Raw genomic sequence first — 141,220 nt, forward strand, 5'->3', positions numbered from 1 at the left:
GGATTTCTTCCTATTAATCCAGGTATATGTTACTAAACAACACAGTTTTGGGTGGCAGATTTTGACTTTTTCTGACAGAGTCCTATGCAAAGTCAGGCTCTGCCAATAATCAGCTGTGTGGCCCCGGACAAATTGCTTACCATCTCCCACCCTCAGTTTCCTCACCAGAAACTGAAATCATCACTCCGCCGGGTGGTTGTACTGATGAACAAGAATATCCTATTCAGCGTGTCCTACCCGGAGGGGGACCTCCATAAATATTCGTTTCTTTTCTCATAGCTATTGTTTTGAAGGACAGAAAAGTGAATGTCCTCTCCTCTCCAAGTTTCAGTTGTATTAAATTTCTCCCTCCGATACTGTGTGGAGGTATTTTAAAGTCTCTTTGGGGTTAGGGCACACATTCTGTCATTTGGTTTCTGACTTGAGATTAAACAAGTCAGAAACGCAGTCATCGGCAAACCGTGGGTCAGTGGAACTGCCAAGGGACGGGAAGGGACCAGGCCTGACTCACGGAGGATGCTGCCGCATCTCTCGTCCCGAACGTGGCCCAACCCCTAGTCCTCCGCGCAGAAGTCCCCGGCGGCTCTCCGGCATCTGGAGCCGCGCAAATCGGAGCGGCGGGGCGCGCGGCGCTGATTGGCAGAGCGGGCGCCGCGGTCCAGGAAACGGCTCGAGTTTCAGCGGGGGCGTGACCCGCCGAGAGGGGGCGGCGGCGGCTGCAGCGGCGCTGGCGAGGCGGCGGCGGAGAGCGCGGCACAGAGCGCGGCGGAGAGCCGAGCGAGCGAGCGGGCGGGCGGCGGGTGCGGAGCGAGCCAGCGAGCGAGCGAGCGCGCGCGGCAGCCACAAAGCTGGGGAGCCGCGAGGTCTGCGCGCGGCGACTTCTCTCCAGGCTGGCGGGGCCCGGGCGCCCCGAGGCCGCGGCTTTCCTGCGCGCTCTGAGCGTTCGCAAGTTGCGAGCAAAGTTTGGTGGAGGAAAAGCCAAGCCTGAGTCCTTTCTTCTTCTCGCTCCTCAAATCCGTGGGCAGCCCGCGGGCGTCATGCCCGCTCTCCTCCGCAGCCTGGGGCTCTCGTGAAGCCTCGGAGTCTCGGCGCCGGCGAGGACCCCAGAACCACTTTTTCCTTTTTGGAGTTTGCCCGGAGCTTGTCGCTGGCTCTATTGTGACCCACGCCGGGCGCAGGGGCAGAACCGATCGCCGAGGAGCGTTGCCATTCAAGGTAATCGCCGTACCGGGTGCCTCGGAGAGTCCCGCCAGAGGGGAGACTGAGCGCAGTGGACGCCCGGGACGCCGGGTGCAGCGTCTCCCGAGCCGAAGGCTCGGGGGACTGGCACTGGAAGCTGCTCCCTGTCCTTCCCTCTTTAGCTGCATGAATGATGGGGGAAGCTGGGTGCGTGCTGACCGCTGGGTTTTGGGAAGTTCTACCCCTACCACCCCCGTCCAGATGCTGACATTTGCCCCTGCCTTGGTTCCCCCCTCCCTGTCAAACTCCCGCGGGCTCAGCCCCGCCGGCCGGGCGCGGTCCTCCGACCCCAGAGCCCTCGGATGAGCGGCAGGGCTCCCTCCCTGGTGGCACAGACCCGCAGGTCTGGGGCTCAGAAGGGCATCTTTGGGGCCCCTTACTCCAGCGCCCGGGAAACGCCCGCCCTGTCCCATCTAGGCCCAGGCGGGGAATATTTCTTCTGGAGGGAATCACTGGAGTTGGGCGGGCGACATCGCCGTACCGTTGGCGATGCTCTCGGGGTGGCACCTTTGCAGGCGGGGGCTGCTTCGGCTCCACGACTTCAGTGCCGAGCGCCCCGCGCCCGCAGCGCGCCTGGGGCTAGGGGGCGAACTGGACCGACTTTTTCGAGTTCGCTGCCTGCTGCCGCTCAGAGATGTCGAAAGCGCAGGCGAGTTGTAACTTGCACGCTCATTCTTTCAGCGACCGGGCTGCGCTGGGGAATCCGCCGAGGGCCCCGCGAGACGCAGGCAGGGACTCTCCCATCCCGAGGGCTGGATGAAGGGGTCCGGCGCGGGGGCTACGAGGCTACACGGTCCCCTCGCAGCCCGCTCCCTTGCAAACTCTTCTCCGGGCCTTCCTTCTTCTTGCGCGATTCAATGAAACCTGCCCTTAAAGGCAAACCTGCTTTCATACTCGGGGCACCCATTCTGCGTTTGGTGTGCAACGCTACCAACATTTAAAACCCTATTGTCCCCTTGGTCCCAAATCCCTGTAAATCTTCCTCTCCCTTCGACTCATTTTCATCTGAAAAGCCTGTTTAGTTGAATAGAAAAGCAATCAGGCGCCCCTCTCCCTTTCCCTGGAATGTCAATTAAAATGCAGATTTCTTTGAGCTCTTTAGCGCCCAGAGAAGGAGGGAAAAACAGGATATTCCAGGCAAACAAATGAAAGAAATGCTACAATGAAACCGAGTTGGTGGTGGTGAAGAGCTGCGGCCAGTTCGCATGGGCTTGCCTGCGTTAGCAGAGGGCTGACTGCAGTTCTGGGTGCGCCTCTATTTTATATGTGTATTTCTTGAGATTTCAGTCTGTTGAGGACCCCCCCCCCCCTGCCCATTAGACCCCTTNCCATCTGGTTGGGAACCCCCCCCCCCCCCCCCCCGCCCATTAGACCCCTTGATTGCTCCCTCTCCTGCTCAGCCCTGGGGAGAAGGGCAGCCCCAGGGAGGCCTTGAGCCATGAGATAGATGTGTGCCCTGGGGGGACCTGGGCGCCTACCCCGTTCCGGACCCCATCGCACTGCTGACTTTCCTGGTGTGGGATCTACCAAGAACAAAGCGCAGGAGAGCTCTGCATGGGCAAGTGTTCCAGTGGACAGACAGATACCTGCTTAGAGCTGGAAGCTGATGAAGGCGGGCACTGTGTCGGCTTGCCTTTTGGGAGCGGTGGGGGACTTTGGGAATGCTCCGGTACATTGAGGAGCCCAGGATGGACCCGGCATGGGGACCACTGCCCACTCAGGCTCTTTCCATTGCCACTTTGCCTGCCTCCGGGGGCAGCCTTGTGCCGAGGTGAACGTGGACCAGGGGAGCGGGTGGTCATGAAGAGCCATCCATCACTGGGAGGATGACAACTCCTCCCACGGCCGGGCTGAGAAGAGAGTTCCCTTTCAAGGGGAAAAATAAACACGCTGGGGCTTTCACTGAGGCGCAGACTCCAGGAAGGATTATGGTATTGAAGGCAGGAAGCCGGGATTGTGGCCGCCAGCGGCATGCTGGGCCTGTGTTCCCAACACTGAGCCCCGGGACCTAATTATCCCATCTAGGAGGTCCTTCCGTGCTTTCGTCCACTCCAGTGAGGAGTCGTGCAGACCTGCCACCTTAGGCCTCCGCCTTCCGGAGGTTTGGAGAGGGGCCTGCCGTGGGGCCTGGACCTGGAAATGGCTGTAATTCCAGTTTCTGGTGCAGTCTGATGGGATGAATGAATGGCTTGAGGTGGAGCCCAGGCCGCTGTCCACCTTCATCTGCTGAGAGCAGAGAGGGCTCCTCGGGGCCGGGACTGGTGGGTGGGTCAGGGCTGGGGCAGCTGCCTGGGCTGAAATCTGCTAGGAGTTCAGATCGGGGGTGTAGTTGTCAGGGGCAGAAAATTCCCATGCATTCTGGAAATGCTCAGTAAATCAATGAGAACGTTTGTGTACTTACCTCCCACATGTGTGTAGAAATAGATGCGGAATGATCTTTTGAGGCTTTTAACTTTTAAGAGGAAAGAAAAGTTGGGAGGAAAACAAAACACCCCAGCTGTCTGAAAACACAGGGCACGGACACACACACACACAGACACTTTTGCTGGGAAGCGCACCATCTCCCGTGTGCTGGATTTGAAGCAGAGGGTTCTTTTCCCCCTGGAAATGGTGCGGCACCCTCTTCCTCCTCACCCATTTTAACCTCTAGTTGTGGCTAAAAGCAGTGGTTTCTCTTACGAAGCTTTGGGGAGGCTCGGGCAGTGTCGAAATCCTCTGTCATAATTCAAAACATCAAGCTGGCTTGCAAAAAGCACGGGTTTAGGAGGTTTTCATATTAAAGGTCTCATTCCCCCCCCCNCCCCCCCCCCCCCCCGCCAGTCTTATAAAATGTGGTTCATTCACAGCGTTCCCAGAACCCAATTGTTTTCATCAAATTTGCTAAAGTCTGTGCGTTTCGGCTCTACCCTGAGTAACTGATACTGAACAAATGTAAAAGTTCTTTGAATATTTTAAGCTTGGAAAATTCTCTTTGCCTTTGGATTGCATGGGTGAACAGAAGGCTAGGACGTTGAGCGCCCCCTTGTAAAATTTCTACTCTGAGATTTTAGCCAATAGGTCAGCCTATTGTAAGTCTCGGGCCCAATCGCGTACTCCGACAGCCATTTGCATAGCATCCTCATTAATAACTCCCCGCCTTATTTGTCAGAGCTCGTCTAGGTTGCGTTTTTAACCCGCTCTGTGTAGGTTGAAGACACTGGGCCCGGGCTGCCATCCGTCACAGTGGAAGGGGGTTTCAGGCTTCAAATCTCTGTTTAGATCAGTTCCTTTCAATGCACTGCAGTTCAGTGCATTCCCCATAAGTGGCCGCTTGGTGAAAGACTGCAGACTGTTTCTGCGTTTGAAAATGAATCTTGACAAGTGTAAACTGGTGGGAATTTCTGGTAGCTTTCCTGGGATTCTTTATATTTTGCTGTCCTCCTTTCTTTTTGTACTCCAGGGCGGGTGGCGTACTCTCCTCAGCTCCAGCCCCGCAGAAATAAGTCTGTAAGCAGCCTCCCCACCCCGGGGTTTATCCTTCTAAAGCCACTCGGCCTAAGAGAAGTTAATGAGGCTGGTTATGCCAACCTGAGCATTGTTAACTTGCTTCTCTAGTTGCCCTCGAAGCTAAGGTCACGTGGCTCCTGCTTTCGGAGGGCTGCGAAGGCCATGTGGGAGAGGGGAGAGGACACTCTGCCTAACTGACGGGGCCGCATGGATCTGTGTCTTGTGTCCTCTGTCCTGTAGCTTCGCTTTGCTTCCTACCTCTATTCCTAAACAGTATGCTTTTACCAAGATGAGCCTCCCACGTTCCGTGGGCCTGCGTGGGGGAAACGCCTGGGCCTCGGAGGTGCGGAGGGAAGGCATTCGCAGATAACGGAGGAGCCGGTTTGAGCCCACTTGGGTTTGATGAACGGGCATTGGGGAGGCTCGCACTGACTCGCCGCATCTCTTTCCTCTAGAGGCTGCAGCAGAAGCCGCAGCCAGACCATCAGCGGCAGCGGCAGCACCGTGGTCCCTGAGCCCACCACAGGCTGAAGGCGTTGCTGGCAGTCCATGCTTGCAGGGGAAGTGTGCAGATGGGATTAACGTCCACATGGAGATATGGAAGAGGACGGGGCATTGGCACCGTAACCATGGTCAGCTGGGGCCGCTTCGTCTGCCTGGTTGTGGTCACCATGGCAACGTTGTCCCTGGCCCGGCCCTCCAGTTTAGTTAAGGATACCACATTAGAGCCGGAAGGTAAGTTATTTAATGTCACTCTGCAAGTACCATGTTGGTTTTGGGATTTGTCTGGGGGAAGTGGCACTTAGTTAGGTCAAGGCCTGGTTTAGAATCGGCTGCCCTCGCATTGCAAATGAGTCTTCTCAGAGCGTGGGAGAGGGGTTGCTCCCCCCGCCCCCCATGTCAGAAGTTAGGAGAGGAGGTTATTGATGTCAGACTGCAGGCAGAGGGTTGAGTTTGGTGTTTCCTCGGGGTGCGCATTTCTCTGTGCTGGGAGAGGGAGGCCAGCAGTTCGCCTTTCTCCAGTGCCGAGGAGGGCATGGGTGTGAGCAGGGCCAGCTGGAGCGCCCTGCGGTGTGGTAGGGACCTCACCGAAGGAAGAGCCTTGCTTGTGACGTGAAAAATTGCTATTCCCAACCGGAGGAGCCACTGAGGGACATGGCCAACATCTGAAGTGCCGACGTTTTCATTTCATTGTCTTCCGGACAAAAACAAGCTTTTGAAGTTCAGCCCAGAGATACTTGATGTGTTAGGTGTTTTTTTCTTTCGAGGGGGCCTTGTGATTCATCACACTTAAGCAATACGTCATAGAGCGGCAAATTCTATTTTAGGTAAATATAACAGCAAGCGTGCCTGGGTGTCTCCCACACCTGCGAGAACTTCCTGATCCAGCAGGGCACGCGTTGGGTGGATCCGAGCTGGGAATTTAATTTGGAAGGCCTAAGGGCAGCAGTGAGCACAGATTGAGGCCGAATCATTCAGCCGGGGAGATGGGACCCTCTCTCCCAGGTCCTTTCATGCCGACGGTAGCCGAGCCTCTGCTCGGTGCAGTGTGGAAATCTGTCATCAGCAGAGAATATCGGTAGCTGAGTTATTTTTCGAGTGGTAATCCGAGACTAAAACGGCAGATCTCAGCACTCATCGCCACTTAATGAACCTGAGCGCTGAGAGCCCACCTGGTGCCTGCCTCGTCCCGGGCGCCCGCCCGTAGTCCTCAGTGCTCTGGGGTCAGCCCAGCTGTTCTGGGAGCGCACCCTGGGAGGTAAGCTGGAAGAGGACGAGAGAGCCCGTGGCTGCGGCAGGTGAGGGTCCTGAGTGAGCCCCGCCCCCGCCCCGCGAGCCCGTCCTGAATCCTGTGGAAGGATAGGACAGATCCTTTTCCGAACACGGAGGCACTTAACTGCCCGAAGTGGTCAAGTGATCGCGAGGGAGACCAGCTCCCTTCCTCCAGCACGGAGGCAGGGAGGCTTTGTGACGGACGGGTGTGGTGACATCTCAGCGGCTTCTGCGTCTCCAGGAAGTGGATCTGGTAAGAGGTGGTGGCCGAGGCGCTGTTGCGACACCCACGGGACTGTCTCCTCGTGACATTTGCTGTGACACAGGCACGGATGCGATCAGCAGCAGTGATGCATTTTCCAAGGGCTTGAGAGGTTCCCGGTTTCTGAACGTTGTGCCTGCACTTCTTTAATTTCGCTGATAATTAAAATGGATGTTTCCCTAATTGCTGGCTTTCCCTTGAGCGCGTCTCGGTGCACAGGGAGGCCGCTGCACCGGGTCTCCAACAGCACGAGCCCAGCAGCGGCCGGGGTTAGGAAAGAACTGTCATTTCTCATTTAGACTTTTAGGGCAGCATTATTGGGAGTGGATTTCAACGGGAAGTGTAAAATGGTCCTGAAGGACTGCTTTTATCGTATTTAATTATTGAAGAGAGTTTAAAGGGTACGTGTGCATGCAGGAAGAAGGGGGGGAGGCAGAGAGGGGAGAAACGGTGGGCAGGGACGGTTCTTTGTGTCCAGCAACGTACGGTTGACAGCAGGTCTTCCCTACCTGGGACCCGAGGATGCCTCGGGGGTTGGAAAGGCCCATGAGTTCCCTGAAATTGTAGGTAATTTTTTGCAGATGTTCCTCCGTGCATTTTCCCAGGTTCACAGGTTCTATGACATTCGCATCAGGGTTGGAGAAGTTAAAAAAAAGAAGAAAAGGTTTTGTGGGAATAAACCCTGCAAAGAGGTGGCTTTGGAAAAGCATACAAACTCCTGGACCTCAGTTTCTCTCTCTGTTACCTGAGGGTTTGATCAGGTGATCTTTAGGGTCCATTTATGGGTGGTACAGGCAGAAGCCATCTGACTACCTTCCTCAAGAGGTCGCTGGGGTGGAAAGAGCAGTGAGCCCAGGGCCAGGTATCCAGTAAGCCCTTGGGGACACGTTTTCATCATTTTCCCTAGGGAGCTCCCTGTCTGCGGCCACAACTCGAGTTGCTGCGTGATAAAGGAGGCCCTCCCTGGGTCCAGGAGGCCGTGTTTGCTTCCTACAGGGTCTGCACTTGGCTGGTCTGCTAGCCCAGATTGGCAACAGCCCACAGGAGCCCCGAGACGAGTTTTTCAAGTTCTTCAATCGCAGGAGTTGTGCTTTGGTGTCAGAGGTGATTAGGAAGGAAATCAGTTTTAATGAGTAAAGAGTGAGGAACAACTGGAAGCAGGCTGCCAGAGGTCCTTCCAGTTTAGGCTGTGGTCATGCTGAGTCTGGGGGACAGTGGGGGAAGAAGGGGGGACACTGATACCCCGTCCATTTGTGCCTTCCTTGGTACTGTAACAGTAGCTTTGGTCAACAATACCTTGAACCTTGACCTTGCACTGCACAAGGCCTCGTCTTGGGAGACTTGGTGGTTTGTTAATCTGGAAGCTGGGTTTAGATAATACCTATTGGGCTGGACCAGAGAACAATGTGTCCGGAGAAGACAGTGACTGAGTTCCCGGAAGGAGCCCGAGCCCTGCCTTCCTATGATGAGCCCTGTCCTAGTCAGCGTGGCTTCGTATCGTAGTCATATCATGTCACGTATCATCATATCATGTCATCTGTCTTCTGGACACTTTCTGAAAGGGTAACAGTAGGATTGGGCTACTCAACTGTCTGAAGAAAACGGTCTCTAGAAGATTTTAATTGTTAATACTCCAAATTAAAAATGGATATTTTCAATTGGTCATTCACTGTAGGGGACCAGCTGGAGGGCGAAAACTCAGTTATTGAGGCAGTGTAGGGTAGTCCACAAGGCCAAGTACTGTTCCCGTTGATTAACAGTCTAATTATTTAAAGGACAGTCAAGCTTGATTACCCTGGGGAGGAGGCAACTCTTACTTTCCCGTTCTTCCTGACTTTGCCACCTACTCCGGGTTAATTAAGGCACTGTTGACATTAATGACATCTTTGTTTACACCAGCCCAGTAGGAGCCAAAATAAAAGGGCTTTTCCAACCCCAAACCCTTAATTACTTTCCCCACCCTTCACAGAGTGTGATTCTGAAAAGCAACAACCTGGGAAGCAAGTCCTTTGCATGTTGTTGTTGTTTTTAACCAGGTTTTTTTTTTTTTTTTTGCAAGCTTCTATGAGGGGATGCTGTCCTGGACCAACCTGAGTTGGTCCAAAGTTTAACAGCCGAGAGGTTGAGTGAGGGGTGTACGCGGAGTCCCCCCCCCACAAGTCAGATTATTTCAGTGTGGTTTATGTCCTCTGTATGAGTATTGTAAATGCCCTAACATCAGCCATACGCATTTAATTGCAAGTTAAAAGAAAAGAAAAAAGAATATATCCACATACCAAGAGTGAGTGACTTAAAATAATCTTCTGTTTTGTGTTATCTGCATCTTTGTTCCTCAGTGTGAGTGTTAATGTTTAAGAGCTGACTGTAACTGGATAGTTAGCTTAGGAACAAGGGCTTATTCTTGGTCAATTAAACCAAATGCAGGCTTACACAGTTACACACACAATGAGGTACACATTCTTTATTAGTATATAAAGTATTTCACAATTCACGGACAAAGAGCTGTGTTTAATATTACTTCTAGAGCAAAAAATTGGCAAGCCCGGGGAACCAGTATGTGTATACTTTCTGTCCTGGCTCCCTCCGACCTGAATTCCGTGCTGGGTCTGTTTGTTTTTAACCCCTTCAAGCATTGAGCACCTCCTCCCCCACCAGCCCTCCCCCCCGCCCCCCCCCCCACGGCCATACCTGAAGACTTCCCCAGTTTTTCCCCACCCAGTGAAGGGTGAGGATTCCAGTAACCACCACCATCCAATCTGAGATGTTTTCAGTATTAGGCTTAATGAGTAATTAATTGCATGGTCACGAAATAACCGAGGTGGTGTTGAAACAAGACAAGTTTTGTTTAATGTTCACGTTCTCAATAAAACGTATCTAGCAGCCCTCCAGAGCGCAGTCTGTGTGGGTGTTTACTTACCCTGGGGCAGTTGTTAAAGGGCTACCACCCCCTTTTATCAGAGTGTAGCCTTTAAAGGGAAGGGAAGGAAATAGGCCGTGGCGTGCCCGTGTGTCAGACTAAGTAGGAGACGCCGCTGGTGTGCCACGTCGCACAGTCCTGGTTGGGTTCTTAGCAAGGGGACTTACCTTGGTAAGCAGTGAAGCAATTGTGTTTTTGAAAAGGCTTTCGACTGTCCTACAGGTGGCCGTGACCCGGTGGGCTCTGTGTGGCTGTGCGTCAATGTCCGTGGTCTTTATTATTCCTCTTCTCCTTGGAGGATGACTTCGGCCTTAGGTTTGGCGTTGTTTTTATACTTTGGCTACATCCAGGTGGGATGCACCCATGGCTCTGCCCTCCCAGCCTTCCAGGCACTGAAAAGCGTGATGTTGCTACCTGGGTTGTCACACCCTAACCCGCCTCCTTCTCCCTGTCTTGCCTTCTCAGTGTAGTTCCTTTTAACTGATGATGATGGTGTTGAAGGCTATATAGGGCTGAATGTCAAGCCTGATGTATAAAGGGCTGAAAGTTTGGCCTTAGACAAGAACATGGGTTTCTGATCATTGTATCCAAGATGAGCAAAGCCCTAAGGACTCAGCTTTGACCTGAACAGGGGCTCTTGAACTTGAGTTTTCAAAGCTATGTATAATAATTCTTGTTCCATTTGGGGGAAGACGTTTTATCTTCATAGGAAGCCTTAGGCTTGCTGGCGGCCTTAGAGTCTCCACAGACTGGCCACTTTGTCCTGCCTACCCAGGTAAGCATGGCGTGGCCCAGCCAGGTGAAGCGCTGGCCTTGGTGGCTGAGGGAATGTGAGGAAGAGGTAGGGAAGGGAGCCAGGGGTCGAGTTCTTGAAAGAAGTTTGTTCGGGCGAGCTGCTGGGCTCTTCCCGATGATGGCCAGCCTGTCCCGGAGGTGCCTCCATCTGAAATGAACAAAAGTCACTTTTTTAGGGCATGATCGGAAATCTAAAGCGGTAACCACACCAGGGGCATGTGCTGTTTGCAGGCTTCCGCTGGCCTCCACTGACGTTAACGTCAGGATGTCACCCTTTCTGTATTCATGCACAAGGATGGTTGATCCTTGGGACAGACCCCGGCCGTCCTGGAAGAGCCCCTGTCCAGTGAAATGGGCACACTGTCGGTTTTCAGTAATTTTGCTTCGGGGAAAGTTGCCCCAGGACGGCACTTTCCCATGTTGGGTTGTGACCGCGCCCCGCTCTGGACTTGTGCCACTTCCTGTGAAGTGAACATTCGAAACTTCAGATTGGTTTGGACTTGACTGCACCAGGGCGCCAAGCTGCGGCTCACGCTTTCCTTTATTTAACCCCTTGTTTTCCAGCCGAAGAATGGCAAGTCCCAAGTCACGTCCAAATACTGTGCAGTAATGTATAGGATTTGGGGTTACAGTGAGCCCGTTTTGTGAGGGGGTCAGAAGATAGCCTACAAGGGAAAATACTGACAGATTCGAGAATGGCAACAATGGGTGTATTTATTGGTATGATGTATACAACACCTTGCCTTGAAAGAGAGAACTGGAATATATAGCCTAATGGTATAAATGTTTCAAATTCAAAATTACTCAACTCTTTAAAAGACCAAGAACCCCTTATAAAATTAACCTAAATTCTGCATCTGAAGCTTAAAAAAAATATATATATATATATAAATGAATACAGTCATTTTGAGTGGCATGTGATGTGCAGTTTGGGTTCAGGCACTCACAGAAGGAACTTGGCCTTTGGCGCTGGGCCGGTTGCGTTTGCATCTCTCCCCTCTCTCCTGGTGCTGTGACCTTGGACAAGTTAGATAACCTCTCTGAGCCTCCCTTTCTTTATTGGACACGGGGCTGATAATACACCCGTCTTGAAGGGGGAGTATAATGGCTGAATGCAAACAGCAGGTAAAGCGCTGGCCTGTGGAGGGTGCTCTGTAAGTGCTCACTTCCGCTCTCCCCGACCCCCTTTCCTTATCAAGGTACAAACCTGATACAGGAATTAAAACCAGCCTTTCAAAGGTGCTTGCCCTATAGTGTGCAAAGATAAATCTACATTTACATGAATTAAAATAAAAAGAAGCTCTAGGCCCCCGGACGTGTTCAGCCCTTGTTATCATCGTGGGCGTTTGCAAGCCTGGCCTTCCTAAGTGTGGTCATCTTGCTGTTCGCAGTCCACACAGTGCAGGGGTTCGGGGGTGACATTTCTGCCCCCTTCCCTCCCCTGTTGAAGAAAGTCCATTGCAGCTATCCAGTAGTAGTGGGACACATCCTTCTTGAGGATCAGTGTATTTTGGCAAGGGAAGAGTTTTCTGTTGGAGGCTTCCAGCGGGCTCTCATGAGGCCTGGGATTGTTGGGAGTGAGGTGGGCCTAGCGTTCTCCGCTTTGGTGGTGACCGGTGAGGGGTGTCCCATGGCATGCTGCGGTCATCCCTGCTGTTTTTGCCTGGGCTGACTTCCCCTGGTCAGCCTGCTGGCCGTTCCCAGGTGCACAGAGAACTGGGCCTCCAGTCTGCATGGAAGGAAGGCCAAGGAAGTTATTCTAGGACCCACAGTGCTTGGGGGAGGGGCCGCGCAATCATTTAGATGCTGTACCCCTTGGGGGTTTCTTGGGAGGATGAAGCTGATGGCAATGGTAACTCGCTTTACTGTTTGTAACCGTATTTGGCTGTGTATCATGCTCATTTTTTTGCCCAAATTTTGGAGGGAAAAAATAAGGATGTGCCTTACAGATGGGCCCAATGATTACATACCCTGGGTATAAGAATGGGCATAATAATCCCGTGTATAATGTGCACAAAAGCCGTGGGTGCGCGTCATCCACAGCGAACACACGATGTGTTCGTGTGTCAGATGCTGTGTTAGGTACTTTGCCGTGTATCATCTCTAATTTTAATATTCCAGCCGACCACAGGGATTTCGAGTCCTATTTTATTGACGAGTTCACTGAGGCTCTTGGGGATGACATGGCTCCTTGGAGTCCCCATGGTTAGTGAGTGTGGGCCCGGGCCTTTGGGTGAATTTATTGGTGCAACAAAAGTTTCCCATTTGACTCCTCTTTCCTGAGCAGGAGGGTCTTTCGTGGCCCTCTTTCCTAAATCTGTCATTCCCATCCTCCTCCCTCCGAGCACAGCCACCCTGCTCCCCTAAAGATGTTTGAAGAAACATCACAGGCAATCAAAGCAGTCCAGTTATTGCCACTTTGTGGTTCTTCTAGAAGGCTCCGGCCGTGTGCTGCTGACCGGTGAGAAGCCAGCCCTCTCGCTGCCCCGGAGACGGAGGCAGACTGCTCGGAGGCCCTGGTGGTGACCCCGGCTCAGCCACATGGCGGGCTCAGGACAGGAGGGCTGGCCAGGTCTCTGGATGGTGGCCCACAAGCCACCTCTGCAGAACACAGGCGGGTTCACCCCCACTTTTTCCTTGTTCTGGTTGCTTCTGGAGCTTTGCCCTGGGTCCCCCTAAAGTTTAGCCTTTTTGATTGTTCCTTTGATTCCGAGTCAAGCTTTTTCCCTCAGGGGTTCTGATTTGGGTTGGGCTCAGGCCCACGCCCACCTGCACACACACACACACACACACACACACACACGTGCCCTGGGGCTCCTGCAGCCTGGAGCCACAGGGATGACAAGTGCGCGCCTGGCCTTTCTGGTGTCAGAGACTGGGCAAGCAAAAGGAAGGGAAAGAAAATTCCAAAAATGACAGGGCAGAGGGGGCAACACTCACACTTCCTCCAGCCTCGGTGGGGAAGGCCGTCCCTGGGGGAGAAGAGCCCATTTTTAATGCAAACAAAGTTCAGTTCGGTGGTTTAAAAAAAAAAACCCTAAACACTGAGTGGTTCTAACTAGCTGCAGAGGGGGAGGGAGCTGGTTGAGTCCATGGATTTTGCCCCAGATCACTGGCATGGTGAGTGAAGACACCCAGGGGTCACCAGCGTCCGAAGGGGGGGTTGGCGTTTAGGGACGTTGTAGAGCGTTTGGCTGGAAGGGGACAGGGCAGCTTTCCCTCTGAACCTTGCAGTCCTGGTGCGGCGTCAGCTTTCCCGGAGTGGGGCAGGCACCACGCGGTCTTGGGTACAGCGTGCTGTTCAGACCACAGGATGACTCCTGTGGCTTCTTTGAGTTTGTGCCCCCAGGGGAGGTTTTTGAGACCCTCCTTTGGGCCAGTCCTGTGGGGATAGAGCGGCGAGGCAAGAACAGTCTCAGTCCTCTTGAGTGGGGGACACAGGCACATGTCATAGCTGCGGACACGAGGGCCAGTTCCAATCCCAGGCGAAGGTGCTATGGAGGAAGAACATGGCATGTCTCACAGGGGTTCTGGGAACCCCAAGGAGGCCAGTGGGCTGGAGGGGAGGCAGGGGCATCAGAGAAGCCTGAAGAAGTAGGCCAGGCCAGGCCAGCCTTGGGTGGGTGGGGGGTCTGCACCATGTTAAAAATTTTTATGGGTGCTCCCAGGGGGCTGGTCTTCAAGGAGGTGGGCACCCGCCTGAATACTTCAGCAAACTCACTGCGCTGCATCGGCCCCCTAGTCAGCACCAGCCAGGCAAGCCTCTCAGGCTGCCCCTGTGCGCAGTCTGGGAAATGTCACCGCAGTCTGCTGTCAACTTGTTACTGAGAGGCGTCTGCCCTTACAGGTATGCCAACAGAGCAGGTGGTCACGGGCTGCCCACACTTGCAGTGTCCTGTCACCCTGCTCCTTAACGGGCTCTTTCCTGGGGCAGCAGTTTCTTTCCAGGCCAGAGAGGTGGCCTGAGGGCAGGGTGGCCAGGGGACCCGGGTAGACCTGGGCTGGGTAGCGGTTCAGCTCACCTCTTGGAGGCCTTCCTGGGGACCTTCCTCTCTCTGGAGAGAGAGGAGGGTGCCCAGTCCTGGGCTCAGAGTGGCCAGGTATGCCCAGTCCACGGGAAGCTAACCGAGATGCTTGGGAGTCTGGAGGACCCTCTCAGGTCAGATGCCTCTCAGGCTGGTTTTGAAAGGGACCCCACTGAGAGCCAGGGGCCCTTCCAAGTTTGTTTGTTTCTCTGTGCTTTTACCTCTTTGGAGCTTTTGCCTCTTTGCGAAAAGGGGGCCTAGGGCAGGGGAGAAAGGTTAGCCCAGGGGGCCCCTGTCTTAATTTGAAACTTCCTGAATTAAGATGGTTTCAGTCCCCTGGCTCAGGATTCCCCCCTGGGGTGGGGGTGGGGGGTGAGGAATTTTCCTTTTCTCTGCAAATCACCAGAAGAATGGTGATCCCTGTGGCTTCTACCTGCCTTTCTGGGCCCTTCGGGGCAGAGCCTGCTGGGAAGGTGCCTCCTCTGCCTGCCCTCAACGCAGGGACACCTCTCCGAGAGGTCATTCCGACAGCTCGGTAGAGCCCCCTCAGGCCACGCGTCTGCACCGACAGGCTGAGCACGCGGCCAGGCCCACACTCGCCGAGCTGCCGGATCAAACCCATTCACACGAAGAGGGCCATCTGTTCCTCAGCATCCAGATGCTGTCCCTTCATTTGCAAATGGCTGCGATGCGGCTTCGGGCTGTGGGGCCTGTCCCTGTCCCGGGCACATCTGCCGGCTCTGAGTGAGGGTTGGTCCGAGGTCCTGCTGAGAGGAGAAAGGCTGAGCCCTTTCAGTAAACGCGCTGAACAATGTGCCCCAAAGTTCCCCAGATGAAAAAGCAGGAGGCAGCCTTGCCCTCCTGGCGTAACTCTAACCCCCCTCCCCTTTTCTTTTGTCCCTGGGGTTACTCTAAAAGTATTCATGTATTCAGAAAATTCTTACTGAGGAGGGGCTGTTCCATGGGTTGGGGAAAATGTTCAATAGGATTTGGACGTCGGTCTGACCTTTGAGGGGGTACAGGGCAAATGTATCCACCGAGTACACATCACTGATGGACTGTTTGTTTATTTATTAACTTTAGAGAGAGAGAATGAGGAAGCTGGAGGGAGAGACCAATGGATATTGATTTCTTGTTCTACTTTATTTATGCACTCATTGGTTGATTCTTGAATGTGCCCTCGTGGGAGACTGAACCTGCAGCCTTGGCGTTGAGCAACTGGCCAGTGCTATTTATGTCAGTACTGGGGGGTGAGCTGGTCCCAGCAGCGACTTCTAGGAGCCACAGGTGACACTGAGTGTGGAAAGGTCCCTGAGAACTTGCTTCTGGAATGTGGTCACGTTGCCAGTTTGGGGCACGCCACCCGGACAGCAGGCTGAGCGCCCCACATGCTGGAAACCAGGTCCTGAAGCTTGTAGGCTGTGTGAGCCCCCTTGTCCACCCGCCCTCTGGGGTTCGGGGCTCAGGGTTATTTATTCCCTGCTTGCTGTGGGGCTGTGAGAGGTCACCCCTGAGCCCTGCTGGGATCCTGTTCTCAGGGGAACTCTGGGGGGGTTAACGTGCCCCCCACACAAATACTATCAGGTTTGTTGGTGGGGTGAATAGTAGATGGTATTTAACAAGCCACAGGCCTTTTCCCTTGGTAAAGTAATCGAACAGGTGCTGTACATGGGTGTCGATAATGGCGAGTCTCACAAGGTCCTTGGATGTTTAGTTCTATTTGGGAACATTCCAGAAATCTCTGCTTAGGTAATATACATATATTTGATGTGACAGGTTTGTTCATTTGAGATAAAACCCTGTTTTAAAGTCAGAGGAATGCAAATTGAGGTTCCCATGTGGTTGGGAAACAAGTCCTCCAATCAGTTAGTGTTAATCCAAGCCCTCGTACAGGGGCCCAGGCCTGCCCTGGCCCGAGCTGAGCTGCAGGCGGCAGGGGACTCTGGCTGAAGTGCGGGGCACTTCCTCCCAGATGTGCCTCCCACTGGAAGGTTGACGAAGGCCTTCCCTGGGAGCCTGTGGGTTCATCCTTGTGGTGACCTTGACTGGCAGTAGGCTTGTCTGTCCGTGTTTCCTTGTCCTGTAAACCAGGACTCTGAGGTTCAAAGATGTTGAAAGGGGCCGCCCGGGCTGATGGAGTTCATCAGACTCCTGCCCTTGGCTGCTGCCGCTGACCGCCATGCACTGTGGCCTTTGAAACAGTGCCGTCAGCATTATCTGGGGACTTGTGAAAACTCCAGCATCCCGGACCCCACCTCACCCCTGCCGACCCAGAAACTTCAGAAGTGGCGCCAGGAAGCTGTGTTACCAAACTGTCCAGGTGGTCTTCATGCAAAATAAAGTCTGAGAGCGCTGCCCTGATCCCCTCCCCCCTCCCCCCTGCCCCCTTAGGAAGCCCTCATTTGGAATCAATAGGTGGGTGAGGGAAGAAGACCGGATTTGGTCGTGTGTGTACTGGGTGGAGGGGCAGCGGCCAAGGCGTCTTCGAGATGGGAATCGGGAAGTTTCACAGGGGAGGCGGTATCTGAGCTGGGCTTCGAATGCTGAATAGGAGCCTGCCAGGCAGGGGGTATCGGAACAGGGGGTGCAGGGAGAGGGAGCAGTGCTCGTGTGGGCAGGCAGACCCGAGTGTGAGGGAGGAGAGGGTGGGGGCGGATCTGGGGCCAGTAGCATCTGAGGCCTTAGTGTGGGAGATGCTCCTGGGTTTCACCCTGCCCGCACGTGGAGGGGTCTGCGCCCTTTTCCCTTCTTACCTTTTTTTTAAAAGTGGAGGTTAGATTCACTTTCCAGAAGTGAATGGTGGACCACTCTGGTGGTCCATCGTGAACCCGCGGGGTGGACCATGAGTGATGATGGGCTAGGGGCTCGTGGAAGTCATTTGGCGAGATGGTGGAGGTCTGGAGTAGATAGTAGACCCTGCCCTTGCTTGCTTTTGAGAGCTGTTTCAGAGGTAGAATCAATCAGGGCCGGGATGTGGGGACCGATGGGATGGTAGGCAAGAGGGAGAAGGGCATGAGAGCTGCCGGGTGGCTTGGGTGGGTATTTTGTGCTGACTCCAGCAAGAGGCCAGAGGAGGAGGAGGGAGGGAGGAGGTTGAAGGTCTCTTGCTTGTTTTGGATAAAACTCTCTGCAGACATCCAGGTGATACATTCCCTTGGGCAGGTAGAAATATGAACCTGCAAGCAGGGGCTTGAGAGGCATTGACAAGGTGAGGGTAGGGAGGTTGCAGGGGTGGAGGAGGAGAGCAGCGTGTAGGGAAAGGACTGGAAGAGCCGGGGTGGAGTTCTGTGCCTGTGCACAGATAAGGACAGGCAAGGAGGTTCCCAGAAAGGCAGCAAGACCTCTGTGACTCGCTCCTGTTTGTGGTGCACACACGCCTCACGCAGAAAACAGAACGACACCAGGCAGTTAAGTACTAACCTCCGTGGTGAGGCTCTAGAACTGGAACAGAAGGTTCTTCTTGCCTGATACCCCCATCTTTCCACGTTGAGAAGGCCTTGCCGGGCGCCTTTGCTTTCTCTGTGCCAAGCCTGCTGCAGCTGAGGACAGGAGGCTTCCCATTGGCTGACCCATGTGCTGGGTGCCTTCCATGAGCAGTCTCGTTTATTACGGTCCCTGGCTTGCAGGTGAAGAGCCGGGACATGGTTAGAAGGTCAAGGGGCTTGTCCCAGGTCACACGATTTGTACGTGGCACCTTTGGGACTCGGGTCTAAGTGTGTGCTTCTGACATCCCAGCCTGTCCTGGCCTTTTCGGAAGGGTCAGCGGGGAGGGGACCGAAGTGAGCCTGAATCCCTAACGCCCCAGTGTCCACGGAGGACTTGGAACAGCTGTGGGAATCGAAGGAGCTTCTCAGACAGGTGGCTTACCACAGTCTGCGCGGTGCAGGGTGCTGTCATCTGAGCTCACGGGGCGCGGATGTTCCTGAGGGTAGAGGGTCAGGTTTTCAGAACCGGAGATCACCTGTGTTCAGTCACCTCTGCAAGGCCACCCTTGACCTTGAAGACTATGTTGATAAAGGTCAAGGCATATCCTCTTCCTGCCTTGGACTCCTTGGGAGTTCCAAACCCCGCCCCCCAATTCCCTTCCTGCTTGGGGACCAAAAGAGATTCCCAGGGGCCCCTGTAGGTTGGCAGGGCCGGCTTTTGGACAAGGAGGTGTCCCCTAGGTCATTGTGCCCTAGGACGCCCTGAAGATCCTAACAGCTGCCAGCTTCCTCCACCCTGTCTGGAGAGTGTGTTTGTAGAAGGCCGGAGGCTCGGGGGCTGGAGGGCCAGGTGGCCAGGCAGCTAGGCCCTCATTTCGCACGGGACGTTGGGGTGTGGGCCCCTCTCATGTAACTTTCAGCGCCACATTCTGCGTCCTGGGCACTGGGTCATCCCACGGCCCATCTCTTTGGGAAATGCTTTGTGACCAAACAAAGGGCTCCGTTTTGAAGTTCTCGGTCAAGCGAAGTGAGGAGCTTCAAGGGGTTTGTGCAGCTGACACTCGCTGCCTGAGTCCTGGTGGTCCCGTGGGGATTTTGCTCTTGTGAGTATGAGAGTTTGATGCAAGTGTTGGGACCAGGGAGAGCACCTGCCCTCCTGTTCTCTCTCTCCTCCTCCCCCTCTCTCTACCCCCTCTCTCTGCCCCCCCCCCCCCCCCGCCCAGTTGGCTTTTGGAGAACGTAGAAACTAACAACTGAAACTGTCAGACTCAGGGAGCGGACTGCTGACCAAACAGGGCCTCGCTGTTGGGTGGCACCCTCCCAGACGAGGGTGTTCTTCAGCACTGCAATATTTCCACATTTTTGTTTTCTCTTTTCGAGCCTGAGGAGCTGCTTGCCCTGTTTCTCAAAGACAGCCCTAAATTATATGATGGGTGTGCCTAAATATATAATTTGTGATGGTTACCATATTGGAAGCATTAGCCATTATTCCACCCGATCATCAGGAATGTGAGCTGGTTGAGAGTTTCTGGAACGGTCAGGCTACCGTGGCAGAGGTGGCCGTCAGTGGCAGTTGCGGTCCTGTGATCCTGGCGAGGGGGGCTTTAAGTCCTGACATGTGTCCACGAGGCGCCCTGGCGCTGGGCTGGGGAGCGAGAGTGCAGCCCCTCAGCCCGCTTGCCGACCTGCGTGCCCCGGCTCCCACGCTCTCTGGTCGTCGTCCTCCTGCCAGCAGTGTTTCTGGAAGTAGAGACCTTTCATCTTTTCTATTGTGCAACGTAGGAGGAACAAGTAGTACCTGTGCCTTATAAGGCCTCCGTCTGATGTGAGGGTTTTTCCCTCCCGAAAGTCGGTTCTTGTAGAGGGGGCACTTTGAGGCTGCCTGATCTGCAGTCGCCAGCTCCGTTGCCGTCGTCATTGCCCGCGTGTCTGCGGAGCCCCTGAGCTAGGGCACGCGAGGGCTGTCCCTTCCGACTTGATTGTGGGGACCTCTGTAGCTTTCTCTCTTTCTGTTGGTAAGTTTTGATACCAGCTAGGCCAAAATGTGCCAGTGAAATGTGGGGGTTCCTCTCTTCCCAAAGCCCCTACGCTGTAAGACATTGACAAGCTGCTGCAATGCTGGTTGTCTGTCTGTCTGTCCAGACTCCCTCGATTCCAGAGGTGCCAGGTGCATGAGAGGTCTGTATTCCACTCCCATGGACAGAAAATTGGGTGCCGGCCAGTTGAAAAATTCTTACCAGGATTTGGCATGGCCACTGCAGGCCACCTTGAAGACCAGGAGGGTCTGTCCAGGTTCCCCGGAGCTGGCAGGATCACTGCCACTTCCTTGCCACGGGTTTCACACACTGTGACATTGCCGTGACATTGGCAGCTTCATTCTGTGTTTCTTCTATCAGGACGTGGGCAGCCTCATAGTGGTGCCATTTACTTCTCTTGCACCCGGCAGCAGAAGATCGGTGCGGGGGGAGGGGGGCCGGGAATCCGAGGCTGCCTTGTGGCCCCTGCCCGCAATGCTCAGCTCGAGTCCCGTGGGAGCCCTGCGCCGTGCCAAGAGCCCCGGGCTCGCCCCGCAGCCCACGCCCCCGCCAGGATGGGCCCTGCTGCACCTCACCTGCCTGGCGTCTCGCCTTCTCCCAACCCCCACCCCCCAGCCCCCACTAGGGATCTGTTTCTGGATTTCTACCGCTTTCTGCAGGAATGTGTTGAGGGCTTGAACACCCCCAACTTTCTGAGAGGGAGGTACCTCCAGGGATGCATTCTGGGGGTGACCCCAGCCCAGCCTTGAAGACAGGGTCCCTGTTTTTTAGCTGTGATTACCCTTGGCATTTGAAAAGACACTGTCCCGAGGAAACCCCAGAAAAGGCTTAACTTGTGAGATCTGGTGCGGAGAGTTGTCCCACCGGCACAAACTGCCTTTTCTCCCTAACAGTTTAAATCTGTCGTCCACTCCCCACGAAACGATTGGACGGGCCGGATGCTGGTTTCCCATCTGTTCTCTGTTTGCGTTTGGGCGCCATTTCAAAAACCACACGGGAAAAGTTTATGGGCAAACATTATAAAAAGTGACAGTGTGAAGTACTGTATCACCGGCTTGGCAACATAAAGTGTTACCTGAAGTAGCTTACCGCCCCAGCACTCTCTGCAGTGCTGCAGTTGTCTCGGGGTGGCACCGGGGGGGACACTCACACTCATCTGGGTGTGTGCGATGGAGCTGAGCAAGCCACCGCCTTCTGGATGTCACGAGAGTTCTACTCTCACACACAGCGAGAATTTGTTTCCCTGTGTTTATTCACACAGAGGGAAATTCAAGCAGCCTGTAGCTCGTGACATCAGTGTGACATCACTCCAAGACATGAGGTCATGACCTCTTCTACCCTGATCCCCGAAGGGACTTGTTGGTCCAGCCATTTTAGGTAACAGTGACAGAGACATGTCCAAACCTGCTGTGTGTGTGTGTGTGTGTGTTTGTGTGTGTGCCGGCTTTCTTTTTTTCAAATTTCAACTCATAGCAGGGAAGATACGCAGGAGCACGTTTTCTGTCTGTGGAAAGCCTTGGAAAGAGCATTTGCTGGCAGCAAAGTGGCTTCTGGAATCTTCCGTCTTCCTGCAAGAAGGGCTGAGGGAGTTGTCAGAAGGTGTGTTCCTTGGGAGTTTCTCTCCGCTCCCCTTGTGTTGGAAAGGTTCAAAGTATGCCCTGGCCCCAGAAAAAAAGTAAATCCAGGAAATGTTAATGACGCTGTACAAGGCCTTATTTAAGTCTCCCAGGGAGCACTTCGCGGTGTGTCCACTGTCATCTTTTACACAGTAGGCGGGGCCCCTCGGTGCAGGGGAGGGGAGGCGAGGTGTTGGCCTGAGTAGGTGGGAGGCCGGCGAAGTCAGGGAGGCTGCTGGGTCAGGCAGACGCTGCGCTGCTGATGTCAGAGGCGGCTGGCACTTCATCTTGGCGCCGCGGCAGGGAAATCCGCTGCATAGGCCGGGAGTGGGCAGGGACGCCACCTGAAGGATTCAGGTGTGGAAGAGAAACCAGAGCTTTGAGTGGCCACCCTGGGAGTGGGCAGGGACAAAACGACCTCCCCTGAGCTGTTCGGGTTCCGGGCCATGCCTGTGTTCTTGGCACTGTGCGTTGTCTTTGAGGCAGGAACCTGCAGGTTGGCTGGCGTGGGAGGGGACCGTGGTGGCGTGCTGCTCCTCCCCTCGTGCACCCCACTCACCCTTCCGCACTCTGTGTCTTCCTTCTCTTCTCCCTTCCCCTCTTTCCTGTTGCTTTCAATGGCTATCTTCCCCCCAAGACGCCCTTGAAGTCCTCCTGAGAGGCATGGTGTTTCTGCCAGGTTCTTTCTGCTGGGTTCACCAAGGACACCACAGACCCCCAGATAAGCCTTTTGTGAATCGGCCACTTAGGCGAGGGGAGAGCGTGTGCATTCTGAATAGCAGTTACTGGCTCAGTTTTGCCAAGGAACATCGTTCTCTTACTCATGTGTTTTGGGGAATTATTTACTCTCCTTGAAGTTTATTTTTCTAATTGGAGAACTAGGTAACAGCTTTGACCTGGTGTTACTGGAAATAAAAACCACTTTTAGTACATGGAGTCAGCTTATCGGGCCATTGAGATGGGAGCCCACCAGGAAAATTGTGTCTGTGGGTGGACAAATCCAAGTATTTCCTGGTTGTCCTCTGGAAGGAGTGGCGCTCAAGGTCATGGTGAGCGTCTTCAGCCTGGAAGGACAGTGATAGTGACTCTCCTGGGCCCAGTGAGTTCTAGTTTGGAAGATCAAGTTTGTGTTGGTTGGCTAGTTGGGTTCTTACAAGATGTGGTCCCAACCCTGACCGGTGTGGCTCAGTGGATTGAGCGCTGGCCTGAAAACCAAAAGGTCGCTGGTTCGATTCCCAGTCAGGGCACATGTCTGGGGGGCAGGCCAGCTGCCTAGCTGGAGTGTGTGAGAGGCAGCTGATTGATGTTTCCCTCCTCTCTTCCTCCTTCCCTTCTCCTCTCTCTAAAAATAAATAAAATAAAGTCTTTAAATTAAAAAAAAAAGACGTGGTCCCTGCCCTCCTTCTTCAGTCTGTAGGAGCTGGTGTCCTCTTGGCGATGCTGGCTCAGCATCTTAGGCTCACTGGTTCCAGTGAGACTTGGTGGTTTACCTGTTTCAGGTGAATGGAAGGATTCTCAGTCAAATGTTTTTCTTTAAAATCAGAGAAATCACAACTCCACCTTCATTGGGAGAGATTTTTCTGCACTGTGATTTCAAGTGTCTTGCTTCTCTTCTACCTTTTAAACAGTCTTAGCACACTCCTGTGCCTTCTCCATGACATGAGGACGAGGCTTCTCTTTCTCCAAGGCTGGGACCAAGGCAGGTTGGTGGCGCGGCTCCCTGTCACTCGGCTCCCTGTCTCTCCCGTAAGGGAGGGAAGTGTTGCCGTGTGTGTTGCTTCCCTGCTCAGCAGTGGCTTGATGACCAATTCTGACTCAGAGGAAAGCAATTCCATCACGTTCTCCATGACTTGTAATCCCATGATGTAGTTGTAATAAATACTTTTTTATGACCCAGGCTAATTATTGTAAATTCATTCTGACATTGTGGGTGCTTTTCTGTAATTAGTTGTTGGATACGGGGGACCCAAATGACATCTGATCTTTGCTTGAACCAGCTATTGAAAGGGTTGGGCCAGGTGGCCTTTGGGGCCTTGTCACTTCTGACATTGTATGAATCTGTGACTCAGGGTTGCTGGGAGACGGTCTGAGAGTTGGGGTCATTCCCCATCGCTTCCTCTATCTCCTGCCCTTTGTCTCCATTTTTCTTTTCCTTTCCCTTTCCTGCCCAGTATCGAGTTTGAAAAGATATCTATTAGTCACTGAGTTCGATTGCATCAGGATATAAACAGCCTCGGGGCTGGTGGCCTGAGGACCTTCCAGCTGAGTTCCCAGCAACATCTTTCCAAGGACACTTTGCCCCTCACTTCTCTTTGGCGAAGCCTTCCATGACCATCCAGTGGGGAAGGTGGCAAACTTTCTGAAAAGGGCAGGACCTTACATATTTGAGGCCTTTGTGAGCAAATGCTCAATTCTGCCTCTGTAAAGCAACAGCAGCCGGCACCATGACCACAGACACTTTTCATTAGGGAAGCGAATGAGTGTGGCTGTGCGCCCGTTGGGTCGGGGCGGGGAGAGGAGGCGGGGAGGTTTGCCAGCTCCGCTTCTGGAAAGAGCCCTCCCCTGCCTTCTCCGGGGGCGCTGCTGTCCTGCTGTATTCCACCTCACACTTGTACGACCACCTCACTACCTTCTACGTTTTGCAGATTTTATATTTATGTCTGCTCCCCTCCCCCCACCAGAATTAAAGTTCCTCAGCTTTAATTGCAGGGACTGTTAAGTGCCCGGGCTATTTTTGTTCCTTGTTGCTGCCTGAGCACCCAGAATAAAGTGTGGCTCGTAGTAGGTGTTCAGTAAATAATCGTTGAGTGAGAAAAAGCAAACCTGAAACTTAACCAGCCTGTCTCTCGGGCTTTCTGCCCTTGTTTGGGGGCACGCGGGTCCATGTTAAATTTGACTTCTGTTTTCGTCCTTTCGTTGAGGCTGCTGTTTTATGTTCACATTCTGCTCCACACCTGGCCCTTCTTGGGGTGTATGCCTTTGGAGGTGCTCTCTTAGGGGCCCTGGCCGTGCCGTGTTGGCTGGGGGTGGCCGTGGTCAGGAGTGACGCTGGCACCAGCTGTGTGCAGCCCTCCCTGTCCCTGCAACCGTGGGGCTGAAGTGTGAAGTGGCTTCGTTTCTCTCCTGTTTGGGAGGTTTGTGTGGACCACACTCAAAGGACAGACAACTGTGATGTTGTCCAGGTGTGGAGCCCTCCCAGAGCCAGGAAGCCTTTGTGTTTTCCAGACCTGGGACTTCAGGCACCACCCACAGTTCTCACCTGGGGGACTGAGAACCAGTCGATTCACAGACCCCGTGGGTCCCAGCCAGCAGCTCTGGCTGTTCCCCTTGAAGATTCGTGGTCCCTTCTGTCTGCGCACGGAGGGTGCACAATGCCATCCAGCCCTGCGGACCTGTGGACCTGTGGACTGGGGTTAGGTTCAACACAAGCCACCTTCCTTGTTTCCCCCAGGGATGGCCCTGGGGAGGGAGGAGCAGGGCGGGGTGCAAAGATGGCCTCTAGTCCTGAGCCCTCCCTCCCTCCTGGGTCTTGGTTGCTCCTCAGAGACGGGAAGGTAGTGGTCCACTTCCCTCTGGGTCAGGGCGACCGGCGACAGTGGCAAGCCTCACCCAGGATGGGGGACTGAGGGGTTTGGGTTTTGGAGGATGCAGTGGGCTTAGCAGGGAGGCAAGGAAGGGAGCAGTAGCCCTACAGGACAGAGGCCTGAGGGGGTTGGAACCTGGGGTGTGTGGTGGAGGTGGGCAGGGGTGGCGGGGCGGTGGTCGGCGTGCAGTGCTCTCGGTGGATTTGCTTCGGGGTCTGTTTATGTACCGTGGAGACCGCCTCCCTGCCGTCTGGGGCATTTTACATTTTGTTTCTGGTGTTACGGGCTCTAGGCTTTTATCGCGTTAAAGAAAATTGCTTGCCCCCCCCACCAGCTCAGCCCAGCAACGCTCCACTCCGAGCCTGTGAGCTCTCGAAAACCCAGCAGTGGATTTGTGGAAGGGCCCACTGATTTTGGGTTGGAAGCATTTTAAGAAGCCTGGCTTTGTGACTACAGGCAAAGTGTAGCACAGTAAGGCAGTGCGTGTGTGCGTGCATGGACACAAGTCACACAGCCATGTTGAATGAAAAACTTTGTAAAGCGCACGTTCTGACACGTCAAAAATGCCATGCTAAGGGAGTTTCTCCAGGATCGCATTGCAGGCCCTTGCAGGCAGGCTTTGGATTGGCAACTGACTTAAAAGTTTCCTCGTACAGTAGCCTTCCCTGCTGGGTTCTGGGGTTGTGGTGAAAGCCCTCCGGTGTGGGGTAACTCAGTGGGGCCGCTTCTGCTGGGGGCTTCCTCTGGTTCCTGTTTCCGACACTCAGCTCTCCGCCCGAGGGCCACTCCTGGCTTCCTGGGGTCGCGGTGGTTTCGGGGGAAGAGAGAGGCCAGCCTGCTGGGGCCGTTTGCAAGCAAGAACTGCTCTCCTGGGAATATGGGGGCCTCTATTGACCTGTGTTGGACGGTCTCTCCTTCTCCTCCTTCCCATCTGTCTCCGTCTTCTCTCTCCCACCTTTCTACAGAGCCACCAACCAAATACCAAATCTCCCAACCGGAAGTTTTCGTGGCCGCGCCCGGGGAGTCTCTAGAGTTGCGCTGCCTGTTGAGAGACGCTGCCATGATCAGTTGGACTAAGGATGGGGTACACTTGGGACCCAACAATAGGACAGTGCTTATTGGGGAGTACTTGCAGATAAAAGGTGCCACGTCTAGAGACTCCGGCCTCTATGCTTGTACTGCTGCTAGGACTGTAGACAGTGAGACTGTCTACTTCATGGTGAATGTCACAGGTGAGTTGGCCTGCGAGCCCTCGGCTCTCTCTCCCCTGTAGCCATTTTCTGGGTTGAATTTCACTGGGCAGGTGACATGCTGGTGGGATCTGCTCATTGGGTGCCAGGCCCAGAGCTTCATAGTCTGTTACTGATCTGCTTTTGAAGTTCTTCCTCAGGGCCTGGTGTGCCAGGGAGGCTGGTCGTTAAAGATGCCGGGATTCTCATGTGCAGAACACGTTTAAGACAGCACACTTTTTCTGTAGGAACAGCGCCTCTCTGGCCCCACCCCAAGCCACCCGCACCTGTGGCATTTAGAATACAGGATTGACATTTGGGTGCTGGAGATTTCAGATTCCTGTTACTAGAACGGAGTTTCTCTCCTGGATTCTTCTTTCATGTAGTAAGGGGGACTGCGCAGGCCCCCTTCTTGGTGGCCGAGTTTGAAGTGTTGTTTAAACAGTCTTGGTAAGTGGTCGGAAGACTACACAGGGCTGAGTTTTTTCTCGGGACTAATTCCTCCCTCGAAGGGGACCCCGAGCACTGAAAGGTTTTGCTGGAAAGAATCTTTTTTTTAAAAAAAAAATTTTTATTTATTTTTAGAGAGAGAGGGGAAGGGAAGGAGAAAGAGTGGGAGAGAAACATCGGTGTGTGGTTGCCTCTCATGTGTCCCCTCCTGGGGACCTGGTCTGCAACCCAGGCAGGTGCCCTGACTGGGAATCGAACCGGCGACCCTTTGCTTCACAGGCCCATGCTCAATCCACTGAGCTACACCAGCCAGGACTGGAAAGAATCTTTTAGCTAGTGCTCACCTGTGTGTTTGCTGGAGACTTGAGTACCGTTTGCAGCTTAAAGCCCAGTTTCCGTAGCTCCCGCTTTATAGAGTGTGTACGTGGTGTAGAAGCAAACAACATGGAGAGTCAGAATACAGACCAACTGTCAGCATGGAGAGAGAGTTGAAGCCGCAGAGACCAGCCTAACTGAACGCGGTCTCAGGCTTCGGGTGCGGGTTTCCGGGTTGCCACTGCCCCGAAGGACCGAGTGTGGTGCAGGGAGCCTTTGACCTGGCAGACACACAACCACGGGTGTGTTCTTTTGCATACAGATGCCATCTCCTCCGGAGACGACGAGGACGACACAGATGGCTTCGAGGATTTTGTCAGTGAGAACAGTAACAACAAGAGTAAGTAACGGCCGTCCCCGAAGGTCCCCGCGAGAGGAGAGCTTGGTGGGAAGGCCTGCCTCTAACCTGTCTTCCTGTCGACTCTTCGAGAGGCCCCGCCCTCGACCCTCCCCTTTCTCCGCTGTGTCTACTCCCCCGACTTCCAATTCTGAGAATAAACCAGTGTTACTGTGCACCCTCCGCTACTGTTTGTTTGTCTTTTCTTACCGTGTCAGTAAGCCACTCTCCTGTGAATGCACTTAGGACCTTCCTTTCCTCAGCTTTCTCTTTCCCTTTGGTTTCTCACTGTTTGGGGACATGGCAGAGTACCATAACATCCTGATTTTCTCTGCGACCATCGATGGCGCTACCCATACCCCAGTGATATACTCAGCGGGTGGAAGGGGGTTCTTCTTCTTCTCCCTCCTCTGGGACACATTGGGCCATTCTTCCCCGGGGACATTGGGCCATGTTTGATTGTCATAACAGGGGTGGGGGTGCTAGTGGCCTCCTGTGGGTAGAGGCCAGAGGGGTTGTTAAAACACGCACGGTGTAGGGGATGGTCCCACGACCAAGAATGACCTGGGTGGTGTTGAGGGTGAGAAGCCATGGCTTTTAAAATACTGTTGCATGTTGAGCAGAAATAAGGAAAGTGTGCCTTCCCTAGCCAGTGGAAAAGGGGGCCGATGAATGCTGTTTGCTTATTTAAGGGGACTAATACCAAGCATGGACACATAGGAGGGCTTTACTGGATGGGTAAGCCTGGCTGCACGGAACTGGCAGCAGCTTTGGATTTGAACCTGAGTTCAAATACTGCCACTGCTTCCCAATTGGGTGACCTNGCTTTTAAAATACTGTTGCATGCTGAGCAGAAATAAGGAAAGTGTGCCTTCCCTGGCCAGTGGAAAAGGGGGCCGATGAATGCTGTTTGCTTGTTTAAGGGGACTAATACCAAGCATGGACACATAGGAGGGCTTTACTGGATGGGTAAGCCTGGCTGCACGGAACTGGCAGCAGCTTTGGATTTGAACCTGAGTTCAAATACGGCCACCGCTTCCCAATTGGGTGACCTTGGGCAAGTCCTCTAACATCTGTACCTCAGTTCAACTGTAAAATGTGAATAATACTTATCTGATGAGTTGTTATGAGGATTAGATGTGTTCCTATCTGGACAACGCTCAGAAAAATATTTGTGGGTGTATGTTCAATAAAGAAGATGATATAGAGAGTTCGTTGTATTTCCCAGGAACGTGGCTGGAATGGTCCCAAAGTGGTGGTGTGCTAGCCACACATGTTTGTTGCTTAGATTTATATTCTCCATTTTCTCAAAAGGATTTTAGTCAGTTAAATAACTTAAACAAGGCCTAAATAATAAAGACAACTAGTTATTAACACAGGCTCAGGGTTTTTGAGAGAAAGAAGAGAAAAATCAATCTTGTCCAACACCTGCAGTAACGTGTTTCTTAAGTGGGAATTGGATTTGTCCCTGAGTCTCCCAGGACCTAGCAGCTTGGTCAAAAAAGGGAAATATTTTGGTTTATATAGTCTTTACCTTCTGGCAAGAGAAAGCGTGGGGCTTGGTTCACTGGCACGCACCCCTGAGAACTTAGGAGAAATGAAACTTCTCAGGCCCCACCCCAGACCCACTGAGTTAGAAACCGTGGGGGTGAGTCTGATGTGCCCTGAAGTGGGAGGACCCCGGGCTTTGGGCCTCACATGTCTGGATCTGCCCCAAACAGGAGTGGCGCTGTTAGCGATGTTGCCCATAAAACAGTGGGTAATGAGGTGAGTAAAGTGTTTTTCACTATGATTTGTACCTACCTTCTAATGAGCTTGTTATATTTTAATAATAAAGCCCTAGTACATCAGAAGACATCACTCGCTTCTTAGTCCTTGGCTGTGGCAGGGGCGGCAGTGAATGACTGTGGCATTCACAGGTCCTGCATGGGGCAGGACCCCGACACCCCGATAGGGTGAAGGGAAGAGTTATTTCTGTTCGATTGAGGGAAATTTATGAATCAGTGAGCAAAAGGCAAAGCTGCGGTTCTCAGTGGGCCTGGTCCATGTCCCATTACCGCACCCCTCGCTCAGTGCCCAGGGTGGCGATGGGAGTGGAGTGGGGAGGCCGTCACTGCTGTTTGCAGCTCCGCAGTGGTGCCCACACGTGGGCATCATCGCTGCTGACTGGGAGACGTCTGATGCTGTCAGCTCGGTCGTGCTGGCGTGCCTGGGAGCTGCGCTGTCCTGCTGGCCAGTACTGTGGCCGCTAGTTCTGATCAATGTCCTGACACAATGCTTGGGAAGCGATAACGTGTAACAGCAAGGTAGTGGTTACATAACAAGTAGGCTGAGTGCATGGAAGCCTGTCTCATGAATCGGAAGGATTACCTGCCTCGGACCTGCAGCTCTGCGTCCCGAACGTTAGCTCCGACTGCCCAGTGCCCAGGCAGAAGGGCCTGGTAGCAGAGTGCCCCACTTAATGAATGCCAGCCCTCACTGAATGACTCGCCATGCCTTCGCCTTGCAACCGGGGTCCTTTGTAATTAGCTCTCCAATGACACCGGCTCTGCTCCGAAAGGGGTGCTCAGTGGCGGTGATTAAGGGCTGGTGTTAGCTGTACCAGGGAGATACTGCTGTCGGGAGCTGCCTCTGGATGGTGCCTGTGAAACATTAGACGTGATTTAAAGTGATAGCAGTTCTTAGCTGGCTACTCGGCCTCTGCCATCTGTTCCTGTGATTAGGTTGGTCTGATTCACAGGTGCAGCCTGGGGCGGCTGAGATTAAGCAGCTGCGGTCTGTGGGGACAGAGGAATGCCATGGCCAGGGTAATTGGCAAGGCGGGAAAGGGGATGTTGCCATTAAAATGATTTTTGCCACCTCCAATGTCAAATGCTTGACCTGATTAATAGGGAAAATTGTAGAAGCACCGAATTCTTGGCATTTTCAGCCACCTGGAAAATGCCTGTTGTCCACCTCGATTCCTTCTGATTGTCTGGAAATGCCACTGCTGTGTGTCTGAAAGTTCCTCCTCAGTGACATTAATAGACAATGCTCAGGTGACACTGTGTTGACAGTGACATTGCTGGGCTTTTCTAAAGTTTGTTTTTTTCTCTTTTTGGGTGGGTAGATGTCAAGCCTGTATCTTGGGGCTTGAAAATCTCTTGCTGGTTCTTGCCCCTGCTGGTATGCTCAGTGATGGTTCCGTTTATTTTGTGGTTAACTATCAAAAGGCAAGCTTATCTGCCAGGTAGAGTTCTTTGCAGATTCTCTACAGAGGACAGAAAGTGTGGTACCATGGCCAAAATGGAAGCAGGTTTGTTGAATTTTGGCCGTGGCACTGGTATCTGTTAACACCAAGGCCTGAGCTGATTTCAGTAGGAGTGTTTGGCAATATTCCGTGAACCCCAGGCCCCCCATGGGCTCCTATGGCGCGTTTCCTCATTTCCACAAGCAGATCCCGCCGCTCGGCTTTGAGGATTGCGTTCTGTCTCTTTGTGTGTGTTGCCATGTGGTGTTTCAGGACTGGCTTCCCGGTGGGCTGCTGCTGGCCGGTGAGGACCAGCCCAAATGGGGAATAAAGACTTTGCGGAACTACCGTCTTCACCTATGTCTCATTAATGAGGGATCTCGTTAATAACGTCGTCCGCATTAAGGCAATACGCTGGTCCACAACAGTTCTCCAGCAGAATGAGCTGTATTGACATGGATTTGGAAACCACCTCTTGCTGGGACCCCTCTCTTGGAGACTTCCAGTGCCCCATCAGCATGATCTAAGCTCTGAAGTGTTCTGTCGTTAAAGCACGTTTAATTTCGTCTTCTCTCGAGGTTTTCCAAATGGACGGCCCCCAAGACCCGTTTTAACCCGCAGCATCCGTCGCCATGCCGCTGCACGGGCTCTGGAAACCTCCGCATGTGCTGATTTGATTGACCTAACTTTCTCTGCTCTCTTAAGTCTGGTTCTGCCATCCAGGTGCGAAATGCATTCTCGGGTCATATTTTAGCAGCTGACTGGCTGGTGACCTCACTTCTTACTGGTGCTAGACATTTGCCTGAACAGAACAATCCTGTGATGTCATTAGAGGCCTGGCCGCCAGGAAGTGATGTCACCCCACAGGCCCCTCAGTGACACAGCCGTTCTCCGGACAGAAAGACACTGTTTCAAATCCTATGCCATTTCAGATTTCGAAATGCATCCAGGTTGCAGGTTGACAAGGTTCCGATGTTATACGTTAGCAAATGAAAGCATAATTTACAGGAACAAGCCCTTGTTCTAGGTGTCTCAGTGGGTTATCTGGCAGTACTTGAGTTGACATGGATGTCCGTTTGGTGGGAATGGGGTTTTTATTACCCCTGACTTGGGTGTATCGTAGTTTCTGTTTCTGAAGAGCTTGAGACTTAGCTGTTGGGAGGATCATGATTGATGGGAAGTTCAGGTTGGCTTCTTAACCAGAGGGAGTTGGTAGCGCCGCAGCTGTGCGAGATTCCTGCTGCTGGAGCAGTTCTTTCTATCCAGGGGAGGCAATTTCCTCTTTTGGTTGCATGCCTGTTGAGACCTGTAGCAGATGTCCATACCTGTGTCTGGGAGAAAGGCAAAAGTGCTTGGAAGTAGCTAGGGAAAATGGGCGTTCTTGGCCTGGGATTTCAAACTCCTTTCATTGATTAATCTGCTGATAATAGTTTATAGTCCCCTTTGCTCTGATTGGGATTCTCACTTGTTAGAAATTCCTTCTAAGTTGGTAAATGTTGGTTTCTTAGTTATGTTGAAGTTTCCGAGAGTTAAAATCAAACACAGCCAAAGTGCACAGTCTTCTTACATTTTTTTTTTGGAATTCCTTCATGGAGTGAGCAGCTCATCACAGGTGGGTTTGGGTGTTTGAGCTGGGGGCCAGTCGTGGGGTTCTGGCCGGTACGTCCTGAGTGAACAGCTTTTCTCCCTTGGGCAGGGGGGGGGGGGGGGGGGGGGGGCGATCTGGGCGGAGGCTCTGTCAGATAGTATCAATGACAAGGGGAGGGTTTTCTTTTGAAGGCGGGTCCTGGAAACCCCCACAGGGCAACTGGTGTCCCAGAGGACTCCCCCATTTCACTTGCCTGGCTCATTTTAATGTTTTTCCTACCGAATGCTTGACTGGTCAGCAAGTTAGTTGTTCTCATGAGATTTCTCAAAGCAACTCCCCCTCATAATTACATCCTCACTCACATCTCCATATTTTGTTAGATTTCTCTTATAAATGAAAAACCGAAAACAAATGAACTGCAGTGTATTGTGAGGAGGGGGGGGATGTTCTCTGAGACAGCCCTCCACCCAGGGGTCAAAGCATTCAAATGTCCTGATTAGTGATATTTTTAAAGGCCCTAATTATAGACTTAAGACAGAGGCCTTAGTGGGGCTTTAGGGAGTTTGTAAGACTTAATCTAGGAGTTGAAACAGCCTGTTTTTTTTTCCTTTTTTTTTATTTTTGCATCAATAAAAATACAGTTGGCAGTCCTCAGCGCCCACAGCTCACGTAAATCTTGAACTTTTGACTTAATTACCATGGGAGAGTTCAAGGGGCAGCTTGGAGTGGTTGAAAGAGCACTGCTCGGGGAGCTGGAGACTTGGTCTAGCCTCAGCCTGGCCTCTGGCCGGGTGACCTTGATCAAATCACTTAACCTTTTAGGTGACATTGATCCCATCAGCCTTTGGGCCAGATGGTCACTGAGGTTGCTTTTGGTACAGTGGTAATATGAGTCCATGTTTTCCTTTAAACTGCTGGGCTGGATTCTCTCTGATTTCAGAGAGAGAGGAGACCATAAACCTTAGAGGTCAGTATTCAGATGTGTAGGGGATTTTGTAGGGGCAGGCGCAGTGGCCTATGTTTTCTCATTAAGTTTAAATTGCAGGGTCAGACTAAATCCCCTCATCCTGCCCTTTGTTGACAGAATCAATATCTGCCCAGAATCTGGATACCTGGAAAGAGCCTTAGAACTGGGAGGAACCTTATCCAAACATTCAGTTCATCTGCCTCATTTTGTAGCCAAAGCTTTGACAGTTGCCCATCTGGCCCATCCACCCACCCACCCAATAGGCCACAGTCAACCCCAGTCGTACCTTCCAGGTGCTCTACCCTTGTTGGCCAGCCAACATTGGAAGGAATGTTTTTCAGAATGGAAACAGCCTGGTGATGAAAACTTACACGTAAGGAACCGAGGCAGCCCCACGGAGGGGCAGTGACTCGCCCCTGTGGGGTGGAGGTAGCGAAGAAAGTCTGTATTGAGGGAACTTCGGGTGAAGTTCCTGCTGGTTGCGCGTCTCCTGTTTAACCAGCCGTGTCTCGGGAGGTGTGTGCTGTGTTGATGTCGGGCCCTTCACTCGCACTGACACACCATGACTGTTGCAGTTCAGAAGAGGAGTGTGGCTTGGTGTACTCCACCTCAGTGACTGGGTTGGTTGATTTATTTTGGCGGGCTCTATTCCTTGAACCTCATCCTTAGCCTACGGTGGCTAAAAGCATCATTCTTTTGATACATGTTCCGTCAGAAGAGCCGAGAGGCCCAGAGTAGAGGGGACCATACCTATCTTCTGGGTACAGTTCATCTTCCTGCCATGGGAGGGTGACATCACACCCCGCCCCCTGCAGATTGGCTTTACCCCATGGCTCATGTGTCCCTGAGGTTACGCCAGGGAAGGTGTACAAAGCGGGTGCCATAGCTTTCTTTCCAGCAACATGATGTGGCCTTGGCTTGCAGGTTCCTTTTAAATAAAGTTGCTGAGTAAATATCTGTACCGAGCACCTTCCACGTGCCAGGGTGATCTCCACCTTTGTAGGTCACTGATTTACACGAATTCCTTCTCCAGATCTCAGTTACTGATGCTGTTCACCAGCCTCGGTATGAGAGAGGCCTCCCCAGGTAGCCCTGTTTCTCATCCACTGCCTTGTATTTGGGGGAGCCCTGGCGTTTCCAATGTCCGGGCTGCTGAAATGGCAGGAAGTGTTGAAGGAGGGGAGTTTGCAGAGGATATGAGGCTGCTGCTGAAGGAAACACAAAAGCACAAAATTCCCACAGTGTGATGATTTCTCTACCCCTTCCAGTGACACTGGTTTATCTCAGGAAGAGCCACTGTAAAATGATAAAATCATTCCTTCCCTTCAGCATCGTGCCGATTTTTAAAAATCCGTGAGCTTGACCTCTCAGAGAAAGGCCTGGTCAAAAAAGCGCATCGTGCCTGCGTGACGTCAGCACCTGCCCAAGGTGGGGTGGGGCCTCATGCACACAGGGAACCTCCGCAACGTGGCGACGCGGCTTGACAGCCCTTTCTGCTTGGTCACGACTTAATGAGTATTCAGGGAAAGAGACTGTTTTGAATTCAGGTTTTGTTTGGTTTTGTTTTAAGATTTATTTATTTATTTTTTAGGGGAACAGAGGGAGAAATAGAGGGTGAGAAACATCAATGTGGTTGCTTCTCGAACGCGCCCTACTGGGGACCTGCCCCGCAACCCAGGCATGTGCCCTGACTAGGATTTGAACCAGCGACCTTTTGATTTGCAGGCCCATGCTCAGTCCACTGAGCTGTGCTGGCCAGGGCTAAATTTAGGGTATGAGGGATAGTCCTGTAGGTGATGTGTCTCTACAGTTCTTGACTAGGCGAGGGCCCCACCCACCCTGGATCCCTGCAGCACAGCTGTGTGACCTCTCTGCATGAGCAGCTCTTGTAGGTGCAGTGGTGGTGATTGAAATTTCGCCCCAGTGAAGTGGCCCCCTGCCAGAGATTCCAGCAAAAGTCTTTCACCCTCACCCTGCAGTCCTTCCTTAGGTGCCAAGACAGAGGTGCTGGTTGCCAGGTCTGCGCGGGCCCGTGGCATCTGGGCGATCCTGTGCGTGGGTTGCAGCCTCATTGTCCGCACGGCGAGAGAGCCCCGGGGCAACATTCCCAGAACCTGCTGCTAAATCCCACTTTTTGACATTTTAGGGAACGTCAGAATCACGCCTAATAAGCTGTAAGCACATATCTGTTGGTTTCTTTTATGTAAGAAAGAGAAGATGCTCGAAAGGATCCGCTGTAACCGATCCGCTCTGTGAGCACTGCTACATTAGTATTTAGCTGATTCATGTGACTAGGCTTTTGTGTTTACTTAAACAAATGACGTGTGCAGACACCTGAAGTAGGTTTTTCTGTCTAGGCCAGATTTGTAACAGTTTGTGTAGCGACAAAGCGCATTATTTATTTTGTCCTCTTAATGGTTTCTTTTTCGTGGCTGTGGCTGTGGATGGGTTTTCCTAAGTAGAACCTTGTAACCGAAAAGGTGATTGGAATTGTTTCGGTCTGTGCCAGGCCCTGGGTGTCTTGTGGTGCAGAGGAATCGAGAACTCCCTGGTGAGCCCTGCAGAAGAATACCTGTGCTTTTGGGCCTTCGCCTTTCGAAGCCAGAGGGCTACCATGTTGCAGATGTGCCTGGGTTCGAGGACAGAATGCAACCCCATGCCCTCTCCCTCCCCCTACCTTGCCCCTTCCCTCTCCTCGGCCTTTCTCTGGTATTCGTGAGTGACCCGTTCTGCCTCAGGTTGCTGTCGTGGGTCACACGGACACCACCTCTAGTGGAGGGAGAGAGCATACAGCGTGCCCTCGTGAAGAGGCCCCAGCACCACCTTTTACAGCAGGTTCAAGGGCAGGGGTGAGGCGGGTGGGAGCAGGAATTGTGGTGCAGGTATTCCAGTTCCTCATTCTCCCACTGAAGCCTGACCATTAAGGGAAGGGGGTCATTAACCCCTGGAGCGAGCTGCGCCACCCACAGAGTGGGAGCTAAACCCACATCAGGGACGAAGTTCCTGCTGAGGCCAACCTTTTTGCAGCTGGTTTGTGGGGAGGGAGTGTGTGTGCTGTTGCTCAGTCTAATCTTCATTCAAAATAAGCAGTTCTGAGTCTGCCTTCTAAAATGCCAATGCTCTGAAGTATTCTAGGCCTCATTAATGGATGCTTTTAGAGGATTCTGGGGTTTTGGTCCCCTGATTCCTAAGGCAGAAACGTACACGTGAAAAGTTAAATGCTGTGCAAGATTTCAGTGGAAGTTCTGGGCAGGAATACAGGCGGCTGCGTGCTTCTGGCCCAGGCTGGCCGGTTGAGGCTGTGGGTTCGAAGCCTGGGGAACAGCCGGTTCGTACCAGCAGTGGGTGGACCAGAGTGGGAGTGAAGGCAGGGGTCCTGGAGTCAAACCCTCCGGGCTCAAATCCTGGCTGCCTCTCTTCCAAACTTTGTCATGTTGGGCAGATTAATGAGTGTCTCCATGCCTCAGTTTCCCTGTCTGCAAACAGGGGTCACAGTAATGCCTTTCTGGTCAGACTGCTGTCAGGATTAATGTGTTACACGTGGAAGAGCTTATGGGGCTGTGTTTGTCAGATAAGGGACCCTTCAGTCAGCAGTGGTCATCAGCTGGTGTTGCAGGCATGAGGAATTTACAGCGGTATCTCAGGTGGACACTGTGGCCCTCATGTAGACAAACTGTCCTTTGTTTGCCAAATTTAAAAACTTCCAGCCCTGGCTGGTGTGGTTCAGTGGATTGAGCGCGGACCTGCGAACCACACAATCGCGGTTCGATTCCCCATCAGGGCACATGCCTGGGTTGCAGGCCAGTTCCCGGCAGGGGACACATGAGAGGCAACCATACATTGATATTTCTCTCCTTCTCTCCTTCCCTCCCCCTCTAAAGATAAATAAGTAAAGTCTGAAAAAAAGATTTTAAAAACTTCCCTCTTTTCTCGAGTTTAAAAGTCACTCATACCTATGCCTCTGGGGCTGTTTAGAGGGTACAACTTCACATTTTATCTGCAGCCGCCTATAAATTCTATCTGCTTAGACACGGTGGCATTCACCACCGCCACTGGAGAGGAAAAACACCTTTTTGCATATAGGAAGTTAAAATATATTTGCTTAGTGGCTATCACATAAAAACGCTGTGCAAGGGATGGTGCCTTCAAGAACTCTGTCTGACCAGGGAGGTGTTGCGCTGTTGACGCCCTTGAAAGTGCGGCTCCGACGGATCCATTGACGTGGGTTTTGGGCACAGCTTGTTTTGACTAGCGTGTATATGTGACCATTTCCTAGGTGTGGCCATCTAAAATGTCCCATTTGGGGAGGACTCAGCTGTTGTATGTGTTGTCACGGTGTCTATAAAGTAACCCTGTAAAACGTGATTCAACCCACATTTAAATTCTGGCAGTAAGAACAAGGAGAGAAGGTACCTGGGCCACTTCCCCCCACCTCCCCCCGGTTAATAAACTTAAACCAGCAAGCAGTCCATGTCCAGGGGCCTCCAGGTGCATCAGAGGTCAGAACATTTTTCCTGATGTAAATCCTACCTCCAGGTTTTGAAAACGTCGGATCGTTCGCACACAGAATAAAATGATCGCACGTATGAGGAGTTGGGCACTGGGGACCGGAGGTCTCTGTCCAACAACATCGTAACGTTGTTTTCCCAAACAGGAGCGCCGTATTGGACCAACACGGATAAGATGGAAAAGCGACTTCACGCCGTGCCTGCGGCCAACACGGTCAAGTTTCGCTGTCCAGCCGGGGGAAATCCAACCCCTTCTATGAGGTGGCTGAAAAACGGGAAGGACTTTAAACAGGAGCATCGCATTGGAGGTTATAAGGTAGAGTTATGCTTTTCAAAACCGTCTTTGTCTTACGTGTTTGACGTATCCATTTTGTAAGCCGCCAGAAGTTAGCCAGGAACTAGGAGGAACTGAAACCAACCCAGGGATGGTCATCGTTGGTCATTTCCATGTTTGCTACTTTAAAAAAAGAGTTAGCCTGGGCTTGTGGGTAGTTCTCAAGTACAATCCCCTTTTGCATTGTTCTTTATATGGGGCGCGTTCAAGAATAGAGGGGTCGAGAGTTGAGAGTCTGTTTTCTATAGGCTTTATAGTCTATAAAACTAAAACCACAGCAGAATTTGAGGAGCTTAAGTACGGTTGCTGCGTTCGGGCAGGGTTGTATGAGCAGCAGAGAGACCTGGATTGGTGGCTGGAGAATGAAGTATTACATATGAAGAGAGCGTGCCGCAGAGACGACAGAGGCCATCTCCCTTCCCTGTCTTCCGTCCTCAGGGACTCTCAACAGCCCCTTACTGACCGTGGTGAAATGTAGTCCTACCGCTCACTCACCCGGGGGTGGAAGTGGACGGCCAGCTCCTTGGCCATCGATACCTGTGGGTGCCGTTCAGGCCTCAGTTCGCTCATTCAGCAAATGCTGATTGAGCGCCCCCTGTGGCAGGCACTGTCCTGGGCTCTGGGTCCAACACAGGTCCAGCTTGGAGGGACTCCCTGTCCAGCGGGGAAGGCAGACAAAAAAGCTCATGGTCAGGGCACTGATGGGGGTGGAGTCAGAGGTGTGTGCTGCCCTGTGGACGTGCAGGGAGAGGTGACGTTGGTTCTTTGGGACACTCAGAGAAAGGGAAGGATTCTGGACTGAGGCTGGAGAAAGGGTGTCTCGGAGGGAGAGATGCGGAACCACCAAATTATTTAGTATAGAGAGGGAGAACTTGAAGAATTTGTCCCTAGCTGGTGTGGCTCAGTGGGGTGGGCGTTGTCATGCAAAGCTAAAGGTCGCTGGTTTGATTCCCAGTCAGGGCACATGTATGGGTTGCAGGTTCTGTCCCTGGTTGGGGCATGGAAGAGAGGCAATCAGTTGGTGTTTTTGTCTCACATTGATGTTTTTCTCCCTATCTTTAAAAAGAAAAAAAAAGAATTTATTACACAAAGAAGACTTCAGGAACCTTATTATGAGATTCTTTGGTGCATTTGGAGCATGAATGTACATGTTAGTTACCTATTTCTGGGTAACAAATTACCCCAAGATGTAGTGGCTTTAAACAGCCGTGTTTATTATCTCACGCTCTGCCATTGGGAATCCAGGGGTTACCGGATCTTTTCATCAGGGCCTCTCACGGACTGGAATCAAGGTTTCAGTGCAGGCTGGGTTCTCCTCTGTGGGATCCCCTGCGGTGGGCAGGGTCTGCTTCCTGACTCACCCATGTGGTTGCTGTGGGGACCATGCTCCCTTGCAGGTTGTGGGTGCAGGAACCCTCAGCTCCTCACTGTCCGTGGGCTGGAAGCCTCCCCCAGTCCCTTGCCACAGGGCCTCTCCGTGGCAGCTGGCTTCCTGAGGGTGAGCAGGGAGGAAGAGCTGGGGGGAGAGTGTGCAGAACACAGCAGCGCCAGCCTTCTGGGACCTAGGCATGGGATCGCCTCCTGCCACTTTGCTGTTTGCTCTTCTGAAGCAAGTCACTAAGCAAGGAAGTGTCCCCAGGGTATGACTGTCGGAAGCCACGGGAATCCCAGGGAGTCATCTGAGAAACCTGCACAGTGGGTACAATAGAGGATGCTTCAGCGCAGACCACAGGCCCTTCAGAACCAGACAGTCTCGAGAGAGTTCTGCGTGGCAGTGAGAGACCCGGAAGGGTTTCCTTAGTGCTCCTCTCACCCGTGTTTAACTCAGCCAACACCACCTTTGACGGCACCTAAGCCCCTGCCCACCACAGCTGTGGTTAGAAGGGCTTCTCTCCACCTAGAGTGCCCTGTAGCCCTCTCCTGAAGTACCACACATGGTTACTCTCCTTTAAAGAATTGTTCTCTTCTACAAACATTTTTGGCTTTTGTTTTAGGATTGAAAAATCACCATCTAGAAGCCAGCACCCAGGAGTTGGTAGGGAAAGCCTAAGAGCAAGTTTCTAAGAGCATGTGTCGGGAGTTCCTGTGTGGCACCTGCTGGAACTGGGGGGTGTGCTGACCCAGGGGACAGGGACACACCTCAGGTGCCTGCCACGACTCCTGCCGAGAGGAAGAGGCAGGAGGGTGATTTGTCTCCTTGTTCTGAGTTCAGTCCTTAGACCAGGTGCAATGAGATTGGAAGGCTGGTTTTTTTTTTTTCCTGGAAGAAAGAACAGACAAAGATTTCATTAGGCGATGCTGGCTGTAAAGGAAGTTATACTGTTAGACATCGCAGCTTCTGGGCTTGTTCTAACCACCAGATGCTCTCTGACAGCATAATGGAGGCATTCCCCATGATTGATTAATAAGTACAACTGAAGTAGAAGAATGATGGTCAAAATCCCGGAGGTCAACAGTTTCCTCCCTTGGAAATAAGTGCCAAGGGCCGTTGAACCTCTAGAAACTCCTGGTCTCAAGTAGGGCCAACCTCATGATTGCGGGGAAGGAGCTTTTTGCAGATCCGAATCGGTGATTGGGAAGATGTGGGGAGACTGCGGGTGCCTAATGAGAACACGCGGCTTGATTTTTAACAGGTGCAGGCAGTTCAGTTTTAATTGCTGATGATGACATTCTGCCGAACGCAGGGCACCCGTGTTCTAAAAGTAAAATGAGCCGTCCGCAGAATACCTTTCGCCCGCCTTCGTAGAGGCGCTGATGACCGAAGCGTTCTTGTTGCCTCCTGTTGGAGCCATTTTTGGAGTTGACAGAGAGGTGGAATTTGAGTGCATGGGAACGAACGTCATTGAGCCCAGAGACCTCTGGGACTTGAAAGGGCACGATGGAGATCTCTCATCTCCTGGGAGTATGTAGTCACCTGAGCTTTAAGCCGCACTAACAGTCTGTCAGACCCACCCCAGACCCCCAGTTCGTGAGGTCATAAGAGGTCAGAGAGACTGACACCCACCCACAGGCTCAGGCCTCCCCCAGGGCTCCTTCCTCTGGGCGTGTGCCGAGCAGAGGCAGGAGCGTGGCCTCTGCTGTGCAGTTCCCCCTTGGGTGTTTCTGTATTAGCTGTATAAGCTTTTTCTCCTACCTAAACTTTTAAAGACCCATGCTTCTGCACATTTGACCTGAGTGGGGGTGCATTTTGGACAGTTTATAGTTTCTGTTGCTTGGCACTGCCCCCAAAGCCAAGAGACCCGGTTGACATGCGAGGGCCTGATGTCTCAATGCCCCTCACCTGTGACTGCCGTCCTTTGCCGCTGTAGTTAATGAAGGAACAGGTGTCAAGTTTTCCAAGATGTATTTTTCCAGGAAGCCAGACCTGAGAGTCTCTGCAAACAAGTGTGTGTTATTTCTGTGATCTTTTTTTTCTTAGTACATCTCATCCCCTAAACCATAGCAGTGCTCTGGCAGCCCAGCTGCCCGCCTCGTTTTTTCTACCTGTTTATGCATCGGGCGCCTTGGCTCTCGTCCATCGCCTTTCAGCTTGTTTTGAAATGGTACGCATACATGGCCAATGAAGGCAGAAGGGATCAGAAAAAAACACGCACACCCAAAATTAGAGAGAATTATGGAATGGAACAGAAAGCTCGTTTTATTTAATTAAAATGACCGATAGAGCTATTTGGGATTCTGCAGTTTAGTCCTCCTCATCAAAGGACTCATGCTGGGCTGTCCTTAGGTGATTAAGAGTCAAATTATTGTTTTTCTTAGCATGTGGGCACAGGCTGGTTGGATGTTACTCATTTATGTAGCGCGATAAAGCTCGACTGGAAGCAGAACTGAGCGTACCAGTGCCTGAGCCCCACAGGGCGCCTGGCCACTTGCTTAAGTGACTGTTTCAGGTCACTTGTCCTCAAAATGAGTAGATTGGCTCGATCATCTTGAACCTCTGATTCCTTCCAGCTCTCAAACTGATTTAGTATTGAGTTGCCCAAAAAGTCTATTTAGTTTTTTCCATAAAATGAGAGACATGTTTTGTTTTCACCAAGAACTTTGTTGATATTTGGATATTTTGACTATGTCGGCTGTTTCCTGCCATTGGCTTCTAGTGGGTAGAGGCCAGGGGTGCTGCTGAACCTCTTCCAATGCAAGACACAGCCACACAGCAGAGGATTATTTGGTTGAAATGACAATAGTATCCAGAAAGTTTGCAAACCACTTTTGATACATTCAATCAGTCACAGCACCTTTGCCATACATGGCCCAAATCTTTTTTTTTGCATTTCAGTTGCATTTTTACCTTTCTTGGAATAGTAAAGCACAATGCTCCAAAAATATTGCATATCTTCTTCCATCTTTGATATTAAAATGGCTGCCTTCCCTAAATCACCAATTTTGGTATGCCACCAGTTTTTTTAAATGCATGCTAATAAGAACAGCTGTCACAATACAGTCTGACAAAATTGTTTTGAATGAAATTAAAGACGACTAAGCGCTACTAGAGCCACAGTATGGAAAAAACTAAACTAATTTTTGGCCAACCCAACATTATAATCATAATGCGGCATTAGCCACTTTTTATCCTAAACAACAGCACAGATTTTTTTTAAATAAAGAGGTTACCTTTATACTTAGATATTTCATAGGACTCTGAACAGTTATTACAGTTTAATGCAGAGAAGCAGGGAGATGACTGAGATAATTAATAGACCAGCTATTAATTCAATTCCCAGCTCCTTCTTAGCTAGTGATTTAGACACAGAAGGGAAGAGTAATCTCAGAAACTGTCTTTCACACCATTACTCAGTGCCTAAGAGCTAAGAGCGATCCTGGGACAAATCCCTCCGTGGAACTGGTGCTGTAGCCAAAGGCTTTGGGCACCCTGGGGGTTCCCACAGAGCCCCTCAGCAGAGCAGGGCACCCTAGAGTACAGACTGTTACTTTCCAGGTATATTGCAGATCTGAGAAAAGACAACTTAAAGAAAACTACTTTTTTATGATCACAACTGAACTGGTTGCTTTGGTGTGAGTAGGTTAACTAGATTTATATTGTCTAGGTTACTTAAATATCATTTTAAAGACTTAAAGATTTTATTTTTAGACAGAAGGGAAGGGAGGGAGAAAGGGAGAGAAACATCAGTGTGTGGTTGCCTCTTGCACACCTTGCACCAGGATCTGGCCTGCAACCCAGGCATGTGCCTTAACTGGGAATTGAACCACTGACCCTTTGGGTTGCAGGCCGGCGCTCAATCCACTGAGCTCTACTAGCCAGGGTTCATCTTAAAGAAAGACTTTTGATTCAGTGTTCTGCTTAACCCCAAAGTCTGCGTATTTGGAAATATCACTGTTGATGTACTTGTCGATATCTTGATATTTTATTCAGCTTTTTCCTAGCCAAGCCCTTTCAGCCTCGATCTCAGATCGAGAGGTCTGTGATGTGGAAGCCAGCATGGATTGACCGTCTTGCCTGGGTCTGGACTGTGTCACCTGCCTCCAGTGCTCCGTGCACTCAGTCCCCGGCACAGCCTGGAGAAGTGGGCACTGTCGTTTTGCCCCTTTTGATGGATGAGGCTTGTCACCCAGCTCCTAGCTGCGGGAGCTGCTCTGTGGGCTCAGGCAGTTCTGCACCGTGTTCCAGCTCTTACTAAATAGCTCTCTTCACATGTGGGTTCACGTGTTAGGAGATCAGTTGTGATAAATGAGAGGCGTTTCCCAAGAGCGTGTTGCTATCAGATGGGCCAAGGTAGACTGTTGCGAGAAAACTCGGGGCGATTTTAATTATAGTAAAATATACATAACATAAAATTTCTCACTTATTTTTCAAACTTTTTCGCCTCTCCAAACAGAACCTTGGTATCCAGTAAGCCATAGTTTCCCATTCCTCCTCCCCCTCCACTCCAGACCCCAGAAACCCCTCATTTACTTTCTATCTGTGTTCTAGGTATCTCCCCGGTGGGAGCATAGGGTGCTTGTCCTTTCGTATCCAGCTTATTTCACTTAAGACGTTCAAGGTTCAGCCCGGTGGTTGCGTGAATCAGCGCTCCATTCCATTTCAGGGCTCAGTACTATTCTGTCCTATGGGGAGACTACATTTTGTGTCCTGGTTCATCTGTCGATGGACACTTAGGTTGTTTGTACCTTCTGCCCACTGTGCACAATGCAGCTGTGGACATCAGTGCCCACACATCTGTTTGAGTCCTTGCTTGCTGCTCCTTTGGGTCTGCACCTGGGAGTGGACGCCTTGTGCACGCTCTGCCCCCAGGGCACCTTTCTGAGCGTCTGCAGGGAGCCGATAGCTAACAGAACAGCCTTGCATTTGGCCGCTCATTTCCCGCATCCTCCGGAGGGAGGGATCCATGGATTGTGAGCTGAGTGGAGGGAAGAGTCTCTCCCGCTGCCTGGACAGAGCCTGCCCTGCCCTGTCCTGTGGTCGCCTCCTGAAAAGCAAACCTCTTGGTTAAGCATTAAACAGGTGTTGGCTCCCTCCCCATCTGTGTGGTGATAAGCAGCTGTCAGGTCCATGGCCCTGGACACGTGTAAGCACAGCTCATGCGCAGACATCCAAGGAGGGATGGCTGGGAGTCCCCAGGCACCTGCTGGCCCCCGGGGTCTGGCCTGGAAGAGGGAGGTTTTATGTGTCGTGACGACAGTTGGTCTCTGTCGCGTCGTGGTCCATGGGGCGCCTCAGTGAAGGCCACGGTGGAAGGGCTTGCTGCCTTTCCGGGCCCCGGCACCTGTGGAAGGAGGCCTTGGCAGTGCTCGTTAGCACACGGACACATGGGCGTTCATCGGCTTGGCACAGAGGAAAATTCTCTTCCAGCTTCTGGTTATTTGGCTAGTTATCGAACAGCTGGGTATTTGGAAATGTCTGGGGGTGTTTTTTTGCAGTGTGGAAACCAAACTTTGACCTTTCACTTAGGTGTTTTGGTGTCGTCATACAAATGAAGTCCACATTCCCAGTGGTCACCTGAAAGTAGCTGGGGGTTAAACAGGCACCTTGGAAGGTTTAGGTGACACAAGAATTTGGGGGGAAAAAAATCAAACCTGTCTGGGCCACCTTTTGTCTTTGCGGAGCTGGGTGTGGAATGTTTGAGGAATCCAGTTTTCGTGTTACCAGTCAGGGAGTCTAGGCCGTTTGCTGGGATCTGCTTTGTTTTGGCGTGGAAATGTTGTTTTAAAAAGGCTTCAGTGAGTGTAGTTTCGAGGCCTCGTGCTCTCATTCTATTCCTTGGCCGACGCAAATAAGGAGGGGTTCCACGAAGCCCGGCCGTGGGCAGGGGGGTGGGGAGGGCTCTGCGTGCGTTGGATGGTGCGGGGCTGCTCTCACAGGCTCTCGTGTTTTTCCCAAGCTCTGTGGAGGAGCCGCCGCTGCCGAAATGAAGCCGCCGAAATGAAGCCGGGGAGCTTTGGGTCGCTGTGTGTGTGTGTGTGTGTGTGTGTGTGTGGTTTCTGTTGGAATTTGAAATTGAAAATGAGAAAAAAGGAAATACTCATAATCCTACGACTTAATGATATAAAGTATGTGAATACATTTTCTTTCTGCTTTGAGCCGCGCTTGTACAGACATGCTTGTCGATTCAGACCTGCACACACCATAGCGCTGTGTATGTGTGTGCATGCTTTTTTTTTTTTTTTACAAATGGGATCATGAATATACATATTTAGATGCAGCCCACTTATTTTTCCATTTATCCCTAACTGCTGCTGTCTTGCCAGGTGGGAACATGAGACTACCTTGTTTTTTAATGGCCGCGTGCCTCTTCTGTCTGAAGGAGCTGCACATTAGTTCGTAGAGGATGAACAAGGCATTTTAACGACTCCTCGGCGTGTGCCTGGGTTTTACTGTTCCACCCCGTGCTTGCAGCAACAGTCCGGTCCATGTGCCTTGAAGTCATCTTGCTGTTTTCTCGACAGGCTAGGTGTCTAGGGGTAGAACAAACTGGGTCGAAAAAAAATATGTGTGTTGCTAATTTTAATAGGCACTGCCGAGTTATTTCAGAGGCAGGCTCCTCTCCCTTTACGGCCCTGTGCTCTGTTTGAGTCTCCGTTCCTTTACCCTCACCAAGTCCTCAATGGCGCTGATCCTTCTAATTTTTGCTAATCAGCTGGTGAATAACAGGATCTCATTATTGGTTTAATTTGCATTTCCTTGATGCTAATGAGGTCCCCTGTCTTTTCACGTTTGTTGGGTAATGCGTTCCTCCACTGTGAAAGCAAAGCTGGTTTATGTGCATTTGACCCAACGGGCAGAGAAAACTGAGCGCTGGAAAGCTGAGGAATTCAGAAAAAACACATTGTAGAGGATCTTCACATTTTTGTTGCAAGGGTGGTTTCTTTAGGTTTACACTGAACAGTTGCCAAAATGACACCAGAATCTTTGTGCCTTTGCTCTCTGCCTTTATGGAGTGACTGCTGGTCGTCTTCACTTCTCCTTAAGCCACTACTGTTCAGGGTAGGATGTCCTCTCCTAAGTTTTCAAGCAGCCCCCTTGTGGACGGCCTCCGACCCACCCATTTGGAAAGTGCCACGGCTCCTAAAATCGGGGCTTGGCGGTTATGTCGAGGCGGTCTGCTGGAGTAGTGGTGGAAGAGAATAAATATACACAGTCCTGCGTGGGGCAACATTGATTGAGTGCTAAGGTCTCTGCAAGAGCAGGAACACCTTGTTTGGTAAATATGTTTCTCGCTGAGAAAGAAATTTGTAAATGTTAACTTATTGGGGCTTGGGATGCATCTGCAGGAGGTAAACGTTCAGGAGCACCTGCCCTTGCAGAGCGCTCTTATGTGGAAAGCTGTAGCCCCGGGGAGAGGCTGGACGGCCCCTAGGCCCTGGGTTAAAAATGGCAGTGGTATTGCCAGGCCCCGAGTGCCAAGATTTAATGTCTTGGGCAGAGGCAGACGATGCCACCCCTGTCAGTTGAGGTTCAGCTCCATTTGGAATACTCCATGTGCCAACTCTGGATCCAGGCGCAAGAAAGACATCGGCTGTTTGGATGGAGTCCAGAGGCCGGCACTAGCCCTGATTAAGGGCTTATGGGCATGACATTTGAGTAAGGGCTCAAAGAACTGAATATTTACGGCCGGGCTAAAGGCTGGATTATGGGGCTTGGTGATGTTGGGGCCTGTGGTTTTACCCCTGAGTGGCCCGTCCATGTGACTGGCCCCTCAGAGGCCAGGGGAGTCCCATTCCTGATACCCCCGAGAGCCCGGGAGAAGGAGGGTCTCGCTGTGGCCCACTCCCCTGGAGGTAGGGAGCTAGCACTGTCTCCCTCACTCTGAGCTCACAGCTCCAGGGCAGCATGCAGGGGCCAGGATTTAGAGTCTTAATTGCGCGGGAACACTTAGCACCCACAGCTGCTCCTTGAGAACACCCCTTCGATACTTTCAGAAGGTGCTGATCCTTCCTGAGAGGAGATGCCTCTTGTTTGGGTTCTGCCACAAGCCTATAGCCCAGCCAGGAACAGAAAGTGGGTCTTCTCCAACGCAGAGCAGGTCTGTTGCCTTCAGATTCATTTCACTGCCAGACTTCGCCTGTGACAGTGAGGAGGCGTGTCTGCCATCAGCTCCCTGGCCCTGGACTCTGGAACAACCTCCATGGTTATCCAGGGGGCTTGGTGACAGGCGGCAGCCGACGTGTACTGACTGACTGTCTGCTCAGAACTCTGTCTAAATTCATTGCTTGTGCTCTTGTTAAAAAGAGTCCAGGCTCCCCTCCCCCCATGATCCTTGCTAAGATGATTGATGATGAGCAATGATGCTATTATTATTACTATTATTACTTTAACTCTCACCTGAGGATATGTTTATCAGTTTTAGAGAGGGAGAAACATCAGCTGGTCCCTCTTGTACGTGTTCTGACTGGGGATCGAACCCGCAGCTTCTTGGTGTGCGGGATGACACTCCAACCCACAGAGTCACCTGGCCAGAGCAGTGTGGTCTTATTTTTATTATTTTTTATGTTTAATATTTTGTTTTATCATCCTGGTATTACATTTTATTTTTTAACTTTATTTATTGATTTGAGAGGGGAAAAGAAAGAAGAGGGAGGGAAGGAGAAAGACAGAAAGAAATATCAGTTTCTTGTTCCACTGAGTTATGCATTCATTGGTCGATTCTTCTTGTATGTGTCCTGACCAGGGGTTGAACCCGTAACCCTGGTGTATCGAGAAGATACTGTAACCGACTGAGCTACCCGGCCAGGGTGGTCTTGGTTTTGAACTCCACTCCGCAGTAGCAGCTTGCGTGGCACTGGCGCCTGGCGTGAGGAGGGTTGCACTCTGGCTGCCCCCGCAGCCTCGCACCTCTGCTGACCCTGCTTTCCAAGTGGACAGCTGCTTCTGTGCCGGAGCCCTCATGGGACGGCTTTGTTCTCCAGTCGAGTTCCTTGAATCACTCGTGTGCTTGCGAGGGCTCTGCTGGTATTATCGGTTTTTACGGTGATGAGGGCAGAAAGCCCTTGCAGTGTTTGGGGAATCATTCAGAAGGTCAGTTGGAATTCCTGAACCAGTAGTTAAAATGAGCAGGCCCTGGATTTTTTTTTTTTTTCTCCTTTCCATTTCTCCAGAGTGTCTTATCCAGAATACCTTTAAAGAATGATTTGGAATCAGAGAAAAGTATTAAAACCTTAAACCCAAAAGATGAAATCTGCATTTGGTCCTCCTAAGGAAAAGTCATGCTTGCTTGAACATTTGAGTCGATTAAAATATTTTGAAAGCAAGATGGGGTAGCGTTAGAGCCCCGTCTGTTTGCGCGTTGACAGAACTGTGGGTAGGAATCAGAGCACCTTATTGTCACATGTGCTGCTTATCTCTGAAACATCTCAAGGAGTTCATAAACAGACGGATAGACAGCTTAAGTTTGCTGAGGATTCATTGCTCCCATCTTTGGAATTCTGAGTATATTTCTCAGGAATATGGAACATCTATATGTAGCTACCCCCAGGGACGAGAGCTGAAACTCCTTGAGACTTCCAGCTAGCACCTGGGGCCATGGTGGGGAAAAGGAGAGGCTTTCCATCCAGGAGAAGGTTCCAGAAACAATGGCAGCACCTCCCTCGTGGGCTCTTTGGGAGAATTGAATCAGCCGAGGTGGGAAGGGGTGCTCCGAGCAGGACCTGGCGGACAGAAAGTGCTCCCTAGTGTTGGCCCCACAAGGTTCCTTGGTGCCGTGGGGCTGAGTGGGTGAGCAGCGTGGTCGCTCACCTTCCCAGGGCTCTGCTCCCGTGCGGTGCTCAGTTCCCGGCCCCTCAGCTCCTCCGGAAGGAACCCTCAAACCTGTGACCCTCACAGTCTCACTGCACCCCCTCTTGGGTATCTGAACATGTCCAGGTCCGCTAGCTCGACATTCACCGCGATGGCGATTGGTGTTTCTGCTTGACATCCTTCTGAGCGCCCGCTACAAGGAAAGTTTCAAATTCAAGGGAGGGTCTTCTCTTCACCTTCCACATCTCCCCCAGCTTTTTAAATCAAGAAAGCAAAGTACCTGGTATTCTGTGCTGAGCTTGTTCAATGACCACCTCCCCTTTGGTCTTTTTTAGGTACGAAACCAGCATTGGAGCCTCATCATGGAGAGCGTGGTCCCCTCCGACAAAGGAAATTACACCTGTGTGGTGGAGAATGAATACGGGTCCATCAATCACACCTACCACCTCGATGTTGTGGGTGAGTTTGCTCCTCTCCGAGTGGCAGCTATCCATCAGCTATCCTGCTGTGCTCAACTCATTTGGTTTAAGGAGCGTCGGTTGGTTTTCCTTCTTTCTAAATGCAAGCTGTCATTTGAGAAGGATGCTTCTGTCATTTCACAATGTCCTGTTTCCTGATAAGCCAGGTTTTGTGTGTGTTTTGCGTGATCCTCTTGGCTCCCAAGCATCATGTATAAAACGGACATGGTTTGAAACCTGCTGACATTCTGGAAGCTGAGATTGCTCTGAAGAATGTTAACGTGTGCAGGGAGAGGGCACGGCTATGCTATCGGAGGACTTGTTTTTAAAAGAGAGGCAACATTAGGTAGAGATGGGCAACTGTATGATGCTGGCTAGAGAGTAAAGGTAAACCAACCAACTATGATGACTGAGCTTGTAGCTGGCTGGAGGGGCTCTTCAGTTCCTTCAGGAGAAAGTCATCAGACACTGCAAGTTCAATGTCTGTCCATAGCAGCTGTTTATTCTGTGCAAAGGGAACTCTGTATATGGGCTTATAAATACCTTTTTATCAACGTGCTTTTTAAATTAAATATCTTAAGACCACATAACCCATATCCTGGGAACTCAAATGTCTTCCTGCCTCGCCTGTTACAGTGGGTTTTGTCATAAACGATTGAGAAAGGGTGTTTCTCTGTCTTGTATGAAGATGGATAACATATGGAACTAGGCGGCGGGCCTTTCTCAATGTTGCAGGGATGCTGGGCTGAGATCTTTTTGTTTGTTTTTGGTAGAAGCCATTTTTTCTTCTCTGTCTCATCATCTGGCCTGGAGTCCTTGCTGTAGGCCGTCCAACCAGATCGTTCTTTTCCATGCGCTGGTTGCCAGCTCCTGCTGAGGTCTCAACCCAGAGGTCACCTTGCCTCATTTTGCCAAAGGGATTGTCCCTTTGTGGTTCTGCAGGGCTGTGCCCACGCCCACTGTGTGTCTAAATACAAGGCTGTCTGTCCTCTGTCAGCACACCACAGGCTCTCTCTCTGCAGGGAGACACCCCAAGATACTTGCATTGCCTGAAGAGCCATTAAGAAACTTTCCAAAAGCCTGCTTCACCAGGGTACATAGACGTGGTTAATTGAAGTTTTAGGTACACTGAAAATGAAGGAGAAAACCATTTTGATTTCCTATTAAGTCAAGGTAAATCAAAGCCAGAAGAAACTCTGCCTTAGAAAGAATAATATGGTCTTTAGTTCCATTGGTATGTAAGTATCCAGTGAAAAAAGTATTGGTAACCTTTTATTTTGGTTGTGGAGGCAGCTTTTGTATAACAGAGGTCCCGTGGATATCCATAAAAGACAGAGGTGTTTATGGCGTGTTTCTCAGGGGGAAGCACTGTGCACAGAGATTCAACCAAACACAGCCAGAGAAGTCACCCTCAGGTATGAGAAGGAACTGGTTCACGTGCACTTTGGCATCGACGTCCTGGAAATGGAGCGTTCAAAGAGCACGTGGCTTAGATTTCACTTCAGGCCTCATGTATCCTGAATTGGACATGACAGTGTTTCTATTTAAGGAAAGAAAAATCGGGGGCTAACCGTTCTAAATGCCTAATCCCGAAAACAAGTAATTTATGGTGGGAGTAAAACAGTTGTGCTGTAGCAGTTTGGGGCGGGGGGGGTGGGTCACGGCTTTGATTGCAGGCCTACCAGTCATTCCTTGGCGTTGGCTGAGGCCATTCCAGGAGTCTGGAGTCACCGCTCGGCCACTTCAGCCAGGGGCGCTTGCTCAGAGCAGGTTTTAGGTTGAGTTGTTATGTAAAACATTCAAAAGCCCTTCACCCTACCGCCCCTTTGAGCTTTCTGGCAGCTCATCTCTCTCCGAAGCCCTGGAGTCTCTCGTGGAGTTCAGGCCTGGATTTGAATTGGGCTGCTGAATAATGGAATTGCGCTGTCTAATGTTAATCCCCGGGCAATCGGTCTTGTTGAAAAGAGCGCATGCTTCAGGGGTGTAATGTACAGGCAGCGCGGAGCATACGGAGTAATGCAGAGAAAGGCCTGATTATGTCACAAATTTGGGAGTTCGCCCAGAGAGACGTGGGCCAATAATGACACAATGCTGGTTGGGAACATCCATTAAAGCTCAACCCTAATAATTTTCCAAGCCCTGAACCCTCTTTATAAATAGAAGCCAAAAGTCGGTAGAATATGAGACATTTCAGGAAAGATGGAGGTGTGAAACACTCTCATCTTTGCTCAAAACCCCAGTAATTGCTTTGAGAAGCACCAGTAAAGAAAGGATTGAGTTAGCTCAAGAGTCTCATAGACTCACAGGGCTGGCAGTCACTCTGAACGTCTCAGCAGTGGAAACAAAGCGATTCCGGCTAGAGCCATGAGTCGCTGGTGGCCCCCGGGTCCAAGTTTAATACATGGCTGTGCGGTCACAGCCTCTCGGCTACGTCTCTGTTTCACAGTCAGGCCAGACCGGCGCAAGTTCACGTTCTCTGAGGTTTTATTTTTGTTGCTATGATACCTAGGTTTGTGGTTCAGATACGATGAAGCATCGAAACGGGTGAGACCCTTTTTATGGAAAGGCTTCCCATCAGCGCTTTCATGTAAAAGCCGTGTAATTTAAGTGACATTCTTGTGTTCTGGCATTACACAGGACACCATTGTTGTGTGTGAGGGAGGCACTTTGGTGTGAGGGAGCCCTTTTAGGAGCCTTGCGTGATCCTCATTAAAATTGACACCATTACTTTTCAGCCACTTACTTGCAGGGGAAAATGAGCGTGAAGCTCCTCGTTTCGGTAATTGTGGCGAGAGTCAAACGGGCTCCCCTCGGAGAGCCGGCTCCAGGAGGTGCTAAGTCTGAATGGTTTGTCAGGGAAGGAGGCCCAAGTGCTGGATTCTGGCCGGGGTTCTGCCACCAAGAGGCCGCAACCTTGGATAAGTCGTTTTGCTTTTGGCTTCCCGATCCTTGTGTGTCACGTACGTTAGTGAGAGACAGCCTGGTGTGTGTCGTGGAGAGAGGCGCGGGTCTGTCCGCCCACACTCGGGGGCAGCAACTGAATCGGACAGTTCCTTACCTTTCCTGAGCCTCTTTCCCCTTCCCTAACATCGGAATGATGATACTTATTACCCCTTTCCCGGGATGGTCGTCTCAGGGTCCTGGGGCTCCTCTGACAAGCGACCGCAAGCTGGGTGACTCCCAGCAACAGAAATGTGTTCTGTCTCAGTTCTGGAAGCCAGAAATCTGAAGTCAGGGCAACCCCAGGGTTGGTACCTTCTGGAGACTCTGAGGGAAAACTCATTACGCGCCTCTCCCAGCTTCCGGTGGCCAGTGGGGGGGCTTGCAGACGCCTCACTTCAGTCTCTGCCCCTGGCATCCTGTGGTCTCTTCTCTGTGTTTGTCTCAAACCTGCCTCCATCTTTCTCTTTAAGGACAGCTGTCATTGGGTTCAGGGCCCACCCCGACCCCAGCACGGACACAGCTGCAGATCCTTCGTTCCAGGGACCTTGTTTTCTGAACACGGCCACGTTCTCGGGTTCCAGGTTTAGGGCTTATCTTCTGGGGGCTGTAGCTCAACCTGCAACCATGGTCATGGGGAATCCATTGGTTTAACGGATGAAAACACCAAATGGACACCTCGGTGGTCAGCCACTGGTGTCCTCCCTGACAAACCCAGATGCTTTTTTTCCTTTTTTTTGGAAGGTCTGTGGAAATGTTTTATAAATAATTTTTATTTTTCAATTACACTCAACAGATTATTCTCTTAGTTTCAAGTGTACAACGTAGTGATTAGACACTTATATAGCGTACAGAGTCATCACCCCTGTATATCTCATGCCCATCTGACACCAGACGTCTTCAATCATTTTTCTTAGACCCAGGGCAGACTTTACGAAACTGAATGCCATGTTGGGACTGGCAGGCAGTGACCCATGGCCCGTGTTTGCATGTCCTGCGGAGGTTTCCACCTTGGGTTGGTGCTGTTGTCCAGGCCGCCCCTTCAGTACTGGTGGGGTGGCTAGACTTAACAGAGGATGGTCGTAGGTTTCGAGAGCTCCAAGTTAGCTGACTTGGCCTCCATCTCCCCACCCCATGTGCAGTTGGGGAAATTCAGGTTCGGGGGGGCGGGGGACAAGCGATGCCCTAGGGACAGGGAGGCGCTCCTGCGCCGGGGCCTCCATCTGGGTTTCCTCAAAGCCTAGATCCATGCCCCGTGGCCACAGGCTGACCACTGTGTTTCAGGTTGGCCGTGCTGAGGACCGGCATCCATCGGCTGCTGCAGCCGGACTGTGCAAAGGTCTGCTCTTGCCTCCAGCCCCTGTTCAGCTCTTTGTTTAAAAAAAAAAATTGAAAAAAGTGGAGGACATGGAAGTGTTCCAAAGGCCAGTTGCTCTTTCTTACTCATAGAATCTTTGCCTTTGAAGTAAGAGTTTTTCCCTTTTGGGGGCACCCGGTTCTCTGTATTCCCAGGGACCAAGATACCTTTGGAGCCAGTTAACTGACAACTTCCACCTGGATATTTGGGGGGACAGAGTGCCGTGGAGGTGGGAATGGAGCCTCCAGGTTTGCCAAGGGCAGCTGTGCCTTCTCTTCATCTGACTTTCCAGAAATCTGCCCTCCCCCGGGCCAAGAGCTGTAAGTGGCAGACAGTGTCTTGGGTGGAGTGGCAGCCGCCCCGGGGCCAAGCATCCCCTCTGGCTGCGTGCAGATCGCTCCAGCCTCCTCGCCAGCTCCGGCTTGCTCAGTGGCAGACTGTCGACTAGCCCTTGGCATAAATCTGCTGGGACTCGGCTCCAGACATGAAGGGACACAGCCCGCACGCTCAGAGGAATCCGTGCCCTCGCTGACACCCCCTCAGGTGTGTTTTCAGGAGCGGCGGAGCGTCCGTCTTCCAGACACTGACTGATAAGCCCGGCTGTGGGCTCGACACCTGGCACCCCGATTTTGGCAGCCCGTCCCCGGGCGGAGAAGAAATTTCGTCAGTTGTTTACCACTTGGGGCAGCCCCTGCCCTGGGAAGACAAAGGCTGCAGTGTGATCCCCGAGTGGAGGGAAAGTGACCGAGGCAGCGTGGGGTCCTCCAGCCGCGCTTCTCCAGTAGGAATTTTGGACTCCAAATGGCTTTGGCACAAAGTAGCAATTCAGTAAATGAAGAAGTGGTGGCCTTGTTGGTTAATCAGCAGGTTTACTACCGAAGGTGTCAAAATCAGGGTCATCTCCTAATTTCCATAAGGAGCTCACTTGCTCCTTATGGAAGACCCCTCTCTGCATCTGGGGTTCTGCCCCATGGTGGCTTCTGGACAAAGCTTCCGTTTCCCTGTGTGATGAGGGGTGGCTGACTGGTAGCAGTGACCTACACCGCCATGTACCAGAGGTTGGCATGCGCTGACCGCCTGGCCCTCACCTTCCGAGCTGAGTGTGTATACATTCCCCCTTGGAGTCACCCGGCCTCGGCTCTGCAGAGCCCCTGTGGTTCTGAACTTGAAGCATCTTGACCTCCTGACTTCCTGGCCAAACTTCGTTTGCTTTTTCCATATTCATGATCTTGCTGCCAGATAAGTCTTTTCCGTGTCTCCCTCTGAGTGTAAGATCTAGTGTTTATGCTGATACTCATTCTGCAAGCCAGCTGTGAAGTCTAGCTGCAGGGAGAGAGAAAGCCCCGCGACTTTAGCCAGGCCACGCAGTGGCCACATCCAACACCTCTCTAAAGTGGGCTTGTGGAGCGAACCCATTGCCGTGGAACTGGAGCTGGGACTGGGTAGGAAGCAAAGTTCTGGTGCCGCTTCTGTGGCTCCAGTTCTATTTCCTCCTTTCCTTTCTGATGAATGCCTCCTCCTCAACCCTTGAGGGTCTCTGCCCACACTGGATAGCGCCCCCTGGAGGTTCTGGTGGGGGCAACTTGGGAGGATGGTTCCAATTCTCTCTCCATCTTTGCTAGCTCTGTGGCCTTGGAAGTCACGGAACCTGTGAGCCTCAGTCTGTCATCTGTGCAATGGGAGCAATAACATGCTTCCCTTGTAGCTGTTTGGGGGAGGACAGTGCTTTTAAATAATAGCACCACGTGGTCGTTAGTGGCTGTCATCGGGTGGTCCCAGACCTCTCAGATCTCCAGGCTTAGACGAAAGCACATAGCTCAGCCCTGGTTCCAGGAGGGAGCATTCCTCCCCTTTCTCCCGGAGGTTTCATCACGTCCTTTGGTACCTACTGTTGTGAGGAGCTTCGGGTTACCACAGAGCAGCTTTTCATACCTGTTTCACAACGGAGGTTCCAGGGCGCAAAAGCTGGCCGTTGGGCGGCTGCGTCCCCCCAAGTGCACTGACCAGCACATGAGTGCTTTCCTGCAGGACAGCCAGGCAGAAGTGACCCCTCGCAGGCGCTGAGAGCAGGTGGGGCCTGTGGGCGCCAGTCCCTGGGGTGGAGCAGGCGCACGCCAGCCAGTGTGGCTGGGGCCTGTTGGCACTGTGCAGGCTCAGCGTTTTGACCCTGTTCTTCGCAAACATCAGTTGCCCTCTGCCCAACTTCATCGACTGCTTTGTGCTCTGGAAGGGTGCCTGGCTGGGGTGGCTGGGTAGAGGGGCTAAGATTTGCCTAATCTTTGATGGCGTTGCTGTGGGCAGAGAGGATGTGGAAGTGTTACAGACAAGTTGATGTCTTACTCAGTAAGAAGAGAGTTTTGTCGCTGTACCTGGAAACAGTGCAGGTGGAGACAGGGGGCAGAGGGAGCCCCTGCTGTCAGACTGGGGGCAAGTGAACTTGGGGCGGGGATGGAAATTCACTGACAGCCGTCACAGTGCCTGGGGAAGAGCCATGACTTAGTGAGGTTTCTCTCAGCGTGTGCTGAATGGAAATAGTAGAAACACAGGTTAACGAGTTACTCACATTTGGAAATTTGTGGTTCTTAACATATTGCAAATTTTGAAGCAAGAACCCTTCAGACTTTAAAGTCACTCATGCAGCTTCAGTGGACCGTGGCCTTGATGGAGCGGAAGCCCCATTTGGGACGTGTTGTACCCACTCTCGCTGAACCGTGAATGTCGGAGTGCCATCGTCGTGTTCTTGCCTTCTTTTCGAAGGATCCGCCCCCAGCGCCCTTTCTTGGATTCCCCTTCCTTAGACACCCCGGTCCCCTACTCACGGTCTCCGTGTTGGGTTTAATTTCACCGTCATGGAGAAGGGAGGACATAAATGACCCGATGTTGTGATAGGGATGTGGCCCCAACTTGGGGGGCAGGCGCGTTGGGAAGGTGGCTTCCAGGGTCACTGTCATCTTCCGCCACTGTGAGGTCAAGTTCAGGCGGGAGGTGGGGAACTGATGGCCGAGCGGAGGGTGGTGGTGTTGCTGTGGGGGAGTTTTTCTGTCCTGGGAAAAGATACTTGAGGAGGTGAGAACGACATCACGTTGTCCGAAGGGAGAGAACGGAGCAGAGCACCATAGCGGGAATCATCTGTGTTGAACGGTGTTGTAACAACTCATTCTCTTATCTTTGCAGCACCCGGTACTTGGTCCAGAGCACAGGTGGCAAACACAGGGCCCGAGGGTGGAGTTCGGTTCTCCTCCTTGTTTTATCAGGCGCCGCACTTGGTTTCTGCCTGGCAGCAGCCCTGAGCTCTCGCTTAACTGTTAGGGAGGAGTTACATTTACTCAGTCCTAAAGTCACCGTCAGCCCCTTTGAAGGCAACCTCGAGGCTGATGTGGCCCCTGGTGAAATGAGTTTGACTCCCCTGGCCTAGAGGGTGATACATGATAGTCAGCTGAGTGAAACACAGGCTTTGCTCTTTTTGAGAGTTCTCATGTCACAGCCCCGAAGACCCAGTACTGCCATGTGAGAAGGTGACAAGTAGGGACAGAGAGACACTGGCTCTTGATAGAAATGACACTTTTTCTTTCTTTTTCCCTTGTAGGATTTCCCCTTTATAGGATCTTCTCAAATGAGGCCTGTAGGGACTCTGTCCACCCCAAATCCCTGTCCAGATGAAAACGTCAGGCTGTATTGCAGAAACAGGCATTGGCTGTTATTCTAGAAGGCTCTTTCAGAAGCTGTACCTTACTTGAAAAAGGAAGTCCTCGTTTTGTTTGGTGCGGTACATACTCTGGGCTGAGCTAGAAGAAAAGTGAAGGATTTAGTCCTTTTCATTTCACATTTTGGCCAAGAGAAACAAAGAAACCCACCTGGTGTGTGAAGGCATTGCTGATGGTTCAGCAGGGCATGGGCCTCGAGGGGGCCTCTGTGGGCTTGGACGTGAGGGGTGGATTTCAGGTCAGGGCCCTGTGGGAAGGAGCCGGGCGACTCTGGAAGCCCGTCTTCGGGTGATGCTTAGTGCTGGGACTGGCCGCAGTCACTTATTTTCTGGGACTGAGTTTGCCGCTAAGAAAACACATGAGGTTTTGTTGTTACAAGTTTTCCTGTGGTGGCAACCAAAGGGAGGCCTTTTCTGTTTGCTCAGATGGGCTGAAAGCTTTTGCTTCTGCTTGAACCACCCCAGGGGCAAAAAAAAAAAAAAAAAAAAAAAAAAGCACAGCATTAGCCTGGTGGGTTTTTCTAAACTTCTTCTGGAAATAAGACTTTTTATTGTTAAGTGGTGAAAGTTGGTGAAACCCGTCCACAGTAGTGCCGGTGGACATCTTTCCATGTCCTTCCTTCTCTGTCCTGACTTCATTCTTATTCGTGCCCCGTGTGTCGTTACATCATGGATAGAGTATAATCTATTTAATCGGTCCCCTGTTGGTGGATATTTGGGTCGCTGCATCTTTTTGTTTCCCAGTTACAAAGGAAGCTGTAAGGACACGTTTGTACACACCCCTTGGTTGGGCGTCTGGGTATTTTTCCTAGGACAGCTTTGTGGAGATGGACTGACTGGATCCTTTTTCATAGACATCAGTGAACCATCTGCAACCTAAAGAGCTACATTCTGTGCGCTGCTGACTCCCCAGGGGTTTGGTTTTTAAAGCTTCTTTGCAAATCGTTTGAGAGAAGATGCTCTAATTCCGTGTTCAGCTGGTAACCTCAGAGTTTGTTTAATTCTTGCCTGGATTTTTTTTTGAATACTCTTCCCATGGAGAACCGCAGCTCTGCAGACGCCAACTGATACATCTTGCATTCCTGAAAGATGTCACACCCCCTGCAGCAAAGGTGGTGGCAGGGGGCTGAGGCTCTGGCAGGCAGCCCCCAGGTCACCACCCTCAGCTGTGTTTGCCTCATCTCCTCAGGCGGGAGCCTGGGGCCACCATTGTCCTGAGTTTTACATCAGTGAAAACCAAGCACAATATCGGGAGGGAGGGACCTGGTGTCAGGGGAGAGGAAGCTCTCATTTGGTAAACTGGACAATGTAAATATCCTTAACTAATTGGGAGGGCAGGTTTGCCGTGACCGTAGGAATATATCTTGCTCACTCTGTGATGTGTATTGTCACCTTTGCCATATCTTTCTCTCTTTTTAAAAGATTTTTTTTATACTTAGAGACAGGGAAGGAAGGGAGAAAGGGGGAGGAACATCAGTCGGTTGCCTCTCCCATGTACCCTGATGGGGGCCTGGCCCGCAACCTAGGCAAGTGCCCTGACTGGGAGTTGAACCAGTGACCTTTTGCTGTGCGGGGCAGTGCTCAACCAACTGGGCTGTGCCAGTCAGGGCTGTCTCTCTTTCTCTCTTTTTTAATTTTAAATTTTTTTTTTAATTTTTAAAGATTTTATTTATTTATCTTTAGAGGGGAAGGGAAGGAGAGAAGGAGAGAAATGTCAATGTATGGTTGCCTCTCGTGAGTCCCCTGCTGGGAACTGGCCTGCAACCCAGGCATGTGCCCTGACTGGGAATCGAACCGCGATCGTGTGTGGTTCACAGGCCCGCGCTTAATCCACTGAGCTACACCAGCCAGGGCTAATTTTTTTTAAATTTCTTATGGCAGACTATACCTAATATACAGGTATATGGGCCTAATATAAAATGTTGTTTTAACCATTTTCAGGTGTACGGTTCAGTGGTGTTAAGGACATTCATGTGACTGTGTGGCCATCTGCACTCTCTATCCCCAGAGCTCCCTGTCACCCACAGAGGAAAGGCATCTTTGAACCTGTGTTTGGCATAACTTTGTGGTCACCGAAGAGTCTTCAGGTCCAGTTTAACTTTTTGAAGGCACAGCGCTCAGGGCATCGCAGACCTTTGGGGTGTAAATAACACACAGCCGTGCCCCTATAATTTGCCCAAGAAGACCTAAATTGACACCCAACGGGTAGAAGCCACTCAATCCCCAGCCAAATAATACAGCCTGTGACATTAATGAGGGAAGGCACTTTGCCTCCTGGCTGTGGCCCTCCCGGCGCCCTGCCTCATTGAGCAGGCACAAAGGAGTCAGCGGTGTTTGGCTTCTAGCATTTCACAGGGTGCGGCCTCCGTAAGTCACTGAGGGGCTTCAGTGTCCGAGGGAGGACACTTCCAGGTGCTCCAGATGAGTTCATTTCCCAGACTTTGCTCTCCCTGCCGAGACACCTGTGTGTTGGAGGCAGCTGGATTCCCAGGTCCATTCCACAAGACTTTCCAGAATCAGGTGTCCAGGCAGGAAGAAGACGAGACCAAGCCTAGGATGGAGAAAGACCAGCAAACCAGTCAGTTGCTACAAACATGCCCTTTTCCTTAAAAAAAAAAATCCAGGTGCTTAGCACCCCAACCCACTTGTGTGTTCTAGAAGGTGACAAGCCAGAAATCTCTGGGTGGGTACTTTGACTCATTTCTGAATGCATGGGGCTCCTCCTCATCCTGTATCTTAACTTTGCCTTTTTCTCCTGATCATTTTTTGTTCTGACCTCCTTTGGTGCCAGTCTCCGGAGTCTGGAGAAGGTTTAGGGGAGCCACACTTCAGAGCCCAGCTAGGTTAGCCTGTCTGGTTTGCGTGCATAGGGCAGAGGCTTGGTAAGGCCGTGAACTCATTCCACTACTTGTAGTTAGCAGGAGGTCTTGAGCAGGTTCCTGGGATCCTCAAACTTCAGAGGGCTGTGAGGGGCCTCTCCTAATAGCCATGCCTCCTGCTAACTCGTTTAGTGTGTTTTTATGCAACAAAAGCAGCCACTGTGTACTCTGGAGAAGCGAAAAAATAAAAGGCCGGACCTTAGAAAAAGAATTCTTGGTGGTTCTTACTTATCCTCCAAACTGCAATGTTCTTTCTCTGTGCAGCCCCTTGGAGTTGCTAAGAAACTGCCCTTGTAGAGGAAGGGTAATTAAATTTTGGCTTTAATTGAAAGACAGGGCAGGCAAAGTTCTCTGCGCTCCTTGAATGGATGGGTGTCCAAGAGCGGGAGACTCGCTGTTACCTGATCGATACTGGGCACTTGGTGTGACTCGGGTCTCTTGGTGGTTTTCTGCCAGACAGACAGCTTTGAAATGGTTCTTTGTGGCAAGCACTGCTTCCCTGTTTGGGGAGAGATAATTAAGAGGAACAGTGTGTGCTGGGAAAGCAGCAACTCGGCTGGATTAATTTACAGGTGTAATTTAAGAACCCCGTTCTCCTTCTGACCCTGGGACCTGTGGACAGGAGGCCTCTTTGCTCGCTGGACATTTTTTATGGCCTTTGCTGTGTCAGAGCAAAAGTTGTAGATCTCTTACGAGCAAACATATTATGTCCAGAGGAGGACTGGCATGTCATAAAGTTTCAATGGTCAATTAACAATGATTTATTCTTTGTCACTCAGGCATTTTTCTCCATCTCTCTCTCTCTCTCTCTCTCTGTCTCTGTCTGTGTCTCTCTCACAGTAGGACTTGAGGGAGTAGGTCTCGATATTTAGACCCTAAGCAGCTGGGCTTCTGCTTTAGCAAAGTGGATTCACTTGGAGCACCTGATGAAAGGGGGTGAGAGGCCGCAGGGGGGAGAATTTTTTCCCCAGCGCTTCAGTCTGTGTTTTCTATGTGTTTATTTGGTGGAACCTCATTCCAGCCGTGCAGCCAACTGTCCCCTCGGCAGCGGCCGCACCCTTCCACTCTGTCTCAATTTGGAATTCACACAGGGCCCTTAGAATCACTGCTTCAAAGGCTCCCATCCTCCTTGGTTCAGGGACCATGCACCTGCAACCTGCAGAACTCAGCGTGTATGTTTTTAAAAACTGCAGTCAAGACGCACGGGTGAGGTGCTCATCAGCCTCTCTGTTTGCCATGTATTTATTTCACTCCCCTGTAAAAAGGAAAATCTGTTTTCTGTAACAGCTGAGAGTTAAACATGCTGTAGGAGAACTTTGCCCAAAACTGTAAATCCCGGTGGAGGAGATGGGATTTTTGTTATCACACGGAAGAACCAGAGATGAGCAGGCTCTGGGTTTGATTCTCTCACCCGGAGATATAATTCATTGACCAGTTTCTTTCTACCAGCCTGCTACCCCCAAGCATTGCAACCCTGAGGGGTTCAGTTCGCCCAGGGCCTTGTGAGGTTCTGGGAGGCACGTTAGCTGTTGGAGGAGCTTCACGCTCCCAGCCACGGGTGCCGCCTGCTCTGCCCGTCTCCACAGGACCCGCCACCCAGCCAGCTCCCCCAGATGCTGGCTGCACCCCGCATTCACCCCAGTTTTTCGGAAGCTAAAACAGGAGTCCAGGTGCTGTCATCCCCTACTGCTGATGGCTGCTCTGAGCGGTCTGGTGGACACCGAGGAGGAGCAATTGCTGGAGGATCTGGGAAGAGGAGCTCTGTGCTCCGCAGAAGCTGGCACCTGGGACCTTTTCCAAGATGTTCAGGGCAGAGAATAAGGTTGCAACGGAAATCAAAGCCTGATGTGGAGAAACGAAACATGAGGCCTACTGACTTTTTAAAAACATTTTAAATAACATTCTCTAAGGTTTCATTTTATATCGAAGGCAGCTGTAATAAGTTTTGGAAGACGGTGTAAGGTTTCGATTACAGAGGGATCCTCCTTACAGTTTCTGTACCCGAAGTGAGAAAGGGCTGAGGGGGCAGGGCGGTGGTTCAGAGGTTATTTTGTAGCAGGTGAGACAGTTTGAAAGGATGAATTCAAGACTGCAAGCAGGCGGTATTCAGGGAGGCTGTAACTTGCAAATGCAATAGCATGAAACCATCGCAAACGTTTTTTTTTTTCCCTCTTCAAATAGTCTGAATAGCAATAACTTAATAACTGGAGCTCAGCAACACGTTGAGCACAAGTGGAACAAGACTGCAGCCCTGTAGCGGGCCCTCTCAGGGCCGCCCCAGTGACTCAACGCCCTGCTGAGGGCTGGCGCGGGCCGGGACAGCGGGCCCGATGAAAGCGCCCATTGTTCATGGGGCATCGTGACTCGGTATTACATGCACAGTGTTTGCTTGTGAAAAGATCTATTCGAAACAAGTATGTTTAAGAAAGACGATGTGGTTTGAAATTCCGTTGATCTGGCTTATGACATTTAAGATTTTATAGTGCCTTTGTTTCTAAGGATAAATATTTAGGTCTACTGTAAACATTTGCATTTGAACTCGCAAACACGTGGCACGAAAGTGGAAGACGGGGCCAGAGGGTGGGTGGGGACCTCAAACTCACTTCTCTGTGGGAAGGAGTAAGCCACCCCCCTGTTTCACAGGTACAGAGGCATAGTTTGTCGGCCTGGCTGGCAGTACCCAGCCCAGGGGACAGCCCCCCTCGTGCCCCTAAGTCTCTTGGGAGAAGGAGGGTGTGTATGTTCTTAACCTCCGTGCTTCTCACGTGGACGAGGCGGGCCAGGGTGGAAGTGGACCTCCATCCCTGCCAGCCCTAAGCCGGCCAGTCTCCCCAGGCCTGACCAGGAAGGAGGCTCACAGTGGCTCATTCCTAGGGTGCTGTGTTCGCCAAAGCGTGAGGGTTTCTGGGGATGTTTGAAGGGATCCCAGCTCTGTAACTTGCTGCCTGCGACATGGAGGCGTCTCATCCTATGGGTTCCTTGTTCAGCCTACCCAGGTGAGGGTATTGGGGCAAATGAGGGACACTTTCAGGTCTCGGCAGTCCTTATCTTTTTAATGTGAGAATGTAGGTAGGTGTCTGCGAAGCGATGGGAGATTCTGGAATGCAAGAGCCTTTTTCTTTTTCTTTTTCTTTTTTTTTAAGTTTTTAAAGACCAGCAACAGGCTTACGCAGTAAAATCAATTTGCATATGGTCTGGCTCTTGTCCAGCAAATTCCACCAAGTGACATTTTAATCTGAAAGGCTCCAACCTAGAAAGGCTTAGATAGCTGTCACTCGAAGTTGCTGTTCCCAGGCCAGTGCACGGGGAGGCCAGGTGCAGCGCGGAGACATCCTTGGTGTGTTGGCGGGGGGTGGCTCTCTTCACTTCCCCTGGCGGTTTTTGAGGTGGAGGTTAAAGGCAGTGGTACCCACTCCCTGGCAAGGGAGAGAAGGAGGTGGCTGGTACCTGCAGGTGTGCGGGGATGAGCTGATGTGTGTGAATGTGGATGGTCAGTTGGTTTGGCTGTAGACCCCGCTGCCACGTAGGAAGCTTCCTGTTAGTTTGGAGTGAGGGTGCCTTGTGGGCCAGGTCACACAGCCGGCTGGTCTGGGACTCGGTCCTTGGGAGCCCTGATTTTAGGGGCTCTCGCAGCAGGACGCAGCGCCAGGATTTCCGCAGAGACCACCTGTACATCAGAGAGGGACCTTTGCAGATGTGAAACCCGAGGGGTATGCCTTATGGAGAAGCCTTCCAGAGAGAGAGAGAAAGAAAGAAGTGTCAGGCAACCGAGGGTGAGAACCCGTCGTTGCCAGCCTGCCCTGCATGGGGCCTCCTTCAAGGCTGTCTGAAGTGCTGCCTGCCGGGATGTGGGAACTGGTGTCTCTTTATGTGTTTCATTCGGTGCCACATCTGAATAAACCAAGGACTGCTTACTCGTGCATCTAGCACTTGGCACACAGTAACACTCAATATTTATCAAGGAAATGACTGGAGGGGGAAAAAAAGAATGAATAGAGTAAATTCCACAGCAAAGAGAGAAAACCGTTTGTTCATTTGGTCTGTTCATAACCTTGGGCTTTAGCTTTTAGTTTATTTTTTTAACACAAGTGATAAACGTCATCTCACAGCATCTTAGAAATGTATTGGGAGCCATGGTGAGTATAGGAGCCACTTTGGGTATTCGGGGCGACGTTAAAGCAAGTCTCGTCTCTTGCTGGTGATGTTAAGCTCATGGTCAAGGTGAGTTTCTGATACTTTCCCCGACAGTGTGAGTGGAGTGGTACCGGTACCCCTGCCATTTTTTTGGATTGTCAAAATAAAATGTTTTCCCTTGCTCATTAGCTGGCCTTGGACTGCCAACAACTTGAGATATAATATGTTCTTTCCTCAGTTTTCTAAATAAGTGTTCTTTTTACTAGGGTCGCTCTCTCGCAGTCTCCTTTGAAGTCATTTTTTGTTATGCATTGGGTGGCCATGTTATTTCAAAGGAGTCAGCCAGCAGACTCGAGACCTTTTTGGCTTGAGTTCACAAACAGCCTTCTGGACAACACAGCTTATTTATTCGTACCCCCCACCTCCACTTCCCCTCTTTTTCCTCTTTCCACCAGAGCGATCACCACACCGGCCCATCCTCCAAGCCGGACTGCCTGCCAACGCCTCCACCGTGGTTGGAGGCGACGTGGAGTTCGTCTGCAAAGTTTACAGCGATGCCCAGCCCCACATTCAGTGGATCAAACACGTGGAAAAGAACGGCAGTAAATATGGGCCCGATGGGCTGCCCTATCTCAAGGTTCTGAAGGTGAGCACTTTCTGAAGCCGAAGGGACCCCTGACTGGGGGTCTCCCAAATAAGTTGGGTCACGGGTTCCTCAATTTCCTGTTGAACTTGAGAGAAGACAATCCTTTTATTGGACCGGCCAGCATAGAGTATGTTGGGGAAGTCAGAGATCATGAGGCTTGCTAGTAGAAATTCAGAAGGGAACTTCAGGGTGGTGGAGGGGACTGCTGGAGTTGGGCTCAGAATAGTTCAGTTATTTATCAGCCCCGAGAGCTTTGGGGAGATGTGTAGGCTCAGTTGCTCATCTATAAAAGTGGGGGTCCTGATTATCATCTCCCCTCCAGGGCTAGCCTGCAGGGTAAATGGGAGGGAGTGGCCAGAAAGAACTTTGTAAACTCCAGGCATAGGACTGATGTTTATTGCAAATGCTGATGTTTTTTCCCCTTAATGTGACATTAGGATCAAACGTTCATAGCCACCTTTTAGAAACAATGTAGATTTTCCTTTTCAGAGAAATCCCTTAACCATTGAAATTCATTCACGTGCTATTTAGACACTAAACTTCAGAAGGTGGTTGTGAACCTATGAAATGTCACGCAAGGAGAACGTCTCCTTGCATTTCTTACTTGTTCCTTGCAAGTCCCTGTTTTAACAGCATCAGCCTCTTTATTTTTTTAGATCTGTCTTGCTGTTGAGGATGGTAATAGCAAGCTTAGCAAGCTAAGCCTGTACCGCATCTTAGCCCACTCCCACACTTGTCTCCCACATTGAGTTGCTCATTGAGAAGGCCCTAGAAAGAACAGCCTTCCAATAAAACCATAAGTGGTTCAACTAACAGCTCTCCACTCACAAGGTGTTCTCTGCGGCTGGGAACACTCGGGGTCCAAAGAGTGGGGGAGAGGTGACTAACCCAGGGCACTGCTAACCCCTTCTAGGTGTCGATCACAGCCTCTCACCCCTCTCCACCGGGTTGCTTCTGTGGTCCACCGTTAACTCACACCATTCATCTGAAGCCCGTAGCCCTCCCATAACTGCTGATCACACATAATGGAAGTTGTTTTCTTGTGGTGTGTTGGTGGTGGGACCCTAGACAGGGCAAAGTCCTTCCTGGTTGGCCGTTATATTGTTCTCTGTGTCTGTTCCAGCACTCGGGGATAAATAGTTCCAATGCAGAAGTGCTGGCTCTGTTCAATGTGACTGAGGCCGACGCTGGGGAATATATATGTAAGGTCTCCAATTATATAGGGCAGGCCAACCAGTCTGCCTGGCTCACTGTCCTGCCCAAACAGCAAGGTAACAATGTTTTTGTTTTTTGGTTTTTTGTTTTTCGTTTTTTGTTTTTTTTTTAAATAAGAAGGCTGGATATGGAAGCTGGAAAGACGTGGTGCTTTGGGAGACTGCAGGCAGCTTGTAGGATAACTCTGTGGACTTGGTATATCCATCATAATCTTCCTTTGGTGATGCAGCTGGTGTAAGGCCAGCCGCCATGGAAAAATACCCACGATGTTCCAAGTGCTTGCTCTAATTTCTTCTAGAGGGTACCCTCCGCCCACCCCCACCCAGTGTTTAAGTCATTCCTTCCAGTACATCGTGTTTGGGCCGCACCGTTTCCATCCTTACTGCCCATGAACGCCATTTGAAACACTCACCTGCATGCCTCTTGAGTCTGTGGCGTTTCAGATCAGCAGAACTCATGCCACCTCGTGCCCCCAGTTTTTAGAGAAACGCTAGCATGGTCCGACAGGCATCATTTCTTTGGCTGTGTAACTGGTAACTGATCAGATGCTGTCTTCGACCTTGCTGTCTCGGATTTGGGGGTAGTCCACTTAATGGACGTACAGCCGAAGGTATGGAAGGCAGCAGGTTGACTTTCTTGGTTTGTCAACGATCACGCTCAAATGATGACGTTCAAAAAAAGGAGGAAAAAAGCGCAGTTCCTTGGCCACCAAGATCAAGCCTTCTTGCATTTTGTTTCAATGCAACACCCGTCGCGGTGGTTCCGTAGGAATAAAAGTAACCAGAGCCTGGTAACCATGGTGGCCTCCCACCCTGGCCGGTGCCCACGGGGCCAGGAATGTGTGCAAGGGAGCCACCCGGACTCACCTGCTGGATTTTGACAACACAGTTACTGCCACAGGCCCACCCTTTTCTCAGGGTGGGGATCTGCAGCCCAAAGACCCAACGTGGACTTTGGGGTGCTCTACTTCTGGAAAGCCACCCCAAATCCAAAGCAGAGCAAAGCCACAACCCAGCGAACACATGTCTGTGGGTCGATTTTTCCATGTGTTTGATTGCATGCCTCTCTAGGTGGTGAAGCTGGTGTGGTGACGGGCCTGTGGAGGTGAGCTGCTCCGTGTCGCTCAGTGTCTTTCGGTTGCGGGCTTTGTGGATGGGCTGCGATTGGAATCTGCCCGCGGCCAGCGCCCACCAGAGCCCCTGGTGCGACGCCTCGTGGTTCCGTGGCCCCCTCCACAATCATTCCTGTGTCCTCTAGCCGTGTCTCTTGCTTCCCTTGTTTTCTAGGCCGCCGGTGTTAATACCACGGACAAAGAAATTGAGGTTCTCTATATTCGGAATGTAACTTTTGAGGATGCTGGGGAATATACGTGCTTGGCGGGTAATTCTATTGGGATATCCTTTCACTCTGCATGGTTGACAGTCCTGCCAGGTACATACTGCTCTCTCTCTCCGCGGTTTTTTTCCCTTTTCTTGGTTGATTGCCGTAAAATTAACACAGCTTCTGTTCTCAGAAATGGCCCCTTTTATCCTTGCATAAAGATTTTTTTAAAATGTTTAAAACCATCCCCCAGGGATAGAAGTGTTGCCTTGGAAATTCAGTTACAATGTGACCCCCCTCTTCCCATTTATGATCAAATGAAATGTCACCGTGAAAACCCGAAGGGACCTCGTGTTTTCAGTGAGTCACAGAGTCGATGTATAAATTCGCCCATCCCCAGTTCTCTTAAGAAGTTGAGAGTACTTTGTAAACTTCAAAGTAATTTTTGCTCATTTCAAATTCCATTTTGCTAGACTGCCCCATGCACTTTTACTCCACTTTCCATTTTTAATGAGCTATAAATAGACAGACGGATGGCGAGGTGCCCGGGGAGAAGCCCCTCCCGTGTGTAGGGTGTACAGAAGCGGTGTGGTACCTACCTTGGGAATCGGTGGCTGGCTGCACGGGGCAGTAGGATGGGCTGTCATTTTGCTTGCGCTGCACAGCATGCTCTCGCCTTCCTGGGCTTGATGTTATTTCCGCCCTGCAGAGAAATCAACATCAGTGAAGCCCTGTGGCCTCCATACTGCTGCTGTCTGAATCTTTAACCGATACCTCCATCCTGGTCAAACGCTCTTGCAAATCACTGTCTGCTTTGATGCATCTGCCTCTCTGTCCTTGCCACTGTGAAACTGCATAGACTGTGGTGTGCCAGCTCCTTATGTTGCCCTCCGGTCATGAATGCCTTGTTTTTAGAGTACGGTACCTACCTGCATGCTTATTTTATATGTCGTGAAAGTAAATTGATCATTTTATTTTACGCTGTGCTGCTGAGAGTTTTGACTGTCTTGCAAGCATTTTTTCTGAATAAGATGTGTAAGCTTGAAATAATACCATTGCATCTATTTTTTGTCTTGTCATGAATCTGCCGTGTGAGTATCTGCTTTGAGACAGTGAGATGCCTCTTATATTGAGCTTGCTTTTACTGGCTGTACTGCGTCCTGCAGGTGCCTGGTTGGCACTCCTTCACCAGGGTGCCTGACAGTACCAGCCCGTTAACTAAGAATGCAGTTTGAAAAAATACTGTTTGGAAATTCACTGCTTATATAGATTGACCATTGAGGACTAAGGAGGGAGAAGGCTTTATTGGAAATTGATATAAGAATGTTCTAACTTGAGTCATTTTACTCACACATAATATATACCATTTCTATTTTTTCTTTAAAAGTTGTGATGTGTCAGTATAACCAGATACACAAGAATTTTAATAGGTATTAAGAAATATTACCACTTATGGTACAAACATAACGATTCTGTATTATTAGCAATTCCATCTTCACATTAAATGAATGCATTTGTTTATTAAAGAATTGGACACTTTGGGGGGCCAACCTCTCGATGACTATTTTATTTCATACGGAACTGTGTTCGTCTCTGGTAAACCAGCCTGTTTCTTCAGGAACAAAGTGGACATCGTTCACATTTAAGAATGGGGTCTGCTCAGGGACCACCGCGAAACACAGACCCATTATTGTGGGTGTGGCTGGCTGTCCTATTCTGCCCAATGTCTGTGGTCCCCTAGTCTGCCCTTTGTGCCTGGTGGCAGCTGACCCATCACTCTCACTGGGATGCAGAGGCCCACCGAGGCTGTTGATAGTGGCCTCCTGGCCCGGGGGCTGGAGCGAGAAGCCCCAAGTCATCCATCTTCATTATGGAGAGGTGCGTGGCCAGCTCAGGCTGGTGCCACACTCACAGCACCGAGTTGTCAGGAAGCCCGTCCTTGGGAATGGTCATTGCCGTCCAGTTGCTTCAGTCGTGCCAGGATGCACCCATGCGGCGTCCTAACTGTGTGGCCTGCTTCTCTGTTCCACCCCGTGACCTTCAATCTAGCGCCCGTCAGAGAAAAGGAGATCCCAGCCTCCCCAGACTACCTGGAGATAGCCATTTACTGCATAGGGGTCTTCCTAATCGCCTGCATGGTGGTGATCGTCATCGTGTGCCGGATGAAGACCACCACCAAGAAGCCGGACTTCAGCAGTCAGCCGGCCGTGCACAAGCTCACCAAGCGCATCCCCTTGCGGAGACAGGTAACAGAAAGTAGATAAAGAGTTTGAAGAAATTTATTCCTCCCGTGTGCCCCAGCCAGCTCTTGGGTCTGTCCCTCTGCTTCCATGCCCCCTGCTTCTTCGAGCTTCATGGAGTGAGCGGTTCCAACGTGCTTTCTTGTGGCCATCAGTTCCAGTCAGTGTTTGGAGCTGGGAGAGTCAGACACTTTGGCGGGGTCGGTGGAGACAAGCCGCCAGGGCGGGAAAGCACAAGAGTGTGAGACTTGGAGGGCGCATCGGCAGGACTGGAGATAACACGGGAGGCAGGGGTTTGTGTGTTTGAGGAGACTCCAGAGCAGTGGGGTCTCTGAAGCATGGCCACTTTTGTCCCTTGTGACCTAATGCTTTTTGGTTTGTTTTTGAGACAGGTTTATGCCACTAGTTGGAAAGGGAAGGGCTCGAGGTGTTTGTTTGTTTGTTTGTTTGACTTCTTTTTTTTAAGTCAAGGTCAGAAACCTGTGCCCTAAACTGCATTTGGCTCCACCTCTCTGATTCTTAAACTAGAACTGGATGCATGTGTCAGGTGGTTAATCGTCCACAGCGAGGCTGCAGTTCGGGGCCGGGGGTGATTTCTGTACTGAACAGGCAGCAGATTTGTCGTTGGCCTCGTGCTTGGGCTTTGGTGGTTCCTCTTTGCTTTGTATGTGCCTCCAGATTGGTTTGACTTTGCTTTGGGGAGATGGAGGAAGATACAGAGCCTGGACCTGTGCCGGAGACAAAGCCCTGCAAAGCCGACGGGGCAGGAAATACTGTCTCTGCTCCCTGTCCAGGAGGGTGGAAGTGAAAGAGAGATGTGAAAGCAAAGTGTTTACAAAACAATTTGGAACTTGGTTCCAATAAAGGACTTTCTTTTCTTTTCATTTCCATTTTTTTTTGAAACAGCAGGTAAAATGGCTAACACACTGGCTCTGATTCAGTGGTTTATTTTGGTAGAATTTACAGGGTGACTGATAAAATTTTAGGGTCTTTCATCTCAGCCCCAGAGCCAGGAATCTGCATTGTATGCGAGACCGCGGGTGATTCTGCAATGGACTTGGAGAAACTGGGTTCACCCCAGCCCCGCCCCTTCTGGAACTTGAGGTGGCCATGCCGTCTTCTGGATGAGGCATTAGGAAGGATTAGGGACCAGATGGGCAGCAGCAGTTCCGGCATAGAGCTGGCTCTTCTCAACCTCGGTCCAGACTCTGGGCTGAATGGGTCCTCATCGACTTTTCTGAAGCCAGGTTTCCAGCAGGTCTTTCTCCATGGGAGCTGAGGGCAGCCCTTGGAGTGCGTGTCGGGTGCAGACAATGCTCAAGTTGTGTTAGGGAGGAGGGGAAAGGGGTCCCTGGGGACGCCCCCACAGCCAGGAATGCTATCGTTTTTAAAACAACACCACTGTCTGAATGCCGTGAGGGGGCCCCTTGCCTCACTCTGGGAGAGTTCAGTCCTGAGCTGCCTCCAGTATAGCCAGGTGGTCACTTCAGGTGGTCTGGCGCCCCCTGTCCACCCTTCTCTTTCTGGTGGCTGCTGGGCCATTCTTACAGCCATCATCATGAGCCCTGGCCTTGCGGGTAGAAAGGGGAGTGGTGTGCCCATCTCTACCATTATTGTCTCCTAACAGGGGAAAAGGCTGCTTTCAGAAGGAAACCTGTGAGCGGTGCAGCCAGACCATTGTCTCAATTATTTTATCATTTTTTTCCTGTCGCTGTCAAAATGCTCTCCTTTTTGCTTAGTATAAAAGAGGCAGATGCCCTTAAAATCCCCTTGACCCAACCCCAGGCCTCGTGTCATGTCTGTCTCCACCTCAGTCGGTCACTTTGCCACCCCCCAGGGAACCTGAGGGTTCCTCTTCCTGCTTTCTCCCTCCCTCCTGCCTTTTTGTGTCACAAATTTCCGAGTGCCTGGTCTCCCCCGGGCCCCACGTAAGATGCGGCCCAGGACCTTCGCCAGGGGCTCCCAGGTTATGGGGCGCTGGAGGGTTCATTTGAAATGTAACTGCCCATGTCTCAGTGGGATCAGGTTGTATATGCAAAGCAGAGGAGCGTGGACAAATTCCGGTCCCCCAGAGGAACACATCTCTGGGAGCTCCATGTGTTTGGGGGAGCACATCTCAGCCCCTCTTTTGTGTCTACGTGGGATGCACGACTCCTCACAAAGCACACTTGATCAGTAAGCACAGTCCCTTTGGTGGAGAGAGAGAGAGATGCCTATCGGGTATCTGGATAAAAGAGGTTATTGGACTGTGGCTGGAATGAAATCCCCCGAAAGGCCGGCAGATATGTTGATGAAAGAGAAAATACCACTGGGATGCCAAGCGTGCCTTAACCTGGCGACAGGTGAGCCTGTAATCAGATGCCTTGAGGATGGCTTGTCCCTAGGCATCGACGAGGCGGCTTGTCTTGCCGAGTTTGCCCAGCCCCCCCCCCCCCCATCACACAGGCTGTGTTCTGGGTGTTTGTGGCGGAGTCTGAATTCCGTCGTCTTGGCCCTGACCCTCGCCCCTCCCTGACACGCATCAGACAGCCTTTCACTCAACTCGGTCAATTAATTGTTTTCAGAACAAGAGAAGTTTCTTTTTTCCTTGATTCCACTGTGAGTTTCTCCTTCTTGACATTTACTAATCTGTACTGAATTCACCGGGGCAGACATTTCAGTTTATTCTCTGTCAAAAGTTTTTTCCCCTTTACCAAAGAAGACATTCCTTGTGATCGTTTCCCAGTCACCATGGGCTTTTTGAGACTCTCGATGGCCTATGGCACCTGGAGAAAGAAACAGCCTTTGGGGGGGTGAAGGGTGGCACGTGGCAGCTCTCTGTGAACCCACCTCCAGTGCTGGGGCTCCGGCCACTTGCTCCTCTCCTCCCTCTCCTTTGCCACTGGCGTGGAAAGGGGCCCTTGCAAAGGAGCCTCTGCACATCCGTGGGTTAGACACAGGGCTTCACTTTCCGTGTTTCACACAAATGAGTTAGGGGGGTGGGGGAGGGGCGCGAAGGGACCTGGAGGCCTTTGTGCAGAAGGCAGGTGGTGGGCTGAGTTCGTTGCATCAGTTCTTCAGTGGGTACCGCAGGGTCTTTCTCTAGGGCCAGAGGTTTCCCGTAGGGCGGGGCAGAGACTGAACTGTCTCCGTGGACAGAGGAGGCCATCTGTGGGGGGAGGAGACACACGCATGCGTGCAGGGCATTGGCATCTCAGGAGGGGCTTTAGGTATTTCACCCCCCCAGACTTTAGTGTTACCTTCTGGTTGCTGATAGAGTAGGTTGAAAACCAGGGAAGAATCAAGGGCAATCAAGGTCATGTTTTATGACAAATCTCTTGAGGCCAGTAGTACGTTCCCAAAGGCGTCACGAACAGGACCAAGGTGAAGCGGGGTCAGCACATGTGATTCAGGAGCCAGCTCTCGGGGTTGTGCGTTAATGGTTATTAAGTACACCAAGTTCCGTGAAGGGCAGTTTTACTTCTAGAAGCTCGTTTACGACCTAGCAGCTAAACGTCGTGGCCTCGGACCATGTCCTGTATTTCGGTCAATCAAATGGTCTAATGAAATCTTGCTCCAGAAAACATTTGGGTAATGAGCGTGGTCATGGATGGCTTCACCGGGAATCTGGCCTTTCCTGTGGGCGCCTCGCCCTGCCTGGCCCCCAGGGGGCTGTGCTCTCGACCTTGGAAAGAACTTGACTAAGAATTGACCTGGAGTTTGGCCAACATGATCTTCTAGGAAGAGAGTCTGCCTGGCACATGGGGGCCACCGCTCTGATAGGTTCACTGTGGGTCCTGGGTGGGCCAGAGACTCACAAAGGGAGAAAAGCCAGTGTCTGGTGAACTGTTTAATTACCTACATTTTGTGAGGGCAGGGAGACAGATCCAAGCCCAGTGACCCCTTGAACCTTTATGTCAGTCACCTGGCTGAGGTGGGGAGAGCCTTTGGTTTGTTTGGCTTCGGGGGGAGTGGTGGGCAGGGCTCAGGGGAAATACGTGTTAAGTCCAGAGCCTTACGTTCTGGTTTGGGAACTTGGATCCCCAGCCTGAGTCAAGTTTCTGTGGCTGGCTGGGGTCTGGGGACATTTGTCAGTCCTCGGGAGTAAATACACAGACATTCATCACCCCTCGCCCTGGCCTCTCTGCTTCTGCTGGACCTTGGTGAGGTCCCTGCTGGCTGCTCGTTCTGGTCTAGTACAAAGAGGTAACACAGTTTCTTGGTGGCCCTTTAAAAAGAAAAGGAAAAAAAACCCCACTTCCTTGCTTAATCTCCCATATGGACTGTGGAAATACACCAAAAGCACATTTAGTTAAAAGCTTGATTTATGGTGCATGGTAACGGGGTTCCGGAAAGCGAGGGAGCCGAGCTGAGCCTGAAATGCATGCTGAGCAAGTGCCAGCCGGGATCTGGGAGTGGGAAGACAGTTTATTTTAGAGTGTTAGTGTTTGTTGTTTATAAAAAACTTCATTATCACCACCAATGGAATATTTTTAAATGAGATAAACAGGAAACCCTGGAATTGAAAAAGAGTATCTGACAGGGAAGATGATGACTTAGTGCAAGAAAAAAAGAAAAGAAAGTGATAATCAGATAGTGCCGAGTTAGTCACAGGATTCTGGGAACTCCTCGAGGGGCCCTGGGGCGGAGGGAAGATGCCGCGGCGGCAAGACGAGGCGGCCGAGTCGTGGGAGAACCTCCTGCGAGAGGTCCCGCTGGCTGGACCCTGCAAGCGTGCTGCGGTTAGCTCGGGGTGAAGAGAAAGCCCGTTGTACTTTACGGCCCCAGAGGGGGTTTTAAAAGCACAGTAAAAACGCATGGAGGTGAAATTGAGATCTACCTCCGTAGACAGGGCAATTGAATTCTGTCATTTCCGATACTTGGGGCATTCTCTTGCCTCTTTCCCCTTGTTTCTCTCTGTGTGTGTGTGTGTGTGTGTGTGTGTGTGTGTGTGTGTGTTACAGAAGTTTTTTCCAGATTTTTCCATTGACTGTAAACCTCTATACTTACTCCGAACAGAATCTCCATAAGTAATCCTTTCCGTAAGCATGATTTTTAAATTTTAATAATAATGACAGCAACTGCGTTTGTAAAGGTTTTCTATTACAAGCTTCCACGGAAAAACCCTGTTGAGACCTCAGTTTGGGGGAAGAGATGTGTGTGGGGACTCTTGTCAGGGGGGTGTAGAGACCCCTTTGGGGTCCTAGGCCAGCTGCGGAGCGGTAAGCTTGTCACCCGGTGTTCAGCTTCTCTGTGCTGCCTCCAAGCCGTGTCTGTTACTAGGACATCCTGACGCTCCGGCTTCGCTTCTGTCCTGGGACTGTTCCCAGGTCCTGTGTCCCCTGGCTCCTGGGTTTGCTCTCTCATTCGCTGGAGCCCCTGCCCTCCCCGGCTGGGAGTGGAGGGCCTCAGCTCCCAGCCCAGCCAGGCGTGGCCTGTTCTGCAGCCACCTGCCAGGCCTGCAGGCCTTCCTCCCTCCCCCTGGTGCACAGTGTGACAGCATCTCACATACAGAACAGGCCCCCCGGGCTCTGGATGCTCCAGGTCCCCCAGAGGGAGGTGCCATCATACGGACCCTTGAATCTGGGCAGCACATGCTTCTATGAAGGTGCTGAGAAAAACGGTTGTGATGTTGGCAGCAAATATAACGAAGCTCTTAGCCAGAGCCAGGCTCAGCACTAACCACCGGCGGTGTGACTGCGTTTCACCCCACAGTTGCTGTGTGGGGAAAACGGCTCCGCTTTCCTGTGAACAGGTGAGGAATCTCGAGCTTTAGGACAGTTAAGAGATTTCCTGAAGGGCCGGTCTCAAGTTACCAAGAGTCAGAACTGGGATGGGGTCCCGGACAGGCAGACCCATTGGTGCCATTGGTCAGGATGCCGCCACTCGACACGGGGTCCCACTTGCAAACAGTTACCAGAGGAGACGCGTGTTGGGGCCGGTGGCTCAGTTGGGGGCCGTCACTGGGGTGCCCCCAGGCAGGGATCACAGGTGCCACAAAGCTCCGCCTGGTGCACAGGGCAGAGATGAAAACCGTGATCTCGCCATTTTTAACCCACTTGGGAATCCAGTATATTTTAAGCATACGCTCCTTGTTTTCTTCCTCCTGGAGACATGCCTCAGTTCAGATCTTTATTAGTCTGAACAACATTTTCATCAAAAAACTACTTTTTACAAAACATGAAAGAGTTTTACGCATGGTAGTAAAATGTGAATGGCCCACAAAGTTCTGAAATAGACGTATTCCACGCTCTCCCTCAACTCTTCATTTTAATACTGAAACCGGTGTCCTCCTATTTGTAAAATGATTCCCCCATGTGTTTTCAGTCAGGTTTCAGGTTTCCAGTTTCCATTGATGGCAGCCTGGGTTTATGAAGGAGAGAATCGAGGTTTTCTGAATAGGGAGGTGTTCGCGGGGAAGGGCAGGTGTCTGGGAAGGGTTGGGCTCCGCCTTGGGAAAGTTCATCATCAGTTTGCTTGTCCGCACTCAGTTTTTGCTCCTTGCTTTAAATGAGGTTTGCAAGCACAGCTGGGGAGGCCGGTTGACCTTGGCCATCATGCAGGGCGAAGACCTGAGGTGGGCAGGTGAGCTGCTTTGATGGGTCATGGTCAACCCCATGTTCCAACTCTCTTGGGCCAAAGTCCCATTCATGGTTTAAAGTCAGGTGGTGTGCAGGTAGCCTGTGATTGGCCCAAACTGTGCAGGGATCCTCAGAGGTGGCCCTCCACATGGTGGGCTCTGCACATGTTAGAGGTTCACAGGAACCAGCCCAGGGACGGTGATGTATTTGAGAAATGACTGTGTTCTCAGGCGCAGACTGGGGTGGGTGGGGGCGAGTGAGACTCCTTGGCGAAGGCCCCGCAAGCTGCTGGCCAGGAGAGGCGCTTTCCTGGGTGGTTGTGAACACAGATGTACTTTTCTTCCCCTTGACTCTTCATCCCGTGTGTCCAGTTCAGTAGTTTCTGAAATCGAAGTTGACAAGAGGCCGTCGATTTTTCACTCAATGACTTGGATATCCACCAGTTCCTGGAAGGACTGTGGAGAAGCAGGGCCCACACACCCTGTGCCTGGGTCTCAGGTGACCTTGAACAAAGAGGCACTGGGAGCTTCTGGAGTGCCTTTCACATTCAAATCCTGCCTGGAGTTGGTTCTTGGAGCTAGATCGTCCAAAGGCGTTTATGGAATTTCATGATCAGTGGTCCCCGGGGAGATTGATTATCTGGGGCTCCAGCACAGGTAATACTGGCGGCAATAGGGAAGCCCGTGGGGGCTGTCTCTAGTCCTCAGGTGATGTCGTGCAGAATCGGGACAGAAAGCGGGCGTGTTCTGACCTGGCTCTGTGTACAGGTGGTTGAAAGCCTGGTCTTAGGGACGCATAACTTGGATGAAAGTTTGTCCGGCATAGATGGGAGGGCAGAAGAGTTGGAATCTGGTGCTTTTGATCTTCTGTGTGTGACTTCGGCCTGCCCCCGCTTGTCTTCCTTCCTAAGAGCTGACCGTCTGGCTGGGCTCTGGCCGGCATCCAGCCTTCTCAGGTGGAGCCAGGATTACATCTGCATCTTTGCGTTTTGTATCCAGGTTTCTGCTGAGTCCAGCTCCTCCATGAACTCCAACACCCCGCTGGTGAGGATAACGACACGCCTCTCGTCCACAGCAGACACCCCCATGCTGGCGGGGGTCTCTGAGTATGAGCTACCGGAAGACCCGAAATGGGAGTTTCCGAGAGATAAGTGAGTACTGCCGTGGCCACCTCCCCGAGTGGATGGAGCCTCGCGTGTAGATGGGGTATCGGAGTGATGTTTCCTTCTTAGGACCCCCGAACTGCAAAGGGCGTGCTGTGAGGATGCCAAAGAAAGTGAGGTTACATTTCTAGGTAACCAGTTCTCAGGAAAGAATTGATTCTCTCTTTTTTTAAAATATTTTTTAACACAGGAGCTTCTAAGGCATGGCTGGCCCCTCAACGGGATGGCACCTTAATGAGCGTTTTGTTCCTTTTAACTTTCTAGATGATTCAGACCCAGTCACGTTGACTTAAAGTAGGGTTATCCCATTTATTAAAAAGTTTTGGGATTCCGCCTTCAGGTCACTGAGGACATGACTGTACTGTTGTTCATTTCTTCGGAGAAAGTAGGTGAAGGAATCAGTCGCCTTACGAATCTGCATCCAGTGTGCTGTTTTGAATGGTTATTAAAGTACTGTCGGGCTGAAAAGCTTCAGACATGATACCTGACATTGAGTTTCCTGTGATCCGTAATGGTTTCCTTATTGGGTGATATAGGGGTGTCCCAATCCTGCTCAGCCCCAGTGTGGCCACCTGGGCTCTGCTGGTGACGGCATTGGAGGGACCTGCTTCTCTCTCGGTCTGGCTTTAAGTTCAGGTGCTTTGGGCCCAAGTTACCTGATGCTGTGGCCTGCATTGCTGTACAGTGAAGGTCACGGTTCAGCCCTCTCAGGACTGAGCGCAGTTCTCGGCTCCCGTGAGTGCGTGTCTCCTTGTGTATTAGTAAGCTGCAAGTTCTGAACCGCAGACCACAGCGAGATGGTGCTGCTGGGCATAGGGTCAGTGGGAGAGATCTTGGGATCTCAGCCTCGGTCTTCTAGGCGGGGACCAACTCCCAGGCCCACCTTCTGAAACGAAGTCCCTTGATCACTGAAGGGTCGGCCGTCTGCTCTCTTCTGGGATCTTCTGGTGGTAATTAGAGTTTGAACAGCTTGTGGGCAACGGAAGGTGGAGGCGGCTGACTCCACACCTGCGTCCAATCAGCTGGAATAAGCCCCTGACTTGCTGACACCCACCTACTCTGTCTTGCCATTCATGGCAGCGCCCTGAGACTCTGTCAGCGTGTTCGATTACTGCAGACGAACTCATACACAGATCTGGAAATCCTACAGAGGCATGCTCTTCTAGAGCCTGGCTGATGAGCTCGGGAAGGCTCGAGGTAGCTTCTGCGGCCCTCGTCGTTTGGATTCCCTCGGCTGCACAGCAGTTTTTGTTCCCCAGCAGCCAGAGTAGGGATATGAATGTGCGCTATAAGCTGGAACCAAATAATCACACAGATACCAGGCTGTTAGAGTGTTGATGGAGGTAATTTCCAGTTTATTTGTGTGCTGTAGTGAAAACACCATTCATGCATCCATCCATCTATCTATTCGTTCATTCAGGACTTGTTTACTGAACATTTGCAAGGGAGGCATCAGAGGAAAACATAGGAATGGTTTCTTTACCTGTAGAATGTGGAGGGAGAGAGAAAGAGGGTGTTTCTCGTGAGCCCTCCTGACTCCCTGGTTTGATTACACAAGGGGGCAGGTTCTTACACACATTCCTGTGTGTATAAGGCTGGGCTGGGGAGCTGGGACCGTATCGTGAGAAATTGCAGCTCTCAGGCTCAGCCCGTAGCTTTTGCCACCTGTGACGCCGCCGTCAACAGTGGGAGTCTTGTATGTGCCGAACTGTTCGCTCCCACTCGAGGGTACCCCGAGTGTGGAAAGTCTGAGTGCGAAGCATTTCCAAACAGTGTTTAGCGCACACGTAGGTGGAGCAGGTTTCCAATGAATGAAGCCTATTTAGGAGCAGTTTATTAGATTGAAGGCAGAAGTTACACAAAGAAAGGATTGTTATGCTTGTAGTAGCAAGGCAATGGGACATAAATTAGCCATTTTTCCAATGCAAATGTTTGTTTTCTGCCAAGACATTAAATTTAATTTTGGTTCAACGTAGAAATGGAATGACCTCAGTGCTGCATATGCTGTCCTCGGTTTTTGCTCAGCTTTTTGCTAACCCCGGTGTACTTACCATAAATACTATTTATACTGAGGTCAGGTCAGTGCTTTCCTTAAGTGAAAAACCACATTCATACATATTTCAAAGACTGCCTCATTCTTTTGGTTTCTGTAATGCCCAAGGACAAGATATGGCCATTAACAGGATGCGTATAGAGCTTCTGAGCTTAGAAATTCCGTTTGTTGTGTTCACTTTGGATTTTCTTTATTATTAATTTTGGGCAGTCGTAAGGATTTATGGATTGTTTTGTTTAAAAAAAATTCCCCCAATTTTTCAGATTTTTTTTTGCCCTTAATGAAAAACTAGAGATTCCTTGAAATGCATTTAAGATTCATATCATGTATCTTGGCTGCAGAATGTGACCGTAAAACCCATTGGTATTTGAATAACAGGGATTTTAAAGAAAGACCAAAAAAAGAGTAAGAACAGCTTTAAGGTTTTTCCTGAGACATTCTGAACTACGAATATTCAGTATAACAAACTCCTCCTTGTTAGCACTTAGGAAAGCTGACTACCTCATCAGCAAGGATACCCTCCGTAAAGAAAATAAATCCAGAATACAAATGTGGCATTGAATAGCTGCTCCACCAGTAATTGGCATTCTCTAAAACGTCGCTAAGAAAATACTCAGGCATACGGGTACCCCACGTCTCATTAGTTCCATATGATAAATGCCCCGTGCTCTGCAAGCCGCTGAAAGATTTTTATATTTAGTTCTGGAGTTTCCCTCGCTGCACCCTTCACCAGATGCCACGTGCTAATCTCCTGTTTGCACATCTAGGCTGACGCTGGGCAAACCTCTGGGGGAAGGTTGCTTTGGGCAAGTGGTCATGGCCGAAGCAGTGGGAATCGACAAAGAGAAGCCCAAGGAGGCCGTCACTGTGGCAGTGAAGATGTTGAAAGGTGCGTGGGGAGGGGGCGGGCGGGGGGAGGGACAGATGGGGGTGGGGCAGGGGCGGAAGCCTTATCAAGAATGTTCCTTTTGTGGCCTGTGAACTCTGTCGTGACAGGGGGTCAGAGAGCACATAGTTGACCCAGGGGTGAGGGTTTTCAGTATAAATCAGCATCTTGGACAGACTATTTATCTTGAGCTGCGTGCACTTTTAAAAAAGAAAATCCAGTTTTGTCAACGTGGTAGCCGCCTCGATGGTTGTCCTTCAGCTCCTTGAGATTCTTTATTCCCTCCCTACAAGGGTGGGGCAGAAGTAGGCTAATGGGCGTTTCTATGGGAAATATGGCGATACTTAATAAATAGTAATGCAGGAATAAACTCTGTGTTTCACGTATGCACAACTGTAGCCCTAAATTATTCCCCCACCCTGTATTTGCGTGTGCTTAGGAAATACCAGTTCACATATAATGGGTTAATTGAGATGAACGTTGGCACGTGGGTTTCTGGACCCAGACCTTCACTGATGAGCTGAGGACTCTTGGCTTTTTTGGAGGGGCTTAGGGAGGAGAGATCACACCTCACTTTCTCTCTTGCGGGAGGGGCTGGTCTGGGAGGGTCAAGCTGGGAGGGGACCTATAGGATTGGCAGTGGTGCAGAGCGCTCCGGGATGTGGAAACGAGTTCCCCCATCCCGTGGCATCCATGGGAATCTGCACATTTCTGAATTCACCCATCCAACCCTGCACCATCCACACGTCCAGGGAGTGGCAGCCCCTGGCCGTGAACCAGGATCGAGCAGGGGGTGGCCCAGGCTTCCTGTCTCTTTCAGCAGAACTTCTGATTTGGGTCGTGGAGCTCAGTGCTACCCGGGGACAACGCAGAAAGGGAGGTCTGGGAGGTTTTTTTTTTTCCTGTTCCACTTGGGCCAGCCTTCCCTGTTGGGATGGAGGAAGACATTAGCCCCAGAGCCTGGAGGAGAAAACACCCTGAACGGAGTCTTGTGAGCACAGGCGGGCCTTCCCCCCTCCTGGCAGGAGCCTGGGTTTCCCCTCAGCCTCGTCACTCGTGCTGCTCTGCCGTTTGTGACCCTCAAAAGCTCCCTGCCACGTGGCTCATAGCCATGCTTTTATCTCACTGTTCTAGGCAGCCCAGAGTTTTCTGTGTTGAATTAGCTCCAAGGGAGGCACATGGGAAGAGTCTTGTTACCTTTTGGAAGCTCACTGTGAGCCCAGGGACCCAGGACCTCAGCCATTCTTGCTTGAGATGAGAGAGCTGAGGTTTAGAAAGCTTGAGCATTTTGGCGATGGAAGTCATGGGCCTTCACCCACTCAGGACGTGCCTGTGCATGGTGTTCACACACACACTTTTGTACACAATTGTGGGGTTGCCCCCCCCAACCCATCTGTGAATGCCTTGAGGGCCGTGCAGCCCGGAGTTAGTGGCCCTTGGTCTGGGAAGCTCTGTAGTGATGCGAGATACCTTGTCTTCCCCTCCAGATGTTCTCACGGCTACTTTGGGGCCCTGGGAAGTTCGATGTGGTTTTCTGAGGCATCTCAGGTCTGCTGGAGGATGGGATTATTTCACGATACAGTTAAAATGCCCCACATTTGTGAGATTTGCTGGAAGAGAATTGGCCTTAATATCAGAGGCCTGTATTCATTCCAGTTCTGACATACGACCCTGTTGACCCCAAATTAGCGGCTTGAAGATGGAAGGGTAGGGCACTTCCCCCATCTGGGCCTCTGCGCCCGACCCATGAAATGAGGGAAATGGTTTGGAAAGTCCTCTGGTTCTAACATTCGATTTCATGCTATTGCACCCGAGTGCTGGACAGCTCGCAGGGGNCATTCCAGTTCTGACATACGACCCTGTTGACCCCAAATTAGCGGCTTGAAGATGGAAGGGTAGGGCACTTCCCCCATCTGGGCCTCTGCGCCCGACCCATGAAATGAGGGAAATGGTTTGGAAAGTCCTCTGGTTCTAACATTTGATTTCATGCTATTGCACCCGCGTGCTGGACAGCTCGCAGGGGTGGCCGGGGGGCGGGGGGTGGGTAGGGGACGCGCACTGATGTTTCCTGTACACGATGCTCGTAGATGATGCCACGGAGAAGGACCTTTCTGATCTGGTGTCAGAGATGGAGATGATGAAGATGATTGGGAAACACAAAAATATCATCAATCTCCTTGGAGCCTGCACTCAGGATGGTGAGTAGGAGGGAAAATGCTCTTGTCCCCATTCTCCATGGGTCAGGGCTGACGTCATCCGGGGGACGGTGGGACTCCTGGCTTTGCTCCCAGGGCACGTCCACTGCATCTGTCGGGCCGGCCCAGAAGTCCGTTTACTTTTTTCTGTAAAATAAAAGGCATGTTTTTCATTTTTACCAGTAACTTCATTAATTTGGATAGTTAGAATATGTCAGCCGTCTCCCACTGTTGCGTTCTAGTGGGCAGAGGCCAGGAGAGCTGCTGAACTCCTTCCAGGGCATCAGACGGCCCACAGCATGGTTATTTGGCCCAAATGTCACCAGTACCAGGGAGCTTCACACATCACCTTTGACACGTTCGATCATGTCAAAAACTGTCTCCATACACTGCACAAATCCTCTTTTGCATTTCAGTTGTGTTATTCCATTTTTTTGAAATTAATTAAGTATAATATGCCAAATATGTTGAGTATTTTCTTCCATCTTCAATGTTATATTGGCTGCCCCCCCAAATCACCAATTTTGATAAGTTTAAAAAAAATGCACGCCAATATGACAGCTGTCAGGATACAGTTGAACAAAATTGTTTCAAATGCAGTTGAAGATGACTCACGACTGCTAGATCCATCGTAGGGGGAAAAAACTTTTTGGCCAACCCAATATAAATTCTCTTCCGGCTCTTCCTAGGAAGATGTTCCTGGCCCTGGACACAAAGGGGACTTTGTGACTGTACCTGGGGGGGCAGGGGAGAGGTGGGTGTTTGGTGACTTTGGATGAGAGGGCCCTTGGGGCTCTGCTCTGTGCAGGGCATGACCCAGAGGGTGTTGGGGAAAGGCAGTCTCCTGAGGTTTCTGTGTGGTGAGTGCTGGGAGGAATGTCTCAAAACAAGGTCTTATGTTTTGGTTGACAAGTTCTCTTAAAATGGGGACTGAGGGAGCCTGGTCCTGCCGTGGGTAGCAGATGCCCGGGCTCCCTGGGACAGCTGAGAAGAGGGGAGAGGAATGAAGGGACACATTGTCCTCCGCAAGGGCAGAGAGCCCCTGCTTCCCTCATCGAAGGGCTAATTGGCGCTTTGGGAATCCGTTTGGCGATAATGAATAAACTTGAAAGTGCCCCCCTTCGCCCCAGCAGGTTCTCTTTGAGGTCTGTACCCGGGATCGGGGGAGTTTCTCTGTGGAGGGTGATTGTAAATATTTTCGGCTCTGTGGCCGCTGCTGTAGTGTGAAAGCAGCCACAGAAATGAGTGGGCCTGGCTGTGAGCCAGAACAATGTAATTACCAAAACAGGCGGCGGGCAGGATTCGGCCTGTGGGTGTAGTGTGCCAGCCCCTGGTCTGTGGCATAGATGGAGAAGTGGATGCACGTGGGCGTACAAGGAGTTGTGCACGGGAAGGCTCGTTGCGCACTGTTTGGGATGGCCAAATCTGGAAGCACCCTGTAGGTGGGGGATAAGCCAGTGGGGCGTGTGTGTGTGATGGGTGGACAGGCATTCCATCAGAGGCGCTGCTGGTTCGGCTCCAGGCCACCGCAACGAAGCGAGTGACGTGAATGTTTTGGTTTCCCCGTGCATATAAACATTCTGTTTACACTGCACTGTAGCCTGTTGAGTGTGCGGTAGCACACAATGGTACATACTTTAATTGAAAAATATTTTATTGCTGAAAAAGGCCAGCCATCATTTGAGCCTTCAGTGGGCTGTCATTTTTTTGCTGGTGGGACTGGACAGGCGCCGGTGGCTGAAGGATGGAGTGGCGGCGACTTTTCCTTACCATTCGATAGTAATGAACTTTGCCGCACTGATGGACTCTTCCTTTCGCCCGAACACTTAGAAGCCATTGTCGGGCTATTAATTGGCCTAATTTCCATATCGTTGTGTCTCAAGGAGAACAGAGGCCTGGGCAGAGGGGAGGGAGTTGGGGGCATGGCCGGTTAGTGGAGCCATTAGAACACACACAACACTTCGTAACTTTGCCACCTTATGTCCGAGTGGCGCCCCAGCCATTATACTGGCAACATCAGAGATTACTGCTCACAGACCACCACGACAGGTGTCATCATAACGGAACATTTGAAAATGGCAAGGATTATCCAAATGCGCTGCAGAGGAAGCAGATGTGTTGGAAAAGTGGTGCCGGTAAACTTGCCCCATGCAGGGCTGCAATGACCTTCCCAGTATCTGCGAGGTGCCGGCAAGGGCAGCTCAGTAGAAAGCGAGGGGCACCTCTGTGCAGCGTCGGAGGGTTGGGGTGGATTCAGCTTCATCAGCCTCACTGGGTTGCAGGAGGATGACCTACAGGGGAAGGTGGTGTAGAGCTATACACCTTCACTATTCATGTGTGAGATTAAAATGGTACACTGTTCATTGACACATACATGCATGTACAATAGTTACAGTGAGCTGGAAGGAGCAAATGTACGCTAGCCACTGCTTTCCAGCGGACACAGGTGTGAGAACGGGAGTGACCGGGGAAGGATGCTCAGTGTCTCTGGTTCATTTCTCCTGACCAATTGTCGGCTCTCGTTTTGGGGAGATTGGAAAGCAGGTGTTCTATTGGTGTGTGCTTTGCTGTGTGTTTAAATGGAAACAAACCAACCAACAAAACCCAAACTGTTCTGGGTTGTAGTAACTGTAAAATTGCTTCGCTGAGCTGACCAAGGGCAGATTCTGGGTTCTCTGCCTTAAGGAGCTTGTCTCGCACCCCCCCATCACAGGGCCGCTCTACGTCATAGTCGAATACGCCTCGAAGGGCAACCTCCGCGAGTACCTCCGAGCCCGGAGGCCACCGGGGATGGAGTACTCCTATGACATCAACCGTGTTCCCGAGGAGCAGATGACCTTCAAGGATTTGGTGTCGTGCACCTACCAGCTGGCCAGAGGCATGGAGTATCTGGCTTCCCAGAAAGTGAGTTCTTCACCTTCTCCTCGGTTGGGTGGATTCCAGTTTAAAATATCTTTGAAGAGAACAGGCGATTTGGATGTGCTCATTTGCAAAAATCAAGTCCTTGCCTGTCTTGTACAACCTGGAAAATATTGCTTGCATCAGTCACATTGGGGTTAAAAGCCAAAGCAGCCCCACAATCCTTTAGGAGCTGAATAGATGCCTCTTCTCTGAGACAGGGCCGGGTGTGACCGTCCCAAGGAGTTAGCCCTCCAGGTAGGGAACAGCTGGTTTAGGGCACGCTGCCTTTAATCCTTCTGGCTTGGGGGCGATATTTGTTTCATGGTTATTGAGGTTTTGGCTATAGAAGTCTGGTGTTGCACCTAGGGCTCTGAGTCTGAAATACGCTAAAAATAAAGATCAAGAGAAGGGATATTTTAGTAACGCTGAGTCCTGGGTATTAGCTGGGTTTATTTTGTCTGATTTAGCAGAATGACCCTCTGCGGGCAGAAGTGGGCCGGGTCCCCTGAGGTGAACCCCCTGCATTCCAGGAATGCCACTTGCAATGGAACTCCAAACATCTGAGTTATTCAGAGAGCAGTTAGCCAGGTGCCCACATGTCCTCGGGGGCATTTAGGATGACTTGAGACACATTGTCAGCCCTCACTTGGGGGGGTAAGGGGTTGCACAGCCACCTCCTTGGACACAGCTGGAGTCCCCTCCTAAATGCACTGCAGCCTCAGGAATTCCTTAGGTCCCCGAAGAAGAGAGTGGGCGTGAACCTACTGTTACCTGGGGGCCAGGCTGGGTCATGGCCATGGCAGGCACGAGTGAGCAAGGCAGCCCTGGCCAGATCACAGGGTGCATAGGGATGGGGTGGGGGTGGGGGGCTGCACCTCAGCCCCTGCTGCCTGTGGCTGCATAGGGACATGGCCAGCGCGGCCACACGTTCAGTGTCTTGTGTGGTTTTGGTTTTTTCACTGTCAAGGGAGTCTAGAGTTGAGGACTCGTTCAGAGTTTTCCCTGTAAAGTCTCTCAGTGTGTAGATATTAGGGAACGCAGACGCAGTTTTGTGTTCTGCAGCAGCGAGCACGTGCGGGTTCCCAGGGGAGTTTGCCTCCGGAAAGGCCTTTGGCACGAGGGAACAATCAGATCCAGAATGTGGGCCATGTGACAAGACGTGGCTTCAAATGTCAGCGTCACGAAAGACAAAACATGCTGGGGAGACAGTTCTGGATGAAAAGACAGCTGCATGTCCATGAGTGATCATGGACCTGGTCCTGTGGGGGGGGGGGGGGGGGGGGGACGCAGCTTTTATGAACGATGTTTAAACGGGGGAAATCTGAACACAAACTGTGCGTTCGGTAACGTGATAAATTCCAGGGCGTGGAGACAGTGGTATTGTGTTAAGGTAGGAGATACTTGCTCAGGTATGTGGGCGTGAAGCATCAGCGAGGTCTGCAAGCTCCCTTTTAATGGTTCACCGTAAAAAAATGTGTGTGTGTGCGTGTGGTGAAATTGGGTGGGGGAGAGAGAGAGAGAGCAAGTAAGCATACCAAGCGAGTGACAGACATGAATACTCCTTGTTCCATTTCACCCTTCCCGTAGCCTTGAACTACCCCTAAATAAAGCCCCAGGGAGGGCAGCCTCTCACAGCTGCCTGTCCTGGCCCTGTCACCCTGGCCTTCTCGGCGGGGGGGTGCTCCTATGGATGCAGGCAGGCAGGGGCTGGCCTGACCATTTTAATGACCCTCAGGGATTTTTCCTGAGCTTCCTGATTTGGATGCCTAGGGCCCTAGGTCAGGCCCTCATGTGAAATGGCCAGGGTGGACAGAGGCCTTGACCTCCAAGAGCAGGGGCCACGGGTGCCAGCAGGAGAGACCAGCCATAAAGGTGGGAATAAAACAAGTGTGGAAGAAGCTGAGAAAAGCTCTGTGGAGGAAGCCGGGGACATGGGCTTGGGAGCAGTGGGCAGGCAGGTGGTTTGGGAGGGAAGGTAGCCGGTGGGCACTCCCACAGAGGGACCCGTGTGCTGGGACAAGGGAGCAGGGGAGGGCCTGAGCTGTGGCAGGAGACGGGGTACAGATCATTGAGGGTCCGAGAGGCCCAGGCCAGGACTCTGGATGACCCTCTTTGCACGGCGGGAAGCCTCCAAGAGGTCGTGCTGTAGGGCTCGCTGTGCGCGCCCGGCATGGCTGGTTGGAAACTCCGAGGGCATGGTGGTGTGTGGGCCAGGGCTGTGACTCCGAAGACACTGGAGAAGTACATTGATTGGGGAAACATTTTGTTCTCAGGATCGTTCACAGATTGCTTAGATAGGACAGGGAGAGAATTGAGTCAAGGATGACTCTTGCGTTTCCAGCTGGAGAAATTGGGTGGTGGTGCAGCTTTCAGGATGAGAAAGAGATGGGGGGGTGGGGTGGCGGGAATTGGCCGGAAGAGATGGAATTGGAAATGTAGATGTGTGTTTGGAACACATCTGAGCATCGTTCAAGGGCAGGTGTCGACCAAGAAGCTCCAGGCTGTGTGTCTGGAGTCAGTGGAGGAAGGTGGAGTTTTGAGCCCTGGGAACAGAGGAGGCTGTTTGAAGGGGGAGGGGAAATGGGGATTTTAAGTCTACAAAGTGGATGGTTGCATACCTAGCCTTTGGTCCTCCATCCACCCCCCTTCTCCCCAGCACCAATCCTGTTCTCAAGTAATCCTTACCTGCCTCTCTGTAGCCCGAGGAGGGGACCCCTGAGATGCCCTGGGTCAGCTTTGCTCACTAACAGGAGGGGGAAGGAAGAAGGGCCAGTCTTGTTTGCTTTGTTCGCTTAGGGCTTTGCCGGGTTCCAAAGGCCCTGGCTGATGGCCGCCTGCAACGTAAGGACCCAGAACAGGTTTGAAGTGGTGGGTGAAGATCTTAATGGTCCCTGGGAAGGGAACCAGCTTCCACAAATGGAGGGCTTATTCCTGGAGGAGTTTGAAGATGCAGGGACTGCGGGAGGGAGTCCCAGTCTCCCCACACCCGTTGCCTCCCAGCGGGTGGGGATGAAGCCTGATAGAGACCTGCATCTGAAAGGAAAGGGCAGAAAGTAACAACAGAATAAACCTGGTGAGTGAGCTGCCTGGCTCCTTACTGGGGGAGCGTGACTGTGAATTCAGCTCAATGGGTCAGCTCCACAGTGGAGAGCAACTTGGATTTTCGCACGGGATGGGAATTTGGCTTGACTGTTTTTCCTTTTCTTGGGTTTGGTTCCAAGTCTGTCCTTGCTCAGCCCAGAGGCTGAGGGACAGACTTGGGACTCTCCTGCATTTCCTAGCACCCTGGGGTGCAGGAGGTGGGTGCTAGATTGGTCCTCGCTGAAAAGAGGGTGGAGGTCGCTGTCGTGGTGTGTCTGAGTGGAGCCCTAATGGGTGGTTGGAGTCCAGTGTGTTGGAGGCTGGATTCTACCGACCACACGCTTGCCAAACGCACAGAGCTGGTGTCGGCAGGGAGCTCCCTGCCCAGAGAGTTTGGTGCAGGGCGTGGAGGTTCAATGTGAAGAGGCCTCCAAAAGCAGAAACTGGGTCCCCGGTGGCAGCTGGGAGCTCTCACGTTTCCTGCTTCCATTTTGGTTGGGCACTGCGTGCCGGTGGGGCTTTCTGCTTTCCCTTTTCTGATCTTAGCCCACCATGCAGGGGGCCACGGACTCATGTAAGACAAGAAAATGTGGGGTGAGGTGGGCAGGAAAAAATTTCCTGGTTTCTGCTTCAGAGTGAGTTGGGCTTGCTCCTTTTTTAATTGGCCATTTCCCGGAGCGCCCATCAAAACAATCAGCCTCACAGCCCTGGCTGGTGTAGCTCAGTGGATTGAGCGCAGGCCTGCGAACCACACAATCGCGGTTCGATTCCCAGTCAGGGCACATGCTGGGTTGTAGGCCAGTTCCCTGCAGGCCAGTTCCCAGCAGGAGACTCACAAAAGGCAACCATACATTGATATTTCTCTCCTTCTCTCCTTCCCTTCCTCTCTAGAGATAAATAAAGAAAATCTTTAAAAAACAAAACAATCAGCCTCACTTCACACGATTGAAGGGACTCTCCTGCGTATGATCGTTCCCCTTTGCTGGGGGCCTGTGTTAAAGCACTTGCCGGGGATGTTTGTTCCCTTGTTTATACCTTTTCCAAAGATGGGGGCAATGATTGGGGCCCCTTGTCTCACCACACATCTGATGAAATCTTGGTACCTGGATTACAGTGCCACTAAAAAGCATAGAAGGCTTTCAAAGCCTATTCTTTGCAGGAAGGAAAAACAAAGGTATAAAACCAGACCTTTCTGAGACCAAAGAGTGCGTGTCTGGACTGTAACTCAGCTGCCCGTGGCAGGCCTTCCCGCCTTCCCCCCCCTCCCCCACGTGTGTAGCAGACATGGGTTGGGCCCTTCGTGGGGACCAGGCATTGTGACGATGTGGACAGACAGGCCTTGGCCATGACACAAACCAAGACAGGACACGGTCGGTTCTTTCAGAAATGCCACTTGCAGGTAGCCTAGAGGTACAGTGGGGCTGAGTGTGGGTGCAAGGGGTGCCCACCCTGTTCGGTGGGCAGGGTGGCCCTCTGTGGGTGTGAGGGGCTGGCAGTGAGGGTGGCCTGGAATCAGCAGTGGGCATGCAGTGGCGTGGACAGATCAGAGAGCCTTTTGTGGGTGGACGTCGGCAGAACGTGGGAGGAACGTGTACAGGATTCTGGTGCGTACCTCTCTGACTGAGAGAGGCCAAGGGGGTAAGAATTAGGGTTGTGGAGACCTTGAATTTGAGGTGCTAAAGGGACAGCGATGTGGCAGTGTCCCCATAGCCTGGGTCCCAGGAGAGAGTGGTCACAACTGAGAGAGGGATTTGCGTATCTTTTGTACGCATCTAAGAATTGAAGCCCCTGAGGACAGGTAGAAATACACAAAATTGATGGGACAGTTCTATCTTGGAGGACAGAGAAGTGAGGAGGTGGCCAAGGAATCCCAGAAGGTGGGCAGAGGAGAGGGGTGGGTGGAACTCAGTGGGGGGACAGTTTTCAAAAACGAGCAGGAAGTCAGTAGTGCCTGAGCTGCCGAGAGGGCAAGATCCAGGTAGAGAGGATGTTTGGGTCTAACTGGAAGCGCGTCATCCGCTCAAGGAGGAACAGGGATGGGACCAGGTGGGACGCTTGAGGAGTGGCCAGGAGGTGAAGACCAGTGATGCTGGGCCTCAGCCAGCTCTTCAGAAGGTTCGGCCGTAGAGGGCAGGAGAGTGAGTGTCGGAGAAAAGATTTAGGTAACCTGGTAGAGATCCTGTATGAGGGGCGCCCGTGGCGTGGGTCGGCCGCCAACAAGAGAATGTGGTTACTTAGTTGGCCTGTGCTCTTTGAAAGGATTGGGGCCTTGGTTTTTTAAAATTCACTTTTAATTATAAAAGAAATATGAGTTTTTGACTTAAGATGGTATAAGAAATGTGTACTTTTCTTTTTGAAGCAATTTAAAATGAAATCTCCCCCCCCCCCCGCTCCGTTTCAGTGTATTCATCGAGATTTAGCTGCCAGAAATGTTTTGGTAACAGAAAACAATGTGATGAAAATAGCAGACTTTGGACTGGCCCGAGACGTCAACAATATAGACTATTACAAGAAGACCACCAACGTGAGTCTGTGGCGATGATATGGTAGAAAGAGGGGGGAGGGTGGCACAGAATGTTCCAGAAGAAAGAGGATGGATGTTCAGCGCTAGAAGCACTGACGAGGGCTCCTTCCTCTGCCCTTTATATCTGTTCTTTCGCCTTTACTCCTCCCAAGAAGCAGATTCAGGCTGTATTTGAGAAACTTACCGTGTCTGTGAATCTGTCACGTACAGAGTTATTGGCAGCCTCTGGGACCTTTGTCAGGCTGTCAGGCACTTTCCCAGCGAAGATTAGAGCTCCCGAGTTTCTGGGCCAGTTTTTGTCTAGGAGTTGGTCAGGGTGTGTCTGCATGCCAGGGAGATTCATGACACCCAGGATCCAGGGCAGTGAATGGCATCTTAAAAATGTGCCCGAGTCTGGGCAGTCTGGGCATCTCACAAATTACCTGTTGGAGCTCATTTCTGCTCTGACCACTGACGAGGGAAAATGATTGGTGTCAGCTTTTAAAACAGGGCGCAGGCCAGTGGAGCCTGCGCAGGTAGACGGATTTCAACATGCTGCTTGTTTGTTTCATTTCTTGCACGCCTGCAGGGGCGACTTCCGGTCAAGTGGATGGCCCCAGAAGCCCTTTTCGATCGTGTGTACACGCACCAGAGTGATGTGTGAGTCACCCCCTTACCCCCAGCTTCTCCACTGGGTTGAGGTGCAGAAATAGTGCCCCGTCTTTGCCTTCTTGGGTGCCTGCTGTGTTCCGCGCGTTCACAGAAAGGGCGGATTTTCTGGTAGGCTGGGAACCAGTGTTCTGTTACTAATCGGCCTCAAAACACGTGGGACGAGAAACCGCTCAGCTCCTCATGTCCAAGAGGAAGTCCCTCCCCCTTGAACTTGTTCACCATGTGCAGCTACAAGGCTGCTGTCTAATTTGCCAAGCTGTTGGCATGTTCTTCACTCCCCTCATGAAAGGTGCCTGACACTTTCCCCCAGGAGGTGGTTTGTAAAGTTGCCCCCCATCCCAGGCTTGTTCTTGGAGGGGGTGGCTCAGTGGGACATGGAGTTGCTCAGGTGGTCTCTGCAGGGCCCACTTGCTCTGTGTGTTCTTGGAAAACACTCCGATCTTGTCCTAGCATCCTGAATCCTTACAGAACTACAGTGAAAACAATACACTGTTTCTATTATGATGCCCTGAAGTGGGCTGTCAGGGTCAGGCTCCAACTGGGGTTTTGGGCTGGTCAATCCGGAAGTTCAGTTGGAAGGTGTTACCCGGGCGGGAAGCTGGGTGAAAGGTACAGAGGCTCTTCTCTGTACTGTTTTTGCAAGTTCCCACGAGCTTATGCTTATTCCAAAATAACAAGTTAAAATCAGTGGAGCTATTTTCTGAGTGAGTGGGCAGATTCTGGGGCTCAGCCCAGGGCCCCTCCATCCGTTCCAGGAGGAGAGTGTCACTGGGCACGTCCTTGCAGTGAGCACACCCCTGTGTGTGTGCCGTGACCCCGCTTTGGCTCTGCACAAGCTGGGGACAGTTCTGTGTCAGAAACTCCTCCGCATAGAGTCAGTCAGGGTGTGTGTTCGGAGCCACAATGAGGTAGATAGATGTAGGATTCTCGGCGTGAGCACCCTAGGATTTCAGCCTCCCGAGTGAGGGTCCGGAAGTCCAGCTGTGTCTCCCTGCAGGGCCAGGTGCACAGAGAGCCCCGGGAGATGCTCTAGTTTCTGCTGCAGGGAAGTCCCCTGGGTCCCAGGGCTCCTCCATCCCAGCTCCCAGGGCCGACTCCCTGCTGGACCTCAGGAAGTCTGGAACCTCGGTGCCTGGGGGCGCTCTGCTGGCCACACGGGGCATCTGTTACCCCACGGAGTCAGCGTGCTGGCTTAGTTTTGCCCCTCCTGGTAGGGCACAGCCCTGGGGTCAGGCACACAGGAGAATGGAAGGGCTGGCCAGGAGCTTAGGAATTGAGACTTTCATGTTGCTAACACTGCATTTGAAACGAATACCTGAGAGTGATGGAAGAACCCCAACTGTCCCAAACCTCCACCAAAAAGAGAAAAAGGACAGTTAACCATCAGGTTGTCTATTGCCTATTGATGGNGGACCTCAGGAAGTCTGGAACCTCGGTGCCTGGGGGCGCTCTGCTGGCCACACGGGGCATCTGTTACCCCACGGAGTCAGCGTGCTGGCTTAGTTTTGCCCCTCCTGGTAGGGCACAGCCCTGGGGTCAGGCACACAGGAGAATGGAAGGGCTGGCCAGGAGCTTAGGAATTGAGACTTTCATGTTGCTAACACTGCATTTGAAATGAATACCTGAGAGTAATGGAAGAACCCCAACTGTCCCAAACCTCCACCAAAAAGAGAAAAAGGACAGTTAACCATCAGGTTGTCTATTGCCTGTTGATGGAAAATTCCATCGGCACACTCCCAACTTTGTCATGTTTTGGAGATGCTCTGTAGGGACAGGAAGGGGCATCTAGGGTGACCTGCAGGCGGGCGCAGGTCCCAGGCCTTTTAACAAACATAGTGACGGGCGTCTTCTGATTAATGGGGTGTGCCTGGCTTTGGGGGATTCTGGCGAGGTAGTGACACTCTGTTCTCTCCCTTCTTTGCAGCTGGTCCTTCGGGGTGTTAATGTGGGAGATCTTCACTCTCGGGGGCTCGCCCTACCCAGGGATTCCCGTGGAGGAACTTTTTAAGCTGCTTAAGGAAGGACACAGGATGGACAAACCTGCAAACTGCACCAACGAGCTGTAAGGGCTGTTGTCTGTCCCGAGATGTTATGGGCCCACCACGCCCAGTGCGCTTCTGACTTCTGTTGGTTTTCTAAGGCCCCGATTTTCGAAACATGCTGTAGAAAGAATCACCAAGGCTTTCTGGGCTCAGTCCCAGAACTGAGATAGATGGATAGATAGCTACATTGATAGCCGTGGCGCTCATTCGAAGAGGAGGAACATCATTCTGAGGTGTACGCAGTGGGCTTTAAATCCCAGAGGGTGTCAGGCTGCCCAGCCAGGGCCCCCGACTTCACCCAGAGAGATCGGGGTGACCTGCTTGGGCCGTTGTGCCGTGCCTGGCTGTGGGCTCACCTCAGGGTGACAGGAATAAACCGCTGGCCCTCCCTCACACGCAGGCCAGAGGGGCTCCCTGGCAGAGGGTGGGATCAACGAACTGGCACAGCCTCCCATCATTGGTTTGCAGCCCCATCACAGCACGTCGAGAGCAGGCACTTCTGCAGCCTCTTTGTGACCAGTGGGAACTGGTCTTACAGTCTGGCATTGACTGCATTGCTTCAGAGCCAGACACGAGTGTCTGGTGACCTACGGTGTGACCCACATTTTAATGCAGAGACTCAAAAATTCGTCCAGGTGCCATCCTTAGAGAGCCAGATCTGACTATTACACTGTGGGCCGAGTTCTAGAAAAACCTGCCCCGGACTGTCAGCGGAGTTATGTGGTGTTGGTGACATGTGTCTCATGCAGCAAAATAGATGCTTTGAAAAGGACTCTCTAGACTATACTTTCAGGGATCATTTCTATAGTTCGAAAAGGACTCTGTCCTCCCTCCCCGCTGAGACTCACTAGGAAGAGGGATTGTCCCGGAGCCTGCAGTGTGTTGTGTGCCATTGCACGGGGATTTTGTGTCTGTCATCCCAGGAGGGCTCCTTGGTGTGCAGTGGACGTCTGACGAATGGCCACGTTTTGCAGCACGTTACATAAAGGCATTTATTGTGCTCCTTGTCATTCCTGTTGCCTTCTTTCTAATATAGGAGGTCTGTCGAAACCCATAATCAAGATAAGGCCTGGGAACCTGGGTCTATCCGAGAGTTAATCAGGAAGTTAATGGGCAGTCCAGTGATGGCAGATTAATTCAGAAGAATCTTACCTTAAAGTTGTGGTTTTCAAACTTATTAAAAAAAAAAAACAACTGAGGAAGCTTTGTCCACTAGAATTGTTCAAAGAAAACCCAAAGTATTAGGCACAGATCCTAGAAATCCCTGTGATACTGAAAACACAGAGACCCGCCTTTCTTAGTGGTACAGGTCCCTGCCTGGAACATTTCAGGTAGAGATGTCTTTGTAAGTCAAATTGCCTTTTAGAGAAACTAAGCAGTGACTATTTTAGGAGAGCGAATGACCCCCTTCTAATTTAGCTGCCTGAAAGTTCTGATACATACTCATCATTTAGAGCACCTCTCCAGATTGCCTGTTACAGTTGGCTGAGAGCCCCGAGCCTGGCACTTACAAAATTAGTTTACCGAGGGAATCGTTTTCCCAGGTACATGATGATGCGAGACTGTTGGCATGCGGTGCCCTCCCAGAGACCCACGTTCAAGCAGTTGGTCGAAGACCTGGATAGAATCCTCACTCTCACAACCAACGAGGTAAGATGCTCCTTCCAGAAGCCCAGGCCTCTTGCTTGGGAACCAGGTCAACTTTGTACAGGCAAAGTCCCCCACTGGAGTCTGCGGCGTGGTTGATCATTTTTCCATGGGGGTCAGACAGAGTTAAAAACTATGTGTCCTTCCCAAATCCTGGTTTTTCTCAGAACTGCATTTGAGAGTTCTGACTCATGAAACCAGAGACCGCAGGCCCTACGTGAGGCTGCCCCTCCCCGTGGCTTTCTGGTGGGCCCACCCTAGCATGCGGGTGTGTGTAGGGGCGTGGGGAGGTGAAAGAAACGTCCAGCTGCAGGCTCGGGGCGTGCGTGGGAAGGAGCTTGGGTGGATTCCAGGCATCAGTGGGGAAGCCGCTGATGCCCAGGTACCGATGAACTTGGATGTGCTGAGGTCTGGCCCTTCTAGCATCCATACAACACGTGGCCTGGGCAGCCTCCATCTGTGTGCATGTGCATGTGCACCGTTTCTTACAGTGAGTGACGTCTGTGGCTTGACGTCTTTGTGCCTTTTGCAAAAATATTTATTTTCTAGAAAATAAGTATAATCTATACCAGCTGTCACTCACTGTCTGAATTCAGCCGTTTGCACAACGAGTAGATTCTGTGACTGAGGCAAGGGCGTGACCCGGGCAGGAGGGATGATGGGCCCACGCAAGCCGGAGAGACCCCACAACAGAGAGGAAGTGTTAGTGAGTGAACCTGAGACTTGCAGTGAGCATGCTCAGGGTGTTCCCTTCAAGCAGAAAAAAAGCCCAAACCCAACCACAGTTGTCCTGAACAACAACAAAGGTTAACACTGCCTGAATATTTTAGAAGGACAACAGTGCATTTGATTTCTTTTTCAATAATACCTGTAATAGTTGTAGAGGGATTTTAAAAAATAATCAAATGTTGTGATATGAAGCCATAAGCCAGCAAGCAACATTATCCTGTGAGCCTGACTGTGGCTGATAAAGGGAGAGATTGCATTTAAATGAATACAGCTGACCTTCCCAAGTTGAAAGGAAAGGAACAGTTCAAGGGGAAAAAAAAGTCAACTTTATTCTCCTGCCAAAATTGTTGTTTCTGGTATAAGTTCCTTTAACCCTAGACTTGGAATTCACTGATATTCCTATTTTTTCCTATCAGATCTGAACATTTATGGCTTCATTTGGAGACAGAGAAATCACTCAAGTTCCATTTTAATGATCTTACATCCATGCTCAATGCTATATATTTATATGTTTACATTTAAAGTGGGCCCATTCATACTGAAATTTACATCCAGCGCCCTCAAATAAAAAAGCAGAATGCCATATTGTCTAACGGATATAAAAATCGAAGTTTCTTTCCTTCTGAAAATCATTACCATATGCTTAGGAAAAGCGGTTCCATTTAGGACAAAATTTCATTTTTATCATTGTAAGCAAAAAGTATTCTTTGATGTGGCGTGCGTGTTTGTCTCCAGTTGTGTGGTTAATGCTGATGTTGTTGGAACTGACACCTCCCCCATTCTCGGAGGGGGACTCGTTCCCTTGCCAACCCTGGTGATAAATTATAGTGGGGTTTTTTGTCTTCTCAAATGTACAGGGGCCAACATTCTGTGGGCTCTGTTCTGATAGCGCTGTGGCTGGCTGCGCTGCGCTCTGCACTTTATGCTCCGCCGTTGGCAAAGCCGTGCAGCCAAGGATGGTCATTGGCGCCCCGGGGTGGGAGCCAAAGACCCCAAGGCACTAGCCCCGATGAGGCAGGGAGACCCCGGAGCTCCCTGGCTTAGAAATCTTTCTGTAGTTTCACAGTGAGGGTCTGCAGACCTTTTCCATGAAGGGCCAGACAGTAAATATTTTCAGCTTTGGGGGCCATATGGTCTGTGTCGCAACAAGTGAACTCTGCTTTGTATTGAGAAACCTCCACAGCCAGCGTGTAAATGAATGTGTCTGTGTTCTGGAGAGGGCTTGATGGGCCCTCGTGTTTACATTTTATGTGGGTTTTGTCATTTTATATAATTTTAAATGCCATGAGATATTCATCTTCTTCGGATTTTTTTCCTGACCACTTAAAAAATGTTAAAAACCACTCTTAGCTCATGGGCCATCCTCTACTTTCCTAAACTTTTATTAACAGTCCTTTGTGGATTTAATATACAAGAGGGTATCCAAGGTTTTTGGGAACCTGTTTACATTTCGAACTCAGAGAGCTTCTGAGAGTAATGAGTTACATCTGTGAAATTACCCGCTGAATGAAGACATATTCCCCTTAAATTATCCTAGAAACTGCAATAGTAAAATGTAACTCATAAAATAAATATTTGGGGTCTAAACTATTTAAAGGGTCCTGGGAACCCAGTCTGAGGCTTTTCCATTGTGCTGGGGCTCGAATTTGAACCCTGCGCTCCCGCCGGGGGCACCTGCAGGTCAGCCAGGTGCCTGCTTGTCCACAGTTTGTCTGAGATGGGTTGTAGGGGAAAGGGGAGCCTAGAATAAATGGGGTTGGGGTGTCCAGAAGGGCTTGGTGCAGCCAGGGTGGGCTGGGTCTCTGAACCCTCACGGGGTGCCCCGTCCGTCCCACCTCCCACACCAGCATCTCAAGAGCCTGTGTTTGAAATAAAACGTCTCTCTTCCCTTCTTTCAGGAATACTTGGACCTCAGTCAGCCTCTCGAACCGTATTCACCTTGTTATCCTGACCCAAGATGAAATAAAACGTCTCTCTTCCCTTCTTTCAGGAATACTTGGACCTCAGCCAGCCTCTCGAACAGTACTCACCTAGTTACCCTGACACAAGGAGCTCTTGTTCTTCAGGAGACGATTCTGTTTTCTCTCCGGACCCCATGCCTTACGAGCCATGCCTTGCTCAGTTCCCACATATAAACGGCACTGTTAAAACTTGAGTGAGCTTGTCCCCCACCCCCACCCCCCCGGCCCCAAGCGGGCGGCCCCAGGAACCTAGCCACACTGAGTAGGGAGGCCAGTTCATTCAGGAGCTCATTGTCTCCGCTTGTACATATGGATCAGAGGAGTGAATAATGGGAAAAGTAAGCGGCGCACATGTAAAGAGTGTATACAGTGGGGAACTTGTCATCTTCAGTAGGAGAAGAGGAATGTCCCTGGGGTGATGGACTGCCATGGGCCACCATGCGCGCACGCTCGTGACCCGCTGTGGGTACTGGCTGTGGACCAGCCGGACTCAAGGCAAACCTGTGTTTTGCCTTCCTTGTGAATTTTGTAATAATTGGAGAAAATATATGGCAGCACACACTTACAGAGCACAATTGCAGTATATAGGTGCTGGATGTATGTAAATATATTCAAATTATGTATAAATATATATTATATATTTACAAGGAATTATTTTTTGTATTGATTTTAAATGGATGTCCCAATGCACCCAGAAAATTGGTCTCTCTCTCTTTTTTTAAAAAATAGCTTATTTGCTAAATGCTGTTCTTACACAGAGTTTCTTAATTTTCACCAGGCAGAGGTGGAAAGTACTTTTGCTTTCAGGGAAAATGGTGTATAACATTAATTTATTAATGGATTGGTAATATACAAAACAATTAATCATTTATAGTTTGTTTTGTTTTGTTTTTTTGTAATTTAAGTGCATTTCTATGCAGGCAGTTTATCAGACTAGTTAATCTGTTGCTCGGACTTAACTAATTATCAGATCCTTTGAAAAGAGAAATATTTACAGAATATGACTAATTTGGGGAACGTGAAGTTTTGAACTGTGTTTAAACTCTGCTGTTAACGATTGTTCCGAAACCGCCTACATGCCCGTGTTAACGGAAGTGGTTCATCAGGTGTTCAATGTTGATGTGCAGCTCTGTCACTGGGCCCCTGTGACCTTTAACTGGACTTCCCAAGACAAATGGGACCAGCGCTCTCTTAAAAAGATGCCTTAACCCATCCCTCAAGGATGGACCTTAGTGGAGACATGGCGGAATGTACTTCTCCGGCAGCTGGCCTTCTGCCCTGGGGTTGCACAGTAATCAGATTAGCCCGTTCCCTTCACTGCGCTTTGGTAATGGCTTCCAGATTTATTGGCGTTGGAGAAGCCTTTTAGCATCTTCACGACTCATCGTAGAAAATTGAAACACTGAGTTCTTCTGCTGATAGTTTGGGGGATACGTCCGTCTTTTTAAGGGATTGCTTCCGTCGGCTGCTGGCGGGACCTCACCGACAGATCCTGCCGGACACTGGCGTCGGACGGGGCAGGGCCGGGCTCGTTCTGCCTGGAAGGACTGCGTTTTGCTTCCAAAACACCTGCTCACTCTGCCGTGCCCGCGCACCACGAATGCAGAATACACTGACTTGACGTGTCAATGAAATTGGAGAAAGTATTTAATAAAACCTGTTAATTTTTATACTGACAATAAAAATGTTTCTACAGATATTAATGTTAACAACACAAAATAAATGTCACACGGCTTATTTTTTTAACACTCGTGTCTCACCCAATGGTTTCCTGTGCTCAGAGGTGTGGCTCGGTGCTGTTCCGTATGGCTGAAGGAAAGGCAGAGCTGGGGAGTGCGTGTTCGGTACAGATGGGTGACTTGCTGGAGGGGTCAGCACGGGCCGCAGTGCCTAGGACACATGGGCCCCACGGGACATCAGAGGGGGTTGGTTCAAGCCCTGGCTTGGTTGCTTTCGGGGGCTGCAGGGGCAATAGGCAAGAAGTGGAGTGGGGAGAGACTACAGCCAGGAGCCATTGTAAAAGGGGGGGGTTCTGCGGAGGAGAGGTGATCGGAAGATCCTGATCCTGGGGACCTTGAAACCTTTCAGCGGGCTTCCTCGTAATGTACAGAGAGAATTGGCTTCCAAATTTCAAAAACAGAACTTCAGCAAATTCTAAAATAATTACTTGTTTCCGTGCCACTGAGAATTTGAAGAGAGGAGCAGTGTTTTGCTTGTTAACAAATGTGAATGTGTGACTCGAGGTTGTATTTTATCTGCTTGCCAGTCTCCACACCAGCAAAGGGAGGCAGAAGCAGCCTGGCTTCTCCCGACTGTCAGCCATGCTCTCAGAACCTTACGGGGGCATGGGTGATCAGAAAGGATCACCATCGGGGTCTGTGTGGCGTTGGAGGCTGTTACAGGAGGGAGAGCCTTGCCAGCCATCCGGAGAGGGGTCGGTCTTCCATCTTGGTTCTGCATTTTCCAGTCTCCTGTGCGGCCTGGCATTTATTTTCCATATAAATCCCACCCCAGAGTGCGTGATGTTGTACGTGAAAGCAGCTGTCCATCACATGTATACAGGGTGATAACTGTGCAGCCCCTGGGCATTTTCACCTGTGGGATCCCCTTTACCAGGGCAGAGGATGGACTTGCTGAGCCTGCAGGTGTGTTTAAAGCAGGGTTTTGTGTCCATGTACATTCTTCTTTGGAGATCAGTGGTGTGTATTCTATGCTTTTGAGACTAAAGGGGTAGGTGTGGCTTCTTAGCAGACAATCTAGATTATAATCTTACACTAACTGTTGGCCTCCTTAGTTTTAGAATTCTTTTGAGAGATTTGCCATCAAGGGAAAGAAGGCTGAATGGTCCATGAAAAAGGTGGGAGTACTACCTCTTTTTTTTTGAGACTTCCCCCCCCAAACAAGTGAGGCATGACAAGAATCCTGGAGGGTATGCCCACCCCCTTCCCATCCCCATACCTAAGATAGCCATGGGAATTTTAGTTTGATGGTAACATGAGACCAGTTTATGTGCAAAGAACGAGTCGAGGGCGGGCTGGTGGCGACCTCAGGCAGGCTGAGGAGGGCAGAGAGGAAAGGCATTCAGGAGAGTTCTCTTCGGTCCCTTGGGACTGGGTACCTCACCCAAGACTCATCCCACCATCCCTCAGGGAGCATCCCTGCCCCAGACCTTGGGGGCAGGTCTTGGATCCCCGCCAGGAAACAAAAACATGCAGTTACAATAAAACATATCACAGAGACTTCGCAGCCACGGATTGAAGCCCCCAATTTCCAGCCACCAATTCTGGAAACAAGAAGTCGGTCTGCCAGCTGAAAGTTATAATTGAGGTTCAGGAAAGGGGGGGAAACGGTCTGAAACTTATAAACAAGACTGCAACCTTACACAATAGCAGGAGAAAGACAATGGGATATGGATGGATTGAGACAGAATTGGATTCGTTTATTTCTTACGGCTGGGTAATACTGGACAAGCGATGGATTCTATCTGGACCTTCATTTATCAACCGTGAGACTGGTTACACCAGCCTCCTGGTCTTACCCCAAGGGCTACCTGGGGGAGCTTCGTTCAGCCCCGGCAGACGGTGCTCAATGGTTTTTCCTCCTTAAGAATTTGTACACTTAACGATTTTTTTAAAAAGTGTACTTACAAGGTTGTGCACCCTTCACCACCACCCCATAAAAAGAAGTTCTACACCAATTACCAAGCACGCCCCACTTTCTCCTCCTCTCACCCCTGGCAACCGCCTGTCTGCTTTCTGTCTGTGCATTGCCTGTTCTAGCCGTTTCGTGTCAACGGAATTGTACAGTGTACAGTGTTTTGTGTCTGGTTTCTTTCACTTATCTCGATTGTAAAGACTCGTCCACCTTCTAGCGTGTACCGCTACTTCATTCCTTTTCTGTTGCCGAGTTAACGTTGCAGTGTGTGGCTGTACACACGTTTTGCTTGTCTACTCGTCAGTTGTTGAACATTTGGGCCGCGTCCACTTTTTGCCTGTTAGGGGTAGGGCTGCTCTGAAGGTTCAGGTACAAGTTGATGTGCAGACACGTGTTTTCTTCTTCTGGGCATCTGTCTACCTGACAGTGGAATTGCTCGGTCACGGGGCCGCTATTTAATCTTTTGAGGAACCGCCAGGCTGTTTTCCAAAGTGGTTTTGCACGATTCTACATTCTCACTAGCGATGTAGGAGGGCTCCAGTTTTTTCTACATCCCTACCAGTGCTTGTTATGTGTCCGTATTTTATATCATAACCTTCCCAATGTCTTCCTCATTTAATAGTTGGGATGTCATTCAGATCCTGGATCAAAGTTACGTGACACCTGTCTGGGTTTTCTAGGACAAGGTGTACTTCCATTTACGTGGCCTGGCTCCCCCACTTACACAGGGACCACGAGAACAAACAGGGCTCAGTGGAGCCTCACGGAGCGGAGGGGTTGAGAAGGGGATCCGTCCCATCTCTTTCCTCTTGGCGGAGAAAAGGAAGCAGTGCCTGGGGATGCAGAGGGCGAGCGATTCTTCCCGGCTGGAATAAAGGAGGGCATCGTGACCCCGGGTCCCAGCTCTATTCCCAATGCAGTCTAGTGCGCGGCCGACCAGGACTGTTGGAGCAACATTGCTTATGCATGCACTTCAGAGCTCTCCTCATCCAGCCTGCCTTTGGATGCTGTTTATTTTTTGATGTTTTTGAAGACGAAGGCAAAGTTTATCTTCTCTCACGTTTCATGCCCAGGAAGCCTGGAAATGACTTGGCTGGCAGGGACTGCGAGGCCTTCCAGTCTTAAGTGACATTCTGGAACGGGGCCTTTTTGTGTGCTCTTTCCCTCAGGGTTGCCTGGGAGCTCAGTGGGCTCCTGCAAATGGCCTCCAAGTTCTGTCTCGGGGTCACAGGAGGGACTGTAGAGGACAGCACGTGGGACGGTCAGTGGCAGCTGTTCAGGGACTCAGGCAGGCCTGGCAGTCCTCTGAGGACTTTGAAATGAAAGGTAGTGGGTTTCTTCTCTCGTGCACGGCCGCCTCTGGGAGTGCGGGGAGTGCGCGGCGGTTCAGGGGCAGAATTAGGCTCCAAGTGCATGCGCAGTAGAGCACTCCTTTCCGTGGCTCCGAACCCCGCCTCCTTTCGGGTTGTGTCTTGCTCGTCTCCCCTCTCCTAACTCCTCAGTCGAGGGCACTGAAACTGGATCTCGCCTGTGCCAAAATACTCAGCAAGATGTACTTGGAAAGGGGTGGAGGACCCTGCTGGAGTCGTAAGAATAACTCTGCATGGTGCCAGGTGGGCACTGGGAATATCAGGGGAACACTATGGAAAGTCTGCTAGTCGAACGCCCGTGCTGTACACCTGAAGCTAATACAGAGAGAGCAACAGCGACAACACCCACCATTTTGGCTTAACTGAGACCTTACCTGGGGAGGCCTGAATGCAGGGCCCGCGCCAAGCATGCAGACACGAGCGGCCGGTTTGTCTCCCTGTGTGTGGACTGACACAGATATACACACGGTTGTTGAGACAGAGACACAGAAAAATGGGTGTGCGTGCAGTTTATAATGGTTGTTACTGAGGAAATTTATGAAACTGTGAGTCAGTTGTAAATTTCTCTAGGGTCATGTCTGCCTCCCTTTTTATTAAAAAAACATTTAATGTGTCATAAGTCAGTAAAAATAATGATCAAAATATTTAAAAATCGCCCTGGCTGGTGCAGCTTAGTGGATTGAGCGCAGGCCTGCGAACCACACGATCTCGGTTCGATTCCCAGTCAGGGCACATGCCTGGGTTGCAGGCCAGTTCCTGGCAGGGGCCATTTCCCAGCAGGCGATGCATGAGAGGCAACCATACATTGATATTTCTCTCCTTCTCTCCTTCCCTTCCCCTCTAAAGATAAATAAATAAAATCTTTAAAAAAAATTAAAAATTGTGAAATAGTGTTTATAACATTTAACCTGTTATGTTCCTTATTTTAGATTTTATTTATTTTGAAGAGAGGGAGAAACAGAGGGAAAGAAACATCAATGTGTGGTGGCCTCTTGGGTGCCCCCAAATGGGGATCTGGCCCGCAACCCAGGCATGTGACCTGACTGGGAATTGAACTGGCAACCCTCCTGGTTAGCGGGCTGGCACTCAATCCACCGAGCCACACTAGCCAGGGCCCCCTTTCCTTATTCTTAAACGAGGATTTTCTCTATACACACTGCCCGGCAGTGCCCCGTAGGAGCTTCCAGGGACAAAGCAGCCCTCGCAGGACTGCGCCCACCCGGCTGGCAAATGGCTTACGACGCGCCACCGTAGGCCCGGGGTCCACAAGCCATGACAGGAAGAGCAGGCCAGAGCAGGGAAGCTCCTCTCTGGCCCTGCGTGGGGTGTTGTTACAAGCAGATCAAAATGGGTACAGTGACAAAAGGAAATGTCACATGGAGAAATCAGAAGAGGCCTGATGCGGAGTTTGCAAGGGCTCCGATTGAGGGCTGTGGGTGGGGCAGTCCCACAGAATCTTCGGAAGCTGTGAAATTGCGGCGTTCCCGGACGGGGTGGGGAGGTCGAAATAAACGTCCGTTCCACGGGCAAGGTCGGTCAGGGTTCTGGCTGACCACAGGGTTCTCTCTCTGTCTCTTTCTCGTTCCTGAGTGTGCCCTGCAGAAGTGTATGTGGGAGACAGTGGTGGCCCTTCACCATTGTTTGGTGCCTTGACGCGCTGCCCGTCCGGAAGATGGTGAAGTGTGTCTTTGTATGTGCTCACGCAGCGGGAGAGGAAACTGGACACCCTGATCCCTCCCTGGCATTGTCTTTACTCCGCACGAGGCTTGCCCTTTGGGTGCTGTGCGCTGGATTTGGACTCGACCAGAGCGCAGAAGGTCCTGGTTTGTCGCTGGCTGTCACCCAGCGGCAGCCAGAGCCATGAAAGAAAAAGGCCAAGTCCGAGCGTTAAACCACAGAAAGGGCAGTTATGCCACTGGGCTGGGTCTGTGGTTGGGGCGGGGGCCTGTCCGGCTTTGGGGTACATGGATTGGGGGTGGGGGAGCTAAGACCCTCAGGCCTACCTCCTGCTTGGTGCCTGCTTCTCTACTGCTGTGAGCTGAGAAATCCTTTTACATTTTTACATGGTTGAAAGAAAAGAAAAAAGATGCATCTGGTGACATGTGAAAATTATGTAAAACTCAAATTTCAGTGCCCATTGGTTAAGGTTTATTGGCACACCCCCATGCGTTCGTGAATGCATTGTGCACGTGTTAGGTATTGTGTTAAGTGGTTACGACAGAGGGTTAACCATTAAGTTGTTGCGCGTGGCCCACAAAAGCTGAGAATACTACAGTCTGTTGCTTTTCACGAAAAAGTTGGCGACTGCTGGCTTAGGCAATGATGTACCAGCTGGACCAGGCCCATGCAGGTGACTTGTGGGCAAGCATAGCAGCAGGTAACAAGCTCCTGAAAATGGGTGATGCTTTCAAGAGTGGGGTCCACCTAAACGAGAGTTCCGGGATGAAAGTCATGAAAGATAATACCCTTTGGCCAGGCGGGATGTTTTCCAATCCTTGGCAGACAGTTAGTGGCCGATGCGACGTGTCTCCACGGGCCTGCCTGGTGCCGTTTCTCCCCTGGAGCGCCGTGTAGCAACATGCCTGGTGCCCTTCCCAACAAGGTTGCCACAGAGATCCGCAAACCAAAGGCTAAATAAATAATGTGGTTCTTCCAGAAGGAGGGAAGGTGAGAGGTTGACATTCGGAGCTGAATGATGCTTGTTTGGCAGGAAGTGAATCTGATCTCTTCCAGCTAACGAGCCCCTTTGCAGCGTGGTGCTCTGTGTGCCTGGGCAGGGCTGGCACACCGCACTCGGGGGCGGGGGGCTCGCTTCCCAGTCATCTTCGCCAGCTTTCACTTTCCATCTCTCCAGTGTTCTTGCATGCATGAAGATTTTCACGGACCAGAGAGCAGGCACACATCCTTCTGGGAACCCTTCTGGGAACACAAAGGCAGTGCCAGGGCAGCTCACGCTGGGGCCACCTTAGTTCACCCTAGACACACAGCTCAGTGTGACTTCTATTTGCTTCCCAATAACCGGAGTGAAAACCATCGTTCAAGGTCAGATCGCTGCAGGCTTGACACGACAACCACTTGCTCCATAAATCAGCACGCAACTTCCCTACGTAAACAGATCCGGGGGGAAAAAATCTCCACGGGCAATAACTGGGTACAGGTAATGGAGACGGGTAATAAAAATGCTTTGGATCCGGTTTCAGCTTGTCCCTTGTCTTCTAAACGAGGTTGAAAGCCAATCAAGCACTGAGGCCTTATTTTTCTGACCTGCACACAGCAGAGTCTAGTCGAGTGCAGGAGCTGTGAGAGGCAGGGGACCCCTGGGAAAGGAAACCAGGCGTGCGGAGCAGCTCTGGGGAAGCAGAGCCCCTGGCAGATCCCCAGAGTGAAAGCCTAGAGCCTTTCAAAGGCTGGGGAGGGTGCGAGGGAGAAGGCAGGGGTGTGGGTGGTGCCCCTTGAAAGGTGTGCGTTGTTGGCCTGCTCTGATTTACACGGCACCTGTGGACCCACGGGGAATCTGAGAAGGGGCCCGGGGCAGGTGTTGGTGGTTGCACGTGAGTGTGTTTGCACACACATCGTCGTAGACTAGGCTTTTCGCAGCTTCCCAGAACAGTCGAAACATTTAGGGTTCTGGTGGCCCTGGGACATGGGGCCTCTTGGTTGTTTCAGATCTCTCGCGGTCCAACTGCGTCTTGGAAGGAGAGTTCCCACCAGCTCCAGGGCTACAGAGGAGCAAGCTAGCTATTACGAAAGAAGGAAGGGTGTGGGCATGGATGGCTCCGGAATTTCCTCAGAGTGGGGGTCGAGGGTCTGAAGTTGCTCTGGAAAGGCGTCTGGGAATCGGGGAGTTGGCTCGGGGCTGCTCTCGCGCGGCAAACACGCGGCTTTTACGGAAATCAGTGGTTTTGTTGTGTTGTTGCCTTTGGGGGGTTGGAGATCCGACAAGGCGCATCAAGACCCCCGAGCCACCCCACCCTGGCCCACCGCCACTGAGAGGCCTTCTTGCCTGAGACGTTTCCACGGGAAGCCCTTCTCACCAGACAGAAGATGTTCCAGCCACTCCTGACCATGTCTGCTCTCCACCCTCACAGGCTAGAAGGGACGCGGAATGTTCTCTCTGTTCCCCACAGAAGCCCTGCCTTCTGGAGCCGCCTGCAGCCCCGCCCAGTGGAGTCCAGGAGCCGGACTTCAAGCCCAGCTCGGCCCCTACCAGCCAGGTGGCCCCAGGCAAGTCACTAGTCCCTCTGAAACTCAGGTTTCTCACCTGTGATGTCTGGGCCCCACCTCCCTGACACAGCTGTTGTCAGGGAGCTTTGGGCAAGCCCTGGAGAAAGGAAAAATGCGGTACCGGTGGAAGGGGTTCCTGCGAGCATACGCGTGAGTAAGAAACAGCAGGGCTTGGGCCCGGAAGAAGCCTCTGCCCAGACCGAGGGTCGCATCTGAGCTGTGGGCCCCCGCCAGCCATGTCTCCGGCCCGATCAGTGCCCACGCCATCCGCCTTCTCTACACCTGGGGTCCCGAGAGAGAAAACGCCATCAAAGAGAAAGAACAGAACCCCATCCTCTTTGCAGGTGATAAATCTGATTTGTTTTTAGGCCGAGTTATGTGGAAGGGGATGGGCCCTGTGGCTGAAGTGAGTCTTTCAGAAGAACAAATGTGGTTCAGCATTGGGCAGACTGAAGTCCAGCCGGAGGCAGCACCCATAGTCTTTATGTGGCTCTGGGGGCCTGTAGAAGGAGCAGCTTGAGAACATGCTGATAATGGCCCGTTTGGGGTTTCGAGGCCCAGAAATGGGCTGGCTTTGCTCATGGAGACCAGCCACAGTTCTCCATGGCCTCCGTCTTGCTGTGTGACCTGGTGTAAGACGCTTAGCACTTCTGAGTCTCTGTTTCTTCATATTCAAAACGCTGGCAAGGCAATGGCCAAGGGTGCCCATCTCCCGGGCTTATTGTGAGGACCAGGGCGATGACAGAGCTGAGAGTTGGCACCTGTGCAGACCCAGTTGGGGTGCCTGGGGGCAGGAGTCCCGCAGGCTGCGCATCCCCGACACCCCACTGGGCCTTCGATTTATTAGCTCTCTTTCCACCTGGAGGTTAAGGAGCCTCGTGAGAAATCACGTAGTATCTGTGAGTATGGTACCGCGGTCTTCCCCGACCAGAAGTCCCAAATTCACTATGAGCTCCAAGTAGTGTCTGCTTTCCAGAAAATTCCTTTTTCTTGTTGAATGGTTCCTATCAGCTGAGTGAATGCATAGACTCTGAGGCTGTAAGGGCCAGCGCTCTTGGAATTCACCTTGTCTTGTCCCTTCTCTTCATAGGAGAGGGAATCAAGGCCCAGAGAAGGGCGGGGGGCCAGGGGCAGCTGGCACAGGGACACACGGAGCCGTTGATCAAAGAGCTACGACAGGAACCCAGGCCCCCTGTCTCCCAGTATCAAGATTGTGCAGGATAATTGTCTGCCTTGATAAGGAGGAGGCCCATCGGAGCCCAGAACGCTGCTACGGCAGGTGAGCTGTGCCGTTTGGGCACTTCCATGTTTAAAGTTTCTGGAACTGGTCCTTAACATTAGAATCCAGAAATTTCACATGAACATTGCAGACTTTCAAGCTTCTCTTAGAAATTCAGACTTTGGTGACCTTGGCGCCACACAGCCACAGTCACTGGAGGGGATTGGCCTGTGTTCCCCGTAGGCCACGCACGTGCACTGCCCCAGGCCAGCCCTCGCCGGGCCAGCCTCGCTGGCTGATGAACCCTCCCCCCCGCCCCTGGCTCAGTGGGCACCCGAGCCCGTGATACCTGAGTGGAACTTGCCTGTCCAGGGCGGTTCATCTCCTCGGCTCGTCAGACAACACGCCTGGACAACAGGTGGTTCCTGTTTTTCTGCCTCTGCATGCTCTCAACCAGCTAAGCTGGCTTCAGGTGAAAGCGAAGGCCGAGAGACGCCCCATTCCCCAATGGCAGTTATTCTCCTAACGTCCAGGCAAAAGCCACAGACTTTCCAGAAGGAACGCTCGCTTTCTCTCCCAGTTGACCTGGTTGTGAAAAGAAGTCTTATTTTCTTAAACAGTCGAGATCTCGCTGGTGTGTGTGTGTGTGTGTGTGTGTGTGGACAGGCGGGTCAGCATTTCCATGACGAACACTTTCCTGGGCTTTAAAACCTGGCCATAAAGATGTGCTTTGAACCAAAATGGGTCCTTCCCCAGTGGAACCCAGGAATCTTTATTTCAGGGACTCTCAAAAGATCTTTCCCTCCTGAAGTGCAAATGTGTGCGGTTTGCCCCTCCCCAGACTGCATTTGGGGTTTGGGGTTTTGCTCCATGACATTTTTTCCAACCTATCATTTTAAAGCCACCAGCTCCTATATTTATTTCCATGGTTAAAATGGATATTTTCTCTCTTTCTTATGAGGAGAGGGTTGCATAAAAGGGGACTTTGTCTGCCAATCCCAGTTGCCATCTTGGTGGTGCCCCAGAGTGGCTGCTCTTAAGTGTGTTAATTTACGTGCGCCCACAGAGGTGAGCAGGCAGGAGTCAGCTATGAATTAAGAGGAGGCTGCATCCCTGGCTGTGCCTGGTGCTCTCGTTCTGAGCTGGGCCTGGCCTGCCTGGCCTGGCCTTTGTAGGCGTTTATGATTTGGCTTGGTGATCTTGACTGTTTTCGTTACCCAGGCTCGACAGGATGGTACTCAGAAAATTTTGAAAATGCACTCTGTATCACTTATCAACGTTCTTTTTTCAAAGAATTCATGGGCATGTTGGGTGTGAAGAGGTAGCCCACAGAGAATGCAAACTTAACTCGGCCGGTACATCTTCGTTCGCGGCATTCACGCCTACCTCCTCACGCTGGCTTTGCGTCCTGTGTTCCCTGATGTGGTAGACGCCATCCGCCCAGGCTCCGGGGCTGGAGACTGTATGCGGCCTCGATTCCTCTCTGCCCTCCTCTCCAGGACCTGGTCAGCCACTTCCTGGCCTCTGTCCTGATGAAAACATCCTGACTCGATCTCCCTTTTTCCCATGGCCGTTCCTGTGCTCTCACCTTCTCTCACCTGGGCTCAGCCTTCTGACGGGCCTGGCTGCACCCGGGTCTCTCCAGCCAGGCCTCTGCTCTGCTATAGGTTTGAGTCCTAAAAGGTCACATCTCATCCCATTGTCTTGCTTAAAAACTCGATGGCTCGTGCTGTCTCAGGATAAAAGCCAAACTTGACAGCATGACCTACTAATCAATTGTCACACACCATGTCCCCCTTAGGTGCTTTCTGTGATTGTCACCCGAAGCTGTCATTCCATGGACAACCAGGCCCTTTCCTAGAATCGACACTGCATTCTCTGTGTCTGAAGGGCTCGCCCCAGACCTCTTCCTTTGGCAAACTCACAGCCCAGATCAAACGTCCCCTCCCTCAGAAGGCTTTCTTGATCTCTTCCAGGTGGAGCGGATACTTTGCTTATGCAAAGCTCAGGGAGAGTATTTGTCCTATCGTGACTTATCTTTCTCCAGGTCTTATCTTCCCCTAGACTAGGAACACTTTGAAGATAAGGTCCTGGGTCTTTCTTGGTCTCTGCATTTCTGTCACGTAACCCAGGGCCTGACCCCTGGAGGTGCTCCATCAATGTCTTGTGCATTGAATAGTCATTGCTAATATTTATAAAATGCTTGGAATGCACCAGGTGCCATTTCAAGTGCTTTACATGTGTTAATTTTCCCAGCCACCTTTGAGGTATAAGCGCTCCTAGAATTCCATTTGCTGGCGAGGAGACTGACGCACAGAGGGGTTATGTGAGTTCTCCAGGGCCACACAGCCTGGATTAAAGTCCAGCCGCCTGAGCATCGCGCCTGCTACTGTCTGGCTGAATCCTGACATCATTCAGTTTTCCAGTAAATGAGTCCTAAGTCAAGTGCCCTGATCAACCTTTGAATAGATTTGAGGTGAAGGTCGCAGCAGGGACTCAAACCCCGGGTCCATTCCTGGCACTACAATTTTCATCTCAGACTGTGGACCGAAGGTTTAATCTCTTTGTGCTTGTCACCTCCTTGGCTCCCACCCCTGGGTGAGCCACAGGAGGCCTGGTAGCAAGATCGATAAACTGCTGGCTCACCTTTGGGAGCAAATCATCGAAAACCTGAAACCCTGACCTAAGCAAACGCTGTCTGGGCCTGTGGACACCCTGACCCCTTCGCCATTACCCTCGTTCTTTAGGAGTCTCTCTTAGGTCAGAGACTGACTTGGTGCCAGTCTGCAAGCCCAAGCGTGAATGACAGTTTTCTGTACTATTGTCCAGGGTGCGAGCCACCCAGTGGGACTGTTCTGTGGGGCTGATGCGTCCCCAGGAACACCAGCCAGGAGAACCGTGGTAGCTGGCTCCTTCCCAGCAGGATCTGGATGGCATTCACCTGTTCCCTGGACATGGAGACCCGAACTAGGGCTCTTTCCAGAGCTATTCCACCTGGCCAAGGAACTGGGGTGGGGCAAATGAGGCCCCTTAAATAGAGGGTAAAGGGAGCTAATGGCCAGGTGTGCTGGAAAGGACAGACAAGAGCAGGCCTCACCTGGGTTCCAGCACTGGCTCTATCACCGAGTGTTTGTTCCTCGTCTCTCCAGCCCAACTCCCTCCCCTGGCTTCTTCCAACAGTCCCCATAGTTTTCCTGATCTGCATGGTCCTGGGAATGTGGATTTACCACCTGGCCCCAGGTGTGGACCCCCAGGCTAGGCCAACCAGCACCCGCTGCAGTCATTGGTCAGGAGTGGACAGGAGACCTCAGTCGATTCAATCAGAGGACCTTTGCTAGGAGTCAGGACAATGAGTCTCTTTTCCCTCTGCATATGCTGGGGGAGTCCTGGAACCCCAAGTGCTTGCTTGTTAGAAATGCAAAGCCTTCGCCGGACCCCCGGCAGACCTGCTGAGTCAGACTCTCTCAGCCAGACTCAGGCCACAAGCCTTCCGGATAATTCTGAGGAACACTCCAGTCCAGGAACGTCCTCTCTATTTCGTTCAATCCACAGACAATTAAAAAAAATCCCCCAAACAGGCACATGGAAGCAAGGCGACTCGCCCAAAGTCACATAGCTAGTGAGGAATCATAATTTGGCTTTGCTCCCACCCACACCCTTTAAGGGGGCATCCCAGTGTTTTCATTAAATTATAAAACTATTCTAGCCACAGACATCGCCCTCATCTTTTGAAGGTTCTCCGCGACCCCGTCCTTTTCTCCAGAGATGAAAATGAATTTCACGTGCTCCGAGGTTATGTGGGGTGTAGCCTGCCTCTTACGCACACGCTCACGTGCCCTATCACAGCCCCGGGGGCAGCTGTGTGTGGGACACCTCAGGGTGGGCGAGGACCTCGTTCTGCCTGCAAGGCAGGTCCACCTTCGTCCGAGACCCAGGGCAGGCTGGGAAAATGGTGGCTGCCATCATTTTGGGGTCCAGCTGTTGGCCTCTCGGCCGGCTCCTTCCCACTTGATCCGGACTCCCTGTGTTGGCTCGCCACCCGAAGGATTGGCTCCTCGTGCATGTGAGGGTAGGTGGCTGGGGCGGAGGGAGCTGGGTCCTGGCCAGAGCCGTGGCTCCAGTCTGAAAGTCCAGGCATACCTAAGTCGTCTCTCGTGGCTTCCCAATGCCATATTAGGCTGCCCCCTCGGAAGGGTGGAATCTCTGACTCATCCTTCCCCTCCCCCACGCCCTCACTCCTGCCAGTTTTGGCTAAGATTAGATTTTGCTCAAATACGTGGGTTCTAAGGTTTATGTGCTATTTCAGTTTGGCAAATGACTCCTTGTTTCGAGTCAGGAAGAAGCAGCCCTCTTTCCAAAGGGGCTCGGGAAGGCTTCTTGGCGGCTCAGTGTTTCCTGTGACCAAGTGGGTGGTGATTCCAGCGCACGGGAACCTGAGCAAAGCCAAGTTGCTTTTTTCCAATACATCCTGGAGTTCATGGATGGGAAGTAAGGGGCGTTTCTTGTCCGAATAACAACAAAAACAACAACTGACCCTCCCCGAGTGTCCGAGCTAGTAGCTCCCTGCGTTTTACCAGCCCACGCCCTGGGGCCCACCAGTTCGACAGCGCTCCCATTTTAGGGATGAGGAGACAGGTTCAGAAAAGCTGGGTCTCGGGCTGTGTGGTTTTGCCACGCTGGCAGGCCAGGCTCTCGGGGAGAGATAGGGGAGCTGCCTGGAGGTGTGTGGCCTCTATCCCTTGGCCCCGGAGTTTGGAGCATGAATACGACAGAGCTTTCTGGATGCGGGCATCAGAATAGGACGTGGAACAAGAGGTGCAGTCAGGGAGAAGGTGGAGCGTTAGGGCCAAAGGACTGGAGCCTGGGCTGCTCTGTGTTGCCTGGGAGACACTGAAGGTCGGTGTCCTGGAATAAGGGCACCGACCCTCCTGCTGCGTTGTCTTTGGCTCACGATTCAGATTCTGGGGGAAACCTGTGCTGTGTGCTCTGCTGGACTCAGGTGCCCCTCTCTTGACTTGGGGAGGGCAGGGCAGGGCATCCTGACTGCTGGTCTCACCAGACCGCATCCACATTTCCATGGGGTATCTGGACGCTGTGAGTGAAAGAAAGAGGCGGAGCTTGTGCGGCAGGCTGACCGGTCATACTGAAAGGCAGCTTTCGGAGATGGGTCGGTGCAATGGAGGCTGAGAAATGACAGCCCCGCTGGGCTGGGCCCCGCCCTCAGAGCACGGCCCCGCCCCGCTGGGCTGCTGCTCCCAGGGTGTGTGGGCTGGGGAGGGGTGTCATTCAGGTCATTCGTGAGAACTCACTGCAAGTTCTCTAACCTTTGAAGTTCTGGGCCATAAATGACCAGCAGATAAGGAGAGGGAGGTAAACCGAACTACTGTCCTGGAGAAGAACGGGAGAGGTCTCAGGGTCGGAGCCCAGCTGGGCTCCGAGATGCCCCAAGTCAACCTTTCAGGAGGGAAACTGAGGCCCGAGAGTTGAAGGCAACGCCCAAGGTGGTACCATCAAACTGACAGTCTCCCCCCAGCCACCCTTCCATTCAGTCTACCAGCCACCATTTTTTAAGCCCCTACTGTGTGCACAGCTCTATGGACGCACCAGGACTTATCCACCCACTCTCCCAGGGAAGAAAGAAGGAAACAAAAACATAATAGAAGGCTGTCAGTGAAGGATTTTAACCGCAGGGTCTCCTGTGAGCACCCGTCTGGCTCCTGAGGGACCCACAGGCGTACATCTCTGCCCTGAGAAATACGGTAAAGCTTGAGTATTTAACAAGGACAGACACTGCCAAAGAGGCTGGGGGTGTCAGTGTGCATGCACGAGCACATACGGGTGACTGGGGTCTCCGTGGGACCTTTCTCCTCCGCCCTGTCGGGGCTGCTGGGAGTGGGGGGTTGGTGGAACACCTGCTATGGAGGGAGAGGGGGTCAGGTGGGCTCTCATGTGCTGGCCTTGGCCGAGGTTTTTGAGAAAGAAGCATTTAAAATCCCCTGGCAATGGCGAATTCCCACCTGGGCCTTGGCTGCTCTGTGCCCAGCAGCCCAGTTACTTTTCTCTGCGCCTGTGCTAACCCTCGTGCTGGTCTCCAGGTCCCAGGCCACGGGCCTGTTTCCCATCCCTGTCCATGAGCCCTCTGTCCGCAGAGCCAGAGGAAAGCGCCCAGGGCCAGCTCAGGGCTCTGGTCCAGCGCGGCCACCCTACGCACAGTAGAGACAACCAATGGGCTGTGTCCTCTCCCCGTTGGCCCCCACTGGTTGGCCCCCACCTTCCCTTCCAGGCTGACTCTCCAATTGCACCTGCGCACAAATGCTTGATGTACTTGCCCAGCAAACATCTTACTTAGTTCTATTCTGGGGCCACAAAGTCATCAGAAGTAGAAATTACGCTTTGTCGGGGTCGAATTTAACAAGCACACGGCGGCAATGGCCTGTGGTAGGTTGGAACTTGGAGTTCAAGGCCAGCTCCCCTCTTGGGCCAGCTACTGAACTTCCCTAAACCTTAGTTTATGGATCTGTAAAATGGATAGACTTCTGATGCCCATCTTCCTGAAAGGGATCTGAGAATCAAAGAAAAGAATGTGTGTATATACATACACACACAGACACACTGGGTAAGCCTCAAAGTACTGAGAGAATTCTAGCTATTATGATTGTGACCCCTTGATAGGGTCCATTTGGAAAAAAAGCCTAACCTTGATGATAAAAAAGTTAAAAAAAAGAAAGAAATGTAGTAACCTGTGTTCCGTGGCTGTTCTCCCTTGCAATGAAGTTAGACTCCACGAGCAACCGCGCTGGGGAAGCCTGAGCGGATCAGGTAACCTCCTAGGGTCCACCGCCCTTTCCGGGGCTGAGTACCTTTATCTCAGGGCCCTAACAAAGTGGGCGGCGGCCTTTCTGAGGGAATGTTCCCCCTCCACAGAGTAACCTGGGCTGGAGGGCAGGCTCCACTGATGTTATCTTCAGGGCGTGCCTGCTCAGAGCAGAGAGGTGGGGACCCAGCCGCCCAGAGCAGGGGAGGGGGTATGCAGGCAGCCAGGACTTGGCCTCTCTTTGACAAGAGCAGGATGGGGCATTTACAGAATTGTCCTCCGACCTGACCCTTGGCTGGAGAACACGGGAAGCTTCCCAACATGTGAGAGGGCAATGGCGCGAGCACGGGGCTCCCCCCAGGTCCCTCTGGCCCGAGGATGGGGAGACCAGTGCTCGGTGCTGGAAGAAGGTAGAGTCAGCTGAGCTGTCCCCAGAGAGAAAGGGAGCTTGGGCACAGAGGAAGGGTGGCAGGGGAAGCCTCCCAGTATGTGGGAAGAAGGTGGGGTAGAGGGGCATTTAGACTCGGGGTTTTTCACTCTTTCCAGCTTTGAGGTGTGGGATTAAAACCCTAACAGTGCCTCACAAAGATGAAATCCTCTAGAACCCATGCTCTGTGCCCTGCAGTCCCCCCAGCACAGGGGCCTGGCCTCTCGGGACCTCCTCGGGGTCCCCAGTCACCCCCACATGGGCCCTGCTCAAATAACTGTTAGTTGAATGGTTGGGAAGTGATGGGAGTCCAGACGTGTAATGATTGCTCGAATCCTCCTCTGCGCATCGGAGCTGGGCTGACACTGTCCCTCGGCCCCTCTGGAACCCCTGTCCACCCTCCCCATCTCTGTCTACCCCGGAGTCCAGCACGTGGGGGCACACCAGCAGGCCGCTGGCTTCCACTGGGTTTGCGATCCAGGAAGGGAACAGAGTTTGGGCAACCGATTCCTTCCACAGCCATCCCCAGCTACCTCCCCGTGAGGTCACCTCAGGCTGCCGTTGTCACTTGACCCCAGGTTCCAGCACCTCTCAAGGGTTCGGCATCCTAGGCTCCTCTGGGGTTCGGAAACTGTGCCGGGGCTGGTGAGGGCTATGCGGCTGCCGTGTTTCTGCACCATCGCTGGGTTCCCCTCACACCACCCACACCCTTCTGGAATTATCTACCTTCAGTCTGCCTTCTGGTTCCCACTGGGCCCCCCATGACACCTCATCTGCGACCCTTGCCCNAGTTGAATGGTTGGGAAGTGATGGGAGTCCAGACGTGTAATGATTGCTCGAATCCTCCTCTGCGCATCGGAGCTGGGCTGACACTGTCCCTCGGCCCCTCTGGAACCCCTGTCCACCCTCCCCATCTCTGTCTACCCCGGAGTCCAGCACGTGGGGGCACACCAGCAGGCCGCTGGCTTCCACTGGGTTTGTGATCCAGGAAGGGAACAGAGTTTGGGCAACCGATTCCTTCCACAGCCATCCCCAGCTACTTCCCCGTGAGGTCACCTCAGGCTGCCGTTGTCACTTGACCCCAGGTTCCAGCACCTCTCAAGGGTTCGGCATCCTAGGCTCCTCGGGGTTCGGAAACTGTGCCGGGGCTGGTGAGGGCTATGCGGCTGCCGTGTTTCTGCACCATCGCTGGGTTCCCCTCACACCACCCACACCCTTCTGGAGTTATCTACCTTCAGTCTGCCTTCTGGTTCCCACTGGGCCCCCCATGACACCTCATCTGCGACCCTTGCCCCTTCCCATCACACAGCCCTTTCTGATTATCTTTCCGGTCTGGCCCCTCTCGGTCACAGCAAACCCTGCTCATGGCAGTTCTGTCCCTGCGGGCCCCGTAAGGCACAAGCGCTCAGCTCTTTCCTGCTCGCCCAGATGGGCCTAGAGGGTTGCTCGTCTGGAGTTTGTATAGAAATCCAGCGGCTGGGGTTCTGCCCCAGGCCTATTGTACCCAGACCTCTGGGTGGGGCCCAGACAAAGGTTAAAAAGCAGCAAAGGAGGTGGTTGGCATCTGTGTGTTCATGGGGATTGACACACGAAGGTCCTGTTGATGGTAATTTGCGAGAGAAGCTTGCTTTTGGGTGTGGTCCCTTTCATGACTCTCTGCTCATTCAGTGTGGACGGTGTGTGTGGGTGTGCGTGAGTGTGGCCACATCTGTAGAAAGACTCTGCTCACTGCTCCTTCCCAGGCTTCACTCGTGCTACCTTCCCGAGGGAACGGAAGAGAAATGCCCTCCCCCTCTGCGCACATGCAGTAAATCCCCGTCTTTGGGGCCCACCAACTGCAGCTCCCGCTGCTGGTTGCCCACGGGGTGGGGGAGGGGAGGGAGACAGGCCCTCAGCTATTTACTGTGGTTTCGTGCCCTGGAGAACAGCCCCGCTGTGTGTGAGAATGGAAACTACGTTCTACATTTTCTTCCTCCCCGACCTCTTGCTGTTTATCGATCGCCTTGTCTTCACCAGGGATCATGAGGGCATTTTTTTGCTTCGTTTTTTTTTCTAGGTCAGGTCATCGATCTTTGCCACCCTCATAAAGTGAACATTAGCATCACCCTTTTACAGATAAAGAAGCCAAGGCTCCCGGTGGGTGGGTCAGTGGCTGGGTGGGGGGTAGGTAATTCATGCGAATGGCGGGATTGGGTTTCCAACCCAGGTCTGACTCCAAATCCTTTGTTATAAATCAGCTATTCTCAAACTGGTCTCAGGACTCCTTTACATGCTTAAAAATGATAGAGAGTTCCAAGAAGCTTTGGTTAATGTGGGCTCTATCTATTAATACTTATCATGGTAGAAATTAAAACTGGGAAAAACATTAAAGTATTTATTTCACATAAAGTAATATTAAACCCATCACATATAAAACATAGGACTTTTTAATGAAAATTAACTATATTTTCCAAAATGAAAAAAAATGGCATTATTTTATAGTTTGCAAAACTATTCATCGTAATGGAAGACAGCTGGATTTTTCTACCTGCTATGTGTTCGATCTGCTGTGATACCAGAAGTCACCCAGGCTCTGGAACACTCCACCGGATACTTCTAAGACAATAAGAGTGAAAAAGCCACATAACACTTTAGTATTGTTAGAAAAAGAGTTTTAAACCCGAGGGGTGCCTGGGCCATCCTTGGGGAACCTTCACTCTAAGTTGATAGGCTTTGTCCTTTCTTTGTGCTCTCAAAGTTTCTGGCTACTTCTTGTCTGTCTTCAGCACAGTCTGGACTTCACCCATGCCCACCTGTTGTCGGGCAGAGCGAGGGTTAGGGCAGGGGCAGCCAGCAGGCCCAGCTCTGCTGGGGGGCTCCTGGCGGGAGGCATCGGTCTCCACACTACGCAGGGGACACGGGAGGGAGGCATGTGTGGTCCTGACCACGGGAACGTGTGGGCTCAGCTTTCTGATGCTCCTATGACCCGAATGAATTACCAGCATTTATTTTTGAGGGGAAAAGAAAAATATACACATTTCTCTAACGAATGGAGAATCAAAATACATCCCTGTTGGCCGGGGGAAGATAGGGACCAAGAGGTGGAGCACAGGGGATTTTCAGGGCAGTGTAAGTATGGTGTATGATTCTATAATGGTGGATACATGCCATTACACAATTGCCAACACCCAGAGAATGTACATCCCCAAGAGGGAGTTACAATGTGAATGATGACTTCAGTTAATGACAATGTATCTATACCAGTGCATCAGTTGTAACAAATGAATCATTCTGATGCAAAATGTTGATAATAGGGGGGAAATAGTAGAGGGGAGGGCGAGAGGGTATATGGGATTCTCTGTACTTTCCTCACATTGTTTTCCGTAAACCTAAAACTGCTCTTAAAAACAAAACAAAACAAAAAAACCCCTGCCAGTCTGGGCATCAGCCAGGGGCTCTGTGTGGTTTGGAGGCTGGGACGGTCCAGCGGGAGCCCCTGGACCGAGGTCCTGACTGCGCCTTGGGACGGCACCCACTCAGGCATCTTGGTCCCGCCCGAGACTTCTCTTGGGATCTTTCTCCCATTGTCTGCAGCTCCCAAGAGTCTACAGTAGCATTAACGAGGATTTGGAGGGTGTAATTCTGGTGGCGAGACTAGTAATTAGAGGATTGTTTAAAAGACTCCTGTGTTGTTTAATTACTTGAGAACCATGAGCCCGTCACCGCAGGGATAATGGCACTTCTATGGCACAATGAAGTGAGAATTCCAAGTGTCTGCCGGCAGGGACCCCTGTCCTGAGAGCTGGGCAGGGTCCCAGCTCTCTGCCCAGGCCCCTGGGGACTTCCTATGGTTGGGAGCCCAATCGGAAAGCATTTGCGACTGTGGGAGGGGTCAGAAGACGTGGCCGGCTGACGGGTGTGAACGGTTAGTCCATCGCCAAGACAGACAAGCTTTGGCTTGCTGTGACCAAGCTTTCCCCTCCCCCAATCTTCTTTTAAACAAGCCAGGTCTGGAGAACACAATGTGTTACTGCCACCCTTGGTTCTTGGGGATCTGGGGGCCTCAGGGCTGGGACTACAGTGAGGCAAGAGAGTCACCAAGGGTGCCAGTTTTGAGGAGGTACAGTGAATGCAGGCGCCGCACCTGAGGGTGAGGGCCTCATGCATCGGAGGTGCCTTGCCTGCCACTCCGTGTAGTCCTGACCCTGCGGTGGAATACGCCTCACCTCGATAGCTACTTTATCGATTGGCTGACTGACTGTTTTTGAGAGCATGTTTATTGAAACTGGGGACAATGGAACAAGGTAGGGCTTGGGATAGAAGAAGCAACAGGAGAGAGCCTGGACAGGGCTGCTTTGGCTGGCCGAGACGTCGAGAAAAGAGGGCCCTGGAGACAGGGCCAGGGGGCCAGCCCAGGGTGAGTTGTCGCTGCCCACTGCTCTCCTGGGTGCGAGTCTCGTGGGGTCCCTTAGGAGATGCACACCTGCCCAGGGGGGAGAACGTGCTCCCAGGAGGGAGAGCTGTTTTGATCTCCAGACGTGTCACCTGTCTTCCCCACGCCTGAGTCACACACACTAGAAATGGCGCTCAGTGTGGTCTCCTCACCTGTGTGCTGGGTGCCCTGGCTCCTTCAGGGCTGGCCGTCTCGGGAAATGCGCTCAACTCTGAGAGGTTCCTTCCACGGCCCAGTGAGCACACAGGCTGTTGCAGATAAAAACGTGCTTAGGAGACAATGTGTGGCTGTTCTGGGACTGAAAGTGGAGACCCCGGTGACAAGGCACGGGGCGGGGGTGCGGCTTTCTCGAGTGCTTTCAAGAGAGTTTGGCTTTTGGGTTGGGGACAGTGGGGTGCTGTGTGGAGACAGGTACTGTGGTGGCCCTCTCAAAGAATTTATTTGTGTGTGTGTTTGGTTCTCTCTTTGCTCAAGCTTTAATTGGTAATACTATAACTTTCCACTTAATCATTGACCTAAATGAGTTGCATTTTTATCTCAGCAGGAGTCTGGCTGGGCAGAGACAGCTGCGGCAGCTGAGTGAGAGGGAAAACTCTCAGTAGAATATTTGGGCTGGCAAGCGATAGCACTTCTGCTCCGAGATAAGATGGAGACTTTTTCCAGCTATGTTTTAAAATCATAAAAGACAGAGTCTCCCACTGGAGATAAGCGATGGAAGTTGGTGGACAGCATCTGGAGCTGTGAGAGGGCAGGGGTGGGGGGAGCAGTGTGATGGGGATGACTGCTGCGACCAAGATTGTAAGTAATTAAGGTTTTGAGAGTTCTCTCCAGGTGCACAATAGACTTCTCCGTGTCTCGGATTCTTGCACTGGGGTCGGGTTAACTATTAAAAGAGGACAAAAAGTTTTTCTAACAAAGCCTGACGTTGATTTCAAGCCTGCACCGTCCCTGTGGCTTAGGCAGGTCTTGCCGTGAGCCTTGGCTCTTTCCTGGCTCTCCGGAGAGCTCGGGTGGATTCCCTTCCCGGCCTGGGGTGATGGTGTGTTTGACTTCAGCGAGCTGGTAAATTAGCTTGCTCATTTTCTACCTGGCCAGTGTGTGTCTTTCACCACCACTGTGGCTGAATGGTGTCCCAGCCACAGGAGAAGGGGGGACCGACAATCACGGCATCTCTTCTCTAACTTGTAACTCCCCCTGCTAGCACCCAGTGCTGGGCCTGCGCTGGACATTCCGGCGGCCTTTCTCTCTCAGAAAGAACAGGTTGCATTTTTCCATCGCAGAAGCATGCAGATCATAATTTTCATGTGCCGGCAATTTTCTTTTCCAGGTATCCTCTTTCAGTATCTTTAATCTGGAGGATGCAGTCACCTTTTCCTCGATGATATGAATATCTACAACAACACGGAGGAGGAGAAAATGCCCTTAAATAACTCCTCAAACTGAATGAAAACACAAATTAATAATTTTGCACTGTTCCTTAATTCTTCCCTCTCTATCTTCTGTTCTCATCTTGTCTTTGAATGGGATGGATCCGGAGCTGTACAGGCTCTCTGCCCTCTGGGTTTTGGCCGCCCCGTGTCTCCAACGAGATGCTTTCTTCACAGAGGGGAACTTTTCATTTGGTTAAATTGGTAGGAAATGGTTCAATTGGTAGTAAAATGTCTCAGAATCGGCAGATTTATAAGGACAAAAAGTGTGTTAAATGTTCGAGTTTTTTGATTTTAAATGCCCGCTGATAAATGGATAAAGAAAACCCAGTCCACACGCACACACTGGAATATTACTAAGCCTTTAAAAAGGAGGAAGCCCTGCGTTTGGGGACAGTGCGGACAAATTCAGAGGACACTTGCTAAATAAATAAACCGCACCCAGAAGGACGTCAGTGACACGTGGAATCTAAAATAGTCCAACTCGTAGCAGACGAGGGCACAGTGGTGACTGCCGGGGGGCTGCCAGTGCGGGAGGGGAGGCTGTTTGTGGTGGACACACACGTTGGGTTATGGACGACGAGTGAGTCTGGCGGGTCTAATCTACGGCGCTGCGGCCGCCTTGCACTCACTTGGAGGGTGACTCTTGTGTTCTCGCCACACACACACACAGGCGCGCGCGCGCGAGCTCGTGCACACACAGGAAGTGCGAGGTGCCGGATACGTTCATCAGCTCAATGGTGGTGATCATTTCACAGTTTATATGCGTGTCACACAGCCAGCTGTAATCTTCAGTACGAACACTTTTTAGTTGTCAGTTGCACCTCGATAAAGCTAAGCCGTGTTTGCGAAGGAAGTTTCAGTAATCAGGTCACCAAGCGTGCGCCACAGTGGGCAGGAGTCCTTGGAGAGCAGGGCCGAAAACTTGCTCGAGACAGACACTTGAGAAACCATCCCGGAACTGAAGGGGGTCCCCGGGCCAGGCAGCTGCAGGGTCTTAGGAGCAGGTGCTCCGAGAGGGCGGCTCCACCCACTCAGGCTTCCCGTAGCCCCACCCACAACCTTAGACGCTCATCCACGCCCAAGGGCCAAGCTGCCCCTACTTCTGGGGTTGCGGCATGGGACCTTGTAGCCAACAACAAAATGGGGCTGTTGCCAGTGTGTAGAGTGTTTGGAAGCCCTGGGGAAAGGCTCAGCCAGCACAGGAATGCTAACAGGAAGGTGTAGGCAGGGAGCATGTCAGCACCGTAGCCCTCTGCTCTCGCTGGGGAGAAGTGGTATGTCCAGAAACATCCAAGCGACTCTGGCTGTCCCTGGGGGTGCTGCAGAGTTGCCCCTCCACCTCCTGATGCCCACACAATACATACACTGGCCCCAGCCACACGGGTGCACTTCTCCCCCTGTGTGCCGAAGGCTCCCCTGCTCTCTCTCCTAGGAAACGGGACTGAAGAGTGAAGGACAGGGTAGCCGTGGCCAGCTGGAACCCCTGACTAACCAGAAATCTGTTTTCCATTCACCTCCAGGGGGAAGTTGAAGTCTCGGGGGCTTGTTTTGCCAGCTCACTCAGGTGGTATGTTCTGGGGTCCATCTATGTATGGCTTTGTCTCCCATTGCTTCCAACCGTCTTTTGTTAGCTCTTCTCATTGTGGTGAAATAAAATATAAAGTTTGCCATTGTAACCATTCTGAGTGGACAGTCCAGTGGCCCAAAGCACACTCAGGATGTGTCGCCGTCACCACCACCCAAGTCATCGTTCTAAACGGAAACTCTATCCCCCTTAATTCCCACCTCCCCACCCCCTCTCCCCTAGCCCCTTGTAACCCCTAGTCTACTTTCTGTCTCTTTGAATTGGCCTATTCTAGATACTTCATAGAAGTGGCATCATAAAATTGTTGCATTTTTGAGTCTGACTTATTTCACTTAGCATAATGTTTTCAAGGTTCATCCACGTGGCACGTCTCAGAATATCATTCCTTTTTACGGCTGAATTCATATAAGTAGTCCATTCATCCATTGATGGACACTTGGGTTGTTTCCACATTTGGCTCTTGTGAATAAGGTACTTCTGAACACGCGTGTACATCAAATGCCCTTTGGCAGCGTTGAATAACTATTCCTTTTCATGAAAACGAGGCTGTGGTGTCTCCAGTTAGAACAAAAAATTAAGGTTCCCGTCAACACGGAGGCTCTGTGGGGTCACAGGGAAGGGTTCCGTAATCCTACAGACTCGTCTCCAATGCCAGATTATCATTCCCTCGTGTATTGCTGGGCTGCTCTGAGGACCCAGCGCTTTCCAAATTTACTTAGCAATCAGAAGTGCTGTAGCCTTTCTGCAAGATACAGACGCCTGAGCCCACCCCAAAACTACTGACCTAGAAAACCCAGGAGTGGGGTCTGGAAGTCGGCATCTTTACCGATACCCCCAGGTGCTGCTGATGAGCCAGAGTTAAAACTCGTCACTGAACCCAAGCCCATGAAGCCAGTCCTCAACTCAGGACTAGGTACAGAGTAGGAGTCTGATGGATGGGAATCTGCCCTCCGCCCCCTCCCACTTCTTCACACTGTGAAAAAAGAACAGAGGAGGATTGTAGTTTAAGGAACTCTAGCAACAGGGGCCATTTCATGTAACAACAACAACAACATCATCTAATGATGGGTTGTTTTCAATTTTGAGCAACAAGCCGCAAGTGATTTCTTGCAGTTTGGTATAAAATTGTTCACTTTGTTTACTCATATCTGGTTATGCATTTGGGTACAATTGCATTGTGTGGAGTTTACATTTGCCAACCAGGGGGCCTGGGGGTAAAGTGAGGCCGGAGGAAGGTTGTGTAACAGAGAGAACGTCTTGGAGGTGGTCATCCAAGAAAGAACCGGAGCCCCTAAGAAAGAACCAGCGAATTCATGTAATTTACATCAAATCAGATTGATTTTTTTAGTGTGGATGTGTGCGTGCCCTTCAAATCATAAAAGGAGTGGACAGAGGGAATGTCGTAGATGTAATTTGTTCCAGATTCCAAAAAGTGTATTTGCGTCTTAGGAAACCTTATGAGAAAAATGTAATTCAAATTGGCTGGGAGATGAGAGCTGTCAAATAGATTGAAAGCTGGGTTATAAACCAAGACTAACGAGAGCCCGAAACACGCGCAGAGTTAGGGATGGAGTCCAAGAGGATCTCGGCAAGGTCTTACAGGGGAGGTAAACAGCCTATTAATTAAGGTAGCAGATGGCAGCAAACTGGGAGATGTTTTGGGTTCCAAGGACGGAGAGACAAAGGAAAATGTGGGGTCTGCGGTGGGGAGTTAGAAACCTCAGCACGAAATCAGTCACGGGAAAGTAGGAAGAGCTGCAGGTCATCTCGGAAGCCAGCGGTATCAGGAATACCGCGGGGGGGTAGAGAGAGACTGGAGGTGTCAGTGGAAGGGCTAAGAAGCTGCTGGAGAAAGTGGTCCAGGAGGCACTAGCATAGTTCCAGCGACCCGGCCTGTCTGCTTGGTATGTGTGCCTGAGCGGAAGGCAACCTAGGTCTGGGTAAGCGTGGTTGTGAGATCTCCCCAGTGAGCATTTGCAGACAGGCGATTGCCCTGGAAGGGACTAAATTGGATGTAAATCAAAGAAGTAAATGAGTGTCGGGGAAAAAAGCAAGTGAGCTGAGATAATCAGTGAGATTTGACCAGCGTAGGAAGGCAAAGCGGCGAAGGAGACAGAGAGACCTGTGAGTCTCTTGGGCTGCGGGCCATCCTTGACTCTCCCCCTTGCCTTCAGTTGATTCCTTAGCCTTTTTGAGCCTCGTTTCCCCACTCACGTAACATGAGGCCAAGACTTCCGGCCTTCTAGAGGTATCATAATTTGGACGAGGCTTGTGTGTAGACCACCAGGAACATAGTAAGTTTTGAGTACAGGCAGCCTCCTCCCTAAGCTCCTGGGAAATGGAGGTGATCCGCCCACACTGGCAGCGGGGGAGTCTGGCTAGTGTGTGTACAACGGTCCCTACATCTCGGTTCTCATTTTCTGTGTGCAGAAGCCAGTCGTACTCTGTTATACTGCATGGAGTGGCATCTAGCTCAGGTCAGCTGTAAAGCCATTATCCCATGAAGCGAGGATCACATGTGGTCAAAATTATCCTTGAGAAGCCCTGAAAGTGCCCATAACATACAGTACTTTGCTGGTCTCTCAAGAAGTTCTTTTCAACTATTTTTTCCTCCAGGGTTAAAATTGACAACCTCCCCTGACCTCCCCCCTGACCTCCTCCCCCCCCCACCCCCCGCGCCAGTGGAGTACCAGGTGAAGTAGTTGGCTTATGGGCCACGTTAAATGAAAGATACTGATGTTTTTACCCTAAGATGGCACTTGGATGATAAGACACTCATGCTAGAGGGGAGCCCAGAACTGGGGGGCCCTGGGCTCCCAGTCCATGCTGACTCCACACCTGTGCAGGCAGGTGGAGCTGTACCTCCTGTTCTATTCTGAGCCACCCTCAGAGATTTTCTTCGTCTCTTCGGGTGGCTGTAACAACATACCTTGGCCTGGGTGGCCTACACGACAGAAAGTTATTTCCTATGATCAGGAACTAGAAAGTCCAAGGTTGGCGCCTGGCTGATTTGGTGGCTGGCGGGGCCTGTGCTCTGATTTGCAGGTGAACGTCTCTCGCTGCATTCTCACGTGGCAGAGCGAGCAAGTTCTCATTTCTTTCTCTTCTCCTACGGACACTAATCCCATGATGGTCTTCCCCACCCGCTGAGAATCTCATTTAAACCTAATCACCTCCCACAGACCTGGCATCCTCATATACCATCCCTCGGAGGGACAGGGCCTTCAGCACACAAATGTGGGGGACATACCAACGTGCAGGCTGTAACAGAGTTGAAACAGACTGGCCTCTTTCACGTACACGTGTCTCTAAGTTGCACCCACATTGTAGCACGCGTTGGTCCTTCATTCCTATGCCAGACCGTGTTCCACTGCATTGCACGGAATCCCATCATGGGCACCCAACACGTGTTGTGTCCCCTTTCACCCACTGATGAACACGGAGGTGGTTCTCACTTTCTGGCTCTCACGAGTCATGCTGCCACGCACATTTATATGTAAGAGTTTATTTAAACATCTGTTTTCCACCCTTGGACGTGCACCTAGGGGTGGAAATGCTGGGTCATAGTGCAATTCTATGGTTTACTTTTTCTGGAGCCATCAAGCTGCTTTCCAAATACACTGCAACATTTCACGTTCCCACCAGTGGTGTTGCAGGTTCCAAATTTTCCACACCCCTGCTAAAAACTTGTTTGCCATTGTGTACTTAGTAGGGCCATCCCAGAGGGTGTGGGGTGGGTTCTCGTTGTGGTTTTGATTTGCAATTCTCTAACGACTAATGCTTCTTGCCGTGGGCTGGCTGGCCATCTGTGTCTCTTCTTTGGGGAAATGTCTATTCATATTCTTGCCCACTTTTTAATTGGTTTGTTTGTTGTCTTTGTTGTTTTGAGTTAGGTGTTCTTTATATATCCTGCATACTGGACCCTTATCAGATATGCAATTTGCAAATATTTTTTCTCCTTCCGTGCATGGTTTCTTTACTTTCTTGATAATATCCTTTGATATGCAAATTTTAAAATGTTGGTAAAGCCTGATATATGTTTTTTAAAAACATTTTGTTGCTTGTGCTTTTGGTGTTATATCTAACAACCTATTGCCAAATCCAAAGTAATAAAGATTTACCCCTGTGTTTTCTGTTAAGAGGTTGTTTTCTCTCTTACGTTTTTAGGTCTATGATTCATTTTGATATAATTTTTGTATGTAGTGTGAGGTAATAATCCAACTTCATTCTTTTGTATCCTTTTAAATATCTGCATAACATTCTGTTCCATAGTTTATTTGACCAGTTTTCAGAGCCGATATTTGGGTTAGTTCCAATCTTTTACTGATAAAAACAATAATACAGTGAATATTCTTGTATATAATCACTTCCTATCTGGGTATATTCATAGGCTAGATTCCTAAAAGTGGAACTGCAAGGTTAGAGACTGATGGAATAATCGCTCTCCCTGGAGGCTGAACGGATGGCGTGCCTTCCAGCACTGGGGAGACTGTGTTCCCCCTGCCCCCCTTGCTGATCCTGGTAGATCTTCGGCAACCAAACGGATAGTTTTAATTTGGAATGTTCTTAATATGAGCAGGGTTGCACACCTTTTAATATACAGGGTCTGGCACAAAAAACACCCCCCTTTCATTACAGAATGATAAGCGTGCAATTCTGTAATATAACAATATCACACTCAAGAACACCATAGGATATTTTAGGTGAAATGTTTGAATTAAAACTCAGGAGTTACTTTTGTCGGACCCTGTGTTTTGAGAGCCCCAGCCTATGCCATTCTAGGGTATCTCTAGCTCTTTCGTGTCCCCGTCTACTTATTAAGCTTTTAAATTAGATGACATGAAATAAAAACACAAACCAAGGAGAGCCCTGCAGGGAGAAGGCATCCCCCAGAGGGTTGGCTCTGAAGCCTGGTGACTTGTAGGCAGTGAGCTGAGGTTCAGAGTGAGGAAATAAAGACATACCCCAAACGGGCGATTTCAGGGCAGACCGGAGCCCAGGCCTGGACTCCCTCCGACTGTTCACTCACACACAGCTCCTCGCCCCACCCTCTCGTCGGCTTGGTAGCACGGAGGCAGGGCCCTTGGGCCTCCCTTACCTCTTGTATAGATGGACAAGAAAGCCACCTCCTTACTTAGAAAGGTGGCATCATTCTCAAGGAGGTCACTTGGCACCACGTGGCACCCCTCTGTCTGAGAAGTACCGGGTGGTCACCCTTGAGCTTCTGAAAACCTGGAACCCACTCAGAGTAATTGCTTTAAGTTAAGCCTGGTGGGGTTTGGGTATCCATTATTTTCTGTCATTTTGTGACCTTTTATCAGGCAGCTACTGCTTTCTCTTCCCAGCTTTAGGGAAGGGACACAAGATTCCGAGGACAAAAGAGGCAGGTTCTTGCCTTTTGAATTTAAAAGGAGAAACAGATTAAGAGATAGGGCCCCACAGTTATCAGGACCTGGGAGGGACCCCAGGGAAGGAGATGAGATTAGGATCAGTTGGGTCCTTAGGATCAGAAGCGCTCCAGCCTCCCAAGCAGGTGGGGGACTTAGGGGATCTGAGCCCCATCTCTCTGGGGGGGTGCGGTCTGATTCTGAGGTAGAACTGGCTACTCGGGAGGTCGCTTTGCAGGAGGTCTCTGCATCTGGGGGTGAATTTAATTTTTATGGAGCTTGAAGCTTAAACAATTAGGGGCCTTCTTTAGAAAACAGGATTCAAAAGGATGAATTCCAAATTACGTACAGGTGGGTTTCTTTGGAGGCGACAAGATATTCTAGAATTAGAGGTGATAGTCGTACAAGTTTACAAATATACTAAAACCCACCAAACTGCACAGTCTAAAGGGGGTGGGTATTACGCTATGTGAATTAGATCTCAATGGAAAAAAAAAAACACACTGTGAAAAAAAAAGATTAGGCACAGGATTCTCCAAGGAGCCAACCGGAAGAGGGCTGGGCCCCCTCACCCCGCCCCGCCCCGCTGGCCTGCCTGCGCGAGCCTCCAGGAACTCCACGCCACCCTGGAGGAAGAGCGGGAATCAATGGTGACAAGGCTTCCGCTTTGTTGGACGGCACCAGGAAACCGAAGCAGTAGCATTCCTTGTTCTCCTGACTTTATGGACTGAGACTCAAACCTGCCATGTGTACACCAGCTCTGCCTTAGAGGACCAGGCCTCCCTCAGACATGACAGGTGATGATGGAGCCGGGAGGGCGAATCATTTAGGCCTTCTGTGCCGGGGAGGGCTGGCCCGAGGGGACCCCACTCCTACCCTGCGCAGTTTTGGATGGAGAAAACGTCTGCGGTCTGGGCAAACAGACGAGGCTCTTTGGAGGCCAGGGACATGCCACGGTCATATTTATAATCGAATCCTTGTTTATCTTGAAGCAGACCTGGCTCTCGGCGTAACTTCTGTTCCTCCTATTTTGAAGATTCAGCCCAAAACACATTTCAGGGAATAAGGAGAGAGCGCGGGTTTGAAAATGAACCAGCAAAATAAATCATTGTGTTTCTGACATGATGCCCATTGAATACTTTTCAATTCTTAGCTTTGGCAGCAGCCTGTTAAAAAAGCACACACACACAAAACCTATCACATAATTCTTTCTGAAAGGCTCATTCAGCAGGCCTGCCCCTCTCGGTTCCCAGCCCCCCTCTTCTCTTTTCTTCTCTCTGTTTCTTTTTTTTTTCCTTCTAAACCAGCCCTTCTGGGGAGAGGGCAAGTGTACATACAGTCTTCCTTTGTGTTTGTAAAACAGAGCCATATCAGTTGAGCAGTAACGATAACACTTGTAGTTATGCAAGCGGAGATAAGAGTAATCAGATCTCCTGCTCTCGGCAAAAAACCAATGGCCAAAAACCTCACAAAGAGTAGGAGGAGTGTTATGCCGAAAGGGGAGGGGAATCTGTGCGTGTGTTTTTGTTTTCCCAAAGTACCAAGCACCTTCTTCAGCCAGACTCCCGGTTAAAAGCAACTTAAGAAGTTGACCAGTTCAGGGGACCCTGCCCTAGCCCGAGATCCGAAGTTCCTCTCCTCGCGCAGATTGTCTTGGCCATTTTTCCGTGCATTGAATGATTTAGGGCTGCCTCTGCTTTCCAGCAGGTAACATGACCTCTCTCTATTGGAAGGAGCGAAGGCTAATGAACTCACTCAAGCAGAGGCCGGTTGAATGATAGCATCAGTTTGCAATGCCATTTGGATGTTTTAAAAGAAAGGTGTTGTTCTGGAGTTGCCCTTATTCTTTCCAAATCCGATTTCCCTCAGGGGGTTTCTGTTGCCCTGTTACCCAACAGCTTGCAAATATATCGATACCCGGGACTGTTGACAGTGGCAAGAACTGGAAGTTGCCATTGCCAAGGTATGTCAGGCCAAAAACAGACCCCCGGGCCTCTACAGGTTCGATATCAAGACCAAGGTCCTGAAAATGTGATCCATGCTTGGAGATCATGAACTTAACTCTTTATCAGGTGTTGGGTGTCTGAGTTTTTCTGCTAGGTGGTTTCTCTGATTTCATTTTGGAGTTGCAGGCGAGTTATTTTGGGGTGGGGTGGGAAGGTATGGTTGAGTTCTCCAGATGTAAACGATGCCCTTCTGTGGACCAAAGGGTCAGGAGACACCTCCTGATTCCTACTGACTTGGGATGAGCCTTGGGTGCACTATAACCATGTTTTCAACAAAACGGGGACCAAACTATTTTTCTGTTCTCTTCTGAAGTGTTCCTAATTACACTTAAAGTGGAACGCATGTTTTTCTACTCTTCTTCCGGACCCCCGAAGTACTGTCCCACTCTGTTCCACCTTTCTTCTCATCTCTACCCCCAAAAGAAGCTGGCAATAGGTGAGACCAAGTCTGCAAAGGGTTTTTAGATGCACAGCTGTGAAAAATAGCATCAAAGAATGACTTCTTCGGGGTGGGGGAGAGAATAGTATAAGGGAATAAATGTTGTTTTATTTTTTAAAGATATGCTTTCTTCCCTGTCTTCAGCCATAAGTGTTTGAATTAAAAATTATACTTCCAACGCCCGTGCAGATGTTGGCATTTTAAAGCCAAATGCTATTGGCCTGTGAGTTGCTAAGCAACCCGTGCAACCCAATCAGCACAGCTTTTTAAATGGAAACCGGTCTGAGAGACAAAGTGAAGCAGCCTGGGCGGCATCTGCAGCCGTGGGCCTGGCGGGCCGGACAGGCCCTCGGCTAACGGGCTCTAGTTGGAAGTTCAGCTCCCCTGGCCTCCCTTGCCCGGACATGCATTTTAATTCCCCTGTGTCAGTTCTCATTATCTGTCTACATGGAATCCCCTTTTTTGGTTTTCAGAAATAATTAAGTAAAAAGCCTTTTCACTCACTGCATTTTTGGCGTTGATAAAGACATTTGAGGCATTTCAGACAAGGAGGGGGCAGTTTCAGGGAAGCCTTTGAAGATGTTCTTTAAAGACAGCTCTGACAAACCAAGGCAAACAGACCAATTAACCCCAGAATTGAAGCCCTGGCTGCTTTAAACTCCCTTCAAGAGAAATTAGCCCTCATGTTAATAAGGTGGGTGTTAGACCATTTCAGAAGATCCACTTGGGCAGGCTGAGTCAACTGGAATGGAATTAACACACTGTGTTGCCAAAGAGGAGCTTTGTGCTGGTATGAATTTTTGTTACAGTTGCTCTCTGAAAGTTAGAAAAAAAAATAGCCAAACCACAGTTGGGGAAGAAATTCCTAGTGGAATAGTACCGGTTTGTACTTAAAAAAAAAAAAAGAGAGAGAAGAAAAGGAAAAATATCTGCTAGCTTTGTAAAAGGTTCTTTGTAAAAGAACCAGAACCTGCAAACAACACACACATACACAAAGGAGAAAAAAGTGCCGAGGAAGCGCCCAGAAGCGGGTCGTCGAATGCTGGGTCTGCGGCTGGAGCCGGGGTTCTGGTCTGGGCTCCACCGGGTCCCCAGCCACAAGCCCCCTCGCTAATCCTTCTCTGCGTGATCCTTTATTGATTTTTCACAGCCCAGGGCTTTAGGCTCGGCAGGTAGTGCTAATGAATTGCCAAGCCTGGGGTATATATTTATGTTGCCTTGCTGCTTTCTCATAAGAGAAAAAGGAAATTATTGGCTGGGGGGAATTGTCTTCTTCAGCGGGGACTCAACAGGTCGATTTTGTGTTGTTTTTGGTTAAATATCCCATTTTCGGAACTCAGAAAAAAAAACAAACACGTTCTAATCAATGCATTCTTGGAGAAAAGGTAGTCCCTGTAGTGTCTTCCTCGTCAGAGAAACTGTTTGACAACCAAGTGTAGGAAGAAAACAGCCGCCCAGGCCTGCCTGGCTGAGAAGGGCAGAGAGGAGCGGACTCCTGCGTGGCTCACTGTTCTGAGCACCAGCAGAAACTGCAGGTGTGGGAGGGGGCACTCGACGGGGGTGGGGGTGAGGGGGGTGGATGAACTCTGGGCTGACAATCTGAGATGGAGTCAGAATTTCAACCCTAAGGCACCATATTGATCATCTACATCTGTCCTTGTCACCCTCTCTCCACGGTGAGACTGAGGAGGGACTGGGGAGGAAACTGGACACTGGGAGAAGTAACTCGCCCAGAGTCACGTGACTACTTGCGTGTGGAGCCCCGTTCTCAGCTGGATTTCTCCAGCTGCACCGGGACCCTGCGGTGGAACCTGCTCAGGACTTGGGTTTTCACGTAAGGCCGGCTGCAGGAGGTTCAGGATTCGAACTGGAGACTGATGCCTTTTGCTCACCCCCACACGCAGCTCTGTTCTCAGACTGGCCGGGGGCCCTGGGTTTGGGGTAAGACTTGCTGCGGCTGTGGCCCAGGCCGGGGCCATCTCCCTCCCTCTGTCTCCTGCTCCCATTCTATCTCCACTTTCTCAGGCTCTGCCTTATCGCTCCCAGATAACACTCTCCTCTCTGGGCCGTGCACTAGTAAGAAGCACTGACTGGGTAGGAAAAAGAAAACCCCCAAGGCTAAGTAAGCACTCACTCTCCTTGGTGCTTTAAGAAGCTCCCCTGTCACTCCTCAAAGTTAATCTAGAAAAAATAAAGTTCCCGGCTCTGACTCACTTGGGACAGCGGGACGCTCTGCCTCTGTGCTGCCCTCTTGCCCTCTACCCACCCTGTGGGTGATGCCCCAGCTCTCTGGGTAGTAGTTTATTGACTCAAATGTCCCCAAAAGGAATTCTTCCATTTAGCTAAACTTTCTATTTGATACCTAGCTTGAACCCCAGAATGGCAGAAATTGAATCTTTACAAATTCAGGAAAAGTTTTCCAGGGGTTGAGTCCGAAACTCCAGGGATGGGTGAGGCACAGAGATTTTGAGCCAGGCCCCCCATGCTGGCTGGTGTCCGCTGAACTGGCCATTGTGCCCCGTGGACATCGCTGCCGGGTCATCCTCATTCTCTCTCCTGAGACTCTGCAGGGGTGGTGGTTCTTGGTGACACTTCAGGACACCCTGGAGACGTCTGTTGCTTTCACACCGTGCCAGGGCGAGGGGCACTTCTGAGAGGCTGGGCTCCCCCCACCCCAGACACAGTGCAGTCGTGTTTTCGGCTGAATTTGGCCACATTTTTTAGGGCTCCACCCAGGATACGGGAATAGGTCCCTCCACCCCAATCTTCCAAAAATCACCCTTGGATTTTCTTACCTTCCTGCCACAGTCAATTCTTGAAGTGGGGGTGGGGGACTTGGGACTTCCTAGGAGCCCACTGTTGTCTAAGTCCCCTTTCCTTCTCACTCTCCGTTTCCCGCTTGGGGAGTCTTTACCCAGCAAAAGGACCGGACTCCTCTTGTTTCCTTTCCGGCTCCTGGAGGACGCCCTGCTGGGGCTCCTCGGGCCTGAGCTTTTGTGGTTCCTTTTTCCTCCACTTCCTGTGTGAAAAACTATGTGTAAATGGTTTTGCTGTGATATAGCTTCCATGTTATAGAATTTGCACATTTTCAGCGCACGGTGAGATGAACAGTTGTGAAATTTGTATGGTGGTGCGACCGTCACTGCAATCCAGGTGTAGAACACACCCTTCACTCCCAGGCGTTCCCTTGCGCCCACTTGCAGTAAGTGAGTCCTTGCTCACCATGGCCCCGGCCACTCGTCTGCTTCCTGTCTCTATAGTTTTGCCTTTTCTAGAAATTTCATGTAAGTGGAACCATACAATGACTTGGTATCTGGCTTTCCCCCCAACCCCCGTGTATATGGAAACTTCCCAGATGAGTATGATCCAGGCGGCCTGAAGATGAAGGCTGGGAAATATGAGTTATTTTTTAAGAAGTTGGGTCATAAATGGAGGCTACAAGTTGGTATCTGGCAGTGACAAGAGGCTGAGGGAAGACTTGTTTGTTTTAAGATACAGGAGGCTTGAGAAGCTTAAATGCTGATAGAAGAGTCGTTAGGGAAGAGAGGCTGAGGATGCAGGGCGGGTACTGGGTGATAAGCTGAGCTGATAGCGTGGGGCCTTGAAGATGGGCAGGGGACGATGGGAAGGCCAGGCAGGCTGGGAGATGTGGTGGACTGGGAGGGCATTGTTTGCTGGCTAAGCCTTCCATTTCTCTGTCACCTGCTGAGGAGGATGAGAGTAGGTGGGGAGTTTGTGCAGAAAGCAAGTTTGACGTGACTGTCCTGAGGCACGGAAGGCTGAACTGTCCAAGGAGACACGGTTGGATTGCCGGGCAGAACGAAAAGCCTAGGTGGTGTCCGTGAGGGTGACTTCATGGTGGCACCGATCTGTTTGGACACGCCATCAACCCCAACAGTACTCAGGGGTCCGGGTGCATGTGGGAAGAAGAGTGGACTTGACATTGAAGTTTAGCCTGGTCAGAGGGGGAAGAATGAGTGAGGAATTGAGCTTGTTGTTAAAAGAGAGTTTGAATAAATCATCAAACCCAGGTTGAACCCAGAGGGAAACGAAACGATGGAGAAAGGTGCGTATTGCTGGGGGGAGTCAGTAGGCGACAGGACCCGCTGGAGGCCCATGAACGGAAGGGAGTCGGGAGTCCTCGGAAGGGCGAGCAGAAAGGAAGGGGAGGCCCAGTCCGAGACCGACAGGCCTGAATGGGTGGTTTCAAAGGTTCAGCCTTCCCGCAGGGCAGATCACCAGTGGCTGATGGGAATGGAGAAGCAAGTGGCTGATGGAGGTAAGAAGTCAAGGATTTGAGGAGGCAGGTGTAGGAGGGCTGTTCACCGCATAGTAAAGCTTCTCCCAGGATAACGCTGAGGTCTGTTCATGACGGGAGCCGGCAGGGGTGAAAGGTGGAACAAGCCTGTTTACTCGAGGATGGGGGGATGGTGGTCTGGAAGCCTCAGGAGGGTCAAGGGTCAAAGCTTCGGGAGGAATGGAAGAGGACCAGACTTCCTCTGAGGTGAGGCGTAGGGAGCAGTGGGCGGTCTCATCGGAGACCAGGTTCCAGGCAGGACCAGCAGTTCAGAACTGGGACGGGTAGGAATGCGCTGCACCTCCTTCCTCCAGGCCTGGATTTTCATGGTAGCATCTTAGCTGTAGACATCTTTGCTGCAAACATTTTTGCTACAGATATTTGCTCTGCATAACTAAACGGCTGTAAGGCAATTTTGCCTTAAAAAAGGGAAAAGTAACATTTTTTGTTTGGCTTCATTTCTCCATGAAGTTCTTGCAGTTATTCCCACTTTTCTATTATACATAAATCTCAGCGAGCCCTGAGCGGTGGGGTTGGCCCCGCATTTCCTGTTGACCAGAGACCAGCACCTCAGTGCAGCCTGCAAAGTTACGTGAGTTACGTGCCCTGGCTGGTGAGGCTCAGTGGATTGAGTGCCAGCCTGTGAACCAAAGGGTCGCCAGTTTGATTCCCAGTCAGGGCACAAGCCTGGGTTGCGGGCCAGGGCCCCAGTAGGGGCAACATGAAAGGTAACCACCCACTGATGCTTCTCTCCCCCTCTTTCTCCCTCCTTTCCCCTCTCTCTAGAAATAAATAAATAAATCTTAACACCCCCCTCCCCGCGAATAATATTGGTTATGTGAGCAGTATTGCCACAAATCTACACAGTTTAAACAAAATCTTTTAAATTTTCTCATATTTATTTTTTCATGTTTCATTATGTGCTTTTTATGTCTGTCTTTTATTTGTTGTGATTCTACCTTTTTTATGGCTAAATTGCCTTATGACTAATCAGTTGTGCTGTAAGAATGTGGCAAACCACTTGTGGCATAGGACCCTCCTTCCCACCTGTTCAGGTGAATTGGGGTGAGTTGGGGTGAAGAGCCAAGGCCAATCCCAGGTGTGAATGGCCCTCTAACCTTTCTCTAAAAGCAGTGTCCAGCTGTGTATTAAATAACTCTGGGGGAATTGCTCGGAGGTGGGAAAGGAGTGAGATGGTTGCTGATGCTTTTCTGTTCCAATCAGCTTTCCATCATTAAGATGCCTCTTCGTTGCTCTGAATACCCGCTGTGCGTGCTGCTGCCGAGTCAGACGGGAAGGAACATGCCCCACCCCCCGCCCCGCCCCCGGGCAAGATGGACTCTGCACTGTCAGTCTGTTCATAGCGGTCATTGGCCATGGCGACTGGTTCTGATGAATGACGCAGAGTCCCCACTGGACATTCTCTACGGAAAGGCCCCTCCCCTCCTCATATGCTCTTTGTCTCGGAGGATGAATACATCATTTCATTCACCTAAATAGGTTTTAATTTTTGACAGTTGAGTGTTTTTTAATCCTTCTGTCAGTCCCTCTCAGGTCAAAGAGCCTTAGCTGTTGAAGTCCGGCATCTGAAACCACCACGCTGCCTGCTGCTTCTGGTCTCGTGGGAAGCGGCTACTTCAGTTGTGTAGCGTGGCCCACCAACTGTCACCCCAAGAGTCCATATTCTTTTTTCTCTAATTTATTTTTTAATTCTCAACTGAGGACATTTATTTTTTTGCACTTGCTTTATAGACAGAGGAAGGGAGAGAGAGAAACGTGGATTGGTTGCCTCCTGTATGTGCCCTGACCAGGGAGCGTGCACACCCAGACGGGGTAGAACAGCCCCCCAGGTACATGTGCCCTGCCTAGGAATCGAACGCACGGCCTTTCAGTTACAGGGTGATGCTCCAGCCAACTGAGCCGCCCCAGTCAGGGTAAGTGAGTCCATACTCTCTGAGTGACTTTGTGATGGGAGGTGACAATCAGTTCCAGCTTACCTCTTAGGGAGCATCTTGCAGTGCCGATTGAGAGAACAAGGCCTAGAGGTAGGCGGGCACTTTGGCTCTGTTATTTTCACTCTGCTCCGACCTTGAACTCAAATCCCCAATGCAAATCCACTGCATTTGTATTCCTGGTGTCAAGATCCATTTGAGTTCCTTAGCCTTGTCTGATAGGGACACGAGATTGATGTAATGCCCATTGCATTTAAAAAATACATGATGTTTTATTGAGTCTTTACTCTGGGTTCAAGGTGGACATTGATGGAATTCTTGGCCTGGTGTCCTCCTCCCTTATCATCTTGGGGACACCTTGCCCTCCCAAATTCACATGGCCACTGCAGGAACTGACATGTTCTAGTGTGACCCAAACTGCTGGCCACTGTCAGATAGTATTGGTGGCCCCTGACTCAAGCTGTGCTCATCAGTCACTTACTTTGGGATTTGGGAATGGAGGGGCATAGCCAACTTGTCCCAGTTTTCCTAGGACACTCCCAGAATTCCACGTGCTGGGAGACTCTCAGTCCCCAGCAAAATGAGGCTGTGGGCCTCCCAGGTCAGGGAGAGCAGCAAAGCCACTTTCTCTCTGGGACTGAAGCTCTAAATTAGTGTCTAGTGAGAGCGAACGCGCTGGTGTGGAAACCCTGGCAGAGAAAGGAGAGGGAGAGGGCTGCCAGCCCCATCTCTGCATGTCCTGTGCTCTCTGTCCAAACCCTGCTCAAACCCACCAGCCAGCGAGTCACGCTTTTTGCTGATCTCTGTTGAATGGAGCAAAAGCCTGAGGACTGGAATGTCCTGCCCAGAGCTGTGTTAGGCCTTTCCTTCTCATTTAATCTGAGAGCGACGTGTGAGCTCGACAGGAATGTAAGCTTTTGCAAATAAAGAAATGCAGACTCAGAGATTTTTAAGAGACTGAGGGTCAAGGTCACCAGCGTAGAAAGACACAGAACAGGGAGTGATATCTAGGACGAGAAACTCCAAGTTTAGGGTCTTACTGTCACACTGCAGCTGTCTCCATAGTGGACATGTGACTCTTAATATTGGCAGGGGCCTGGGTAGTCTGACCTCTGTTCTGAACACGAATTAGCGTGCCTGGAAGGGGCAATAGACCAGCTCACAGGCACTTTTCAAAGTCCCACTTCCCAGTCTTGATGGGGCAATCCTTAGTGGCAGCTAAGGGTCCCCTCACAGACAGGAAAGGAATACTTGCTGTATTCCACCATTTTACGTGTTAGCTTACTTGGTCTTTGCAGCAATCCTATAGTCATGGACTATTTTATCCTCACTTTGCAGGTGAGGAAGCCAAGGTACAAAGAAGTCAAGTGATTGGCTCTAAGTACTTGACAGAGTCAGGATTAGGAGGGCAGGCAGCATGGCTTGGGGACCCTGTGCTCCGCCACCTCGGTGCATTTAATGATGATTCTGAAACCTGGTTGGGAACCAGGTGTGTCTCCCTTCCTCTTGTACTGGCTGTTGTGGAATTTGGGGCGGCCGTTCACACCTTCAATCTTCCTTTGTCTTTCCTGTCTGTGAGGGTGAAATGAGAGTCACTCCAGTCTCCGCCTCCTCTCTCTAGTATATCACCCACGTGTCAGTTTCAGAGAGCGTGATCAGTTCACGCTGGTTAAGCAAAAAATATTTTTTGTTTTGTCTTGTCTTTCTCAAAGTGTTAAGTGGCTTATGGGACTGTTGAGAAGGCTGGGGAACGGTCCCCAGGTCGACCATTCGAGAACGCGTCTCAGGTCTAGAGTGCAAAACCGATCCAAGGGATTGGGGCATCTCTATGGCGAGGAAGCCAGTGCCTGCTGCCGTCCAGAAGCCACCCTGAACAGGAGGCCACCGCTGCTTCCTCCAGCACCAGGACCATGTCTGCTGTGATCACACCAGCAAAAACGGATACCCAACCCTCCCCCCCGCTTTCTGACACCCGTGAAGCTAGAGACCCTCTTACCATTGCAGGCAGCTGAGTGGCTGCAAGGCCAAGCTTATCAGTAGGGACAGTCAACAGAAGTATTATGGTTGGTTGAAACTAAATCACAATTGGAATGGTACCTGCAGCGGAGTCTGGGAATGTAGTTTTAGCTTTCTAGCCTCTGAAACTCAAGTAGGCATCGAAGGAGGGTAGAAGGGGTCTCGGGTTCCAGTACATCACACTAGGGTGGCCCTATCACAGGGCTGTGTGTAAGATACTGAATAGAACTTCTGAATAGAACTGTTAAACACGCCTGCTGTGTAACAAGCGCCCTCTGGCAAACGCCTTTCTTTGCATTTCCCGGGCTAGGCGGAGTGGGCAATGTGGCATGCTGGGAGGCACTCTAGACAGAGGTTCTCGTTACCTTTGGCCACTGACAAGGTGTGATGTTGACCATGCTTCCTTTTCTGTAAACGAGGGGACTGGCCCAGGCCTCTCATCCTTCTTAGCAACCTCTAAATTTATAAGAAACAGACTCACATGCGGTCACTTCATTCCAGAGCAACACTGGAGAAATAGCATATTTCTTCTCAATATCAACGTTGTCAAAACCACAATATCTGGGTCTGCATGGTTTCTGGTAAAACAGAGGCTGTAAAACGATGTCAGTGCAAACGTGGACTTAAATAGATAATAAATCTTGATGGGTATACTGGACTGTTATGTTTGGATTCAAACCTGTTAACCCTCACAAGATGAAGTTCAGGTTGATGGCTCAGCATCCCAGAAATGAAAGGCTGGTGGATTTCATTCCTAAGAAAACAGAAAGTTGAGTTAGCAATGCAGAGTGTCAATATTGAGGCCGAATTTCACTGTTCAGAATCCAGGCCAAAATTGGGCCCTTGGTCTTTGGCTCCGTGGAAGTCAGGATTGAATTCTTGGATTCTATTAGCTGGATATTTCAAAGGACTGGAGCCGTTTAAAAAAGCTGAATATGCATATAAAGACCAATGTGTAAGGGCCAACATTCCGATTCTGTTTAAGACCCTGGTAACCGAGGTGACCTTCCTAAGTATAAGCAAGCCCTGGTTGAAGAAGCCCAAGTACACAAAAAAGCTTGGTTAGGGGGTTTGTGGGGGGTATTTGCATGGAAAATTCCCGAGTCCTATACCAGTTAGCTTCCTTCTGCATTTTACATCTCTCTTGGCTCTCCAGAAATCCATCCTTTATGGGGCACAAAGCCCCCAGACCAGGCAAAGCTCTTCCCTAGAAATATCTATTTTCTTGGTTGCTTGTGGTATTTTCACTTTTTGTTTTATTCTCTTAGTTGAATTGAGAAGATCCTGAGAGCAGTAGGGGAACTTCGAGTTAATGCAGCCCAGT

The 141,220-nt window shown here is 51.2% G+C and overlaps 1 protein-coding gene across 11 annotated transcripts; it reads left to right on the top strand.

Annotated features, from left to right (window-relative positions):
* The first annotated feature begins 770 nt into the window (after positions 1 to 770).
* FGFR2 (fibroblast growth factor receptor 2) lies at positions 771 to 99,356 on the top strand. Of its 11 annotated transcripts, none has more exons than XM_037059618.1 (18): positions 771 to 1,215; positions 5,181 to 5,460; positions 26,124 to 26,390; positions 27,475 to 27,552; positions 37,988 to 38,157; positions 49,696 to 49,819; positions 65,287 to 65,477; positions 67,979 to 68,123; positions 70,062 to 70,264; positions 77,811 to 77,962; positions 80,795 to 80,916; positions 83,001 to 83,111; positions 85,822 to 86,012; positions 91,492 to 91,614; positions 92,183 to 92,253; positions 94,190 to 94,327; positions 95,852 to 95,957; positions 98,674 to 99,356. In XM_037059618.1, the coding sequence occupies exons 2-18, from the start codon at positions 5,298 to 5,300 to the stop codon at positions 98,836 to 98,838; spliced, it is 2,520 nt and encodes an 839-aa protein (XP_036915513.1). In that variant the 5' UTR covers positions 771 to 1,215; positions 5,181 to 5,297; the 3' UTR covers positions 98,839 to 99,356. The 11 variants fall into 11 exon arrangements, with proteins under 11 accessions (XP_036915513.1, XP_036915515.1, XP_036915516.1 ...); XM_037059620.1 differs by having other exon boundaries at positions 70,062 to 70,258; XM_037059621.1 differs by having other exon boundaries at positions 67,979 to 68,072.
* The last annotated feature ends 41,864 nt before the right edge of the window (positions 99,357 to 141,220 follow it).

The sequence above is a fragment of the Sturnira hondurensis genome, unplaced genomic scaffold, assembly GCF_014824575.4.
Source record: "Sturnira hondurensis isolate 20B ecotype Veracruz unplaced genomic scaffold, ASM1482457v3 Scaffold0011253, whole genome shotgun sequence".
Taxonomy (NCBI): Eukaryota; Metazoa; Chordata; class Mammalia; order Chiroptera; family Phyllostomidae; genus Sturnira; species Sturnira hondurensis.

Coding starts and splice junctions, on each gene's coding strand:
- FGFR2 (XM_037059617.1), top strand. CDS start 5,298: ATGGGATTAACGTCCACATGGAGATATGGAAGAGGACGGGGCATTGGC. Junction 26,391..27,474: donor CTTCATGGTGAATGTCACAG/GTGAGTTGGCCT, acceptor TTTTGCATACAG/ATGCCATCTCCTCCGGAGAC. Junction 66,749..70,061: donor TGTCCTGCCCAAACAGCAAG/GTAACAATGTTT, acceptor CCTTCAATCTAG/CGCCCGTCAGAGAAAAGGAG.